General features: G+C 46.3%; 2 protein-coding genes across 13 annotated transcripts in view; both read right to left on the bottom strand.

The window, feature by feature from the left end:
• Positions 1–46,344: 46,344 nt before the first annotated feature.
• ABCC12 (ATP binding cassette subfamily C member 12) lies at positions 46,345–118,574 on the bottom strand. Of its 12 annotated transcripts, none has more exons than XM_009196380.4 (31): positions 118,391–118,574; positions 108,844–109,012; positions 106,445–106,600; positions 103,718–103,865; positions 103,199–103,432; positions 101,672–101,845; positions 100,753–100,900; positions 96,586–96,734; positions 93,686–93,793; positions 91,355–91,633; positions 87,117–87,188; positions 84,607–84,731; positions 80,460–80,532; positions 78,612–78,815; positions 77,617–77,670; positions 74,920–75,054; positions 74,722–74,806; positions 74,580–74,639; positions 71,570–71,659; positions 70,523–70,626; positions 68,332–68,529; positions 67,336–67,562; positions 64,197–64,334; positions 60,086–60,272; positions 54,451–54,540; positions 51,858–52,047; positions 51,239–51,398; positions 50,045–50,123; positions 48,894–49,007; positions 47,210–47,374; positions 46,345–47,102 (listed from the first exon to the last, which is right to left on the bottom strand). In XM_009196380.4, the coding sequence occupies exons 2-31, from the start codon at positions 108,960–108,962 to the stop codon at positions 47,016–47,018; spliced, it is 4,152 nt and encodes a 1,383-aa protein (XP_009194644.2). In that variant the 5' UTR covers positions 108,963–109,012; positions 118,391–118,574; the 3' UTR covers positions 46,345–47,015. The 12 variants fall into 12 exon arrangements, 6 of the variants coding, with proteins under 6 accessions (XP_009194644.2, XP_021787620.2, XP_009194645.2 ...); XM_021931928.2 differs by having other exon boundaries at positions 74,580–74,651; positions 74,731–74,806; XM_009196381.4 differs by having other exon boundaries at positions 74,731–74,806.
• A 10,752-nt stretch (positions 118,575–129,326) lies between these two features.
• Positions 129,327–144,179, bottom strand: part of ABCC11 (ATP binding cassette subfamily C member 11) — a 66,791-nt gene continuing 51,938 nt past the window's right edge. Inside the window, exons 23-29 of the mRNA XM_021931930.2 lie at positions 142,529–142,618; positions 140,918–141,107; positions 139,221–139,380; positions 133,410–133,488; positions 132,573–132,686; positions 129,950–130,114; positions 129,327–129,820 (exon numbers count right to left, since the gene is read on the bottom strand). Of these exons, the coding sequence (XP_021787622.2) occupies positions 129,728–129,820; positions 129,950–130,114; positions 132,573–132,686; positions 133,410–133,488; positions 139,221–139,380; positions 140,918–141,107; positions 142,529–142,618 (891 nt within the window). The 3' untranslated portion in view covers positions 129,327–129,727. The remainder of the gene's footprint in view (positions 129,821–129,949; positions 130,115–132,572; positions 132,687–133,409; positions 133,489–139,220; positions 139,381–140,917; positions 141,108–142,528; positions 142,619–144,179) is intronic.

Raw genomic sequence — 144,179 nt, 5'->3', positions numbered from 1 at the left:
TCTGGAAAGGATGAAGCCTTCAGCTCTTGACAAAGGCAGGTCAGAGAGGGGTCTGGAAAGATAGGTAGTAAACAAATTTTGGAAACTAGATGTGGATTTTAGACTCTTCTCCAGGACATGAGGAGCCACTAATAGTTTCTGAGAGAAGCCCGACCTGTCTAGAATATTGTTAGGTGGGACTTGTCTGGAAAAACTTCAAGGAGGTAAGTCTAAAACTTGGCTTTGAAAAACAAAACTCAGGACTGAGCTTGGTGTAGAACTCACATACTGTCTGCATTGACTCTACTCACCTTTCTCTTGATTTTTTTTCTGGCCACTTTGCTTTTCAAGTCTCCTTTCCCTGCCTCCAAGATCCCCAGAACCACGTTCTACCCCTGCTGCCTGGTCTTCAGCAGTCCTGGTGCTGATGTGGCTCTCTCTGGCCTTCTTAGTCCACATTTCATTCATTATTAAATGTGCTTTCTCCCAAACATACTTCCATATTATTCACACTATAACTTCTCTTTCTACCATAGAAAGGAATTACTTTATAGAACTGTAATGCTAAACAAGACATTACAGGCTAACCACCATTTCCCTTAAGTTTACAGGAAAGGAAACTGGCTTAGAGAGGTAGAATGACTTGCCTAAGGTCACCAGAATCAGAGCCAGAGTTGAAACAAGAATCCATGTCATCTGATTCAAACAATTCTGCTTCTCTGCACCAGGCCACCTCCTCTGGGCATAACCTGGAAGTTAAATGGACAACTATGCAAAGGTATGACCATTCAGATACTAAAAAGAGACACAACTATTCTCTGAATTAAGATTGGTGTCCTTAGCAAAAAGAAAAAAAAAATACATCCCATGTTTATAAATTCCAAGAATAAACATTGGGAAAATAATTATACTACCAAAAGCAATCTACAGATTCAATGCAATCCCTATCAAAATACCAACGATATTCATTACAGAAATAGGAAACACAATCCTAAAATTCATGCAGAATCACAAAAGACCCCAAATAGCCAAAGCAGTCCTGAGCAAAAAGAACAAAGCTGAAGGCATCACACTACCTGATTTCAAAATTCACCCCAAAGCTATGGTAACCAAAACAGTATGGTATTGGCATAAAAACAGACACACAGACCAATGGAGCAGAATAGAGAACCCAGAAATAAACCCATGTATTTACAGCCAATTGATTTTCAACAAAGGTGCCAAGAACATTCACTGGGGAAGGGCAGTCTCATCAATAAATGCTGCTGGGAAAACTGGACATCTAGATGCAGAATAATGAAACTAGACTCCTTTCTCTCACCATATACAAAAAGCAAATCAAAATGGACTAAACTTAAATGTAAGACTTGAAAGTATGAACCAACTAGAAAAAAACACAAGGGAAATGCTCTAGGACATTGGTCTGGGCAAAGGTCTTATGAAAAAGATCTCAAAAGCACAGGCAACAAAAGAAAAAAATAGATGAGTGGGATTACATTAAACTAAAAAAGCTTCTTCACAGCAAAGGAAACAATCAACAGTGTGAAGGGACAACAGTAGAATGGGAAATGATATTCACAAATGATTCATCTGACAAGGGATTGAAATCCAGAACTCAAACAACTCAACAGAAAAAAAAAAAAAATCTGATTTAAAAATGGGCAAATGAGCTGAATAGACTTCTCTCAAAAGAAGACATACAAATGGCCAACAGGTGTACTAAAAAAATGCTCAACATCACTAATCGTCAGGTAAATGCAAACCAAAACCATAATGAGACATCATCTTACCCCAGTTAGAATGGCTATTCTCAAACAGAGAAACAAATAACAAATGCTGCTGAGGATACAGACAAAAAGGAACTCTTACACAGTGTTGGTGGGAATGTAAATTAGTTAGCACAGCCATTATGGAAAATGGCATGGAGGGTCCTCACAAACTAAAAATAGAAATACTATATGATCCAGCAGTCCCACTGTTAGGTGTATATCCAAAGGAAAGGAAATCAGTACGTCGAAGAGTTCCCTGCACTCCCATGTTTGTTACAGCACTGTTGACAGTGGCCAAGATATATAATCAACCTAAGTGCTCATCAACAGGTTAATGAATAATGTGGCATATATACACAATGGAATACTATTCAGCCATAAAAATAATGAAATCCTCTCATTCATGGCAACATAGGTGAACCTGGAGGACATTATGTTAAGTAAAACAAACCAGTAAAGACAAATACTGCATATTCTCATTCCTATGCAGAAGCCAAAAAGTTGATCTCATAAGAGAGTAGAATATTGGTTACCAGAGGTTGGGAAGTGGCAGAGGTGTAGCTAAACGTTGGTTAGCAGATATAAAATTACAGCTAGATAGGAGAAATAAGTTATAGTGTTCTATAGCATTGTAGTGTGACTATAGTTAATGACAGTTTATTGTTTTCTTTCAAATAACTACAAGAACAGATTTTGAATGTTCCAAACACAAAAAAAGATTAATGTTTGAAGTGACAAAGATACTAATTACTTTGATTTGATCATTACACATGGTATACATGTATTGAAATATCATACTCTACCCCATAAATATGTACAATTATTGTGTATCAGTTTAAAAGAGGGGAAAGATTGCTGTACTTGGAGGCAACCTAAAAATACTTTTGGGCACGGGACCCCATGGTTTGTGGACAGACCAGGTTGTCATGGTGCCAATTAGACTGACCCATGGAATGCACAGTGTGTGATTTACTTTCTCTTTTCAACTAAGAATGAATGAAATAAAATTTGGGGCTGATGAGCCACCCTTTTTTTAATCCTCTGAGAGAAAATGTCTGGCCTGGAAATAACCATTTTTAAAGTCCTTTTTAAAAGCCCAGTCTTGGAAAAATAGTGACGTCAAACAGCTGCTTCCTAGCCTTCTATGCTTGTTCCCACCATTTTAATGAAGAGGGCTTCCCAGACATCATGAATTTTGCATGAAATCCTCATTTCTCTTTAAAGGGATTTAGTGCCAAAACCTTCTGTGACAGCCAAAACCCACGTTTGAGTTATATTGTTAATGTCAATATAACTCACAGTGATGTGTTGTGTTGTGGAGGCAGTGGGCAAAATAGCCATAAATTCCATCCTAAGTGTACCATCTCCCCAACGTTTCTGGCATTGTCTGCTGGATGGTTATGCCATCTCTTCCTACAGACCCCCAGGAAGGGCAACATCACTTCCTGGCTCCAAAGCCTCAACCTGATGCTTTAATAATAGATCCTGATTGTCCTATCAAAACTACAATCCCTTCGACATTCATTTAATCTCTTCCTTTTTCAGCTCATTTCCTAAAACATGAAAATCACTGCTCAGTTTTGTCCTTTTCCTTCCTACTTTTGAAGATGTCATTGTTTCTGCTCAGACCAGCACCAAGGGTGCTGGATGATAAAGGCAGCTTGCAGGGAAGGTTTCCTTGGGCACAGGGCCCTAGATTCTCACCCTGAACTGGATTTCAGGTAGTTGTTAGCTCACTTGAAGAAGTTGTTAGCTCACTTCCCGGCTGCCTCTTCATTTCTTTGCGATGCCAACAAACCTACTGCAAACACAATGAAAGTTCTTCTTCGCTCATTTGAATCTGTGCTTACAATCTCTAATTAAATAATAACTTTCATAACACTCTGCTTCTCCAAGCCTGAACGGTATTTCCATTACCTCCTCTACTGAAGTCAAAATTACAGACCTGTCATTTTTGGATTTTTCTCAAAAACGCAAGCATTAAATTATACCTACATTCACCCATTAGTAATTTCTCTTTGTGGTGGGTGTTTAAATGTATTATAATGACTCTACTATCTCTTCAACTTTCCATCCCTCTCAGAATATTGATGAATTCTACCTCATTTTGGACTGCCTGCCTAATTTTGTCTTTTAATTTCTTGATGAAACATGAATTTGATTTTATAAAGTTCTTTTTTCTTCCTCTTTGGGAAAGGAAAAGAGAAACATCTTTCTGATGTGTTGTTACTATTCCTCTCTCAGGGTGAAAAACTGATAGAAGAGGCATTACCTTTTAGGTTTCAAATTGTCTTTGAGCAGCAGTAGCTCTTCAGTTGCAGACAGATTGGGTCCCTTGTTCTGGGGTGTGTAATCATTTTTTGCCACTCACTCACACTTTGATGACAGTACATGTTTTTTGTGCTTTATATGTATTGATTCTTTTAATCCTCGCAGCATCCTTACAAGGTAGTGTATTAGGCAGTTCTTGCATTGCTATAAAGATATACCTGAGTCTGAGTAATTTGTAAAGAAAAGAGGTTTAATTGGCTTGTGGTTCTGTGGCTTTAAGGAAGCATGGTGCTGGCATCTGCTCAGCTTGTGGGAGGCCTCGGGAAAGTTACAATCATGGCAGAAGGTGAAGGGGGAGCAGGCATGTCACGTGGCCAAGCGGGAGCAAGAGAGAGAGTGGGTAGAGGTGCCACACACTTTCTTTTCTTTTCTTTTCTTCTTTCTTTTTTTTTATTTTTTTTTTTTTATTTTTTTTTTTTTATTTTTTTTTTATTTTTTTTTTTGAGACGGAGTCTCGCTCTGTCGCCCAGGCTGGAGTGCAGTGGCCGGATCTCAGCTCACTGCAAGCTCCGCCTTCCGGGTTCACGCCATTCTCCTGCCTCAGCCTCCCGAGTAGCTGGGACTACAGGCGCCCGCCAACTCGCCCGGCTAGTTTTTTGTATTTTTTTTAGTAGAGACGGGGTTTCACCGTGTTAGCCAGGATGGTCTCGATCTCCCGACCTCGTGATCCGCCCGTCTCGGCCTCCCAAAGTGCTGGGATTACAGGCTTGAGCCACCGCGCCCGGCTTTTTTTTATTTTTTGAGATGGAGTCTCACTCTGTTGCCCAGGCTAGGGTGTGATGGCACCATCCCGGCCCACTGGAACCTCCACGTCCCGGGTTCAAACGATTCTCCTGCCTCAGCCTCCCGGGTAGCTGGGATTACAGGTGCCCATCACCACGCCTGGCTAATTTTTGTATTTTTAGTAGAGATGAAGTTTCTCCATGTTGGCCAGGCTGGTCTCAAACTCCTGATCTCAGGTGATCTGCCTGCCTCAGCCTCCCAAAGTGCTGGGATTATAGGTGTGAGCTACCATGCCTGGCCTCATTTTTTTTTTTTTTTTTTTTTGAGACAGAGTCTCACTCTGTCACCCAGGCTGGAGTCCAGTGGTGTGATCTCTGGTCACTGAAACCTCCGCCTCCTGGGTTCAAGCAATTCTCCTGTCTCAGCCTCCTGAGTAGCTGGGATTGTAGGCGTGTGCCACCACACCTGGCCGTGCCACATACTTTCAAACCACTAGATCACGTGTGAATTCAGAGCCAGAGCTCACTTATTACCGAGGGATGGCCCAAGCCTGTTGTGAGGAATCTGGCCCTATAATCCAAACACCTCCCACCAGGCTCCACCTCCAACACTGAGGATGACATTTCAACATGAGATTTGGGTGGAGGCAAATATCCCAACTATATCAGGTAGGTTCTATTATTGTTCCCACTTTGCAGATGAGAACACTGAGACAGAGAGGCTAATGAACCTTCCGAAGATTGCACAGTGAGCCAGTGTCAGATGCAGATTGAACCCAAGTCGTAGTTTGGCTCCAGAGTCCACACCTGTCAGGGTTTTTTGAGTCACAAGTAACAGAAGCTCAACTCAAAATAGGCAGAAAGGAGGAGTTTGTTTCCAAACATTGAAAAGAACGGAAGTCTCTCTGAAACAACTGAAGCTGGAAACTTGAGTGACCTCAGGACTTTATCTGTGATCTCTTTGTGTGCCGCAGAACCCTGAGGCTGGCTTCTTCCTGAAGGCTGAAGCCAGGGACACCAATTATTCCTTAGCTGACACCCTCCCAGCCTTATGGATGAAAACTAGGCTCTTGCTCCCAAGCTCCAATTAACAAAGAGAAAAAAAAAAAAGAAAAAGAAAGAGAAAAACAGGAAAGGATACTGAACAGGTCACGTGCCCCAACAGGAAAGGATACTGAGCAGGTCACGTGCCCCGGGGCTGGATCAATCACTATGGCCAGGAGGATGAAGTATTAGGATTGGTTCAGCCTGGGTTAAGTGCCTGTCCTTAAATAAGTTATTGTGATGGGGGAGAAAAAGTAGCCTCCAGCAAATCATATTTTAAAGTCATGAAATTAAAAAAAACAAAAAACAAATAATTCCCTAAAAGATGGAGGATGGCACAGTTTTGCCGCTGGAATAGTTACTGCAAGCTGAACAGCCACCCTGAAGAAATGGAAAACTCAGAGAAAAATAAAGGGCAAGATAATGACTGTTCCTGAAGCCAATGAACAAGTGCATAGATTTGGTGACACCATACCTTCAGGTCAACTGTCAGCTGGTGCTGAGGACTGGGATCCCTCTGTAGGTGGGACAGGAACAGTCCACTTTGCCAAAGTTCCCATCAAACCTGCTTTGCTCATTTATGTCACCTGCCTGGCCCCCACAGGCATCTGAGTTTGAGACCTGCAGCTTAGTGTGTTGCTAAATAGCATAGTCAATCACTGGGAAGACCAACTAGAGCATCCGTTTCCTCCTTCACATTTGGCCAACAGCCAGTGAAGGTTAATGCTTTGAAGACGAAATAGCCAAGGCAAAGGATCCAGTCATTAAAAACAGAGTTTTCTTGACAGAATGGCTTATGGCATTTGACAGATTTTTTCAAGGTGCAGAAAAACACATTTGACAGCATGTGTTTTAAGCAGAGATGCGTATATGACACGTAGAAAGTCAATCACTGCCAGCCTTTGTGTGGGGAGGAATCAGGAAGGGAGCGAGAGGGGCTTCGTTTCTTCCTCCTTCCTTCTTTCCATGCAGAGCCTCAGTCTGCCCTCTTTAGATGGTTGTATGAAATAGGTAAACCCATTTGTCTCTTGCGCCCTTTAATTTCCAGATGTTCCCTTGTGCTAATGCCCAGCGGCTCCTGGAAAGCCTCAGGCTCCACACGACTCCAAGCTTTTCCCACTGTGGCCTGAGAGATTCTTTCCTACATTAGGCAGGAGATGATTTTCGGCAAGAGGACTGCTGAAAGCTTTCTAGAACTCAAAGAAGAGATTGTATTTGTAAAGTAGCCTCTGGAAAATCATGAAGTGATGAAATAAGAAAAACCAAACAATTTCCTAAAAGATAGGGGATGGCACAGCTTTGCCACTGGAGTAATTACTGCAAACTGAATAACAACCCTGAAGAAATATAAAACTCAGAAAAATACAGGGCAAGATAATGATTGTTCCTGAAGCAAATGAATAGGTGCACAGATTTGGCGACATCAGACCTGCAGGTGAACAGTCAGCTGGGGGAGGACTTGGTCTCCCTGCAGGTGGAATGGGGACAGGCTGTTAGGACAGGGGGGGTTGGTGGTGCAAACACAGGATGAAAGTTTTAAATTACACTATCAGTCTTTATTTTTCTCCACATCTGAAGCTGCCAAAATATAAACAGCCACCGTAAGGAGGAGAGCACAGGGACACTGAGCTGGGAAGTGGAAGGTGAGGGAGCAGGAGGTGGTCATTGAGGAAAAGATGTCACACTGGTCAAGCAAAAATGGTTCTCTCCATTCCCATTTCACTGAGTGCCCATAAGAAGATGAGTCTCTTGCCTCTTTTTACGGGATTATTGTTCCATTATAGTATTTGAGGTGGAGAGCAGACTTGGCTGCCAGTGACTGTCTGTCTCCTTTAGCTGTCCCTTTTGGAATAACAACCCATATTTATGCAGCGAATTCAGTTTTCCTGACCGTTTTGCTGCCCCTCTAGGCACCACTGTTCTCCCTGTGCCTTGTGTAATCATTCCACTACAATTCTAAATGATTTCAGTGTTTATTTGTATGTTTTCCCCTCATTTTGTTGAGAAAGAAGAAAACAGTTTGTTGCTCCCTTGTTGCACTCCTACAAAATCTCAGCTTCAGCTTGTATTAGGCTAAGATCATCTTATTCAACTCCTTGTTGTGCTGATTTTCTAAAGGGAAAAAAAATATTGCGTTTATCAAATCCAGCTATTGGCCAAAGGTAAGCGAGAATGAGTTTCAACTTTCTTATTTTTTAAAACATTTTATATAACTTGTGCTCAAGGTAATCCTTAATCTAACAAGGGATTGTCTCTTACACCCGATTAATTCATCCATTCATTCACTATCCATCCATTGACCCACCATCCATCCATCCATCCATCCATCCATCTATCCATTAATTCCACCATCCATCCATCCACTCATCATCCATCCATCCACCCATTGTTCCATCATCCATCCATCCATTCACAATAGATCCATTCACCATCCATCCATTGATTCATCCATCCATCCATCCATCCATTGATCCATCATCCATCCATCTATTCATCATCCACCTATCATCCATTCATTGATCCACCATACATCCATCCATTCACTATCCATCATCCATCCACCATACATCCATTTATCCACCATCCATTCATTCACCATTCAATCATTCATCATCCATTTACCATCCATCCATCCATCCATCCATCCATCCATTTCATGCATTCAGCATTTTGTTGAGTGACTAGTGTGTCCCACTCATGAACAGAAGCTTTGCTTTTTTCAGCTGCAAGTAATATTTATTCAGGTAAAAATATCAGATCAAAACACCATCTCTTTGACATTTACATTCATCCCAGTGACGATATGGGATCAGCTGCATCACAAAACACATAGCTACTCTGCAGAAATCAGTTTTTAAAACAACCAAAGAAGCAATTTGACTAGGCAATCATTAAGTGTATAACTGGGCTTATTAGATTTCTCTGTAGAGTATTATTCTGAAATCTTTGAAAGTAATTTTTAGTTGTGGAGGTAAAGTATGACTACGTGTCTTTTAAAAAGAAGAACAAAAGGAAGGAAAGAAGGGAGAGATAGAGGATAGAGGTGAGAACATCACAAATGTCACTTTGCTAAGATCGCTTTTCTTCCTAGGCCTAACCATGGTTCCCTCCTTTTGCCTAAGGCCACCATTGTTATGAGGTAGGATTTACAGACTTTTTATATGCGTTTATATGCTTATATACAGTATAACATAATTTATATTAAAATACACACAAAATAATGCCCCACATTTCTCCATGGGTAATTACATATACATGCATTCGCTGATATCTTTCTGGAAAGCAATTTCAAAAGTTTCTCATGGTTTTAGTAGAAATGGACAGGGAATGTTGGTCATTTGTTCCCTGATTTACAGCTTAAATTTAAAATCCCTGGTTAAACATCAGTGCTTTGGTGGCAGCAATGTCTGGGCTTGGGGCAGAATGATGGCATAAATTTGTAGAAATATAATTTTTCCAGATCAATTAAAATTTAAAACCTCCTGCTTTTATAGAGGGTACTGCATTATCAATTTTCTCCAGTGTTTTCTTCTTAGTAGGGGCTGGGAATTAGGAAAAGCAGTGTATTACCACTCTGACTTTCACAAGCCTAGCCTTTGCCCAAAACCCACTTGCTCTTCGTTCACTCTCCCTGAATTGAGAGCAGAGAAATTGCTACCTGGGGAAAAATAACTTGAACAAGCGAGAATCTTAAAGCATGGGGCTGTCACTATATCAAGCCCAAACTGGAGGTGGTCGGGGCATAAAAACAGGGCCTTAAGTCACAATGTCAGGCTTGCCGTCACTCTGACAGGAACCTTTCTGTGTGGCTGCTCTGCCACATCATTAATTCATTGCCTGTTCCCTTTAGGCTGCACTCTGGCGGTACCGATCATAATACATTCATTTGCTTTTAATACAGAGAGTTCATTCTTACCCCCTATGCCCCAGTTTTATCCCCAGCTCTGCTCCCCAGCATAGATCAGTGAACTCCAAATGTCATACTGTAACAATGATACCACCATCCATTAGCAGACGGAGGAACTCCTAAATTGGAAATCTTTAAACTTAAAAAATATGCGTCCGAGTTATAAGTCAGCAGGATTTCTAGATATATTCAAATAGTCTATGTAAACATGAATAACTATGCATGTTACCTAAGAATCCATGTTAAATTATTCATTCATATAGCAGATTTTCCAATTAACCCAGAGTTCTCTTCTATAGGATGAATGCTTTTTTTGAGAGTAATGATTATATTTTTAATAGTTTGTGTTTATTATAAAGATTTGAAGTAATGCCAAATCTATAAAGAAGAAAGTAAAAGAGTTACCCTGAATCTAGCCCCCAGAAATAGATATCATTAAAATAATGTGACTATTTTAAAAGTTGCAAGAATATCACTCTACATACCTCTTTCTCTTTTGCATATATACAGATAGGAGGGCAGACGAATCAACTAAAATACATTTCTCTGAAGTAGGTGATGCATACTATTTTTAAAAATAAATTTAATTTAATTTTACTTGAATTTAGGAAAACAAATGGTGATTAAACTGAAAATATTTAGGAATTTCAAGTAAAATTTTCTAAACCACCAGAGGTATTAATTGCTGAAAGATTCCTCTTAGCTTAAAATGATAATAAGCTGGGCATGGTGGGTCATGCCTATAATCCCAGCACTTTGGGAGGCTGATTTGGATTGATTGCTTGAGCCCAGGAGTTTGAGACCATCCTGAGCAACATGGAGAAACTCTGTCTCTACAAAATACAATAAAATTAGCCAGACTTGGTGGTGCATGCCTGTAGTCCCAGCCAGTTGGGAGGTTGAGATGGGAGGATCCCTTGTGCCTGGGAGGTCAGGGCTGCAGTGAGCCATTATGGCACCACTGTACTCCAGCCTGGGCAACACAGCAAAATCTTGTCTCAAAAAAAATAAAAATAAAAATAAATAATATGATAATGACAATGAAAACTGGAAAAGGTTGAAATCATATTTTTTAGCTATGTATACAAATTTAAAATAATGTTTATACATTTCATTCTATGGAAGACATGGAAATTAGCACTACCTCTCTCTATTTTTGTTAGTTTTTTTTAAGTTTTCAAGATTTATGACATTGACAAGTTAGTCTGTGATTATAATTTCCAACTTACTTAGTCCCGGTTGATATTTGTGTGGCTCCAGTGCTCAGAACCTGCCCCTTTCCTGTTTTTTCTCCACCGTTAGTTCTTTATCTGGACTCCTCTCTTAAGTGGCTGAATTTTGTTGTTGGGTGATCTTTTCAAAAGGACTCAGGAGTGTTGCTCTTCCATGGTTCTGTCCCGAGGAGAATCTCTGCTACTGTGACATTAGAAGGACATGGTATTGGAAGGCAATAGATTGGGAAGGTGTGTAACATCCAGCCCCTGTGACCAGAGAGGATAGAGGTGCTGCCAGCATCTTACTCAGCCTGCTGGATTGCAGGGGTCCAAATGTAGCTGCATTTAGGAGGAGAAGGAGGCAGAGGAGGGGGAGAGAGAGGGAAGAGGAGGGGAAGCAGGAGGAGGGAGGGGAGAGGGAGGGAATGGAGGAAGAGCAGGGGGAAGAGAGAAAGGAGAGGAGGGACAGGGAAAGAAGGAGGAGAAGTGGGAGGAGGGAGAGGAAGGGCAGAAAGAGGAAGAAGAAGAAGAGAAGGAAAAGGAACAGGAGGAAGGGGAGGTAAAGGAGGATGAAGGGAAGGAGAGGAAAGAGGAGAGAGAGTGGGACCATGAGTTAGGGTGGGCAGTGACTCCGCAGGAGGAAAGGGTGCCCTGGACTGGTCACTTGTGGGTGCTGGAAAAAGGCTGCCCACCAGAAGGTCATCCCCACATTCATCCCAGCTCTTGGAGCAGCTGCACGTAGAATGCAAAGGAGGAGGACAAAAGCCCCCATGAAATCCCAGAGGCCAGGAAGTGAGCTCAAACAGGCCTGCCAGGGAACTAATGAGGAAATCCTGCCACCTGAAAGCCAAACCCTCTGTGGAATAAAGCAGGGTGAAACTAACCAAATCAATCAGAGTCAAAGCAAATGCAAAGGCGGTGAGGGTGGGAGGAAATGAAAAGCTGGTGAACAGGCACAGCTGGTCCATTCAGAGCAAGCTTCATATCTCTCAATTGCAGGACGTGCTTTGCTCTTCAAGAACGTCCACACCTGTTTCCTCATTCAGCCTCTCAGCAACTCTGCAGAGTTGACAGGACCTACCCCATTTCACAGAAGAAGGCACCAGGCTGGAAGATGCAGGGCTGGTGGTACCTGCTAATCCGGGGGCGGGGGGGGGGGGGTTTCTATGTGATGCTGCCTCTATTACATTCAAAAGACAATAAAAGAAAAAAGGCAAACAGGATGAAACTAGGAGAGTTTACATACTTTCCACTGTGTGCTTCTTTTGGTTGCCTTTTGCAAGGGGGAGGCTGGGGCCAGCTAGGTAGTGGCGCCCCATCATCTTTGGTTACCTGGCATCCACCCTTTCCCTAATAGCCTGCCTCTTTCCCACTGGGGAATTACTTCCTTTCCCTCCCCACTGTGGGCAATCTTAGTGCAAAATAATTTTAGATGTTCACTTTTACTGCAGAGATGAAGGGAGCCAAACCCATCCCAGGACATTTGGGAGAGGTGTCTTCCCCACAGACTTTGAATGTTGAGGAAACGCTAAAAGCAAAACTGCAAATGGTTAGAGGTCATTCATCATAGCAATGGTGGAGGTTGTAAGGGCCATGACATCCTCTTTGTGGTAGAACAGCTCCTGCCTGTTACATCCTCATTTATATAAAGAGGCTTAAGTTGCTTTCTGTCACACGTAGCCCAGAACCCTAACTGATGCAAAGGGGTTTGGCAGACTCATAATCTTTCCAAAGCTCCAGCCCCATACTTAGTCATTAAGGCCCTAACGGACAGCCAAGGAATTAGAATGGGGGCAGAGAGGAATAGATCCTCCCTTCCTCGTTGGGCCGTGCAGCTACAGGTGAGCAGATCCTGAATTTGGCAGCTGCACAGCAGTCATCAGTAAATCACATGAGAAGCTCTTGGAGCCTCCAGGATGGTGGATTGGTGGCTGCTAAGATTTTAATGTACATATCCATCCAAAATTCATGTTGGAACTTAAATCCCAAAGTGATGGTGGGAGATGATTAGGCATGAGGGCTCCATCCTTGTGAATGGGATTAATGCCTTTATAAAGAGGCTTCAGAGAGCTGGCTGGTCATCCCGTCCCTTCTGCCAAGTGAGGACACAGCATTCATCCTCTCTGGAGGACACAGCAACAAGGAAGCAACTGAATCTGCTGGCACCTTGACTTCAGACTTCCTAGCTTTTGGACATGGATGAAGAAATAAACTTTTATCATTTATGAATTACTCCATTTGTGGTATTTTTCTATGGCAGCAGGAACAGACTAAGACAGGCCAAGCCTGGAGGACCCTGAGTCTAAAGGCTGCATTAAGCTGGGGTTGCCTAGGGACACAGGCTTTGTATAGGAACATTCCAGAGATGCATCTCTACCACAAAGTCATTCAAGATGTCATTTCCTCCTGCCAGCAGAGTGCCAGGCTCCCTGTAGAAAGGCTACCGCCCAATTCTCACTGCTATTGTGGCAAAGAGATGCTTGGAAGCGCCTGCCTGGGAAATGTCTAAGTGTGAAGCTTTCACCCTTGGACTCTGTATGGGAGCAGAACATCCACTCCTGGAGCTGCCCATCAGCATGCATCTTCCACTTGATGGCAGAGCTTTGCTACCAGAGTGCGCACCAGAGCAGCCCCACAGGCAAGCCTCTGTAAGCCCCAAGGGGCTCTTTCCTGCTGCCGAGTGAAACTTTCCCTCTGCAGGTGAAGGATGGCTGCCTTCCTGATGCTACTTCTCTCCTCCTTTTACTCCTTTTATTAGAGTAGGTAGTTAGGAAGACATAAGCAGGGCAGGAGGGGGCCCCTCCACCAGGAATGTCAGGTGACCATCAGGCGATGGTCGGGTAATTATTAAACTGTCTCTCTAAAATAATCATTGGTCACAGCCAGCATCAGGGAAAGGCAGTATCTCAATAGATAGAAAACACCTGAGGCCGATGATCGGCAGCTTCCTGATAAGATCTCAGGAGTTGGGCTAGTGGACTCAAGCATGCGCATTAAGAGGCAAATGGTGGAGATTACCTGGCATATGACCTTCCTCTAGGAACACTCATCTGGTAAGGGAAGGATGTCTCAAGTGAGCATGCGCACAACTTCAGTTAACACACTGTGCACGTGGTCCCTCCCAAGTGCTGGCAGGCCACTGTGCATGTGGACAGCCTGCTCCAAGGGAAGAACCAGAGGACAAGAGATGCAAGACCCCCAAAGCATGCCAACGTATGAAACCCCAAGTCAAAGGTCAAACCACACATTTCATCTCTCAAGTCACCTGCTTGGCCCTCTTCCAAGTGTACTTTACTTCCTTTCATTCCTGCTCTAAATCTTTTTAAATACACTTTTATGTCTGCTCTAAAACTTGCCTCAGTCCCTTACTCTGCCTTATGACCTTCAGACAAATTCTTTCCTCTGAGGAGGCAAGGACCGAGTTGCTGCAGATCCGTATTCACTACTGCTAACACTCTTACAGCAGAAGAAAGGGAACACGGTTGCTCATTGTAGAAGTTAGTGGTAAGTGAAAGTCTAGTAGAAACCAAAAAGCTTTTATTTTACTTTATTCATTCCCTCCTTCTTAAGAAGGCTGCTTGCAAAACAGAGATGAGAAAGCACAATGGGTAGGGCCACAGCAAAAGAAGAAGCAAACCCTTCCCTCTGTTACTGGTGGAGGGTGTCTAGGTTCTTGGTGTCCGGAACAAAGAATTGGACAAAACGTACAAAGCAAGGAAGGAATGAACGGATTTATTGAAAATGAAAGTACACTCCACAGTGTGGGCACGGGCCTGAGCATAGGTGCTCAAAGGCTGTGTTACAGAGTTTTTGAGAATTTAGCTACCCTTGACTTGGGGTATGCCCTATGTAAATGAAGAGGATGAAGTAAAGTTACAAAGTCATTTACTTGGTGTATGCTCTATGGAGAGGATATTTCCTGTTGTAGGTGAAGTGTGAGTTGGCCTTATGCTCCCTGCCTCCAGACCCTATTTTTCTGTGTCACCTCCTGCCCTTTTGTAACCACCCAGGGGGTTCACCTTGCTCACTGACTAGACAGAGCCAATTCATCAAGACAGGGGAATTGCAATAGAGAGAGAGTAATTCACACAGAGCCGGCTGTGCAGGAGACCAGAGTTTTATTATTACTCAAATAAGTCTCCCCAACCTTTCAGGGAGTAGAGTTTTTAAGGATAACTTAGTGGGTGGAGAAAAGCCAGTGAGCAGGGAGTGCTGAATGGTCAGAGATGAAATCATAGGGAGTCGAAGCTGTCTTCTTGCACTGAGTCAGTTCCTGGGTGGAGGCCACAAGATCGAAAGAGCCAGTTTGTTGATCTGGGTGGGCCAGCTGATCCGTCAAGTGCAGGTTCTGTGAAATATCTCAAGCACTGATCTTAGGAGCAGTTTAGGGAGAGTTAGAATCTTGTAGCCTCCAGTTGCATGACTTCTAAACCATAATTTCTAATCTTGTGGCTAATGTTAGTCCTACAAATGCACTCTAGTCCCCAGGCAAGAAGGAGGTCTGCTTTGGGAAAGGGCTGTTACCATCTTTGTTTAAACTATAAACTAAACTAAGTTTCTCCCAAAGTTAGTTCAGCCTATGCCCAGGAATGAACAAGGACAGTTAGAAGCAAGACGGAGTCAGTTAAATTAGATCTCTTTCGCTGTCTCAGTCATAATTTTCCAAAGGTGGTTTCACTTTCCTCTGGTTCATTCCCTTTCCAATAACTCTCCATCTTGTAACCACCCAACAGGTTCTTCCTGCTCACTGAACAATTAAAGACCATGGCATTGCAGTAAAGAAAGAGTTTAATTGACACGAGGCCAGTTACACCACGTGGAAGATGGAGTTATTACTCAAATCAATCTCCCTGAAGGCCCATAGTTAGGGGTTTTCCAAAGGCAGTCTGGGAGAAGAGGTGAGGGCAGCCAGGTAATGAGTGCTTGCTGCTGATTGGTTGGGTCAGAGATGAAATCACATGGGGCTGGGGGGATGGACGCTGTCCTCCTGCATGCTGAATTGCTTCTGGGTGGGTCACAGGAGTGGGGTCAGTGGGTTGGGTTGGAACCATAGGTGTCAGACATTCAAAAAACCTGAAAAGCTACCTCAAAAGGCCAATCGACAATAGTGGTATTATCTGCAGGAATGGCTGGCAGTCTATGTCTGGACCTAAGCAGAATCAGGCTCCTCTCCACCCCCATAGCCCCATAGCCTTTCATTAGCTTTACAGAGGGACTCGAGTTTGGGGGAAGGGCTATTATCATTTAAACTATAACTTAAATGTCTTCCAAAGTTAGCTCAGCCCAGCAATAATTAAGGGAAAGGCAAGATGGGGGGTGGGTTAGATCATATCTCTTTTACTGCCATAATTTTCTTACTCTTATAATTTTCGCAAAGGTGGTTTCCATCTGAGTGGGCCATAATGCTGCAGGTTAAGATGCTCGCTTATGGGTTCCTCTGTTTTAAGTCTTTTCTTTTTAGAATGGAATCTGCATGCTTGCTCATGTCGCTGCAGCATCTCTAGGACCAAGGGATGTCCCTGACATGGGGGGCTTGGAAACTGGTGGAAAGGAAGGACAGAGGGGCTGAGGAGGGCAATGTGGCAGCATTTCTTGTTCCTTCCTTTCAGCATCAGGAATAAAATGTGGAACACAAGGGACCTTAGTGATACACCCCAAGGGCCTCATTTCATGATGAAGATGCCCACCCCACTCACCATAGATAGTTAGTTAGAGATAGAGATGGTATTCACACTTGAGACACACAGGTGATTCTATCCAGACCACAAAAGTCCCCCTCAATTACTCATTTTTTCAGGGAACCTTGGAAATATAGGGTCCTGTTTGATTGCCAGATTTTAAGGAGGACTTATTCAAATTTTCATTCAAAATTATTCAGTCAAATATGTTTTTGAATGAAATGATATTAAAGAATTATTTTTAACAACATGGATGAGCTGAAGGACAATGACAAAGGGGTCTGGAAGCCATGTCATTCCAAGAACTGGCTGAGACACTTGAAGTCGGGAGAAGGGAGAGAATGGGCCACAGTGCAGGGGTCCTCACACATATGTCTCTCCTCCCCATGGACACATAACACAGAGCGAGCTCCCCACACACATTTGTTGAGTGAGTGTGTTAATTGCTTTGCTTGGAGAAGAGAGGGCTGACAATACACACTGCTTCGGAAAGCTCTGTGACAGCTGATGAGAAGGAAAGTTTTGGAGAGCTGGCTGTCTTTCGGGGAAGTAAGAGAGATCGGTCAGAGCTGAAGGACAAGAGCACTTCTCATTCTTGATTATGCTCTTGAATTATCTGGAGATCTGGCTGAAAGGCAGATTTGATTCAGTAGGTCTGGGGCGAAGCTGAGATTCCGCATTGCCAGTGGGCTTGCAGGCAGTGTGGATGCTGCTGTTCACAGACGACCCTTTCACGTCAATAATCATTTCGGGTTGCTTCCATTTCTAAGAGTCCCTATGTGCTGAGCCTTCCATAAAAAAAAGACAAGGTTGAGAAATCTGGTCGGGTGTGATTTCCAGATGTAGGAGAGTAAAAAATGGCTCCCTTCAACCTTCTAGGTTCCTTGGCTGGGCTGCTAATTAAATTGACATAAGACAGATTAACAAGACAAAAACTATATTCAATTACATATGATGCACAGAGTCCCACAGACATATGTGACTTGAAGAAGGGCCAGATGATTGAAGCTTATATAATATCCTGAGCTATAGAAAGGAATAGGGGTTTGGGATTTCTAAGGACTGGTGGAGAAAAGCCATGGGAGGGTGAAGGGAAGAAATGTGTGTTGAATAAAGGTTGTGTTTTTATGCAGCTAAGAGGTCTCTCGGGTAGTAAAAATTGTCTTAGAGCAGCCCTCAGAAGAGCAGATGAGAGTTGGGGTGTGGTACCAACCTCCAATCTTATCTCCTGTAGTCCAAGTTAATCTTCACTGGTTGCTAAGATTCCCAGGGAGAAGATTCATGACAGTTGAGTTCCTTTTGGAGGATCAGTCTTTAGGCACATCAATAGAGTGCAGAAAAAGCCCAGATCTTCTGTTCCCCAAGTGCCTTCAGTTCAAAGTAATCAGAAATACCAAAGCAAAAGATTTGGAGGTGGCATTTCCTGAACTCCTTCATAGACATACAAATTCGTCTTTATATTTATGTAAATCCAGAGATCTCTGTGCTGTGAACTGATCAAAAGAAGGGGAGGTGTTTCTCTTTGTATTTTCACACAAGAAGAAAAAGCATTCCTGGTGGCTATGATTCTACTAAAATACTCAGCATATGTTTACTGCATTTCACAACAAATCTGCTCAGTTTGATGCATTTAAAACCTGTCAAATGCTTTACAGGCAGAAAATACATAACTCATGCAGAATCCATAAGACACTTAAAGCCCTGTGCTGTTACTGTCAGCAAAATGAAGTCTTTCATACTCCCACAGCCTCTCCATTCAGTTTATTTCTCCAGTTATCAGCTTTTCTTCCAGATTTTCACATTTCTCATGAGGCTGCTCCCCAGTCTGGCCCTGGAGAGCCCAAGGAATTTGCCCTCCAGCCCCTTGAGCTGACTACACTGGCCTTGCCAGAGAGCCAGAGCCACGGGGCAGCAGTCTTGGGCTCACTGAACTGACAGCTTCTGGTTAGGGAAATGCAAGTCCACAGGGAAGCAAGGAGTAGGGAATCATATTTGTTGAGCACCTACTGTGTGCCAGATAATGAACCAGAATCACTCCACCCATTTCCTCTAATGCTTATTGCACCATCACTGGAGAACTATGGAGGTTAAAGAGAGAAAAAGAAGTCTCCTCACATTCATGGACTTCAGAGACAAGTGAGCATGTCCCAGACTACTCTCCTATTGCTTCACAGACAGGCCCTGACTCTCATTCTGTGTCCTGAAATCCTCTACCATCTTTGGGGAGCGGGACACCAAAGCTTACCTAGATCAGGGCTGCCTGGCCACATGAGGAGAACCTAGTGGTGATGGTTCCAAGTTGTTCGTTTTTCTTCCAGTGTTGTCTAGTCCCGGGGGAAGGCTACAGACGGTGAATGCGGAAGTCCTGCCTGGACTCCACCCTCGCGAAAAGTGCACATCCTCTCCTGGAGCCTGAAGAGCCAAACTATGGGTGCCAGAGTCCAGGCCAAAATGGTGCAGCATGAAGACCCCATTATTAAGGCTGCTGATTTCAGGCCTATTTCCAATCGAGGAGGAATGGGGTTTTGTTTTGTTTTTTGTTTTTTCAGATTGAAAAGCGCTAAACTGATAAGCAATGATGCATGGCCTTCACGGTCAATTGCTCACACTAGCAAAAAATGTTCAAGATAAGAATCACAAAAATAATAAGAGTAACAATGCCACCATGACCTTTTAGCAACATGGAGGAAATCACTCTTCAGCAGGGATTCATTTTTCTAGTTTTCTTGTTTTTTTTAGCCACAAGAAATAAAGAGTGCACCCTACCCTTTAATTCACTGTTTCCCCCGTTCATTTTCTATTTCCTGGTAAATTAAGTAGGGGCAATTTACAAGCCTTTCTTATGTTCCCAGCTCCTGTGGACCCTGATTCTAAAAGCCTCTCTACCCTATCCCTACCACTCCCTCCCCATTTCTAACCCAGCTCTTCCAAACAGAGTATATATAGGTACTGTGGAAGCAGACTAAGATATCCTGCATATAATAAGTGCTCAATAAGTACTGAGATGAATTAAACTGAAACACTGACAGTTCTTTATCTGGATCTTAGTCTCATGGAGAATTGCAAAATCTGAGAAATGTGCTATCATACCGTGCCTCCCCAATCTAGTTTGTTCTCTTCCACGTTTGTTACCGGAAACTTGGAACTGAGAACGCAACACCCATCTATCCTTGGAAACCTTCTCCAGAGACAAGCGCTCCTTCTCCCTGGGAACTGTGTAGGAAATGCAGCAGGGAGCCTAGCCCAGCCTATGCCTGTCCTAGCAGCCTGCACCTGTCAGCGCAAGGTCTACGGATCAAACGGAGGGGACTTTCTGATGGAGCCATCCTGGCAGGGCCACTGTGTAAGAAAGAAGTCACGTACTTGCAAAATGAGGGTAGGGGCCAAGCGCACTCCCCAAATTCTCTGAAATAACAAAATTATTCATGAACTGAAATAATCACTGCTTTGTATCTTTTCGTTTTCCCTCTTTGTAAACAGCGCTGCTCTTGGTCCTCCTGCCTAACCACAGCAGCCCCTAGTGGCAACAAGCTGGAACACGCAGGACTGTTCCGAAAATGTCTCCAGCCGTTCACCAGAGCCAAAAGCATCCCCTACCTCCGCCCTCCCCTCTCACTTTCATGGATCTGATTTTTATTTCTTAGGGGCTGAGGTTAGCCTATTGGTTTTTCAACACACACGAATGCACACAAGCGTATGCATATACTGATACTGTGTGGGGTGAGGCGAGACACGCAGGTCAACGGGCCCCTGGGGTGGGGAACGCACAGGAGGGCTGGTAGGAGCTGGGGGTGCTCTCTGCACACCCCCACGTCCTCTGGTCCAGAGTGCCCATGAAACCAGAGCCCAGCTCTGACTTGACTTTTGTCGAGAAGAATCAGTCGTCAAAGAGTGAGGGGTGGGACGCCCTACTCAGGGGTTCACATCTCTGCTCCTATCACACCCCCAGGAGCAGCTGCCACTAGCCAAGGTGAGAAAATCATAATGGCACCCTAGAGAGAGAGCCCTTTATGAAACAGCTAAATATCTTCTCTTTTCCCAGGGAATGACTTAACAAAACCTCAAATGCCACGCTTGGATGTCAGCTGAAACAACTTTTCTCAAAAAAAAACCTAAATGCAAAAAAAAGCTTATTTTAAACAACATCCAGAGGGAGTCCTTGTATACCTAAGTCCAGGTAATGGATTTATGCCCGGACTGCTTTCCCCCGCAGGGAGTCCAGTCCCTCCGCGATCTCCCTTCCCAGAACCAAAGGCTAGTGGAGCACCAGGCCTGTTTTAGAAGGGCTGGGAAGGGAGGGGAAAATGGATATGTAAATGTCTAGTGAGTGCTGAGACTGCTGGGTGCTTCCTTCACCAACCTGAACTCACTTCAGACTCACACAGAAAAAAAATAGCACATTAAGAATTCCTCTGGGAAGGAATTGACTCTTAAGAACAGAACTGTTTAACTCTTGATCCTGCCTTTAATTGACTCTGCAAATGTTTAAATGGATTCAAATACAACTGAAACGGAGTTGGGTGATTCTGACATCAATTAATATATTCCGATGAAGTTAGCAGGGGGACTTTGAGTTAAGTGCAAGGAATTTTTAAAAACGGGGGCGGGGGGGGGGGAATACGACCCTTATACTTTGTTTTAAATTATGATAGAGCATACAGGGCAATTCCCCCAGGGCTTATTACAAAGACTCAGAAGATGTTAAACCCACTGGGAAAAGCCCAAAGCTCTGGCTTCTACAGGGAAATGTGAGTTAGTCGATGCAGACACCACAGATGCTTTATTGGTTATTGTGTGTGTTTTTATGTGTGATATTGGGCTCTGTGCTATGTGCCTCTCAGCTGTTTGAGGGACAGATGTCACGAGGAGTAGTCCTGGCACTCATGGGTTAACTCAAGGCCAGACCCCAAGGGACCCAGGCATTTTAAGAGCAGAGCCTCCTCCAGTCATGGCCTGCCCTTACCCCTTCTAAAATCTTGAATGTGAAAAAAGACTGTCCACCTTCCATCTGTTGGGGGTTGCTGAATGTTTACTTCACCCAAGTCCCAAAATGAGGCACACGTTAGCTGTTTCCAGCCCCTCACCTTTCAGCAGCCTGCGTCCACTGAAACGGCTTTTGGGGGGCTCACTAGAGTCCTCTCCACATCCAGATTCCCCAACCTCTTTCTAGGTGTCCTGTGGGGATCAGGACCCTCTCTGAGCTGCGGTCCTTGCTGAGCTCCTGCTCAAGTCTCCTCTCCTCCTGGAGTCTCCTCTCCTCCTCTGCTTTTCCTCAAGTCCTTCCAGCCAATCCCCTGAAAGTGTTGATGCCCTTTCTGGTTTAGGACCACTCCTTATACCAAACCAGTGTTCACTTCCCTTTTATTCATCCTACGAGTATCTACTGAGTGCCTACCATCTACCAGGCATTCTTCCAGCACTGGGAATACAGCCGTGAATTTAACAGACAAAAGTCCCTGCTCTTACGGCCTTAGAGTCTAGTGCCAGGGTTGGCAACACTTTTCTGTGAAGGACCAAATAGTAAATATTTCAGGCTTTACAGGCCATATGGTCTCCATGGCAACTACAGCTCTGTGGCTGCAGCTCTAAAGCAGCCATAGACAGAACATAAACAAATGGGCATGGCTGTGTTCCAATAAAACTTTATTTACAAAAAAAAGTTGTAGGAAGGAGGAGGGCTTTGGCCTGCTGGGAAAGACATATTCTGTTTCTGGTGAGATTTCTTTTCTTTTTCTTTTTTTTTTTCTTCTTCTTTTTTTAAATTTAATTTTATTTATTTATTTATTTATTTATTTATTTTGAGACTAAGTCTTGCTCTGTTGCCCAGACTCCAGTGCAGTGGCACGATCTTGGCTCACTGCAGCCTCTGCCTCCCAGGTTCAAGGGATTCTTCCGCCTCAGCCTCCCGAACAGCTGGGATTACAGGTGTGTGCCGCCACGCCCAGCTAATTTTTGTATTTTTAGTAGAGACAGAGTTTCACCGTGTTGGCCAGGCTGGTCTCAAACTCCTGGTCTCAAGCGATCCACCCGCCTCGGACTCCCACAGTGCTGAGATTATAGGCGTAAGCCACCCGTGCTCGGCCTCTGCTGAGATTTCTAAACTGACAGAATGAAACTCAAGGGCCATCTTTGCTGCAACACAGGGAGAAGGTGCCTGAGAATTAAGCCATCCTGGGAAGGCAGAGTGGGGAGTCCTCATGGCATTCATGACTTTTTTTTTTTTTTTTTTTTTTTGAGACGGAGTCTCATTCTGTCGCCCAGGCTGGAGTGCAGTGGAGCAATCTCGGCTCATTGCAAGCTCCTCCTCCCAGGTTCTCGCCATTCTCCTGCCTCAGCCTTCCCAGTAGCTGGGACTACAGGGGCCCGCCACCACGCCCTGCTAATTTTTTGAATTTTTAGTACAGACGGCGTTTCACCGTGTTAGCCGGAATGGTCTCGATTTCCTGACCTCGTGATCCTCCCTCCTCGATCTCCCAAAGTGCTGAGATTACAGGCGTGAGCACTGCGCCCCGCCTCATGACATCTTTTGACCCCCCTGGATTCAACTAGGTAATCATGTCTGTGCCTTTGGTTATTTTAAATCAATAAACATTTCTCCCTCCCCGCTGCTTTTTTTTTTTTATTTTTGGCTTAAGCCAGTTGTTTTGGGGTTCTGTCACTTATAACCAGAGTCCTGACCCATACCAAACCCAAACCCATTCTTGAGCTCCTTTTCTCCTTTCTCCGTGTGTTTTTTCTGGGCAATATCACCCACCTCCCTGAGTTTCTGCTGTCACCTCTATGTAGATAACCCTGGCATATTTTTTATTTTATTTTTGAAATAATAAAACAGGATCTTTAGAGTAGAATTTTTATAATCCTGGGTTTTTTGTGGGTTTTTTTGGTTTTTTTTTTTTTTTTCAGATGGAGTCTCACTGTCACCCAGGCTGGAGTGCCGTGGTACATTCTTGGCTCACTGCAACCTCTGCCTCTTAGGCTCAAGTAATCCTCCCACCTCAGCCTCGCAAGTAGCTGGGACCTCAGGCCTGTGCAACCATGCCCGGCTGAATTTTTTTTTTTTTTTTTTTTTTTTGTATTTTTAGTAAAAATGAGGTTTCGCCATGTTGCCAATGCTGGTCTCGAACTCCTGAGCTCAAGCAATCTACCTGCCTCAGCCTCCCAATGTGCTGGGATTACAGGCATGGGCCGCCATGCCCAGCCTTCTATTTTATTTTATTTTAAATTTAGAGTTGGGGTCTTACTATGTTGCCCAAGCTGGTCTCAAAATCCTGGACTCAAGCAATCCTCCCACCTTAGCTTTGGGAGTAGCTGGGCTTTTATAGATGTGAGCCACTGTGCCCAATCCTGACATCTTTATTTCAGGCTCTAACTTTAATCCTGAGCCCGTATTTTCTCTGGCCTACTAGACATTTTGCCTAAGATATCCAGGAAGTATAACATGTCTAAAACTCAACTCAGTACTCTGGTTTCTCTTCAGATGGCATAAATCTTTCACCTTTTAAAACTCAGCTTATTACCTAACCTCTGTCCCTTCAAACATTTTTCCTGTGTTTCATAATAATACTAAAAATAATACCCAAGAGGCACTGTGACTCATGCCTGTAATCCCAGCACTTTGGGAGCCTGAAACTGGTGGATCTTGTGAGCCCAGCAGTTCGAGACCAGCCTGGGCAACACAGTGAGAACCCGCCCTACCAAAAAAAAAAAAAAAGTTAGCCAAGTGTGGTGGTACACACCTGTAGTCCTAGCTACTCAGTAGGCTAAGGTGGGAGGATCAACTGAGCCCGAGAGATGGAGGCTGCAGTGAGCCGAAATCACACCACTGCCCTCCAGCCTAGGTGACAGAGTGAAACCCTACCTAAAAAATAAATGAATAAATAAATTAATTAATTAATAATATCAACTGAGCCATTATTACTCTGGGCAAGGTCTTGTGGTAGGCATCATATTATTTCAAATCTTCCTAATTAGCATTCAAGGCAGATATTATAAGTCCCGCTGTACAGATGAGGAAACTGCATCTGAGAGACTAAGCTAATTGGATCAGCAGGTGACTAAGCCGTAGTTTAACTTCAGGCCAGCTGTCCTGAGCCTCGATCCTCCCCTGTACCAGGCTGGCTGCCCTTCCTTGTTCGGTTAATAGCAGCATCAGTCGCTCAGTCACCCAGGCCAGGAACTCTTCTTCTAGAACATCTCTTGTATCTTCCCCTTTCTATACAGCCACTGTTTTATTCAAGATTCTCATTATTAAGGTAACAGATAGTCTTCTAGATGCCTTCTCTTCTCCCAGGCCCTTCCCTTCCACTCCAGTCTATACTATATTTCATTATGTTATATGGTTGACCCTTGAACAACACGGGAATGAACTGCACAGTTCATTTATAAGCAGATTTTTTTCAACCAAAACACAGTATTCACAGGATGCAAAACCCGCTACGGAGGCAGGGGTACTTTTTGTAGACTCAGATTTTATAGGACCAACAGCAGGGACTTAAGTATGTATGGATTTTGGCATATATGGGGGTTCTGGAACCTATCCCTCACATATACCGAGGGCTGACTGTAAATACAAACCCCTAATGAAGGAACAAAAATTTCTGCCTCTTCTTCCTCCTCTGCTCAGAAACCAACAGCTCCTCCTACAAGATAGAAGCCAAGCAGCTTAGCTGGCAGTCAGGGACCTTTTCAACCCAGCCCACAGCCTACCTTTGTAAACACAGTTATCCATATTTAAGGTATACAACATAGTGTTTTAATATACAGATACATAGTTAAATGCTGACTACAGTCAGGAAAATAAGCACATCCACAACCCATCTTTTTTATCTTCTCTCTTCCTAATGCTCCATTTAATACATTCTTGATCTATCCACTGCTTCCAGAAAATAGCAAGTTTAATTTGCTCTTTTAGAACGATTGAAACTGTTTCTGCTTGAAGTGATCCGACAGCTCTCTGATTGTCTTTTGGGTCCGTTCTCAATTTCCAATTCTTCCATAAAGCACTCCTGAATACTCTCACCTCTCTCATCTCCCTACTTTCTGAATCTTTTTGTTTCTCCCACTCATCCAGTGATCTCTCTCTCTCTCTCTCTCTCTCTGTGTGTGTGTGTCAGTTATCTGCTACTTTGAAAGACTGTTGTCTTATTTCAATTGTGGGTGTCTTGAATTGTTGTCATATGTCATTATTTAACATATACAATGCATTGCTCTTTAACTGCATCTTATTTCCCTAGCTAGGCAGTAAGTGCCTAGAAGTCAGGGGATGGAACTCTTTTTTAATCCCTCCATAGTTGCTAGCACATTTCTTATTATAGATCTTCTCAACACTGGCTGCACATTAGAGTCTCCAATGGAGCTTTATAAAAAATACAAATGCTTGGTCCCACGACCGGAGATTTAGATTTAATCATTCTGAAATGAAGCCAGGCATTGGTATATTTTAAATCTTTCCAGATGATTCTAATGTGCAGCTAGGCTTAGAGCCAGTGATTTATCACATCACAGATACTCAGAAAATGCCTGATGGATGTTTGATTGACCTGAGTCCCGATGTGGGCCCAAATTTCCTAATTGACTGCCCAAATATATTTGGCTACCAGAACAAGGTGGCTAACCCAGTAGACTTAATAAATATTGTTTGGAGCTGAAGATGGTAATCTTGATGTTGACAGTGATGATGGTGATGATGATAAAAATCTGAAACAAATTCTGGCATTTCTAGTTTCAGCACGGGACAACAGTTCCCCAATAAGAAATCAGATCAGCCCGGGTTTGACTTTTGCAAATTCTTTTCTTCCCTAATAGGTGCCTTATGCCTTTCCAGTCACTCTAGACGGGACTCTGCAAGACAACAGGCTTCCTGGATCAGTGGAGCAGACTCACTGGGAATAACCTAGTTCCTCCTCATTCCCAAGGCCACAGTTTATAAAAAACTTAGTTAATTTGTCATTGTGAGAAAGTTTTGGACAAACTAAGTTCTTTTCTTAACGAGGCCTTGCTCTCAGGGAATGGGTAGGGACACAGCCTTTTAGTCTATGGCCTAAAAGGTTTTGGGAAGGACAGAAGTTTGCATCAATAGTTGTTGCCAGCTGTTTAGAGACATTTACTCATTTGCGAATGAGGCAAGAGTCATGGCTGCATCCCCTCATTTAGTATGGAGCTTTGCTTCATTCTGTGACTGGGGTTCACCCCTAACCTCACTCAGTCTTGCAAATGCCATTGGAGTATTCATATAGATGGTGAAAGAGGGGGAGGATTGGAGAGAGCATCTTTATCCATAAAGTGTCACCACAGGTATAGCCCAAGCATTTAGGACATGGGGCTGTTTCATTTTATAGCAGGTCTGATTTAGAATTATCTTGGCTAGAAGGTAATATGGTTTGGCTCTGTGTCTCCACTGAGATCTCACGTCAAATTGTAATCCCTACGTGTTGGAGGAAGAGTCTGGTGAGAGGTAATTGAATCACAGGGACAGATTTCCCCCTTACTGTTCTTATGATAGTGAGTGAGTTCTCACGAGATCTGGTTGTTTGAAAGTGTGTAGCACCTCCATCTTCACTCTCACTCTCTCCTGCTGCCGTGTGAAGACGTGCTTGCTTCCCCTTCCACCATGATGGTAAGTTTCCTGAGGCCTCCCCAGCCATGCTTCCTGCACAGCCCGTGGAACTGTGAGTCAATTAAACCTCCTTTCTTTATAAATTACCCAGTCTCAGGTAGTTCTTTATAGCAATGTGAGAATGGACTAATACAGAAATCAAACGATATTTAGAATGGAAAAATTAAGCCTATTTTTTCTTCATCTTTAGCTTAACTTTTATTTAAAGCCTGAAAAAACTAAGATAGGACTGAGCAGATCAGAAACAGAGGGCCTTGGGTGGTGCTTATTTTTTGGGCCACATTCAGAATATATCAAGGAGGCAGAGTAGTGCAGTATTCAGGAGCAAAGCTCTGGAGTTGAACTGCCTATTCCCAAACCCCACACTGATCTTTGGAAATTAAAGATCTCTTGCCTCTCGAGGCTTCAGTTTCCATATTTGTAAAATTGGATAATAATAGCAAGTAATAGTAACAATCTCATCAGGCATGAGAGAGATGGGAGCCATGGCATTAAGGATCCCTGTGGCTATTGCAGGTCGCGGTGTGGACCCATATCCTTGTTCCCCACAGCCTGGCTTCTGTTTAGCACACTTACTTAAGGGAACCAGCTTTTCATTTCACTGGCCAATGGAAGGTAATAGGGACTTTTTGTCCACATCCTAATGCTATATTCATTGGGTTTTAGTCAGAAAGCAGAAACCATTTCAGGATTTCCAAACAGCAGCAGTTTAATATGGGGAACTGGAGACACTGGTAATGCAAGAGCCAAGAAGTCAAGCAGAGGATAGTGAGGAGAGCCAGAAATTAGCAAGAGCACCAAGTCACTATCACCTATGAGCTGCAAAGACAATGGGAGGAGTGGATTGCAGTCCAGGAGCCAGGCCTCCAGGGGGAAGCTAAAACCATGGCAGGGGCTGCTGGAAAGAACCTGGGGCAATGGAGAGAAGGACTGACTGGCTCTCCTCACTATCCTCTGCTTGACTTCTTGGCTCTTGCATTACCAGTGTCACCAGTTTCCCATATTAAATTACTGCTGTTTGGAAGCAGAGGCTGTGGAGGGGACACAGCCACTGCCAGAGACAACACAGTCAGCACCGAGAAGGTATGGTTTTCTATGACACCACTTGGTCCCAAGGAGCAAGGGAGTCTGGAAGATATGGTTTTCTATGACACCGAAAGAGATAGAGAATACAGGGAATGAGTCCACGTAGGTGGCTCATGCCTGTAATCCCAGCACTTTAGAAGGCTGAGTCAGAAGGATTGCTTGAGGTCAGGAGTTTGAAACAAATTGGGCAACACAGTGAGGTCCTGTCTTTACAAAAATAAGAAATAAATAAAATAAAAATAATAAAAATAGCCAAGCATGATAGCATGCACCTGTAGTCCCAGCTACTCAGGAAGCTGGGGTGAGAGGACTGCTTGAGCCCAGGAGTTTGAGGCTACAATAAGCTATGGCTGTGCCACTGCACTCCAGCCTGGGTGATGGAGCAAGACCCTGACTCTAAAAGAGAGAGATTGAATGCAGGAAATAGATCTGAGGGAAGACAGGTAGACAACAAGCACAGCTCTTTTCCCACTTCCTAGTCTCTCCTGAAACCAGCACAGAATTGTGTCTCTTTGGCTGAACTAAAATTCAAAAGGGCACTTCTTACCTGGGAAGTGTCAGAAGGCAGAAGGGTGCTGGAACCACGGTGCAGACCCAGGACTGTTCTGTCGGGGTCTGGAATAACAGAGAGAGCAGGAAGGGAATGCTGCTGGGATTGTGGGGATTGCAGTGGCTTGTTTTCTTTCATTTTTATTCCCTGACAACTGCTTCAGTTCTTTTCATTATTAATCTGGGATTTTTTTTAATGTTCTCTGCACATCTTTGGAAGATTAATTTAAGCCAAATCTTCACTACCACAGGGGCTAATTCATTTTTCTGACTCTTTGAACAAAGAACAACTATTATTTCTTATCAACAGAAAAGCACAACTTTCTGAGTTAAAAGCCGGAAGAATTGCAAGCCTCCTTGGCAATTTGGAGCCTTGAGACAGTCGGGGAATCTCAGCACAGGCTGTGTTTCTTGTGGGACTTTTCATATTGTGGTAGAGGAAGGAAGGAAGAGGATGGCCTTTGCCACATCAGACAGACTTCAGGACCGTGGGCCTCTTCTCTCCCTTGCCCTCTTCCCACCTCAGTTCTGAAAAAAAGAGGTTTCCCTTCAGCCAATGGGCAAATGCATGGTGGGGTGCCCAGTTCTGCTGGTGGGTAAATGAAATATTTAGTTTGTGAGCTGAAGGGAATCTTTTATCTTTTGTCCAAAGTTCAGAAGCTGGGGCCTTCAAGCAGAAACTAAATTATGGCAGAAGCTCTCCGGGGGAACTGAGAGACAGCGAATTCTGGAAATGCCAACTAAGCATGGCAATTACAAGAGAAATAACCCTGCCTCTCCTGCCCTTCAACTCTGGAGGAGAAATCAAAACAAAGATCTTAAAGCCACACAATCTCAGAGCCAGAATGTGTAGGTTTCTATCAAATGTCCACTCTCCAAGGCCTCCCAAGCACACACAGAGAATCCCGGATGCTGCTAGAACACTTCCATCACTGGAAAGCTCAGGACCCTCCATCCCGTCGGTGGCTGCCCCAGTCATTACAGATTTTCTTCCTTTCACTGAGCCAAATCTGTCCACTGGCTTCCAGGAAGAGGAGGCCTGGTCTGCGCCCCTGCCTGGCAAAGCCCTGTAGACTTTCCACCATCTTTCAAGGGTCTTGTTTATCTTCTATCCTGCTTATAACATAAGCACCACATTCATTTTTGGGTTTTATATGCCGCCTGCTAAATATCTGAACCAGGTTTATCCAAAATTTGTCACAGTATATGAATTGATATTCTTTGAAAAAGAACAAAGAAAGTTTTGTGGTCAAATAAGCTTTGAAAATGCTGGGTTAATAAGCTTTGGTGGTCACGCTAAGTGTTCACCCACATCCCTGGCTTTTCCCACTTTGGCACCCACCAGCCCCACTGCCACTGTCAGCACTTGCATTGCTTTACCTGAGGGCCCTGTCTGGTCCTTGGAGCCCACTTTGCCTGCACAGGCAACAAGAAGTGTGAAGGAATCAAAACTCCCCAGGAACAGCCCTCAATCGGAGACAGATTGGAGTTGGTGTGTGATATGGTTTGGCTGTGTCCCCACCCAAATCTCATCTTGAATTGTAGCTCCCATAATTCCCACGTGTTGTGGGAGGGACCCAGTGGGAGGTAATTGAATCATGGGGGTGGGTCTTTCCCCTGCTGTTCTCGTGATTGTGCATAAGTCTCATGAGATCTGATGGTTTTATAAAGGGAAATTCCCTTGCATAACTTCTCTCTCTTGCCTGCTGCCATATAAGATGTGGCTTTCGCCTTTTGCCACCCCAATGCCAAGATTGTGAGGCCTCCCCAGCCACATGGAACTGTAAGTCCATTAAACTTCTTTTTCTTTATAAATTACCCAGTCTCGCGTATGCCTTTATCAGCAACATGAAAACAGACTGATAACAGTGTGTAAATACCCCGGCTGTCCCACACCACCCTTTGGGAAGGATGACACTGAGGCCCTTATTCTGATGACTGCCAAAGTTCTATTCACCATGGGAACTGGCTCCACAAAACATCCTTTATCCCCTGCTTTCCTTCCTGATCTCGTTCTCACACCTTCCAGGAAACAGGAATCTTTGTCTCAATAAATGCCTGTGGGGAACTCAAACTAAGACACAGTCAACTTGAAATTTCCAAGCAAGGGCTATAGTCCAAGCCCTTCCCAAAATGTATTTGATGGAGAAACCCTTTTCTCATAGTTCATCTGGAGGGACTAGGGTTCTAGAGGAGATGTTTAAGGAAGCTCGGTTCTGGCCCCTGGGAAGGATGCAGACCTGTCATGGAGTTCCTAAGAGGGAAGAAGTCAAGGACAGCATGGTAGCATGGATGATCAGAGTGTGAAGCAAGAAGGACGTTGAGTAGGAATATCCGGCCACCCAGAAACACCTGGAGCTGAGACTCCCCAGTGGTGGAGTCCTCTCAGAGACAGTCTGAGAGGAAGTGGCCGATGTGGGCATTGAATACGTTCATCTGCTGCTACAGATTTAAATTCTGGTTCTCACGCTTCAAGGGCAGTGTGCGGATTAGGCTAGTTCCTAGTGGATTCATGCTTCACAAAAAGATAATACTGTAGCTATCTGTGCAAGAATTAACCCTCCTGCTCTTCTACCTGTAAGGAAATGGTACCAATTTCCTCAAGCTGCAAGACTGAGAGGCAGAGACACCCAGGATTAGGCAATTATGTTAGGAAATTCAACATTCGAGATGAAGGAAAAATGACTAGGGACTTTTTCTCAACAACTTGGCTTGAACGGGATTGATTCCAGGACTAAGAAGTATTCAAGCGACTCAGTGTCTGCAGTGATATAAAATAGGACCATCTGGTAGCTGGAAAACCTAAGGTGTGCCCTCTCATCAAAGCACAGGCATTTAATAAAGTTGATTAAGGATGTTGAAGCAGCAAGGAGGGAAACCAACCATGAAACATTGAGTCAAACCCACATTAGGAGTCCGGAACATCACAGAGACACAGGGAGATGTCCTCTAAATTTCTGCATGGACCAGGAGACTTTATCTTCCCCTGGAAGGACATGGAATGTTCTTTCTGGAACACCCCCCAGCACTGGCTCAGGAAGTCTCTGTGAGGGTTCATAGCGGACTCAGGGAATGCTGTCTGCACCTGCACACACAGGTGTATGGGTTTCCTCTGGGCATTGGCTACATGTTAGGCATTTGGTGGTCTGTCCTATACATGACTGGATAAAGTGTTTAAGAGATAAATGTTCCCAGACCTTTCTGATCTCCTACCCACAAATAAGCATCCTGACTGGGCCTGCCCTCCACCCCCTGAGAAGGGCACTGCTTGGCAGACCCTTTATACTCAGAATCTGGAGAAAGAAGGAGGGAGGAAAATGTAAGAGGCCTAGGGAGTATGGCTTGGAAAACGAAGTTTTTCAAGGTAGTTGGGGGAAAAAATGAGTTCAGAGTTACAGGTGCACAAGAACGAAATAGATGAGAGAGAATAAGGGACTGTGTTCAGAATGGCTGACGTTGGCAGGGCATGGGGACTCATGTCTGTAATCCAAGTGTTTTGGGAGGCCAAGGCAGGAGGATTGCCTGAGGCCAAAACTTTGAGACCAGCCTGGGCAACATAGTGAGACCTCACCTGTACAAAATATAAAAAATATTAGCCAGGTGTGGTGTTGTGCCTGTAGTTCCAGCTACTGGGGAGGCTGAGGTGGGAGGATTGCTTGAACCCAGGAATTTGAGGCTGCAGTGAGCTATGATCATGCCACTGCACTCCAGCCTGGACAACTGAGCAAGACCCTGTCTTTAAAAAATAGAATGGCTGAGGTCTATATGTGTCCTTCTTGGTGTTTGAAAAATATTAGTCAAGGACAGAAGAGCTTGCTTTGAAATTACTCTTCATTGCTGGACTATACTTTCTTGACCTCAAATCCACCTTGGGACTGGATATTGTGAGTCATGGCTTAACGTACTATTGAGATGTACATCCAGACCCTGAGCCTTTAAACAGATCTACCCACTCACCATAGGTGCAGCTAAAGACCGATAAAAATGGGGGGACTGTCTTGGATCTTCTCTCTCCTTTTATCTTTGCTCCTCAGTCTCTACTCCAGTCTTCTGTGTTGACTTCTGACTTTTCGGTAGTTCTCCCATTTTTGGCTACAAAATTGCTCTTTGAACTTGAATACAGAAATTGACTTTCATGCTATTGATTCTTGCTCTCCTTAAGAAAAATCTTTTCCTCCCTTCTGTTTCTCCCCTATCCTAAGCCTCCAGGGTGAGCACCAGCCCAGCCTGGCTCCAGTTCCTGAACCACCCCAATGCCTGTTAACTGGGCTTGTTCTGCATCTCACTCCCACCTTGCAGGGCCATGAGACTGTGCAGTGTATGTCTATTTCCCTGGTAGACTGAGCTATGTCTTATTGTTGCATCCTTCCCTGCTCCTAGCACTGCCTCTATTCCATAACAAGGGTTCACTGAGTATTTGTTGACTCCCAGACACAAGATCAGCTGTAGGTCTCAGCCTGGAGGAAATGTTACTAAGAACTGTGACACTTGGAATTTACCATTGAGATGCTTCAATGTGTTAACTGAAATTCCAGAAAGCTAGAGAGGCTCTTGGATAAATTAGAAATCATGAGGAAGAGAGATGTTATTTTCTGATCAACAGCCAATTCACTAGTGATTTAACCAAGTCAATAGCTCACGGGACCTTCGTGACCTTAACACACTGAATGGCTATTTCTCCTTTTGCTTTTAGAGGTCAGTCCTCTTCTGGTCCAGCTAATTTTTCCCCAGCTGGACTGCACTTTCTTGAGGCCCCTGGACTCCTGCCTGCGTAGCTTCTCCCCTCTGTCACCTTCCTCCTCATCTCACACAGAAGCTGGAGCCAGTTAGAACACAGGTTTCCTTAGGTCTGTGATTAAATCTTGAGTTGTTTCTGATTGGACTGCTCACATTTCCCATTTTTCTTTACTTTTTTCACAAATTGTTTTGTAACTACTATGAGCCAAGCCCTCTGGCAGGCATTGGGACTACAGTGAGTCTCTGACATCAAGAGGCTCCAGCATGATGGAGAAGACAGACAAGCCAGCAGAGAATTGCAAAATGCTGTTCTATAGGGTGCTGGGGCATTGCAGAGGCAAGGAGGTGGACCACCAACCTAGATAAGGCTGGGCTATGTTTGAAGTGGGGGTTGAGGAGGGGAATGGAGTACAATAAAACACCCAGTACAATAAACGTCTTCCATTGCATCATTACCATGGACCCATGACCCTGCCTCCTAGACAGATAGGCAGACCCTGTTTCTTGTTCATCTCAGCAGCCCCAGGGCCTAGCACAATGCCTGGAGCTTTGTACTGTTAGGGCCAAGGGGAATTTTTCCCTGAACCCTCTGAAGATTCACTGAAAACTCAACTGATAAAAGGCATGTTAATTGGAAAAAAGGTACAGGAATGTGTTTAATGTGTACACATGAGCCTGCAGAATGAAGACCCGAAGATACAAGGGAAGTCATACGTTTTTGTGGTTAGGTTCAACAAAGTCTGGACAGCCATGTAGAAATGTGATTGGACAAAAAGGGTTTGGTCTAATGCTAATAGACTGCTTGGGGAAGCCCAGCAAGGCCTATCTGTCTGAATTCTTCTTGGCCTCTCTGAGCAGCATTCCTTCCTTCTGGATGTGGGGCAGGGCCCTCTCTGGAATGGGGAGTCTTATGCCCTACTGTCAAACAAGGTAGGTCAGAGAATTTCTTTATGGCCAGTTTTTGCACTAAAAGGAGAGGGTAATATTAGAATAATATTTTTAGGTTTTATGGCTGGCTTTGGAGAAAAGGGTTCTGGTTTCTATGATCCACCTTGGGGAAAAAGGATTCTAGTTTCTGTGGCTACCCTTAGGGGAGAATGGGACAGAGAGACAGGGCGGCAGGAGAAGGTCAGAGAAAAACTTCTGCTTCTGAGACTCCTTCTGAGGCCTTCACTTTGGAGTATTGTTTTCTGAGTCCCAATAGTAGCTACTCAATAAACACTTGTTTAATTTGAATAATTGAATCTTAAGACAGCTTAATGATATCATAATGCTTTCACAGGTATTAGCTAGGTAGCACATTAGTCAGAATGTGCTAGGCCCTGCAGCTGTAACAAAATCTCAACCCAACAATGATTTATCATTCATTTAATGTGCCAGAAATTGACTTCTTGCTCATACCATCTGTTCTATTCAGATCAGCTAGTGGTAGGAGTCAGGAGGAGAAGGGAGGATTCTTCACACACTCACTTGGGAGCTCAGGGTGATGGATGGAGGCTCTTCCATTTGAAATGTCATCTGTAACTAAAGCAAGGAAAGAGACATCTAGAGGGTTTTGCACTGGCTCTTCCATGCATCCATCCTCACTGGCATGTGTCAATTCCATTTAAGTCTGTTAACCAAAATTGCAAGATAACTGCAAAAAATCCCTTCCCTAACAGCAAAGGGGCTGGAAATGGTGAGGGGAGAAGTAGATGGAATGTTTGGTGAGACCACTGACTCTGTTACAGGTAGGAATATCATTTCCTCCACTTTTCTTCACTGGATGAGGAATAGGGGCACCACTGAAGGAGAGACACCAACCCATACTGTCAGGCCTGAGATCCCATTGCCCCAGCTCCAATTCATTCACGGGACATTGTGAAGCCTGAGTCCTTAGGAAACCATTGTGTTAGGTTCATTTTCCTTGGAAGCGATAATCACTGCTAGATCTGACTAATCCTGGTCTTCTTTTCATAGTACAGGTACTGTCACCATCAGGAGACAGTATAGGGCAGTGTTCCCCTGACATGGCATCCATCAATGTTCTAGGTTTTTTCCCAGTGAACTCTGCCCCCACGGGGTTCACTTTGCTCCCAGTCACAAAACACAATCACGTAGCAGCATACTCTTCACTCTTGATATTTCAGATTTTCCTTCGCTCTCATTCTCATTCTCTTCTGTGATGCCAGTTCCTTGAATTACTGCCATGTTTCCGTGTTTTGGTTTAATCAGATAGCTCATCTCTGGGGTTGCTGTCACCAGGGGCTTCATACAAACCACTTTTGGTAATCATTTTTCAATGTCTTCTCACCCCTCCCTGACACCTCTCCTACACACTAGTGTCCTAGGCATGCTCTTTCTGTTCTCACTTTGGACTCATTTATGAAAGCTGTTTTAATTTGTTTTCTGCCTAGGTCTATTAATACAGTGCATGTCAATGCCATTGCCTTCCTTAATTCAACATGTTCTGTAGACTTTGACTCAGGGGATATGCACCAGTCCACACGTGTTAGTTTATTGCAAGGGGGGAGGGGAGAGGTTAGCCTGAGCGGTGGGAGTTTGAATGGCCTCTGCAGATTGGCTTTCTCCTTACTCCTCCAGTGCAGGTGAGAGTTTGCATCCACGTGGGTTTCTCTTTTTTGTCTCCTCTTATGAACTCCCCTTGGCTACAGTCTCCCTCCAGGCAGGCACCATGTCTTCTCTGTACTCATGAGAGTGTACAGAGCCTGCTGACTGTTGAATTGATCAAGCACTCCACCCCTGACTCCTCCATTTCCCCCTCGCAGATCTTCCCAATTTATGAGGGGCAGGAGTAGTCAGGAGGCCTCTCAGCAGCCCTGGAGGGCAGAGGTGCCCTGGCCATCACCTGGGGATGCTGGTCTCTTGATCATGTACTTGTCTCCCTCCTTGGCTTTTCTTCTAATATAATTTCAGGGAAATCTGAAACACTGCCTACTGAGGACCCTATGTCAGGGAAAATAAAGCTATTTTGGTTTGAGCTGAAACACTGTCTAGCTCATTAGAGGTGACCAGGCTAGCGTAGCCCCGCTGCTCTGTCTGAATTTAGAGGGAGACCATCCTGAGGTGGGGAGTCACAGGTGAGATGGAGATGAGTAGTCCCTGGTGTGTGTGTGTGTGTGTGTGTGTGAGAGAGAGAGAGAGAGAGAATGGCAGAGAGTAATACACTGTATGAGGAGCATGGTAGAATGAAAGAACTGAGAAAAGTAAGACTCCAGACCCCAACTTGCTCAAGTTGCTCTTAGGCAAACCACTCTTGCCTTTGAGACCCCATCACTCCTCCAGTGACCTGAGCAGTCAGAACTGCATGGTTTCAAAGTTCCTTTCAACTCTGAATGTCTATGATTTTATGAATGAGCACTGACTAGAGCATCACTTTTTGACCATGGGCAATTTATTTCAACGTTTTATGCTTTAAGATTTTTTTTAAAAATTCCAAATGGATGATAATCCCAATTCAAGAAACTGTTGTGATCATAAAAGGAGATTAAAGATGTAAACACACTGAAAAAATTATGTGGTACTTTTAAAATGCTAGTTACTTAACTTGCCTATATGCCTTGCTGTCTTGTAGTCCACCCAGGCTGCTATAACAACGAAATATATTACAGAGTAATTTCACAGTTCTGGAGGCCGGGAAGTCCAACAGCAAGGCACCAGCAGATTTGGTGTCTGCTGAGAGCCCACTCCTCACAAATGGTGCCTTCTACATACCCTCACATGGCAGAAGGGACAGACAAGTTCCCTGGGGCCTCTTTTTTTTTTTTCTTGTTTGAGACGGACTTTCACTCTTTTGCCCAGGCTGGAGTGAAGTGGCACTATCTCAGCTCACTGCAACCTCTACCCCGGGGTTCAAGTGATTCTTCTACCTCAGCCTCCCGAGTAGCTGGGATTATAGGCACTCGCTGCCACACCCAGCTAATTTGTGTGTGTGTGTGTGTATTTTTAGTAGAGATGAGGTTTTGCCATGTTGTCCAGGCTGGTCTCAAACTCCTGACCTCAGGTGATTCACCCTATTGGGCTTCTTTCATAAGGGCACTAAGTGTGGAAAAACTCAACCCATTTTTCATCTGCTGTCACACTACCACAATCAACACATAGACTTCTGTGACCAAATATGTGGTGGTTTTCCACACACACAATTCTGCAGCAGTGGACACCAGCTGGGTGTCCTGAAATTCAATTCTATTCTGACACCATCACCTGGAGATAGCCAGTGTCACCTCTAACAAGCTAGATCGTATTTCAGCTAAAAGAAAAATGGCTTTATGTTTTCTCAGGAAACATCCTCAGTGAAATTGCTTGTAGTTCCCAGCCTGGCCCCACGGGTGGGGCTGGACCTTCTGGAGAAGGTTCTTCACTCCATTCAGAGCACAACACAGCATGGGTTTAGCACAGTGGGAACACTTTGGTGTTCTGGGGGTTCGGAAGCTCTGGGACCAACAGGAGTCAGCAGTGAATCCCCCCATAGGGACTGTGCTGTCTCACAGGTGAGGGATGACTGAGCACACAGTAGCTTCTTCTCCACCCGTGTTCTGCTTTCTTCTATGTTGGCTTCATTCACAGGCAGAATTTCTCCTCATTATGTCAAAAATGGCATCTGAGGTACCCACTATCCAAGAAGAGCTCATATTTCCCCCCCTAGAGTTCTAGCTAATGTCTTGGGTTTGTGTCCAGCCCAAACCTGTCACACCACCCCTGATATGTGACCCTCTGATTTGCCTGGTCTAGATCCCAGGCCCATACCTGGGGACAGTTGGTAGAGTCAGCGTCATCTGAACTACCCAGTTTCCAGACTAAGAATAGAGTGGGTGGTGGTCCCCAAAGAGGAGATGGGAGCTTGCAAATGATGGGTTTGAATTTGAGCTCAGATTTCTTTGACCCCCCTGAGCTAGGTCAGATTTCCTAAAGATTTACTCTGGGACAAGCATTTATACGCTTCTGACTTATCAAGTGTATTAGTCTGCTGATAAAGGCATACCCGAGACTGGGAAGAAAAGAGGTTTAATAAATTTATAGTTTCACATAGTTGGGGAGGCCTCACAATCATGGCAGAAGGCAAGATGGAGCAAGTCACATCTTGCGTGGATGGCAGCAGGCAGAGAGAGCTTGTGCAGGGAAACTCCTGTTTTTAAAACCATCAGATCTCATGAGACTCATTCACTATCATGAAAACAGCACAGGAAAGACCTGCCCCCATAATTCAATCACCTGCTGCCGGGTTCCTCCCACAACAGGTGGGAATTATGGGAGTTACAATTCAAGATGAGATTTGTGTGGAGACACAGCCAAACCATATCATCAAGGATATATTCTCAGGGAAAATTTCTAAGTAACACAAGGAGGAAGAAAGATACAATTTCAGGCGAAGTACTATGGAGGTTAACTTCAGCCTGAATCCACAGGGGAACTTGGAGTGTAAGTTACACTTTAGGATCTTCCCAAAATGAGGGAGCTGGGCCTATCAGCTCAGAACTCACCTGGAGGAAGGTACACTTCTAGCCCCTTTGGCCCTCCCTTGGGTGTGGGCACTCTCACTCTATAGCCCAAGGCCGTCCTGGGAAGAAGAGTTAAAGGTACCAACTACAGGTAGCAAAAGCACCCTGAAACACACCAGCAGCTAGGACTCTGGGCAGAGTATTGACTGATGGTGTTTACTAGAACCCCAGAGCTCATGCTTTTCTATGTCACACTTCCGCATCCTCCAGTTGTCAGTCCAGATATTAACATGCTGCCTTTGCTTAGAGTGAGGTCACTTGACTCTAAAATCCCCACATCAGAGAAAACTGAGGAATTTGATTAGTGTTGTGGCACTGTTATGATCACTTACCAAAGAACCCTTTTGGTTGCCAAGCCAAGTGTACTCTCTGTACAGAGTGGTCTCATCATTTCCTAAACGATTCTGCTATGTAGATGATCTCTGATTTACCAATTGCAGAAACAAAGAGGCAAATGATTTAAATGAATGCACTGGAGGGAACTTGGCTCTTCTGTCTTTTCCACCACATGCCTGGAGAAGAGCTTCCCCTGGCAAGGGCAGCATGCATCATTACAGACTGGCACACATGACCCTTGTGTGTCACTGGCAGTGTCTGCCCTCAGGACACCCATCCTGTCCTAGGAGGGGTGATGTGGTGGAACCAACCCCATTTCTCTCCCCATAACGTAGTTGGCTCTGCTGCAGGGGGATTGTCTGGGGCCCCACTTTTCCTTGGCCAAACTCCCTTTATTGCTCATGGGCTTTTCCCTAGCACCTGCCCTAATTGTTTCTACAACAAACTGTTCTCCCGTCACTAGCTGTATCCAAGCCTTTGGTGTTCACCAACTCTTTGAAGATGCAGACAGTGAAGTACCTGAAAATTTTCCAAGCAGTCCTCAGCCCTAGTTAGGCAGTGGCTGGCTGTCTCCCTAGCCAGGCTCACCCTCACGCCCAGATCTTTTTGTGAACGCTTTCCTCAACCGGAAACAACACCTTCCCCAGTCCTCATCACCTTCATGACTTATACTTGCCCTGTAAGGACTGTTGGTCATGTCCAGAATTGTTTTCACTGCTTCCAACCTTCGTTCACCCCTCCCTTTTTCAATAGAAGAAGGGATCAAAAGAGTGAAAAATCAGGTGAAATACTGAATGAGTGAACAAGTAAATGAAAGAATGAATGAATGAGCTCACCACCTAACATCACACTTCATCCTCTGGTATTTTATTGTGTGTTCTTTGGTACTTTTAAGTCATTTCCCCAATAACATGATGAGCTGTCCGGAGGAAAAGAGCTGTGATTTTTACTTCCCTTTGGAGAACAGTCTGATGCCATGTGGCTGCATGGACATAGCACTAAGTTAGAATTCAGGAGCCCAATCCTCCCCCTACCACTTTTTGAATGAACTTGGACCAGTTTTAGGTTTTCTGGGCCTTCTTTTCCTAATGTGTGAAGTGAAGAGATGGGACTGGAAAAGCCAGCTCTGGGGTAAAAGTCCAGTTTCCTCTCCCTGCCATCTGGGTAACCTTGGGAAAGACACAACCTCTCTGAGCAAACAAGAAAAGTCGTTCCTACCTCATGAGCTGTTTTAAAGCCTTGATGATGTGATGCATGCCAGGTTCTTAGCTCATAGCTAACAATTATAGTCTCTGAGCTCCTATACACATTGACATAGTGAGAATATTCACTTGAGAATGCTGTATTGGCCAGGCGCAGTGGCTCAAGCCTGTAATCCCAGGACTTTGGGAGGCCGAACAGGGCAGATGGCTTGAGGTCAGGAGTTTGAGACTGGCCTAGCCAACATGGTGAAACCCTGTCTCTACCAAAAATACAAAAATTAGCTGGGTATGGTGGTGAGCACCTGTAATCCCAGCTACTTGGGAGGCTGAGGCAGGAGAATAGCTTGAACCTAGGAGGCAGAGGTGGCAGTGAGCCCATATTGCGCCACTGCACTCCAGCCTAGGTGACAGAGCAAGACTCCATTTTAAAAAAAAACCTTGCAAGATGGGCTACCACAATTTCTCTTCTAAAAAATGCAAAGCCAATCAGCACATGAAAAGATGCACAACACAACTCATTAGGGAAATGCAAATCAAAACCACAATGAGATACCACTTCACACTTATTAGGATGGCCTTAAAAAGGAATTAAATTCTGATACACGCTGCAACATGGATGAACCTTAACTGAAATAAGCCAGACACAAAAAGACAAATACTATATGATTCCATTTAAATAAGGCACCTCATGCAGACAGAAAGTAGAATAGTGGCTGCAGGGTTTTAGGGGGACAGGGGAATGGGGAGTTTAGTGGGCACAGAGTTTCAGTTTGGAAAAATGAAAAATATCTGGAGATGGATGATGGTGATAGCTGCACAACAACGTGAATGTATTTAATGCCACTGAACTATACACTTAAAATTGTTAAGATGGTAAATGTTATGCTATTTACATTTTACCATAATAAAAAAAAATTATTTAGAGCAATGCAGAACAATTGCCACAAACCAAGCTGAGGTTTCTTTGGGTGTGGCTCTTGCCAGGTGAAGGAGGCAGGTTTGTGCTAAAACAATAGAAACTGACTCAGTCTGGTCCTTGAATGCTGGTCTCAGCAGAGGGAAAGCTTTCAGCCAAAGCCAGGAATGTGCACGTCATGAAATTAGGCAGGGCCTCTCCATGGAAATCGACATTTATTTGAAGACTTTAATGCTTGATTTGGCCTCACCCAGAGGTGACCTTCTACACAGGGCCAAAAGAAAAGTGATTTCTTTGATCGTCCATCTGACCCCAAACTGACCTCCTGCATTTTCCAATTCATTTTAAACCATGCTGTACTGACCAAAGTGATTCCAGCTCTTAGCAAAGAACATTTCATATTTTACCAACAATTCTGGGCCAATTTCAGATCTGTTCACTTGAACAGCAGGAATAAAATCCTGTGAGTTCTCTCTGGGTCTTTCTGATCTCAGGCAGTAGGGAGGGAAGGCAAGGGGAATATTTATAATTTGCGTGAAGCTTGGGGGACAGATGAGAATCGGAAACTCCTCCTTGCTTGAACGTGAACTGGCTCACTTGGACCACATCTGAGTGGGAAGGAGATAGTGTAACTCGCAGGGCAGGGACTGGGGTTCTTTTTTCCTCAGGTGAGGATCAGCATCTTGCCAGGGAGGAGAAGAATGTGATTATTCTGTGTTGTTTACAACACTTTAGGCTGCAAGTAACAGCAAGACCAACTAGAGCTGGATTAAACAATAAGGAAAACGTATCCTCTGTAACAGGACAAGAGGATGGAGCTATACAAAAGAATAAGATCATGTCCTTTACAGCAACATGGATGCAGCTGGAGGCCATCATTCTAAGTGAATTAACGCAGAAACAAAAGCAAATATCACATGTTCTTGTAAGTGGGAGCTAAACATTGGGTGCACATGGACATAAAGATGGGAACAACAGACACTGGGGACTCCAAACGTGGGGAGGGAACAAGGGTTGAAAAACTGCCTATTGGGTACTGTTTTCACTGCTTGGGTAATGGGCACACCAGGAGCGCAAATCTCAGCATCACACAATATACCCATGTAACAAACCTGCATGCGTACCCCCTGAATCTATAATTTAAAAAAGAAAAGACAAGAGATAGGGTGACTGTGGGGTTGGTATATCAGCAGCTCAGTGCAGTAAGCAAGTCCCTGTGCTCTGTCCATCTGTCTTGCTTCCTTCATGCTCACAAGAGGCTGCCGACTCCCCAGACAGACCAGGCAATGGGAGGGTATGCCTTCCAGACCCCATCCCGACAACCAGCAGAACTCCCCCTCATGTGAATCATATCCCATGCCAATGCCCCAAATCAGGAGACAGCAACCTTTCTCTGTAAAGGAACAAGATAGTAAATATTTTGGGCTTTGAAGATATATATTTGGTCACAGTCACTCCACTCTGCTGTTGGAATGTGAAAGCTGTCATAGGTAATGCATTAACAAATGAGCACGGTTGCATTCTGATGAAATTTTATTTATAAAAACAGGTAGGCCTGCTGGATTTGGCCTATGGGCTAATTTGTCCACACTTTTTCTAGACCAGGTAGCCTCAAAATTAGCTCCAGGATACAAGCATTGATGAAACAAGTCACAGGTAATTTGTTACTAATTTATAACCACAGTGCTTGTAAACGGTTTATTCCATTCTCTGTTGGCAGCTAATAGAGACTATTCAAAAGGTCCTAATTCATAACATTGAGCATATGATCACCCAAAAGGCAGATGATAGCAGAGCACAGCAAAGCTGGGGCACCGAAATAAATGAGAATAAAAATTTCAAGGCTAGGCGCAGTGGCTCATGCCTGTAATCCCAGCACTTTGGGAGGCTGAGGTGGGCAGATCACTTGAGGTCAAGAGTTCGAGACCAGCCTGGCCAACATGGTAAAACCCCATCTCCACTAAAAATACAAAAATTAGCCAGGCATGGTGGTGCACACCTGTAATCCCAGCTATTCAGGAGGCTGAGGCAGGAGAATCGCTTGAACCTGGGAGGTGGAGGTTGCAGTGAGCCGAGATCGCGCCATTGTACTCCAGCCTGGGTGACATCTCAAAACAACAACAACAAAAACATTTAATTACATTTAAAGGGTACTCTATCCCCTCTGAATGCCTAAATTCCTACAGAAACCGTTTTCATATTTCCTTTTTTGTTTATCCTGTATTGAAAGTCAAGAATGAAAAAGACCTTAGCACTTTGTCCAAATTTTACAGATGGAATGGAGATTCAGAGAAGGCAAGCTACTTTCCCCATATCACACGGCCACTCAGTGGCAGAACGAAGATCCCAACCCAGGCTATAGTAGGTTGTTGTATTGTTCAGAATATTTGCTGCCCCTCCAAAGAGGAAGCTTATACAACTCCTGCTGGAATAAGCTTGGTCCTTGTGCCTTGTGGTGGTCCTTTCTCTGGAGTAGGGTATATACCACCACCACTACCCACACTGTTGAACTCAGGAGCAGCCAGGCAATTTGTTTTGCCCACGAAGTGTGGATGAAAGTAGCATGTGTCGCTTCCGATTGCCATGTCTGCTTGCGCTCTACCACAAAACATGATGTTCCTGGCAGAGACTGCTCTGCTCCGCTGGGTTGCAGAGTGAAGAGGATAAGCACGGCTGCAGCTCACCTGTGATAAGCATATCACACGAGCAAGAAATAAGCCAGTGTGGTCTGGGGTCTTTCGTTACTGCAGCATAACTGAGTCTACCTTGACCAGTACTCAGGCTTTACAACACAGGCACTGCTCTTTCTCACCAAGAGGATCACATTTCCAGCAGTGTTGCATGGAATTTAACAGCACATGTTTTATTTTTATTGTATTTATTTCTGCAGTGATGAGGGCTCCACCCTCATGACCTAATTAATCACCTCCTAAAGGCCCTACCTCTATACAGTCGCATTGAGGATTATGTTTCAATATGAGGATTTTGGGGGGACACAAACGTTCAGATCATAGCAGGTACCTACCCCACAGGGATATGTTGAGGATTTAATAACCTAAGCCTGTGCTTTGAGGAATTTGGCTAAATGGCTACTATTATTCCACATAGCCTCCCCTTAGCTGATATGGCAGTGACAGCAAGGGATTGGGGTGGGAGAGGGGTTTGCTAAGATGGTTTCATGGCTTATACATGCAAACAGCCAAACCCTCAGAAGTCACTCTCCCCCAGGGAGGATGCTGATGACCATCACTGTCCCTGCAACAGGCCAAGGGGAAAGGACTGGAGGGGCTTTGTTGTGAAGGGGTTGGGAGCAGGGACTGTGGAGCCTGACTGGTTAGGGTTCAAGTCCTATCTCTGTCCCTAACTTCCTGGGCATCTGTACATAAGTTACTAACCTCAGTGAGCCTCAATTCCCATCTCATGGGGTGAGGTGAGGATTCAGTGAAATAATTCATGAAAAAAATGCTCGTCACAGTCCCTGGCACAGTGCAAGGTCTCAGTAGACATCAGGATCAATGTCGGTGTTCTTCTGCCAGAGTAAACTAAAGCGAGTGTGGGCAGAAAAGGAGTCATAGGAGGTGATTCCTCTCTCAGTGCATCTGAAGGAGCAGCAGGGGTCATTGTAGCCTATCCCCTGTCCTCATGAAAACACCACCTCTTGAAATGACAGACTGATTATCTGGCTGGTGTCAAGTTGGTAGAAAATAAAGCATCCCTCCCTGACATTGCACAACTGTCATGGATTCCCATGGATGCGGGTTTAATGACCTTCGGTCAGGGTTACGCACCATGGGGGAAAGCTCAGATCAGGGAAAGATACACTGTGTCCCTTCACAAACAGATCCACACTTGGCGTGGAGCTGTCCACGGAAGGAAACCCCTGGCTCACGTCCTTCTCAGCCACATGTCTTGGTGCACCCTCTGCTGAGGGCAGGATCCACTGCTGCCAAGCTGCTGGGCCAGGGCTTTCACACACTTGCCAGGCTATAAACTCTACCTGAGGCCAGGTGTGCTCGCCTCCCCGCTGGTTGGGTAGACCCCTGCCTAGGCCTGGCTGGAGGAAGGCTGGAGAATAATCAGTTGGAGGTGAACATCACATGCCCAGCCCTTGAATTGCTGGCTATTGGCTCGTTGGCCAGAAATCCAGATTAAGCTCTTAACATGCACACGAACCTGGGAGGGATGTTCGCCAGGCTCCACAGCTGTGTTTGAGTGAGTTCATTAGATGCTGTCATTCATGGCTGCCACAAGTGTTCCCCGGGTGCTCCCAGGTGTCAGGCACTCCTTCCTCCACGTCTAGGGAAGCAAGGACGTGACCAACACTTAGAAGGGAAGTGGGGTGGGGGGTTGCCATCTGGAAGCTTTGCTGACCACACTGCCCTGAGCTGTGTTTAGAGTTCAGCCTGGGGCCTGGAAAGCAGGCCCAGGAAACCTCATAGGGCCTTCATTCCTGACGAATGAGAAATAGCCAGAACTGCCAGCCTGCCCCTTGGCAGCTACTACACAAGAGCTTGCCGGATTTTCTATAAATTTTTTTTTCTCAAATGTCACCATGAATTAGCAGCGCTCACTCCTGGGGCTGCTGGGAATACACCTTTACTGCTTCCATCAGAACCAGCCTCAAGGTTGGAGAGAAAGCCTTTTATTTGGTAAGCGACTGTGAGGGTTCATTACTGAGTAAAGGGAGAAGGCAACAAGGGTCTATGAGAGGAAGTAGTACAGAAATTGGAATATCGTCAGTGAAATAATTGCAAGGCAACATTTCAGGGTAATTTCCTACTGCGTTTTAATGACCAATAAAGAAGATACAAAAGTGTCATTTATAGAGAAACTCCAGCATTTTGTTTTCTTGGTTATTCTAATAGATCAATTGAAACATATAATATGATTTAAAAAACAATTTTTTTGGCCAAACACTGTATTCAATCTTTCATGCTACAGATCTGTGTAGTTACTGCTTGTCATCCAGTCAAGATGGAAGTGAGTGGGGCTAAACAAGAAGAAAATTCTGCTCTTTTTCCTTCTGATAACGGGCAAGGAAACCTTGCAAACTCCATCCTAAGACATTTTCCCATTTTCTTTATTGTGGCTGGTTTCTAACTGAAAGTTACAATCTATTCATTCTTAGGCAGTGGGGTGGTTTTGGTGAAAACACATGAGGAACCCTTGGGGTTTTGGGAGGTGAAGGGCAGTTTTTTAATCCATTAGCTTTGTCTGCCTAGGTTCACCACCCAGAACCAACCCCAAGCCCACCAAGTGGGGTGACATGGACTGAGTATGACACGGGGGACAACTTCAGCGCCAGCTCACTCCGTGGATGGGAGGGGCTGGAGACCAGGGCTACTTGCAGAGAGGACAGCTCCTCCTCCTGAACACCCCTCCTGCTCATCTCACAGAGCCTCTTCCTCCTCTAGAATCAGCCGCCAGGACCTCTACAATCTGACTTCTGCTGCTAGTAACATCGCAAAGGCAGAATCTGGCTTCTCTGCAAGGACTTCAGGCTTGTCAAACTCAATCACCTGAAAGTCAGAGAAGAAGAACTGAAATCAGCAGAAAATATCTACCCACTGTAAAGCTCAAACCACTGAAATTTCTGGGGAGATGAAGCCAAAAGAGCTTCCTGTACCTTCCCATTTCCCATAACCAGGACGTGATCGCAGTTGAGAACTGTGTTAAGGCGGTGGGCGATGGTCAGCACCGTGCAGCCTTTGAAGGCATCTTTGATGGTGTTCTGGACCAGGGTGTCAGTCTTGGAGTCCATAGAGGCGGTGGCTTCATCAAGGAGAATGATCTGTCAAGGAGGGAACATTGTAAAGGTAAGCCAAAGGTGCACTGAGAGGGGAATTTATAGCCTTGGCTCTATTTACTTTAAAAAAAGAAGAAGAAGAAAAAGAAGACCACAAGACGAAAAGTAATTAGCTAAACATCCATCTCAAAAAAAAAAAAAAAAAAGGAGAGAAAAGAGTGAAGTAAAAGTCATATCACATCACCTCCATCTTTCCCAAGGAACTTGCTAGAGGGACAAGGTTGTATATCCTTTACTCCTCTTTTTAAGTGTTTTTTTCTAACCCTACAAACTCGTAGGGAGACAGGCTGCACAGGCTTTATCTATTGTGCTAACCTGAGTCGGCATGAAGCACAGCAGCACTTACACTCATTCCCTATATTGCTGCCATATCAAACGATCACAAACTTAGAGACTCAACATAAAATTTATCTTCTAGTTCCAGATGTCAGAAATCCTAAAATCAAGGTATTGTCAGGGCTGCATTCTTTCTGTTTCCTTGCCCTCTCCAGTTTCTGGGCCACTTGTATTCCTTGGCCCATAGCCCCTCCTGGCATCACAGCTCCTTCTCTCTCTTTGACTCTTCTGCCTCCTCCTTGGAAAGCCCCATGTGAATACGTTTGGCCCACTCAGATCTAGGATCATCTCCCCATCTCAAGATCCTTAATCACAACTGCAGAGTCCCTTTTGCCAAGTAAGTTAATATATTAAAAGTCTTGGATGAATATGTTCACAAGATCCAAAAATCAGGACATTAACATCTTTGGGGAGGTGGGGTATTATTCTGCTGGTCACAGGGCGGATTTGATTTAGCAAATCAGAGCACTTGAACTTAACCCCTGACTCTGCTTGACTGGCCAAGTTACTTAACTTCCTCGAGGCTCTGTTCCCTCATAGGTGAAAGGGGGCTATGCCTTATTGATGAGCTAGAAATGGAGATGACACTTAAACCACTTAGCACGGCAGGCACTGGATCCATGCCGGTCCCTCTCCCCTGACATTAGCACATCTGGAGAATACACACAATGGGTCACACCTTTGATGAGGCTTCAGACACTGACATTACTAAAGCAACAGCAATCCCTTCCTGGAAATCAGTAAATAAGGGTGGCTAAGTCACAAAGAAAAATAAGTATAAATTGTACAATTCCCATATCCTAGCATTCTGATGGCCCTCTTGAGCATCCTGGGGACAGTGTATCCAGATTCAGAATTGTTCAGAGACAATGGGAGAAAGTTGGGAGACAGATTTTTCAAACTCAAACCACTTAGGCGAGCAGAGTGAAAATCTAAGCGAGACCTCCCCAGGGGAAGCCTGGGAGAGGAAGGTGCTCTTGCTGTAAATGGCTGTTACTTTTCAATTTTTATCCCTCACAACTTTGTCTTAAGAAAAAGTCATCGGTTTTTAAATGGCTCAATTGCTCTCTCTTTGCTGAAAGACATACGCCTGGCACTACCTCCTGGATTGAGTGGCGCTGCGGGAGATATCCAAAATTTAACCAATCCATTTTCCGTGTTTTCTTACCTTTGAATTACGGAGAAGAGCTCGGGCCACACAAAGCAGCTGACGTTCCCCTACTGAGAAGTTTTCTCCATTTTCTGTGACTTCTGCCTGTAATTTTTCTGGGAGTTTCATTATCTATAAAACACAGAAAATGCCACATTTGTGCTGATGATCTATAAAATTGTCCTATGCTGTCTGTATTGATTGCCCCCTTCTCTTGCATTCATCAGCTTGCTTTATTTTACTATGGCAAAGAAAGTGCAAAACAACAATCATTTCAATATTGCAAACAGGCACCAGGGAAAGACCGGGGAGTAGGCGGACATTAATAATTTAAAATCACAGTATGACTCATAGAACCCCGTAGACAATTCACCAAAAGAACAAATGATGCAAATGCAGTTCCAGAGAGCACACAAGCAACTGGAAATGGCCTTCTGGATTGCTGTTTGCATGGACAAAATAGAGATGGGATGGGAGAGTTTCCTGGACATTAAGGAAGGGTAAGACAGGGTCTGGCTTATCCAGAGTGACAAGCCAAAGTGGCCTTGGAAGATGCTCATGTTGGTACACCAAGTCCTGGAAAAATATCATGTTGGGCTGTAGAGGTGGTCATGCTTACCTGCTGACCTCAGCTGGGGTTGTAGTTGTTATAGGACAGGGTCCCCTCTCACAGATGGTTCAGTCCTCTCCAACCAGCCATACTTGCTATTCCCAGAACATTCCACACCCTCCCGTTTTCTGTGGCTTGTCTGTTCTGATAAGCAAATGAGGCCATTGGCAGAGTAGCAGGGCCTTCCATCTGCTCTACAGCCAGATAGGCTTGCGTTCAAGTCTCCACCCTGCTACTCACTAGCCTGGGCATGTTACTTCCCTGAGCTTTAATTTCTTCATCTCTAAAATTAGGGGTAAGAGTACCAACCTCAGAGCATTGTAGTAAGGACCAAGTGAGACGATACACGTAGTGCTCTTGACTGGATCATTGTAGAGCCCTATTGTTGCTTTTAATAGGAAAGAGTAACTAAGGATTATGTTCTACTGACTTACGTGGTGTCCAAAAATAAACTTGGCTAAGTGCTGGCCTAGGTGCTTGTCAAATTTAAACCTAGGCCAGGAATCTAGGGCAGTGGTGCTGGGAAACAAACTCCTCCTCAACAGCCCCAGAGACCTACTGTGTCTCTCATGAACGTTCTCTCCAGAACCTGCCAGAGCATCTCGTCGGTGTGACTCTCAAAGGGATCCAAGTTGTACCTGCAATGAAGGAGAGGAAAGGACAGGGAGCCGGATTTCCAGGGACGAGAGGAGGGATGGGGAGCAGACTTTCTGTAGCATGTGGAGGAGGGTAGGAGGTGGCATGTGATGACCTCATGCTCCAAGAATCGTCCTCAGTCCAGGACAGTGGTCCACAAAATACGGACCTCAGGCCACGAGACCAAGGGTCCACAACTCTGTGATGGAGCAGAAACCGCCGAGGCAGGCAATGACAGGTGGAACCCTGCCGAGAGGCAGCTCTGAGCAAGGTGCTCAGAAAGACACACCTGGGCCTCTCAGCAGCCCCGAGTAGCAGAGTGGGTTTGAACTGATAAAATTCTTGGCAGAGAAAGAGGAAGAGTGAGCAACCCAAATCTGCCACTCCATGCATCGGCAGCTCCTAGGGCCTCACAGGGTGCTGAGCAGTTCAGACCCAGAATGTAAATCTACTGTTTCAAGAGACAGAATGCATTTTTCAAACAATGAACTCTAAATACAGTAAATACAGTTACCCTACTTCATCTGGTGCGCTATGGGAGAAATGTTCCTCTCATTACAGAGAGAGCCACTGCACTGGCTAACTGAGAAACTGCCTTTTCCCTTATGCCTTGATATCAGATCTGGAGCCCCACAGAAGCTGCAGCCCTACTGTTCTTGCTTGGAATAGCTTCTGTTCACTTAGTTGTGGAAATAAATGAATGCACTTCGAAATGGACAGCTATATATGTGAGGTAACTATTTATTTTATTGTGCACACTGGGACACTTTTCAGAGTGGCCATTGCTAAACCTGATGGGATGCTGGGACACAGGCATAAACTAGGGCTGTCCAGAGCCACCGGAATATCTGCTCAGTGTATGAATGAATATAGAAGCATCCTGTTCATTGATAATGTGTTTATAAAACACAAGCAATGCTCAGACCCCTGGGCCCTGGCTCCTCCCAAGGCTGGAGGCAGAAACAGGGACCAGCAGTGCTTGTGAACCCTCCGGGATGCTGCTTCCCTCAGACAGAACAGCTCCAGGCCAGCCATGCCCTGGGGACATCACAAAGTTCTTGGTCAGTCTGATTTCACTCTCCAAAAATAGGAATGCACAATGATTAAAAACAGCTACCTTACTGTACCTACAAACAGGACAGGATCCTGTGGGATCACGGTCAGCTTGGTTCTGAGGTCTTCCAAGCTGAGAGTGCAGATATCCACCTCATCAATGAAGATTGTGCCATTGGCTGGCTCCACCAGACGAAACAAGGCCATTCCTAACGATGACTTTCCTGGGAGCCATAAAAGCAAGAACAACAAATCAAACATCAGTTTGTGCTTCCATCATATCGAAGCATTTAATTAGTGGGATTTTTAATGCAATGCAAATGGCTCCATAAGGATGATGGTGTAGACAGAAAGTATTCTCACTGGGGTCGGGGTGGAGGGATGGGCTACCCTGACACAGTTAACCTGCTCATCTTTGCAAGGGCCCTTAGCACACAACTCATCTCTGGGGCCCTGTTGCACTAGAATGATTGTCATTTAATTAATTCAAAAACTGATGTGTCTGCTTCCATCTCCACACACCCATTCAACCTGAAATCCTAATTTACAGTAAAGAGATTTGAGAGAAATAACAGCCAATCTGACACACATACACATCACTCTCTGGTGTGACTTAACTAGGACATCCAGTGGAAATCCAAAGAAAACAACCTAAAAGAAACAAAAGCACAGCTTGTCCTCACCGGAACCTGTTCTTCCAACAATCCCGACTGTCTGCCCACTTTGTATGTTCAGGTTCAGGCTGTCGAGAACAAGGGGGGTGTTGTCTCTGTATCTCATCTGATAGTCTCTGAAGGTGATCTCCCCATGGCTGGGCCAGTCTTTGGGACAGGTCCCCACTTTGAGGGGATGAGTGCATTCAGGAACACAGGTCTGTAAAGGAGAACAACCAATGACCAGTGAATAGCCATTTGTTTTTTCATTTATTTAACTAATTCATTCATTGATTCACACAGTTTCAGGTACTGCTATTCATGGTGGTGAAATAAACCATAATGACCCTTAATTCTAGAAACTCACATTCCAGTGGGGATGTCAGATAATAAACAAGAAAAAAAATTAAAAATGAAGACAATAGAGTATTGCAATAGGATACAGAATGTGATTTGTGTGTTGGGCAAGGGGGATGGGAGAGTAAAAGAACTTGAGGTTTGAGGAAGGCGCCTATGTGACATTGGAGCTGAGGGCTGGAGTGCTGGGAGGATGCCAGCTACAAGAGGATCAAGTCCAGAGCCCTCCAGGTTGGGGGGACAGCTAGTCCAAAGGCCCCAGGGCCAGAATGAGCTTGGGCAATTTGAGGAATGGAAAGAAAAATCATGTGGCTGGAGCTTAGCGAATAGAGGGATGGATGACTTAGAGGAATACACAAGGGAAGCTCATACTGGGCCTGTGGGCCTGGGAAAATGTCGGAAGTGTAGCCCTGAAGCTGTGTGACAAGGCCAGAGAGAGCCTTGAGATTTGCAGAATTCAACCAGATATAATTTCAAGATCTGCAAGAATTATCATCATGCTAGAAGTAGAAAGATGGTAAGAATGCAGGATGTCAAGTTCAGAGGTCTTTAGAGATACATGGAAAAAAAAAATCATTTAAGTCTCCTAAGAGTCCAAGAAATGCAAGGTCTGATTAAGAAGAAGGGCAGCTTGGCTTCGTCACAAGAGCAGCCCCTCCTCTTAAGTCACCTCTGTGTAAACAGCTGGAATTAGGGATCCCGTGTGCCCCATCAGGGTGGCTGACCAGCCCACATCTCTGGTCAATAAGCAACCTCATTTAGCTGAGAAAATACCTGTATTGTTAAGGACTGAGTATTTTTTAACGCCTACAAAATTTAGAATTAGGAATAAAAATATTTTAGAGAAACGAAACTGTAACAGTCATATTTTTAGTTTAAGAAATCTGCATGCTTGGTGTTTCAAGTATTCACAATATATTAACAGAACTTGGGCTGGTGATGCTAATTTAAAATGTACAATTGAATAATTGATTTAAACACAATTTTACGTTAAAAATTTACTGTTTATAGCATTGATTCTGTCATGAAAACTTAGAGCTTACTATATTTATAAGTTTAATTTATTAAAGTTATACAAACTCAGGAAGGTTTGTGGTTAAATCAGATCATTGAGGTAGTTAAAAAAGAAATTGAATGTATTAAATTTTAAAATGCAGTTTAAAATGTTTTAAAGTGTTTAATTAAGTTTGTAAATGGAGCCACTCTTCAAAGGCACCTAAATGTGATGGCTAGAATTGGCTAGACTTCTTTTAAAAGAATAGCAAGATTTGTAAGTTGGATATAAAAGCTTTTAAAGAAGCGTCAGACTGGGCTTCTATTTTTTCAACTTATGACTTTAATCAATCAAATAATAATTTTTAACTTAAAAAAATTTTAGAGTCAGGGTCGAGCTCTGTTGCACAGGCTGGAGTGCAATGGCATCATCATAGCTTACTACAGCTTCAAACTCCTGGGCTCAAGTGACCCTCCCTCCTTAACCTCCTCAGTAGCTAGGACTATAGGTGCACGCCACCACACATGGCAAAATTTAACTTTTTTTTTTTTTTTTTTTTTTTTTGGAGAGATAGCGTCTCACTATACTGCACAGGCTGGTTTCAAATTTCTGGCTTCAAGCAATCCTCCTGCCTCGGTCTCCAAAAGTGTTGAAATTACAGGTGTGAGCCACTGCGCCTGGCCAAATATTAATTTTTAGAAACCAAAGTAAACCACTGAATTGTATTTTTCTGTGTATCAAAACAGCCCTTAAGGAAACCTTGTTAAAAAGAAGCTCACATTCAACATCAAGGACTTTAGAATGTATTGTAAATACAGGTTTTAAGAAGAGGGATGACTCCTCCGATTTGGGGGTTTTTTTGTTTTGTTTTTGATTTTTGAGACGGAGTTTTACTCTTGTTGTCCTGGCCTGGAGTGCAATGGCGGGATCTCAGCTCACCGAAACCTCCGCCTCCTGGGCTCTAGTGATTCTTCTGCCTCAGCCTCCCGAGTAGCGGGGATTACCACCGCTCGCCATCATGCCTGGCTAATTTTTGTATTTTTAGTGGCGACATGGTTTCACCATGTTGGCCAGGCTGGTCTCGAACTCTTGACCTCAGGTGATCTGCCCACCTCGGCCTTCCTAAGTGCTGGGATTACAGGCGTAAGCCACCATGCCCAGTCTGATTTCAGTTTTTTAAAAAGATCCCTTTCGCATCTAAAAAGATCCAATATTTGCCCAAGTCCTGCCAAAATTAACTTGTCCCTCCTCTTTGATGCACTAATTTCTTACCAAAATGTATTCCCTGAGCAGCTCCACGGAGGTGAATTTGGCTTGGGTCTCTGTTCCCGTTCGCACACACACTTGGAGCAGTCCGCTCAGCTGTTAAAAAGGAGTAAGCAGCCGCAGTTAGAGCCCCTTCCTCCTTCGGGTTCTGTTGCTCCCGGTTTAGGAGGCAGCCCTGGTGAATGACCCCTCCCCTGCCTCAAGCAGGACGGCACTGACAGGAGGCCTGCCTTCCCAGCCAAGTGCCCAGAAGTAAAGATATTCCTGTTGGGGTGTTTTGCCTTTAAACACTTCCTTTGTATTTAGAAACAAATGGTAATTACATTTTTCCTCAGCACTCCAGATGGTGAGAATCATCTCCCCACAGAACCACTTGATCACATGCCTCTTCGAGTGGTGGGAATTCTCTCTGGGAGCTGCAGAACTGCTAGGTATCGGCCCCTTGCTGCCACCTGGCAGGGTCTTGCATCTCAGAGCAGCCCCCCCTCAGTCCCTTGCTCAAAAAGCAACTGAAAACCACATTGCCATAAGAGAACAGAAAACCATCAAGCCTGTCTTCTTGCTATAGTAATGAGAAAGTCAAGGCTCAGACTGGGGCATGTGGCTTGCTAAGATCACCCACCTTAGGCCTGGATCTCCCAGAGGCCAACCCTGAGATTTGACTGTAAGGATTATATTAGGGCAGGTTGAATGGTGTCCCCCACCCCTAAAAGATGTGCCCATTTCCTAATCCCTGGAACCTGCAAATGCTCTCTCATTTGGAGAGAGGATCTCTGCAGGTGTTAATAAGGACCTTGAGATCATCCTGGATCACCTGAGTGGGTCCTAAGTCCAGTGATAAGTGTCGTTATAAGAGACAGAGGAGAAAACACAGAGGAGAAGGGGACATGAAGGCAGAGGCAGAGACTGGAGTGATGCAGCTACAAGACAAGAGATGCCAGGGATGGCCAGCAGCCACAGAAGCTGGAAGAGAGAAGAAACAGATTCTCCCGAGCCTCCGGGGGGAAGCTGGCCCTGCCAACACCTTGAGTCCAGGCGTCTGACTCCACAACAGTGAAAGAATACCATTCTCTTGTTTGAAGCCTGCAAGCATGTAATTTGTCACAGCAGCCTTCACAAACGAACATAGGCAGTGAACCCAGATTGTACCAGGAGGGGATGGAGGAGTGAGCAGGGGAAGAGAGGCTGCCCATACCAGGTGTGTTTGTGAGACGTTACTGCTGTGGGCAACTGAGAGTCCAGCTGGCCTGGGAGCTCTGGGACACTGAATGGAGCACACCTCGGAACTGGCCCATGCCGGGGCAAGAAAGCTGAGGTGCACGTGGGTACATAGCCACTGACTCCCTCAGTCATTGCTACACCTGCTCCTGGGTGTGAGAATGCCTGGAACCTCCAGCCTTCCCTGGAAAGGTGGGGCAGCCACAGCATGTGTCACCAAGTGGGCTAGAGGCAGGGCCATCTCATGCATTAGCGAACTTCATTGACTGAGCAGTAGCCATGGGCCAGGTACTGGTCGGGGCACCAGTTTCCAGGGTTGAAGGTTACAGACAAGATCCCTGCACTCACGCAGCTTCCATTCTAGTGGACTGGTGGAGATGGCACACAAGGCCATTGCAGGAGTGACAAGAATGTCCCGAAAGGATGATGTAGGAGAGGGGCTGGAGCTGGAGAGTTAGCTTAGATAGGGGGTTCCAGAGGACTGTGTGAGCTGAGGCATTTATGATAAGAAGTCCACCAGTCAAACTCGGGATAAGAATGCTGTAGTAAGAAGCAAGAGGCCTTAGCCGCAAAGAGGCAGGGGGCACGAGCAGGTGGGTGACGTGGAGAGCGTCCACCTTTCGGTGCAGACCCTCTGAGAGCCCCTCAGCAGGCCTCCCTGCTTAATACAGGTCAGCAGTTTCCACTTCTTTAGAGCAATGGCTCTCAACCTGCCCCAGAGAGGGCATTTGGCAATGTCTAGAGACGGTTTGGGTTGTCACAACCTGGCAGGAGGGACGTAATACCAGCATCTCATGGGCAGAGCCAGGGAGGCTGCTGAACGTCCTACCATGCACAGAACAGCCCCTCACCAAAAGGATTATCCAGCCCCAAAGCCTGCAGTGCCATGGTTGAGAAACCCAGTCTTGGAATACAGATAATACCCCTGCCCCCGACTTACAAAGCTCTACATATTCTACTCTGCTGGCACCTCATACCACCTTGCTCAAGCCACGTGGGCTTCTCAGATTCTCAAACATGCCAGGATCATGCCTACTGCTGAGCCCTTCCCTGAGGCACTCTTTCTTCCAGTCTTCCTGGGCTGGTTCTTTATCCTTCAGGTCTCAGGTTGGAAGCCACGTCCCAGCAGAGGCCTCCTGTGGCTGTTGTATGAAATGTTGCTTCCCCTTCTGACAGAGACATTCCTCCACTTGTTGTCTTCCCAACGCTTAAACACCTTCTGAGCTTCTCATCTATTTACTTGCCCCTCATTTATTCCAGCTGCCCATTAGAATGAGGGCAGGACTTGTTCGGACTGCTGACTGCTGAATCCACAGCCACTAGCACAATTCCCGGCTAATGGTGGGTGCTTAGGGGATATCTGGTGAGTGAATGAATGAACCCTGCCCTTGAGAAGGGCATATACATCTTTTGCTAAATGCAAGAGTATCAGCTCCCAAGGCCACGGCAGCCCTCCCAGATTTAGGATGCCCACAAAGGCACAGTGCTGGCCCCAGGAAGTGCTTATTCTACGTGATGTGATATGATGTCACTTTGCATTCACTTTCTGCTCTGTGGGATTTCATGCCAATTTCTCATCCATCTAGGGAGTCTTCTCTAGTCTCAAGTGGAGTGCTGTCATTTTGATTCTGTGTTCTCCAAAGGGGGCTAATGTTCAATGAAGCCACAGAGCCAGCTGGAGAACAAGTGTTCCCATAGATCTCAATGCTGTGCACGACCTTACAGGAATGTTTGAAAACAATCTCATGGAAAGCTGATAATATCGCCCAAAAGCATGACCTTAGTTGGGGAAAGCTGTTTTACTTGGACCAATTAAGGGAAACTGTTCAACATCATCTGTTTGATATTTTACTAGGCAACAACAAATGAAAACATCTATCAATACAGGAAACCGGTTACCCAAGGAAAATTCATTTTTCCCCACTTAAGAGAGAGTACTGAGAATACGTTTTTGTTTCTCCTTCTTCCCAAAAATACCATTTAAATGATATCAGATAAATTTTCCATAAAGAATAGACCTTTAACAGTAAGGGGATTGAGGAGAGACAGCAGTGAATGAGCTACAAATTTCTACAAGATGGAAAGAGGATGAAAGCCTTTTGATAAAATGGAAGCAGAGCATGCTAGAGTTTAAAGAGCAGAACCCAGGGAGGCTCCAGGTATGAGAAGGGGGCCCACAAAGAGGCTGGCTGATAGGCTCTCTATATAGACAACCACTCCCGTCTGGTTCACTCACTCCTCTTCCCCTCTTCTTTCTCCTAACCAGAGTTAGTTGGACCCTTTTTCCCTAGGCATGGGAGCACACGTGCACACAGATACACACACATACACATGATTTTCTCTAAAGAAATTGAATTAACTGCCTGGGGATAAATGGGGCTCTCAGAATAGTCCCCACATAAAAACTTCTTTAAGTCTTGCATTTGGGTACCTAAAAGTCAGCTCCCTGGCTGCTTTCCTGAAGTGAAGCCAGCCTATGGAAAAGCCCCACCACCCACCTACTGTAGTCATAAAATTTCCCATCAGGAGACACCTAGCAAGGTGAAACAAAGGCAGAGGAAACTCTGAAAACCCAACCCAGTTCCCCGAGGTTAAATACAAATGGGTCAGGAGACAGACGGACAAAACCAATGGCACGAAAGAGCAAGAATGAGAGAAACAAAAAGAAAAACTACCTATGGAAGAAATAGATGCAAGTCAAAGAAGGGAGGAGAGTTTAGGAGGGGAAAAAAGACTCTAATTGATATGGTTTGGCTTTGTCCCTACCCAAATCATCTTGAACTGTAGCTCCCATAATTCCCACGTGTTGTGGGAGGGACCCAGTGGGTTGGGAGATAATTGAATCGTGGTGGCAGTTTCCCCCATACTGTTCTCATGGTGGTAAATAAGTCTCATGAGAGCTGATGATTTTATGAGGGGTTTCCCCTTGTGCTTGGCTCTCATTCTCTCTTATCTGCCACCATGTAAGACGTGCCTTTCACCTTTCACCATGATTGTGAGGCCTCCCCAGCCACGTGGAACTGTGAGTCCATTAAACCTCTTTTTCTTTATAAATGACCCAGTCTCAGGTATGTCTTTATCAGCAGTGTGAGAACTAACTAATACACTAATTAATATCCTCAGAGAGATTCAAAAATACACTGCATCCATGTAAAAAGTGATTCTTTTAAAAACTCAGAGAATAAGAGCTTCTGGAAATTAAATATATGAATATAGGATTGCCAAATTTAAAATTCAAAGGAATAGCTGAATGGCAAAACTAATGAAAATTCCCAAGATAAAAAGACAAGAACATGGAAACTTTGAGAGAAAAGAAAAAGAAACATAGAGAATTGATGCAAGAAATTCAATATTCAACTGACATGAATACAGTAAGAAAAAAAAAAAAAAAAAACAAAGAAAAAGAGGACATTGTCAAAATGAAGGAGAAAAAGGAGACATGTTTCCAAGCTGATGAGAAATTTGACTTTAATCTTAAAGAACTCACAGCATCAAACAGAACACATGAATAAAGACCCACATTCAGATACATGATTCCAGAGTTTCACAGCACTAAGAATAAGGACTATGTCAAAAAAGTTTCCAAAGATAACAAGATTCAAACAAACATGAGGTCCAGGTGGCCTGCATTCAAATCCTGGCCCTCACACATGACAGCTGTATGATCTCAGGCCAAGTCTTTCTGGGGCTCAGTTTCTTCATCTGCAAAATGGGGATCACGGCAGTATTGGAAGGTTGTTGTGGGGAGGAAATGAATTAATTTAGTTAAAAGACAGGGCCTGAAGCCAATCACAATCAATGCCATATGTTCACCTATTATTGTTATTCAAAAGAAAAAAAAAAGCAACCAAAAAGATAAATCAGTAATTATTTGTCATCGACATGATGACTGTCTCTCCGGCGTTCATTTCACTCCCTCCACTGTGGAGTAGCTATGTGACTTAAAGTTGGAAACAGGTGTAACTCCATCCCTAGCCTAACCAATGATCTGTATCCCACCAAACCACTAATTAGTTCTGGGATGCCTAAATTAATCCAATAAGAGTAAAGCTCCAGGCTTTTGCCTCCATGGCTGGGCCAGGAAATGCTTTCCTCCAATAAGAGTAAAGCTCCAGGCTCCTGCCTCCATGGCTAGGGCAGGAAATGCTTTCTTTCTGCTTCTTCTTTGCTGTAGACCCCAGAGGCTGCTGGTCACTTGTGAGGAAAGTGATCACAGGGCATGGGCAAAGCTCAGAGCCATAATCCCACTGTGCCTGAAGTCCACACAACCATCCTACTTTTTAATGATGTGAGCCACTAAGCTCCCTTTCTCGTTTAAACCCATTCGGGTTGGGATTTTTGTTCTGTCCATCCAAAAGCACCCTTCCTGATGTATTATAAGCCGGAGCCTCCAGACTAAGCCCAACCTTGCACCAGGCATTACCTGGATGATGTATGACAATGACAGGCCTTTGGATGAAGTACTGATGGAGGAGAAACTCAGGGTCACCAACAAGGCCACAATGAAGGTAAGGATGTTCATGAGGACATCCATTCTCAGCGCAAACCACCTGAGAGCACAGTTAAAGTAGAGGAGGTGACTGGAGTTTTCGTCGTTTAGCATCTTAAACCTACAGTCAAGAAAATCAGAAAAAGCAGGAGATGGAGTTGTGCTTCTGTAGACTTAGGGTTAGGGTGACTGGAGAAATGAGGCCAGGGAATTTTTAATTGAGGGAATGCACTCTCACATAGCAAACTCTTACAAAAATGAACATATATTCATGCTCTTAAAAATCTGCCACTCTAGACATCTTTGATTTGCACATATTTTGGGAAATCTCATGTGGCAATACAGTAGGGTGCTAAGTGGCTCTTTCTGTCTTTCCCAGAATTGGCAGCTAGAACCTACAGCTGAGAATAAGAGGTGCTGAATGCTTCACATTCTGACTCCAAAGGATCCCTATCATGGAGTCAGCCATCCTCAAAGGCTTTGTGGAACTGACAGTTGGCCCCCTTGATATATAGAAAGGGTGGGCGTGGGTTGTGAAGCAGGTCACCTTTAGGGAAGTCAATGTTTGTGACCGTAGAGGAGGGAAGGGAGGGCACATGTCAGGTTTCCCTCCCTGAATCAGAGAAAGAAGATTGAAGACAATTGCTTATAAAGCTGGAAGCCTCTTCAAGGAGGGGAAGCTGACACCTTGCATCCCTGCTGCATGTCCATGGAGCCAAAGGTCTTGGAGAGGGGGGAAGAAGCACAGAGTGGAGTGACAGGGAGATGACACAGCCAGGGGACGGGGGCAAGACCCACCCTTGGAGTTCCGCATTCCCCAGATGTATGGAAGGCAGATCTCATCAGCTCCTCAGTTCCTAGGGCTGAGATAGCAGAAGATGACCTTGGAGCCTGTGGTCCCTGGCATGGAGCAAAGGGGCCTCTGCCTCAGAGGAGTGCAGTGTGAGGGCTTCCAGGCAGAACTCACAGGAAGACCCAGTGACTCCTACCAATCGAGCAATGCCGGCAGAACTTCTGGGGTTCTGGCCCTGCTGGGGTCTCCAAGCTGCTGTCCCACATCTGCACAGTGCACTGCAGCAGCAGGAAAGGGTAGCAGAAAGGAGAGAATGGCCCAGAGGTGCCAGTCACCCAAGAATGTGTTCTTCCTTCTGTCCCCTCCCCAGTTCCCCTGCATCAGAGAGCCAGGCCTGGAGAAAAGGAAGAGGGTGTTTAAAAGGACAGAGCAGGTGCTTCTCAATTACACACACATGCACGCGCGTGCGCACGCGCACGCACACACACACACACACACACACACACAGCGTAGCCTTGCCACACCAAGCCTCTGGGGGAAAGAGACCTGTGGCTTGAATACATTCAAGATTGAAATTTTCACCGCACTGAGATGACCATTAACCAAAAGAGACATCAGATTCAATTGCCACTGTGGTTTCCCTGATCTAGTGGGGAAGGGCTTCCTGAGAACAGCTGGTAGAAACTATTGGGGGAAAAATGAAATCCTTTCCATGCTTAAAGGCCTAAGGAGGTAGAATTCCTCCCCTGGCATAGTCGTGAATGGGCTCAGGCACTGCTGCTCCACGCCGTCCTGGAAGGCCTCCCAAAGTTCTGCCTGGAAGCCCCTCTGACCAGCCACCCTCGGCTCCACCACCCTCTCCTCCTCTCTGTTTTAACTCTAACTTATTTTCCCCAGAGCTTAATCAAAATATTATTCGAAACACAGCGCTGTTTCTATCATGCAGCTATACAGCATACAAATTCAACTGACAGCCTCTGTGACCTGGAAGTCACCTATGGTCTTATCTCTGTGGTTGGTTAGATTGCATAGAAACAAAATCACCAGCTGGGATCAAATTGGAATTTGACCTCTGACCTTTTTACATTTTTTAAGCTGTCGCATTTTTGTCTGGTGGCAAAAGCAATACATGTCAGAAACCCAAGCCCTTTGGAAAGAAACTATTAAAAGAAGGGAACCCCCATCAGTCATTCTTGGCTCCTTATAGGATTCTCTCAGAAATCTTGGAGGAGAAGCTGTGGGAAGACAAAGCTTGCATGTGTGTTTGTTGTGGGTGAGTAGACGAACAGCTCCATGGGCTTTCCTCATGGCTAGGACTTTGGAAGGGTCTATGTGTGAGGCAGGACTCTTGAAAAACGATGTTCAGGTCAAACTAGGGTCAGGACTAGGTGCTGACTGAACTAAAGACAAGATGTGATGTCAAGTGTACTCTGAGATCCTGGGTGGTAAAATGGAGGGGGCGTGAGAGAGAATTCAATGAAATTCTAAATGTAATGCAATTCCGGGCCGGTTGCAGTGGCTCACTGTAATCCCAGCACTTTCGGAGGCCAATGCGAGTGGATCACTTGAGGTCAGGAGTACGAGACCAGCCTGGCCAACATAGTGAAACACTGTCTCTACTAAAAATACAAAAATTGGCAGGGCCCCAGCTACTTGGGAGGCTGAGGCAAGAGAATCGCTTGAACCTGGGAGACGGAAGTTGCAATGAGCCAAGATCGTGCCGTTGCACTCCAGCCTGAGTGACAGAGTGAGACTCTGTCTCAAAAAATAAAAATAAAAATAAATAAATAAATAAATTTAATGCAATTCCAAACTTAGAATGCATTCAACGCACCCTTTAGAACTACATCTAATTCTTTCTCTCTGAAGGGTGTGTTAGCTTTTTAAGGAAGGAAAAGATAGAAAATCTATGTGGGAAAGGCTGCTATGGATTCACCAAACTCCATTTTCTTTTCCTCCTTTGGATACAGCTGGACTACATTTCCCAGTCTCCCTTGCAGTTAGGTGAGCCCATGTGACTCCAATCTGGCCAATGAATGTGCAGAAATCTTGGGATGCTTTACTAGGGTTGGACCATAAAATTCCCCCTGGGTCTTCCTTCCTGGCCCCCTTGTCTTCTGGCTCAACACAGATGATCCGAGAGAATACCTCAGGGCCCTTGGGATGGAAGAGCCCCAGATGGAAACAGACTATGCCTGAGTGTGGAGTACAATCCCCTACTGTTGCCCCATGGACTGTCACTAAATTGTGACATCAGGAAAAATAAAAATTCATTGTGTGAACTCCCTAAGATTTTGGGTTATTGTTACTGCAGTGAGCCTACTGTGATTTATACCTTTTTTTTTTTTTTTTTTTGAGGTGGAGTCTCACTCTGTCGTTCAGGCTGGAGTGCAGTAGCACAATCTCGGCTCACTGTAACCTCCAGCTCCCAGGTTTAAGCGATTCTCCTGCCTCAGCCTCCCGAGTAGCTGACATTACAGGTGTCTACCACCACACCCAGCTAATTTTTGTATTTTTAGTAGAGATGGGGTTTCGCCATGTTGGCCAGGCTGGTCTCAAACTCCTGACCTCACATGATCCACCTGCCTTGGCCTCCCAAAGTGCTGGGATTACAGGCGTGAGCCACCGTGCCCAGTCTGATTTATACATTTTATGTCATATTTTAGAAGTGTGAAGCTGGAAGATGCCAGAGAGATTTACTAACATAGTCCTCATATTTTAAAAGGAAGAAAATGCTAAGTGAAATGAAAGGTGGCCTTTAGAAATTATTTTTATAAGAAACATGTAATAACATGAAACAGGCTATTTTAAATTGTTAAATAAATTTAAGAAATGATTATAAATACTTAAGAAAAAGAAGACTCCATGAAGAGAAAAAAAGAAAAAAACTAGAAGGAAACATGTGAAAAAAATTAATATGTTTGGGTTTGTGGGGTGCTATAAGTGATTTTCTTTCTTCTTTTTCCTGTTTTGCCCTATCTTCCTGAATCAAACACATTTTTACTTTTAGAATGAAAAATAGAACAAATAAGGTTGCCATTGAACAAGCTCCCCTCATTCACATTTTCTGGGGCCCCATATGCTGGAAGAGAGGCTGTGAGGCCAAGTGTCTTCAAGGACTCCTCCTGATTCTTCCAGCTGTTTGTCTACAATCGGTCCCCAGCAGCCCAGACTTCCCTCCTCCTGTGCCCTCCCCATCGGAGTCAGGCATGAAGCATGGGGGCCTGGGGCAGGGCCCCACGTGGGACTCACTGGGTGATGCAGTTCTCCTTCTTGCCATAGGCATGAATGATGCCCAGGCCCTGCATGGAAGAGGTGATGTGGGAGAACCAGGGTGACCGGCTGACATTCTCCACCTTCTTGAGCTCCTGGACTCCTCTGTGGAAAATGCTGGAAGAAAATTGAAAGGGGCCAAGTGGGCCACAAAGTGAGGTCTCATCAGGCTTGCCCTCACACATACAGAGCCAACTAGGCACTCAGCACAGTGCTTAAGTCAGAGACGGTGCCGTCTAACTGGGGATGAAGAGCAGGCCTGCCATTCTGCAGCGATGCCTGCCCCAGGTGTGGGAATGGCGGGGGCGTGAGAACCATGAGTCAGCCGCACCTTCATTTGGCCACAGTGCTAAGTGTTTCTCATATCAGGAAAGTCTTGCTCCACAAGGCGTGATTCTAGTCTTCCAAAACCAAAATTTCTCATACAGCGCAGCCCCTAAGTATCAGCCAACCACTTTTTAGTGCCCAGCCAGAGAAAAAGTGATCTGTTCTAACTCTGGAAGAAAACCCAGTGTGTCAACTGCCAACATGTGGCCTTCTAAAGGTAATTTTGAATGAACATCATTATAGCTGACTTTAAAACCAAATCCCCACGGGATGCAGCTCCCCTTCGTGTGGAAGCTCCAGGAGCCCTGGTGAGCAGGAGACCAGGGACCTCGGGTGTGTACAGCAGCTGGCTGGCCCCCAAGAGAGAAGACAATCAAACCTCCAGACTCTCAGCTAAAACAAACCCAGGGCAGCGAGGAGGGAAGCCTCATTAGTGCAGAGCTAAAGTGAGTTGGTTGGAAACACTTGGATAATTCAAGCAGGATGAGCTCTGGTCTGTCCAGTCTTTATAGCTAGAAGGGTGAGTACAGAGCAGAGAAAGAGCTTTTACTAAGTAAATCAACTGCATAAACAGGAGGACAGACAGGAGCAATGATCAAACACAGGAATGACAAAAAGGAACATGAGCCCAAAGAATCCACTGTAAGAATGACATTCAGGAGTTGCTTTTATCCTGTAAATGACTCTCAGAAATTATTTGTATTTGGTCATCACAATAAACCCCCTTGAGTTTGGAGACTCGGACCATTTCATTTGGAGGCAGAATGGGGTCTGGAGGCAGGGAATCTAAGGCCAATTCACACTGACTTCCTAGAACTAAATCGAAAGGAAAACCCCAACTTTCCCCGCCTACATAACAAAAGTCTCAAAGGCTACTCCCCTTGCACACCTGCCCCTGCCTTTTTCTGGGTGACAGATGTACCTTTGATGAGTCCCCTCCCACAACCAATCAGGCTGGTGGCAGACCAAGTCTTCATTTGTATAGGAGTAACTTTGTAACTTCACTTCAGCCTCTGATTGGTCGCTTTCTGCAACCAATCATACTGATCATGGGCCACTACTTCATTTGCATGGGGCGTACACCAAGTGGCCAATGGGAAACCTCTAGAGGGTATTTAAACCCCAGAAAATGCTGTAACTGACCTTCGAGCCCGTATGCTCGGCTTGCTCTCACCCTGTGGGAGTGTACTTTCATTTTTGTTTTTGTTGCTTCCTTCTTTCCTTGCTTTATGCGTTTTGTCCAATTCTTTGCTCAGGACGTCAAGAACCTGGACACACTCCACCGGTGACAATTTCGCTTCCTCAGGGTCACCGCGGGAACAGTGAAAGACAGCAGCAAGAGTCCAGCTCTCCCAGCTCCCTAGGGCACGGTGTCAGCTCCCAGAGCCACACCTGCCCCTGCACAGAGTCCAGCTCTCCTGCGCCAGCACATTCCTACATCCGCATTTGCCACTGTCCATGGACACCATCAGCAGACTTGTTGAACAGAACTGAAGCATCCGAAACTAAATTCGTATTCTTATTACCCAAACCGCTTCTCGTCCTGCATCACCCGTATCTGTCTTCAGGTTGCTCTTCACCTTGAAATCATTCATTGCTTCTCCCATCCCCCAACACCCAAAATTCCACCAGAGGTGGGAAGTGAAACCCTGATGACACTACCATGGAAATGACTCTCAAATCCACATCTCTCTTCTGTTCCCACTGCTGCTGCCTACCTCTGGTCCTCATTAATTCTCTCACACAGACTGTAGATTTCAAGGGACTCCCACCCTATGGTCTGCCCTGACCTTTCTGTAGCTCCATTCACCCTCCACATTGTGACCACAGCAATTATTTCTAAAACCAGCATCTGAGTGTGAAAACCAACAACCCTGTGCACAGGTGAAAGCAAGTCCAGGGTTTGTGGGCTGAATATTTTATAATTTGGGGAATTCTCTTTCAGATCTGCAATAACTATCCCACTGGCTGGGCACGTCTAGGATCATGATAAATGATTATTTTTAGTTATTGATTTTTATGGAAACTCTTGCCTAACAGCTTATTCCCTTTTTAACCAACAAGCCATTGGTTGTGTAGTTTCCCTGATCCTCGCAAGCCCTCTGAAACAGGTGAGGCATATATTTCAATGATTACCTTTAGGGAGAGAGGAAACTGAGGTGTGCAGCATCTCTCTGACTTCTCCAAGGTCCTTCAGCTGGTTGTGGCAGAGCTGGGGCTCTAATGCGAATTTCTCTGATTTGCAACCCTTTGCCCTCACCCAATACCCACCATGCTACCTGCTGGGAACCCCAGCTCACCCCAGGAAGAGCGGGGAGCAGGGCGGGTGTCCTAGGAGGCTGGGATCATGGCTGTCCTCCTGCTTTCCCCCAGGGTGGGTGTGCACAGCTGCAGTGGGAACCCCTGCCCCCACAACGTGCAAAGTTGCCTAAGGCCTTTCTCTAAACACACCCATGGTTAGGGTGGGGGTTATTTCTCAAAGCTCAGAGCAGCAACGGTAGAGCCCCATGGTTAGGAACATATCAGCAGAGAGGTGGCAATCATGGTTACTAGTTTCTTGGCCTGGGACCAATGCCTTAATCTTTCAATAACTTCCACCTCTCAGGGTTGCTCTGAGGCTAAAATGCCAGATGTATGCAAAGCACTTAGCACCTGGCATTTACTAAGTACAAAAAATCAGTGGTAGACCATCAGTGAAGACAGCAAGCACTCAATGCTCAATATCACGTGATACCCAGTCAGTGTGTGTGTGTGTGTGTTGTTTTCTTGTGTAAATAGCACATGGGCCTACCGTAAGAGAATGAAGAAGCCTACAGCAAGGCCGGCCACGACTAAAAGGACAGCAGGAAACACAGCAGCCAAGATCACGAGAATAAATACCACCATAAAGAACTGCTGCAGAAAGTTCTCTGCGTGAAACGGCAGCCTCACATCCAGCTCATCCATATCCTTGGAAAAACGGTTCATTAGCCTGCCAGTGGGAGTCGTGTCAAAGAAGCTCATTGGGCTCTTTAAGATCTGTGGAGAACAGTAGAGAGTCAGAGTCGAGGTGGGTGCTCAGTAAACCCTGCCGCTCTGCTGGGGGTGAAATTGTGAGCACAGGGCCTGACCTTTTTTCCAGGGCACAGCACAGTGTGTCAGGTGATCTTGGGAAAGGGAGGATGCACCCCCTTCTTGCAGCCACCGTGAATGAATGTGAATGTGGGGATTCAGTCTCTGTGCGGAGGCCCCGAGAGACCCCCTATAGGTCAGGCTTCCCCTCCAAATCTGGGATGCAGCCTGAGACAGGAGAGTCTGATGCCTTTGTCAGAGGAAGGAATTTTGTGCCCCATGGCAATAAAAAGCCAAGTTTCACTTTGTCTCTTTACCTCCGAAGTGTGGGCCCCAACCATATGCTCCAGCCAGGGCCCTCCCAGCCCCTGGCTGCTGCCCACCATGGCAGTGGAATGCGGAGGGGGCTGGAAGGATCTCTTGAGGCCCGTGTCGCACTCAGGGCTCTTTGGAGCAGGAGCTGCTTTCTTGGCCTGCACTTCTCTGCCGTGGAGTGGCCTCCCCTACCTCCACCCCCCGGCCCAGCCTCAGGGCTGATGATCCACCCCCACAGCTCCCTGGAATCTACCTTTAGTTGGTAATCAGCTATTTGGGAGACTCTTCCCAGACTAGACTGCAAGCTCTATGAGGGCTCTGGCTGTCCCCAGAGCCCAGCACCATGCCTGGCACACAGCAGGTGCTCCATATACCTTGTTGACTGAATAACTGGGTACACCTGCAACGCTTGTGGCCATACCTTATTAAACACCATGTCATGCAGACAGGAGGATGCCATCAGTGTGGTCTTGGTGAAGACGAAGCCTTTGGTGACACCAAACACCAGCACGGACACCATGCTTGCAGCGTACACCCACTGGTACACATGCTGACCGATGTCTGCCAGCACCGCGCCGACCTCACACCTGGTCCTGTTGCCCTGGGGCCCACAGGTCATCTTCGGAGAAAAACAAGAGAAGCACCAAGAATTGATAAATTCCTGCCAGAAGAACAGGAATTTTCTGGATAATCTTTCCAGAGAGAAGAAACTAAGAACAAGGACATGAGTGTTTTGAATGAATCAGGTGGGTACAATCTAATCTGTTCCCTTCTGGGGCCTCTGAGCTTTGCGGGATTCCTCCTGCTGGCACTCATGACCCCAAGGGGCACCTGACTGTGAGCTCAGCACAGTCAGTGGGAAAAACGAAGCAGAGAAACGAGGTGGGCACCGGGCAGCCATCCCCGAAGCTCACAGCACCTCGGGACACCAGAAGCAATGCTGGGCTGGGAAGATCAGAGAGGCAAATGGGGAATCAGAATTCTACAAGGCTGGAGGAGTAACCCTCAGGCAGAGGATCAGGAACTGACTTCCAGCATGCTGAGCTGTGTGGCAGCAGCCACCAGGCCTTCGGGGTGACTCAGGGGCTTCTCTGTATGACGGGCCAGCTCCACAGTCCCTTCGCTTTCTTTTTCCCAAGGGGTAACTGAGAAGGTGCTAGGGTACTGCCCTGGGATCTTTGGTGGGGAAGAGGGTGCCCAGTGAATACAAGTGGCTCTCAGAGGATTCAAAGAATCTGTGGCTCTGTCCTGCCCAGCAAAAACACACAATTTTGCCAGCACTTATGGGGAGACGGCATCTCCTCGCCCTGAGAAATTGGCAGTTTCATTTTTCTCTGGGCTGTGTGCTAAAAGTCAAGACTGCCCTTGGGGAGCAAACAAGTATCTTTCTTCTAAATGCCATTTTGCTGATTACAGTCACAGTGGAAATGTAAACCAGAGGTGGCTAATGGATGAACATCGTTGAAAGCAAAATTATCTCTGCGGAGTTGAGGGATAGACGGCCCAGCCTGAAGAGGAGACACTCCTGTGCCTTTGATTGTGCCAAGGCACAAGGGCCAAACACATGGTTCAACCACCATGGCTGCATGTCTGGGAGAGTAGGGGCAGGGGCAAACACACAGTGTCCGGGGCACCAGGGGCAAACACATGGTTCAGCCACCATGGCTGCATGCTTAATCAGCCAACAGCAGTGGGACTCCTGGGGAAGCACCAAGCCTGTGAGAAGGCTACACCCTGATCCTAAACCTCAGGCCCTCCAAGGACACAGCTCTTCGTGAGTGAGGGGGCATCTGGGAGAATCTGTCTATTCCGGAGATGGCTCTCTATTTCTGCACAGAGCAGGCCACCCATCAGCCTCTCCCCTTGGGACTAGCTTTGGAAAGCTGTGCCCGGCAGCCTCTCCCCTGCCCCTGTCTCCCCAGTGCCACCTCCCTTTGGTTGTCATAGCAACAGAGCTGTACCAAATGTAATCTTGGAGGATGGGCCAGTGACCCCACAGCACTCCCCAGGGCTCCAGGAAAGCTTTGAGACCATTGGCCAAAAGCTGGGAGAGCTCCCAGCAAGCTCGAGAGAGAGTCAACACATCAGTTCTTCCCAGGAAGGGCCCTGCAGAGAAGGGTCCCCCGTGGCTCCATGGCATTTGCAGAGCCTGAATCTGATGCTTGCCCGTCCTGTTCATGCAGAGACGACTTTGGGGAGCAGAGACATGTGGGACCTTCTGGCACTGGGCAGTATCCGTAACAAGATGCCAATTTCTCTTTAGGAAGACACAAATCCGTGTTAGGCTTTCCTGGGGGAAACTTACAAGAGAGACTGTGAAACTGACCCAATCTTGTACATGCCTGATTCCAGACAAGCTGGGGCACACGTCTTCTTTAGTCAACCCTTTAAAATCTGAAAGTGGTGTCTATACCCTGCTTGTCTTGAAAAACCAAAGGGGATTCCAGGGGCTTGGGTCCTGTGGTGTAAGCATCTGACCTCCACTTCTTGAAAAGGGCAGGGGGATGCATGTGGGCTCATGGCATGGTGGCAGGGACAGTCAGATGCTCTGGCAGCAGTGTTTTACTCCAAGACACAGACTCGGTATCTTCCAATGCCAAAGGGAAACTCACCCGTGAGCCCTTGTCCAACCAGAGACCCAGCCACCAGTTGCTGAAGGCAGAGCTGCCAATCATCAGGAGGAAGAGGAACACAGTGAAGAGAGAAAGGAGGTACCCTGCAAGAGGAGGGGAGAGGCCCAAGGGGCTGCAGACGTGAGCATGTGGCAGGGGCTGACCTTCCTCAGGTCCCAACCCTGATGGGAAATTCAAAACCTGCAGGAAAAGGATCCGCATACCTGAAAACCACCTGCTAGACTGATGTGGCATATCTGAGTGTTGGGGCCCTGAGCAATGGGGACATCTGTTCTACCTGGTTGGAAAATGGGTCCAAACAGTGAACATATTGGAAAAACCACCAATGTGCACTTCAATAACAGTGACTCAGTATTCTTTAAAAACAAGCCAAGGAAGGCCGGGCATGGTGGCTCACGTCTGTATCCCAGCACTTTGGGAAGCTGAGGCAGGTGGATCACCTGAGGTCAGGAGTTCGAGACTAACCTGGCCAACATGGTGAAACCTTGTCTCTACTAAAAATACAAAAATTAGCCAGGCATGGTGGCGGGCACCTGTAATCCCAGCTACTTGGGAGGCTGAGGCAGGAGAATTGCTTGAACCTGCGAGGCGGAGGTTGGAGGTTGCAGTCAGCCAAGATTGCACCATTGCACTCCAGCCTGGATGACAGAGCAAGACTCCACTTCAAAAAAAAAAAGGAAAGAAAGAACAAGAAACCAAGGAAAACCTTGTATGGAAGGCCGGCAATGGACTGGCCACTGCTGTACAGAGCGACTGGAGTGCAAGGGTACGGGTCATGCTGCTGCTCACTCCACTCCAATAAAAGAGAGTCTGGCAGCTTTAGTGGAGATGAAGAATGATTCCATTTAAAAGGCTGTATTATCACATGTTAGTTTTTAGGAGGGGAAAAAATAAAAGCATTGATAAATGGCCCTCCCATAAAGAGAGTAATTGTTAAAGAAATCATAAAATGTGAACCCAACAGTTTAAGACAGGATTTTTTAAAAATGCAAATTAAATCAAGAAACTCGTTGTTTTATACTGAACCTCCAGAAGCCTTAATGTACGTGTGATATGTTTTCCAGGTCACAGTTCCTTCTTGGGGGGACTCAGTCTGGATGAGCTGGTGCTCAGGAACTGTGGAGACAAACACAAGTGCCACGTCTCTCACCACTGGGGCAGGGGCCCAGCGAGCCAGGCACAGCCCCTCTGTGAACTCCACAGCACAGCTAAGGGGGCTGTGACACATCCTTCCACTCGTCCCATGCTCTCAAATTTCCAACACACTTTTGCTCATTTTGTGCTACCTGGTCCTCAGTACAGCCCTGTGAAGTAAGCTTCTAGTCTCTTGAGAAATATTTATTAAGCACCTACTATATGCTCAGTCCGGGGGATGCAAGGGTTGTCTTGGTCTATTTCTCCTAGAAGCAGCACCCAAGAAGAGACTATGAATATGAGGTTTATTTGGGAGCTAAAGGGAATAAGTCATGTCACCAAGCTGGCAACCACTATGGGCCACTGGGGCTTCATCCCATGTGAAGAAATCTCAGAACCAGTGTAGACACACACTCAGGGCTTTTCCACGTGATGAGAGGGATCTGGGATTTTTCTATACCGATTCCTATTGGCCATAGGGTGAAGGCCACTCCCTGGGTGGGGGTGTTAATTCCTGCACTTCCAGCTTGACATGTAGCTGGCAACTCCTAGAAAGCCCCCAGGCAAAGGAATGCAGAGGTGGCATTTGGGGGGGGCTAGGGGTGCTGAAGTGGTAAGGGCACCCTTGTCATCTGCTACAGAGTAAGCAAGAAAGAGGCAGGTCCTGTGTTCTCAGAGCTCACGCCATGCAGAAGAAAACCAGCGTATACTCCTAGGTTGGCTGCTGCACGGACACCTGATTCCCTCAATGTCTGTCCCACGTTCTTCCATTCCCCAAGGGGAAGGGAAAATGACTGTCAAGTTCTCATGGAAACAACATTTTGGAGGAAAAGGGATGCTGGACAAAGCAGCTCCCAGCAGCCAGTACTGAATGCATGTCTCTTCTGCTCCTCCACAGAGAAGCGTGAAAACGTCAACTCCAAAGCAGAATTATACACCATACTTGGCTTTTATAAACAGAGATAAATAGAGTTAGAAGAGGGGGCACCCCACGTACAGATTCTGTGCACCCTGGCCCAACAGGAAAAGCTTTCACGCCTCAAAGGCACCTTGCTGAATAGAGCCACCATTACACTCGCTGCCTGGGAACCTGGAGCGCCTTTGAAAATGTTCAGCCTGACTTTAGCCTATTGTGTCTCCCTCGAAACTGCAAAATGAGGGAGACGCCTCAGCGTGTGGGCAGAGTCTAATGAACGGCATCCGGAAGCACAAAAGGGACTGGTCACATCACCTCGCAGCCTGCAGGCCAGGGCAGGAGTGCCACTGATGCTCTGTTTGCCTCAGCTGTGCCTTAGAAGACGCTGTGATGCCAGGCAGGTGGGCAGTGTTGTCTTTAACGAGTTCACGAGTCTTCCCTTCCTCCACCTTTCACAGCCCTTGACAACCCAGTTGTTTATCCTTGAGGACTGCGTCTCTCTCCAGCATGAAATTTCACGATTACACTTTCCTTTCCAGAGAGGGGTGAGTGATGAGGAAGTGAGGAACAGAGATTATTCTCTCCACGGGACCCCAAATCCCGGCCAGCCTGGAGGTTTCTCCAAAAATCACAGAAGAGATATCTGGGTACTTCAGCCCTGGAAGCCTCTGGAACTGCAAAACTATGTTGCCTTTCCAAACGTGCATGCATTTGTCACAAGCACCATTGAGGATGCCAGATCTCATCGATTCCAAGGCTCACTTCTTTCCCCCACATTGTAACATCTCTGGAATCTGGATGTGCCTTCCATTTGCTAGTATGTCATATCATTTAATTAGCAGAGATTTTTTTTTTTCTTTCCAAGTGGTAGGTAAAATGGTGGTAGCCTTAAAAAATGGATAGCATCTTAAATTTGATGAAATGTGCTAAGTTTTTTTGTTTGTTTGTTTTTTCGGCTATGCATTATTGAGAAACAGAACTCTAACTTGGAAAGCCACCTTGCTGTGTATACTTTGAGGACTATTGACCCCAGCCCTCTCTGTGTCCAGCATGGGGCAAGGGACAGAGTAGGTGCTCTAGGGATGTGGAGTGAATGAAGGCAGGGTGTCTACGGAGGAGAAGAGGTGGCCTGACCAGCTGGCCCCCACCAGGCTCATCTTCCACATCTTGTCTCCCCACCTCCCTGGAATCACCTCCTGCCCTCAACCTCAAGCCCTCTACCCTCTCCCACCTTCTCACTGCAGTTTCCCCAGCAAACTCCTATACAACCTTGAAGGACCAGTCCAAAGGCCACCCCCTCTGTGAAGCCCTCCCTGACATGTTGGTTTCTCTCACCCAAATTCCCCATTACTCTTACTGGTTTCCCGTAGATACCCATCTGCCTGTGTCCCCGCCAGACCACAAGATCCTGAGAACACGGGGCATCTCTTCTTGCTCTCCCCAGCCCAGCTTAGTACTGGGCACACAGTCAATGCTTAACCTTTATTTGTTGAAAGAATGAATAACCTTATCCCACCTCAATCTCTTCATTGCTTCATAATCCATTCTCAATGCTCCCCATAAAGAGTGGGAAACAGCTCTTGTGTCTGCCTTTGCCTCTGATGAATCCCCGTGCATTACTTTGATCTCTCCAGCTCATAATAACTATTAAGCATCACTGTGTGTCAGGCACTATGCGAATCACTTATGTTCATTTTCTCATTTAATCTTTACCAGAAATTGTGGTTGGTACTACTTCCTCATTTTATGGATTAGGAAGCTAAGGTTCAGAGTGGCCAAGTATCTTGCTCAAGGTCACAAAACTAGTAAGTGGTGGAACCAAAATTTGGACTTAGGCAGTGGAACCCCAAGGCACACAGTACCCTAGACCATCCAATTCTGGCTGCGCAAAATGACATGCGCAGTGTCTACACTGTGTGTATCCCAAACGGTAGATGCCCAATACATCCTTAAGTGTATGTGACCAAGGGGATGAGTGGTAAATACCTTTTGTGTCTACAAATTCTGAGCCTGTTTCGGATTCTTTTCCTTCATCTTTCTCATTTCCTGGAGCCAAAACTAGGGTGAGAAATAAAGAGAGATCTGTGTCCATTCAAGCCAAGGACAATAAGAGGGATGGGATTCTAACCGATTATACCAGCATCTTCCTGTCTCTCAGCGGGGCTCTCCTTGAAGGCTTCCACCATTGCTGCATTGTAAAGGTGTTCAGGATCCTGGAGACAAAATGGAATTCCTTCTGAAAGCTAAGTGACAGGACGTCTCCCAGGCAGGAAATCCCGAGGGATTCCTCCCCAGTTGCTCCCACACCTGCCCAGGTGTGAGTTACCTTGAACTGCAATCCTCGCAGGTTGTGAATCAGTTTTGCATAGTGCCCTCTCTCCTCCATTAGCTCCTTGTGGGTTCCCTTTTCACAAATCTCTCCATCTTCTAATAAAATAACTTCATCACAAGACTCTAAGAACTGCAGAGGTAAGTGATCGACAATGAACTTCTGCCTGGAAAGGAGAGCCCATGCCAAACTCCTCTCCAACCTTAGTTAGCACGGTTGACTTTAGGGGCCAGATCATTCTTTGTTTGAGGGGGCTGTCCTGTGTGTTGTAGGATATTTACCAGCCTCCCTGGCCTCTACCCACTAGATGTCGGTAGCACCCCATCCCAGAGGTGTGACCAGCAATGATGTCTCCGGACGTTGCCAAGTGCCTCCTGGGGGCAGGTTGGCCCCTAGCAGAGAACCATTCATCTAGTACCCACAGGTCTCATGAGTCCAAAAAACGCCAGCCTTTGGCTGTCACAGTGAAGCACACTGAATCTTCCTTTGCTACTGCTCCTTAAATGAGCTGCCTTCCTAAGAAATCTGATCATGGCTGCGTGCAGTGGCTCACGCCTGTAATCCCGGCACTTTGGGAGGCTGAGGCCAATGGATCACCTGAGGTCAGGAGTTCGAGACCCACTTGGCCAACATGGTGAAACCTAATCTTTAGTAAAAATATAAAAATTAGCCAGGTGTGGTGGTGTGCACCTATAATCCAGCTACTCAGGAGGTTGAGGCAGGAGAATAACTTGAACCTGGCAGGCGGAGGTTGCAGTGAGCCAAGAAGGTGCCACTGCACTCCAGCCTGGGTGACAGAGCAAGACTCCGTCTCAAATAAATAAATAAATAAATAAATAAAAAGAAATCTGATCATGGAGATTTGGGGAAAGTAAAACTGACAGTCACTACAGCCAGGACTTGGTAGCGAGGGGAAATATGATCTTCACGAAGGCCCTTCTCTGTTCTAACATTATAAGCCTCCCTTGTCATCCCCATTTAGCCCAGGAGAAGCAGACCATGGTGTGGTCCCCAGGCAACAGGCCACATTCCCTGGCCTGAGGAATTTATGCCAGCTTTATCTATGAGATAAAAACACAGCTACATTTAATGCTGGCATCCCACATTTTGCCCAAAGCACTTCTGTTTTTTTAATTTGAATTCCCTTCACTTCCATATCATTCGTGAGATCAAAGAGTTCTGCTAAGAGGGTTTTCCTTTCATTTTGGAATGAGACACAGAGCTCTCCCCACCAGGATCAAGGAAGTCCGCTCCTAGAGGCAGGCAAGATGCTGAGACTAAAGATGGTTTGACCGAAAGAAGCCTTTGCAGTATGGGCCAGAGGTCTTCCCTGATACTGCACGGTTCATCAAAGGTCAAATCAACCTCTGCTGCTCTTGATTACAAGCCTGAAAGAAGTAGCTGTGTTCAGTCATTGTATACTTGATTGGGCAAGTTGGGAGGGTGCCCAAAGGCTGAATGATAACAGTACTAACAGCTTGGACAGTTCCAGCCCTCATGCCTCCCTCCCACTAACTGCCCAGCTCTCTGTCTTATCGGCTGATATTTCAGATGGGGAAACGGAGACACTATAAGCCTGCTCCAGTCCCATGGCCTTTTCTGCCTGTGCCACAGCACACACTCCAGCTCCAGGAGCTCCCAGGGAAGCCCCCTCTGGCCAGCAAGCCCCCAATTCACTCCAGAGATATGAGGCCAATTTGAGCAGCTTTGTTATGCAAACTGTCACTGAATCTGCCCCTGAGTTGGATTTCAGTGGCTGCTCCCAGTCTCTTTTCACTGGTTTCCTTAGAAAAGCGATCACCCATCCCAACCACTCAGATGCTTGCCTGTGGGCCTGAGAGTAAGAGAAGAGGGGATAGGCTCTGGAAAAGCCCCGGGCCCCAGTTCGGGGGCTCTGAGTTCCATCCTCCCTGACAAGGGACAGCGGGACTAAGATCTTGTGCCACCTGGTGGCTACCTGCCTCTTCCAACTTGCAAAAAGTGAGATAAAATGACAGGGGAAGGTGGAATCTGAGCAGACGGGCCTGGTGTGAAGATGGCTCCTGCCTGAGGTCATACTACAGCTCAGTCAGTTTCAAAGACTGAACCAGGACCGACATTGTGATTCCCCTCATGAGGACTCCTGGAGGGACAGCTGTGACCCACACCTGTCAGGGATGACGTATCCCCTCCGGATCCCCAGAGCCCTCAGAGGACAGCTCTCCCTGCTGCAGGGTGTCTCCAGGGAGATTCCAGGTGCAGAGGGGGGGCTGCCAGGTTTAGCACCTGGACTTGGCCAGAGCCCATTCTCAGTCACCTCATGAGGGTCTTGAAATCCAACCTTGTCCTCCATCCGAACTCAGAAGAAGAACTAGGCCAGAAAAAGAACTAGGAGCTCTTGTCCACACCAGCCCAGTGTGATGCTTCCTGGAGGTGCTCAGGCCCACGCAGAGGAAATCCAGACAATCCCCATGTGCAAAATTCGGATGCCTGGAGCTTATTCCGGGGCCAGAACTCTAGCCCCGGGCAAAGGTCGGCTCGGGCTAGGGGTAGCATCACAGCAATGGGAAAGCCTGGTTTTATAGGGTCTTCGAGGAACCCCCTCTTTAGGCTGGTCCTCTGGCCACTACTGGAGGGTTCTAAAATGCTGGCTGCAGCATCCTATAGCCATGGCAACCTTATTTGTCCCTCCCTCCCCACCCCAGCTTGACTTACCCTTGCAAAGACCTGCTTCCTGTCTCCAGACCAGGCCCTTATGTAACATGTTCTCTGCAGGTAGCAGGAGAGTAAAGAAGATGGGACTCTTGCTCTCCTGCCCCAATAGGCCTTTCAACATAAGTCAATCCCGAGGAATCTCTCATCAGGCAAGGAGACACACACGTGCACGCATGAACACACACGTGCACACACATGCACTGCCCCCCTTCTCTCGCACATCTCTGGGGATTCCCTTCAAAGAGGAGAGAGGGAGATGGTGTGGAAGCACGGAAACCTGGCCTGGGAGGAGGAGGTTCTTGGATTCCCACCAGGCATTCAGGACCCCTTATGTGGGACCAATGCAGCGAGGACTGTTCCCACCCTGCCAAATTCTCAAATTCACTCAGGTCAAGCCCAGTCACTTTCTTCAGTGAGATTCATGCTCCTTAGCCTGCGACAGTGGCCCTGAGCAGAGAGAGCTTCCCCAAAGCCTCAGCCTTAATCCCAAAGTCCTGGTTTCCAGCCTCTTTCCCCTGGGGTGTGATGCCTGGGGCATCTGGGCCCCTCATCTAAGAGGTCTGCCACCCCCTGACAACCCCAGTCAAGGTGTCCCTGGCCTCAGGCTTGCCCAGAATTGCTGGATTAAGGGTGGGGCCGTCATTGCTTTCCCTGGCTCCCAGAACTGGGGGAAGCAATCATCCTTTTACCAGGCACCCAGAACTGGGGGAAGGGTGCCCCAGTCCACCCACAGGCAGGACTCAATTGCCTCTAGAGAATCTACCCTCTGGGGCAGGAAAGGTCTTGACCCCACTGAGGCCATGCACAGAGTGGAACAGGTGGACCTCCTGGGACCCAGGAAGGCTGGGGAATCATGAGTGTCTCTTGCATCCCTGGCTCCCTCCCCACATTCCCAGCTGAAGACAGGCAGATATAGGCAGAATAGGAGGCTCTGTGAGCCTCAGACACCAGCCACACCCATCCCGTGACCTCCTGGATCCTGCATGTCCCGTCACCTGTAGCTGGTGGGTCACCAGGACGACTGTCTTCCCCCTGAGCGTCTTCTTAATGCACTCCTCAAAGACGTGCTTCCCCACATGGGCGTCCACGGCCGACAGGGGGTCGTCCAGCAGGTAGAGTTGACGGTCAGAGTAGACGGCGCGGGCCAGGCTAATCCTCTGCCTCTGCCCCCCCGAGAGGTTGAGGCCCCGCTCCCCAATCTGTGGACAGGGACAATGCTACTGCCTATTGTCAGGCCACCCTGAAGTTCTTGGGCAGTAGAAGCTTCCTGGAGCTTTTCAGGACTCAGGGAAAAGATGTACACACTGATCCTCACCTCGTCCAAGTTCCTCCGCCCCTTACGGGGCCCCCAGTCACACGAGACTCTGTGGTGAGTGGAAGTGCTCCACTTGTCTACCTCTCCAGGAAGCCTGGTGAAGCCTGGTGGGCAGCGGCGACTAGGACAAAGCTCTTTCCCATGAGGAGTGAGGGGTGCCCGTCTCACAAGACCCCAGCCCAATGCAGATCCCACGGGGAGGGGCTACGTCATTATTACCACCAAAGGGAATTGCGTGAGCAGAGAGCTGGGGAGAATGCAGCAGTGAACCAGAGGGAAACGCGGTTGGGTGCAGATGGAAAAGGGAGTTCCCTATTTTATTTACTTGGAGAGCAACTATCCCATCCCTAGGCAACTCTACACACTGTGGAGAGATAAGCCTTGACTTCCTAGTTCATCATCACTACCCTAAGGCCTGGCACCACGCTGGGCACAGAATAGGTGCTCAGCAAATATTTACGGAAAGGATGATTGCTTACTGTAGGTGATTCTATCCAATGGAACCCAAAGTGAACCCCACGTGTTCAGCCAGGCATTGAGCTAGGCACGGGGTGGGACACACAAGCTGGACAAGAGAAGTCCCCTCTCCCTGGGGAGCTCCACAGTGGGCAGGTTAGTTTATGTACATAATAGCAGCAGCAAGCAGAATTTCACAAGTGCCTGCTGAGAAGCATCAACAGAGTTCTTTGGAGCAAATTATTCAGGTGGTAGGACTTGGGAAAGCCTTCCTTAAGGAGGTAGATCTGGGGTTGAAACTCAAAGGGTAGTGATGCCACAGGAGCAGAGACTTAGAGGCTAGGGGGTGAGTGGACACTTTGGCAGGCAGGTAGGAGCACGGCCTGGAAGGGTGAACCAGGGCTGCAGTGTGGGAGGTCTCAGATGCAGGCCAGGAAGGCTTCACGGCCATTTCCTTGGGGAGGCAGACTGAGGGCACCAATAGAGAAAGACACCCCAAACTGGCCTTTCCTCAGAAAGCCTTAGCCTTCTGGTCTCCTCTGGGGCTCCTGGGCAAGGTGAGAAAGATTGTGCAGAGGGCATAAGAAGGGTGTGTACCCGAGATGGCAAGGTGACTCCCTGGGTCTCTTGGGGTGGCAGGCTCAGCCCAGGATGGAGCTAGCACTTTGGACAAGCACCCCAGGGGGCAATGTTTAGAGGTGACCCCCATACTCCTGCCCTGGGCAGAGCCAGTGAGGCAAGAAGGGGCCCTGGTTTGGAGGACAGAGCTGGCCCTCGGGATGAGGAAGCAGTTTTCACCAGAAACCCTTCCTGAGATGACAGGCAGATTGGGAGTAGCCCCAAGAAGTGACTACACTGTGCCAAACACCAGTAAGCTTGGTGTCACGTCCACTGTGACATCCAGCAAGTATAGATCCAGAGGGAGAATTCAGAACGGGTGGAACCTGAGCTTTGCCCACACGTTCTTGGGGCATCTGGATGTGGAACCGGGGCTTGCTGGCCTCAGCCCTTTGGACCTGAGCAAATGTACTGTGTGCAGCAACAGTGGGCTTGCGCTCCCAGCCCTGCTCACCTCAGTCAGGTCTCCATAGGGAAGGTTGCTCAGGTCCTTCTGCAGGCCACAGACGCGGACTGTGTGCTGATACCTGTTGGTGCAAAGCTCAGAAGTAGCTGGGTGAGAAAGACCACAAGCACCGCTGCCCTGGGCTGTTTCCACAGGCACTGCTGGTGTCGCTGGGACAAGGCCAGGGGTGGCGAGTGCTACGTCCAAGGCTCCCTGACCAGTCGCTCTGCCTTCAATGACCCAAGGGTGGCGTCCCATTGACCACTGGCCCCTCCCCTGACCTGATGCAGAGTTGATTCAGGAATGGCTCCTCCCCTGGCAGGGTTCTTGCTAGACAGGGAAGAAGACAACAGTGAACAGGAAAGCACTGCAGGGAACACTGAGGGCGCCACCTGCTGGACACTTGTGGGAGTCAGAGGAGGGGGTCACCCATACGGGCTGCAGTCACTGGGGACCGCCTCCTGGGGGCCGCAGGGCTGAAGCAGGACCTTGGGTGGAAGAGAGGGTGTGTGTGAAGGAGGCTAACAGCAGGGGGCTGGGTGGTCACAGATGACGACCTTGACATTTGCCCAGCCCCTTCACAAAGCTACTCCATCCACCCCTCACTGCTACTCGGTTGGAGAAAACAGTTTTCTCCCCTGCGACAACTCAGGACACTGAACCGAAGGGAATGGCACCTGAGGTGAGGGGGTGGAATGGGAGAGAGAGTGGGACTCCTGCTCTTTGGGCCTCTTGGCCTCTCCATTGTGCCCCCTCAGCGTCACCCTCTGCCTAGCCCTGCAGCCCAGGCTTTGGGGAGTTTGACAGCTGAGGCCCTAGCCAGCTCTGCAGCAGCCAAGTCGCCAGGACTAGCACCCTGTCCTGCAAAAAGCAGCAAAGCTGTGGGGTTGGCCCCACAGTGGTCCCCAGGGGCATGACCCCGCTCTGCCCCAGGGGAGGCCTTTGGGGACTTTTGGCACCGAGGAACCTAAGACCATCAGTGGTCACTGGGACGTCGTCCCCATGCTACGACAGATGCCCACACCCTCCTCCCTACGTTTTCTCTGCAACTCAGCCTCACTCAGACAGCCCCACCATAAGCAGAACCTTCCCCAGGCATCCCAGAGCCCCCGCACAGCGCCTTGGGGACCCAACTCCTGCTCGGGATGCCTGTAGTGCCTGGTTCAGGTGTGTGCTCCCTCCCAGCAGCTGCTGAGCAGCACCACTGGGCCTTTAGGTTTAGGTTTCTGTCCTGCTCGGCGGGTTGGCTGCCTCCACAACGGCTGATTGGTTGGTGGATGACAGATTGACTGATTGATATCATTGGCCTTATCATCATCAGGACCCTCTTTCCTTCAGTGAGTGACAATGGGCAGGTCTCACAACTCAGACATCGAAAGACAAACCTTCCCAATAAAGAGGCAAGAAAGAGAGCAGATAGGCGTGAGCAGCTGCCCTTCCGGTTGCACACAGGCCCCAAAATAGAACCTGGGCACGGCCCGAGCATCGTGCCCACACACAAACTTTAGGGTTGGTGTACACAGCAGTTATGATGAGGGGCCTTGGAATCAGAGAATGGGTTTGACTCCAGCTGGGCGACCTTGGACAAGTGACCGAACCTCCCTGATCCTCACTCTCTGCTCTATAAAATTGTGCAAACAAGAAGCTCTCATTGGGTTGCTGTGAGAATGGAGCAGAAAAACATGTGAAGCCATTAGCACAGTGTCTGCTGCATGGCAAATTCTCCATCAGTGGAGGCCATAATTGCTGTTACTACATTTGCCAATCTGCGACTACAAGACTCAGACTGAGCAACACATCTTCCTCCCCTCAGCACCTCCCACCTTCAATTGCCTCCCACCCTCCTGCTTCCTATGGCCCTGAGAGTCACAGTTTCTGCCCTAGGAGCAAAATCTCTGCTAAATATGCCACATATGAAGGATGCTAGACCCATCTTTCAAAGCCCAATTCAAGTGCCATCTTCTCTTCCCTGATCCACCATCCTCTCGTGATCTCTGCTGCCTTGGAACAATCCGAGCACAGTCTCCCGCCACCTGGCTCATTCCTCCCTGATGCACTGTCATTTCTGTGCATTTCTTATAGCCCCTTCCAGGCTTGAGCATCTTAAGGGCAAAGATACACCTGAGCCATCTCTGTCCCCATGTGCCCTGCATGCTGAAGGCATTTGGCACATATTTGTCCTCTGAACGTCATTTTGATGAATAAGGCAACCCTCTGTCCAGTCCGCTTCCACAGACAGAGAAGGTGTTCCAGGTGGGTGGCACAGGCCAAGAGATGCTGAGCAGAGTAATTTGGCTGCACTGATCACTGACTCCTGCACTGATCACCTTCCTGCCACACCTGAGCCTCCTGGCCACAGGACGGCATGGCCAGGGAAGAGGAGGTGAATTGACAAGCCTCTTGATGAGAATATATATACTGGCCATGCCAGCCAGCAGGGACAGGGTTGGTGGGTAAGATGAGAAAGGCCAAACTACCGCTGCAGAGCTGACAGCCAGATTCCTAAAGCCAACTCTAATTCTCTTAATTCAGCATTGTGATGCCTGGGAAGGTTTCTGAGTGACCCAGCTGTCAGGCAGCTCCAGCTCCAGACAACTGATGTTGATCTGGAGCTCAAGGTCTAAGTCCAAGACTCAACTCTGACATTTAATAGCATTTAATACCTTGGGAGGGTCAACTCGCCTCTCTGGGCCTTTTTCTGTATCTGTAAAATGGGGATATAATGCCATGATCTCCCTAAATGGGTGGTTATGGGACTCAAATGAGAGAATGTACATGGCAATACACCAAGCTAAGCAAAGAACCATAGGAACCCATTACTTTCCAGAGTTTGAAGATGATGGTCCAATCAATGGTGAATTGGATAAAGAAAATGTGGTATACACACACCATGGAATACCATGCGGCCATAAAAAAGAACAAAATCACGTAGCAACATGAGGCAGCTGGACTTCATTATCTTAAGTAAATTCACACAGAAACAGAAAACCAAATATCACATGTTCTCATTTATAAGTGGGAGCTAAACCTCAGGTATGCACAGACATAAAGATGGCAACAAGAGGTGGGGGGATTCCAAAAGGAGGGAGGGTGAGAGGGCACAGGGATGAACAGCTTCCTATTGGGTACTATGTCCACTAGAGAGTGAACAGGATCAGTAGAAACCCAAACCTCAGCATCACACAATATACCCCTGTAACAAAGCTGCACCCCCTGAATCTAAAATTAAAATTTAGAAGAAATCGAACATTTCAGAAGTAGGGAGAGAATAACCATAGAAATGTCCAAGGTGATCACGGTATTAATGAGTTATGAAATGTTCTTAGAGAAAATATTTCTCCCCAAATTGCTGTCTGTTCATTACATACTATAGTTATTACAAATACATACCCATAATTTTCCTGTTGAAAACATTTACAATATACTCTTTTAGTACTTTTGAAACATGCAATACGTTAAAATTTATCATTGTCACTATTCTGTGCAATAGATCACTAATGACTATTTCTTCTGTCTAATTGAAACTTTGTACCCTTTGGTCAACATCTCTCCTTTCCCCTCACTCCCCTCTCCCCCAGCATCATATATCAAAACACAAAAGTGTACCCCATAGATAGATGTAATTATGTCCATTTAAAAAATAAAATAATATTAAAAAGTTGATGGCTCAAAGTAAATCGAGTAATTATAAGTTGAGCTTTGTTTTTGTGTAGTTAGATCATTCTGAGGACACTAACAGCGATAATATATCCTGATAGCTCTGATGTCAATTAATAATGTCAGGGCTGACTCATTACATACTTGCTCATGATTTCAAGCAGTTTTGGGTACTCAGCCTAAAGCAAAATTGCTGGATTCATTTTTCTCTAGTCAGACCACATATGCCCTGTTGCAGAGAACCTCGGAACATATGTTCCTCTGCCCTGGGAATGAAGTACCGATTCTATCCTCTTCCCAGTGTGCAGTCACAGGTCTGCCTCTCCTTAACGCTTGGCTCAGGAAGAGGAAAACCAGTGCCTGTGTGGATCTGATGAATGTTTAATGGGAATTCATTAAACTCAGAATCCACTTAGCAGTCATTACCAACAGCATCAGCATCTGTAGGAGAGTGTGTACCAAACACAAATGTGCCTCCTGCTTTAAAAGTTAATATTACCTTTGGTGATCATACTTTTCTCCAAAGAGTATGTTTTCTCTCACATTTCCATGAAAGATCCACGCCTGCTGTGAAACGTAGGCCAAAGTTCCATTGACCGCCACCACCCCTTTCTGCAGCTGCATCTGGAACAACAAAACCAGTGAAGCTTCAGGAGCCAAGCCTTGAAGACATTTCCTCGAGTGCCTGTTGCACCCTGCCACCCACCTATTCCACAAGTATTGGTTACAAAGGTGCAAAAGCATCGACAGGATGTCTTGTCCATGCACCAGAAAGCCCAACCATACAGATGGAGAATCTCAGAGTCAGACACCTGCACAGGGCCAGGCAGGGAATGTTTGAAAAGAGTCAGTGGTAAGCTCTGCTGCAAATGGGAGAGCTTGGACTCCAGGGCTGCTCCCAGTGCACATGGCACCTGGCCCCAACTACAACAGGGTGTTCTCTCAACAGACTCTTCACAAGAGGCTCCCCTTCCTCCAGGTGCACTGGCTGGACCCAACCCTGCTCAGCCAGGCCCTGGGAGCAGGGCACCGCCTGCATGGCTGTGGGTGCTAGCCTTCGCACACCCCATCTTCGGGAAGCAGCCTTGACTCAGTTGCATCGTTGGTGCCATGAAAGGATGCAGGCCTGATGGGGCAGGATTTTCTAATTTGTCAAGAGAAGTCAAAGATCCAGTTTTCCATGAAATCTTTGGACTTTTAAAGCATTCGGCAATCCAATTAAAACTATGCATGGGCTCCAGTTTGTGACCCTGAGTACATACGCTCATTTAAGATGACCCCTCATGGGGGCAACCAATACACAACGGTAGACAGTGGGGATGCAATGTTCAAAGCTATCAACAGAAGGGACATGTGGGGCAGGCCACAGTGCTCAGGGCTGATGCTCACGGGGCAGTGGCAGTGGGTCCAGGGGCAGAGGAGGAGAGTCACCAAGGCAGCCAAAGGATGTGATGCCATTTCACCTCAGGAGTTGTGCAATGGACAGAGAATTCAATTTGGAGAAGAGACTATGATGATAATAACAATAATAATCATAGTATTTTTAATGTGTAGGGTATATTCCGTGCACTGAGTTAAGAGTATGTTCAATGTTTATTGGCCTTGCAAATTATCCTATAGTCAACTATTGCTTACATAATCTCATTCGATCCTCACCACAACTCTCCTTAGCCCCATTTTACAGACAAGGAAACCAAGAGGTTTTATGAGGCTCAGAGAGGTTAAGTTACCTGCCCAAGGCTAAGCAGTGAGCATGTGGCAGAAACAGCTGGGGAAGCCAGGCTATCCAGAGTGCCCCCCTGCCTCCCCAGTGACCACAGCAAGGGGCCTGATCCCACCACTGTTGCGTGGGAGATAGATGCAATGTTATCTCAAAATTTCCGAAGGATAAAAATTAAAAGGAGGCAAATTTCACTCCAGTATACATCAAAATTCTCCAAAAAGGGAACTGGCTGTGACATGTTGAGTTTCCCATCACTGGAGCTATCCGAGCAGAAGTTGGGTCATCTCTTATGCAGTAGGATGCTATTAAGAGTATTCACATGATTATGTGGGGAATTGAGCTGAGTCACCTCTATGGCTCCCGCTGACTCATCATGGAGGCACACACTCTAAGAGCGTGGGTGACCTCAGGAACTCATCTGATTCAGCCCCCACCTCCGCCTGCAGGCAGGGAAGGAGTTGTCATTCTTTCTACAGATGAGTCAACTGAGGCCAAAAGAAGTCACTCATATTAAAACTCATAAGACACATCCCACCACCACCCTATTCTGGAATCTCCACTTCTTCAGAAGTACCCTGACCTCCTCCTGAAAGAGGCAATCCCAGCTTCACAAACTTCCCTTTAGCAACAGCAGAGTGGGGAGAAAGAGGACTTAGCATTTTTTTTCCCACAAAGCTTATTCATGTGGGATGCGACGTAGAAACCATGGTGACATAGAGGTTTGTAAAAACTACAAATGGCTTGGCCATTTTCCCTGGGGTCACCCAACTAGAAGGAGCAGAGAAGGGACAAGGACCCAAGTCCCCTCCCTCTTCCTACCCCAAGGTTTGCAGAGAAGCTGGGGGCACGAGCTGCTTTAGTTCAGGCATAAAATACATCTATAGTCACTGTGAGCTCCTGACTCTAAAGTCCTTCCACACCAAGCTGCCTTGCTGGCATTTCTAAATCAGGGCAGCCCAAGTCATGGAGAAAACCATGGGTTTAAGGACCCGTCTTTCCTTTGACCAAGATGGAGCTTTAGGCAAAGAGGCAATCACCATTCAGTAGACCTCCTCAATGGCAAACTTAAGAGTTTGTGAAAAACTCAGCCTCATCTGGCCCAGGGGCCTGGAGCTGCTGAGTGCACTAACCTCCCAGAAATGATCGTGAACCACATGCACAGTGTCCAGTGCAACCGAGGCCATCTGCTAGGTCCACTGTTCTCATGGCACCGCACCTGACCAGAAGGGAGCCACTTCATTGTCATGTTAATGTTCCATCCTCACAGCACTCATCACACAGCTTACCTGTCCTAGCAGAGCTGCAAGGAGGGAGCTCTTTCCACTTCCCACATTCCCGCATATTCCCAAGATCTTCCCCTGCCAGAGAAAGAGAGATAGGACACAGTCACTCTCTCTCACTTCTTAGAGGGTCTGGCCCAAAGGTACTGCTCTCAAACTATGCTGGTCAGGCCAGGCGGAGAACAATGGGTCACTGCTGGCTTGGGGCATGGCAGCTGCAGCCACACCACCCTAGCCCCGCATATACATAGCCTGGGAGGATGCAGGAATGTAAGTCTTAATTAACTGCTTTCCCTTGTGTGGCATAACCAAGCACCCAGAGGGCTTCTAGAAATCATGTAAGATCACTGGTGTGAAACAGCCTTGTGCTGGTCTGGGAGCCACAGGCCTTGAACATGAAGGCTATTCTGTGCTCAGACTCCAGAAAAGCAAATCTAATGGGATGCAAAAGGCTGTACAACCCAGGGGGACTAGGGTACCTTTTGAAGTATGAAGATCTAGGGGCTTTTCAAAAATCTTTTTTTAATGGAATCCTCCACCGTAACAACTCAATCTGGAACTACTGAGAAGTTACACTATTCTAACATTCTACAGCTCTAGATTTATTAATTCAACCAACAAATCATTATTAGAGCCTGCTATGTGCCAAGCACTGTTCCAACCACCAGCAAGAACAGCAATGAACACAACAGGCAATGGCCTGCGTCTGCCCTCATGAAACTTACCTTGTAGTCAGGGGGAGATGGACAGGAAGCAAGACAAATTAAATGTGGGGCAGGCACATATTTGCTTGCCATGGAGAAAAATAAAGCAGGAAAGAGACAGAGAGTGGGCTGGAGGCTCGGGGATACAAGGAAAGCCTTACTGGAAAGGTAGATGTCTTAGCTTGAGTTTTCCCAGAAACACATCTTGAATCAAGGATTTGAATGAAAGTCACACTGTCATTTGGAAGGTGCAGGAAATTCCAGCAGGGAAGAGGAGAAGTGATACAGGAAAGGGAAGGTGGCCCATCAAGGGCAGCCTATTGGGTCAGCTCCCTAACAGAATATCCTACACAGAAGGCAAACGGAACTCAACCCTGCAGGAAAACTGGAGGAAACTCTGGGGAACTGACTATAGCTTTGTCCCACCCAATGGCAGAGGAGGTGGGGTATTGATGCCCCAGCAGTCATTGTTTGAGGGCTGCTCTCTACTCTGTGAAGGTCTTTATAGAGGTGTGCAGAGCCCTTGGGCACAGATGTGGATAAGGCAGTTGGAAGATGGCCAGGAAACACTTAGAGGTCCAGGGCACATGGGCAGGGACAGCATCTGCCACAGGTGACAGTTGGGTAAGACCTGAAGGAGGTGAGGAAGGGTGCCATAGGGTATCTGGGGAGAATCACTGCAGGCAAACAGCCCACGTGGAGACTGATGTGGAAGCATGCCTACTCTTGTGTTCAAGCAGATATTGCAATACTGCACTTGCAGCATCCGAGAACATTCTCATGTAGGCCTCCTCCCTGCAATCCCCTTAGGGCAAACATGCCCAACATGGGGCCAAATATGGCTTTTTTCCCACCCCAAGCTAGACCAGAAAGGCACATCCCCTGTCTGCCACTCTCAGCACATGAGAGTTGCTGCCTGTCATCAATAACTCCTTAAACAAGGTCTTTGTTGAATCCCAGGCACCTTGGGATAAAATAGTGATCCACACAGATGCCTCCCTGCCCTTGCAGAGCCCACATGGATATAAATCTGGTTGGCTGAGTGCAATTGAGCTCAGATTTCAGTTAAGTCCCACTGAGTGCCACCTACTTTGCCTTCTCGCCACTCTCCCCATGGAGCACCTGACTTCCCCCACCCTGCCTTCCCATTTGCCTCCAAGAGGCCTCCGTGAACTTCCCGTGTTCTAAGGACTTCCTGGCCACGCAGTGGCTTCGCTAATGTGCTATTCCATATGCCGATGACTCTGGAATTCCTGCGTCATGAAATGAAGCTGGATCTATTTAGTTTTCCTAAAAGGCCTTCGAGGAACTGGGGCATTAAAGAGACCGCAGATGTGATGCAGCCTCACCAGGTATTTGGTTGCCCTCTGAGTCCTGTCCACTTCTTGGGGCCAAGTAAGAAGCCTTCTAGATTCATCCTTGTCTTTAGCAGAAAATCCATGAGGCCTGTATCCTCTGATGATTCTCCCAACAAACATTGCTGGCCACCTTCAAGCCAGGGGCTGGGCTTGGGGATAAGCACATAACTGTGAACAAAAAACCCTGACCCCATGGAGGATCCAGTCTGATGGAATTGAGGAGGAGCTAAACTTGGAAAAACTTGGATGTCCTGAATGTAGAACAGTTGAAGGCAGCACTTAAGCTGGGCATAATTGTTAAAGAAAAAGGCAACAATCATACTTAACATCAGCTGAGACTTACTATGGGCTTAGCATTTTTATGTGGTATCTGAGTTCCCCCTGCCACCTTGTGAAATGGGTACTTCTATGAAAGGCATGGTGCAGGTAAAGAAACAGAGGCTCAGGGAGCTTCAGCAAGATGTCCAAAGTCAAGCAGCTAAGAAGTGGCTGTGCCTGGAACTGCGGTCCCCCAGGCTCCAGAGGCAACACTGCATTGCCCCCACTGTATCTTCAATTTATTCCACAAAACACTGACCGCATCTTGAGGCAGGAACTCCAGAGTCACTGACATACAGAATAGCACATTAGCAAAGCCATTGTGTGGCCAGAAAGCAGCGTCCTTAGAACACGGAAAGTTCACAGAGGCCTCTTGGAGGCAAATGGGAAGGCAGGGTGGGGGAAGTCAGGTGCTCCACGGGGAGAGTGGCGAGAAGGCAAATAGGTGGCACTCAGTGGGACTTCGCTGAAATCTGAGCTCAGTTGCACTCAGCCAACCAAATATCGTTTCCGATGAATCCGTGGCAGACAGCCTTGTTAGCTACAAGAGGTACCATTCTCACACCAGCTATTGAGGTTGACATTGCATAATAAATGAGAACCTCTGGCACAGGGAAAGAGTGAGTCAACAGGATGAGAGATTAAAATACTAGGCACAAGATTAATGTTGAGGCCTCTGCAGCAAAATCAACACTGTCACCCTGGGAGTGTGCTGCTGAGTTCCCAGAGCAAGAAAGAGATGCATGCAGGAGATGCAGGAGGAGGCCAAACATTCCCTAAATCCACAGCGTTGCCTGAAATCTCCATCCCCCAATCTTGAGGGCAGAGAACAACAAACAGACTCTGGCTGGCTTGGCTGGCTTAGCCCTTAGCTGGGTTGCTTGTTATCTCAGTTTGCTTTTTACAAGAGGAGTATTTCCTGGTGGTTAAGAGCCCAGACTCTGAGGCCAGGTGCCCTGGATATGAAACCCTCCCCTGCCACTTGCTAGCTATGTGACCTTGGGCAAGCTATTTAACCCTCTTGTTCCTCAGGCTCCTCAACCATCAAGTGGGGGCAGTTATGATGCCTAGTTATTGGGGTAGTTAAGTGAGTTTATTATGTACCTGGTAAACAGTAGTGTTCAAAATTATCAGTCATTATCATCTATCGTAATATTCCAATGTGAAATTAAGAACATATCTAGGGCAGGAGCAGTGGTTCATGCCTGTAATCCCAGCACTTGACCCAGGAGGCCAAGACAGAGAATGACTTGAGGCCAGGAGTTCGAGCCCGGCCTGGGAAATATAGCAAAACTCCATCTCTATCAAAAAAAAAAAAAAAAATTAATTTAAAAATTATCCCTCTTTCTCCTGGTGAATAAAAAAATTTTTTAAATTATCCAGGCGTGGTGATGCATGCTTGTAGTCCCAGCTACTTGGGAGGCTGAGGCAGGAGGATCGCTTGAGCCCAGGAGTTTGAGACTGCAGTGAGCTTTGATTTCACCACTGCACTCCAGCCTGGGCAAAACAGTAAGACCCTGTCTCACACACACAAAAAGAGAACAAATCTAAAAGGATTTATGAAAGCTAGTCAGTTCAAGCCTAGCCACCTGGAGTGGACTGTTCATTCAAAATTGCAACTGACTCTAAGGCAAGTACTGCAGATCAGAATGAATATAACCACCGTGTTCTCCACACTTGGAGACAGGGTCTCCAATGTTCATGTACGTAGTTTTAAAATTGGGGGAAAAATACAGGGACTCTGGTTAGAGACATCCCATCACCACCTTCAGCTCTAACTGAACTGTATCAGACCTGGAGAAGGCTGTAGCTATGCAATGCAAGGAGGAGGGCTGTAGGCCACACCTGTGCAACACACACCTACCTTTCTCACCACAAAGCTTATGCTGTGCAGAACCGATTTGAGGCTGCCACTTTGCTCCTCTGGGCCAGTGGCTCCCTTGGCTGGTGGACTCCACTCACTGTATGCCTCTGACCTCTGTTTCTTGAATAAATGCCTTTTCTGGTTCTGCACTTTCTTTGGGTCACTTTTCCTGCTGGCTTCATGCTCCCATGTCAAGGTGGCATTTGCTAAAAGCAAGACAGTATCTGGGTCTTCTGGTTGGGTGATGTAAGATGGGGGGCTTTTATCTATGAGAATTTTCTAAGATTAAAGAGACAAAATTAACTGAGCAGATGTCATCCATTTGCAAGAATCATCCCAATATTATCTCCTAATGACCCCAAATCACAGTTTTGGCCATTCTAACCCAGCACATCCAGGAAAGAGGTTCTGAAATTATTCCCCCAGGAGAAGCTGCAGCAGAAATAGTCCACTAGCTCATGCTATCTGGGACAGTTGCCTCTTTAACCACAAGGCCTATGTGGGTCACCCACATTGGAGAATACTGATCCCAACCACATTTCACCCTTGTGCCCAAGACAGTCAGTCTTACCAGTCTTTGGGCAGTGGACTTCACTGCTTGGCACTAAATGCTTATGAAACCAAGGTCATATGCTCAATCTCTGCTGTGTCCTCTTCCTAGGCCACTCAGTCCAGTTCGACAAAGCATTTGCTAAGCCCTAACCATGTGCCAGACTTTGGGGTAAAAGCAGAAATGCAAATATAAATAAGGCACAGTTCCTGTCCTTGAAGAGATTACAGTCTGGAGGGAGATGAGAGCATGCACGGATTGTTTCTGTAAAATGTGATGAGGACAAAGCACTGCAACTGCCAGAGAAGGGACACTTGGCTTCTCATTCTCGAGGTCCACGCACTTGGTGCTTGAGCTGGGTCTGTACAGGTGTTGTATAGGCAGAGATGAGAAAGGGAAAGAGGATGACAGCATTCTACCTGAGGGCCCAGCATGGGCAAAGGCAAGGAGCATGCAAAGGCATGGTTTTGTTGGGGTGGCGGCATGAAACAAGCAATTCAGGATTACTGAGGCACAGAGTTCAAATTGGGAAGGGAGGCGGACACAAAACTGAGAACGCACAGATGGAGAGCCTGGAGGGGACAAGGGTTCAAGGATTTTGAGCAGGTGAGAATGAGTATTGGTAATCAGACCAGTATTTTAACAGCTCTCTTTGGGTTGAGTGCTATATGGACTTGAGAAGAATGTTAGAAAAAGAAGGGTTAGGTCATAAATCACTGCACTAATCAGATGAGAGATGAGGGAGGCCTCGATTGAAGGCAGTGGCAGTAGGGACAGAGTGAAGGTTGAGGAGTCAAGAAATGCCACCCTTTATCTAGTCTAAGAAGCACCTTAGACTTTTTTCTGATATCATAATACATGCAATTAATGTGATGGTGTTCTTATGTTTTGTTCAAAGAGTAATAACTCAACAGTGTACCTTCCAATCCAATCTTACAATGGCGCCCCTTAAAATGGAGAGAATACCATAATCAGGGGTTGACTTAACAGGGTTCTTGACTGGTTGGATGTGTATGGTAAGGGAAAAGAGGAGTGCATGAACCAGGATGCTTACAATGACTTCCGGATTTCCGACTTGGGTGAGTAAGATCATTCAATCAATTCATAGACGTTTGAACAAGCTTCTGTGTTGATAAAAATGCCCTTCTTCCCTTTCCTCTCCTCAGTTGAACTTTCAAACCACTTTATTTGCCCTTCTCAAATGTCGCTTATATCCTTATCATGTATAGAGATTCTTAGAGTGCCTGGTCCCACACTGGAACAGAGGCTTTTGAGGACAAAGCCTCTCTATTCCTTATATTTGCATTTCCCATGTCTTATACATAGGAGGCACAAAGTAAATCTTTGATGAGTCAATAAATGAAGGAATAAAGGGACTAAATGAGTGCATAAATGTAGGGACCCCAACATCCTCTTCATCACTTCCATCACCATGCCCATCAAAGGACAAACTAGGTAAAGTGGAGATGACTCAGTACAAAACCAATCTCACTTGTGGAACACTTAGGATGTACAGATTGTTTAAGGAAAATAGGGTCAGGAACATCTTCTTCATGTACAGAGACTCTATCTCATCATTCCTACAGACAACCTATAAAACTCTGCCTGCTCTGTCCTTCATACACATTTATTCATCTAACTCTGAATGGATGCCCTCCTCCCAGTGTCAACTCAACAAGTGACCCAGCTCTCCAGCAGGTTGGTATAGACTCCACATATCTGAGCATTTTCCCACCCCAAAATGAGATCTCTCTTCCCTACTCACCCAGGGTTAGTTATACCTTCATTCTCCTTAGAGAGACATTCGCTTCAGCCATTGCTTTGATGGAGAAGGGCAAGATTGCAATGGAAAACTTCATTACATTAAACATGGCAATCACACTAAATGCCTGAAGAACAAAAGAGAAGTATGAGGGTTTAGAAGGAGAAGTCACCTTGGCTCTAAACTGTTATACACATGGGGATTAAACTCGCTCAGATGAGAAATGGCAGCATCGTTGGAATGCACAGAGGAACAATCTTTTCATTCGTGGCTCAGAAACCACGGGTTGGCCAGTTGGGGACAGCAGCATCTTAATCTATTTTGCTTTGGGATTTTCACCAAAACGATGGCAAGTATATCCCCTTGTCTCTGTTGATTCAGAACGGAAGAGGTCTGAGGCAGGCCACTAACAGAATACATGTGGCAATCTCCATCCACACTGCATCCTCATTTGAATCTAGACTATTCACTCAAAGCCCATGCAGACTGTCCTAAAGCACCCCCTGCTCTCAGTTCTTCAGAGGTATCTGACCCTTTGGAGCGAGAGCATCATCTTCACGCTACACACACCACACCACACCACACCACACCACAGCCTCAAGGATGGGGCTGGAAGCTCCCCAGAGAGACCTGCTTGCACCTGGGGGAAGCTGGAGGGTAACCTCACTCTCCTGTTCCCAGGACCTGGCCTCCATGCCCTGCCTCCCCATGCACCACACGAGGCCAGATTTGAGAGCCTTTGGTCAACTCTGGTTCCCCCCATCCTCCCCCACAAAAAAATCACCTCTGTTCACGGGGCCTTCCTTGCTGTGCCCTGCATAGTGGGTGGTTGATATTCTATAGCCTCAATGAAAACAAACCTTCTCCCTTTGGTTGGTGCCCCAGGGGTGCATGATTTCATCTCTCCAATTTCATCTTCTCATCTGTCCGAATTGTAATTAGCAGCCTCTCCCTAGCTACCCATTTAAGAAATTGATAATACAACTTTCTTCATCTAATCCTGAGTGATTCTGCCTGCTGTTAAATGGGCCCCACGGACAGGGCCCCAGGCTTCAACTAATCCTAGTCCCTTCATTAAGAGGATAATGAAAGATGCTTCTATCACATCTGGTCCTAAATACATCCTCAAAGGGAATTCAGTTCTTCCAGGTCCCAAAGCTCCACCTTGGCTCAGGAAGCCCAGGCCTGGCTGACAGAGCACATGAGGGGCCTGATGTGACTGAATACCCTGGAGCTGACGGACTCCTGACATGACCTTAGCAGAGGAAGTGACTGCAATCAGTTCTGAATCCAAAAGACCCAGAGCTTTGCAAATTTGGTTTTGGTATAGATTCCCTCTAAACTGTCATGTTAGAAACTATGAACTACGTGCACTCAATTTGATTTGCTTGATATGCTCCTGGAGAAAAAAAATAGTATTCCTTTTGGTCTGGGATCAGAGAAAGTCACAATAATTGAGCAGCCTTGGTGTATCCTTGCCATTCAATCTGGCTTTGGGCTCACAGCTGGGCTGAAGGCCCGAAAGTGTGTCAAAGTAAACTGTGCATGAGTGATTGCCTGCTGAAGAACCAGAGAAAATAAAAGCAACTCACCAAGAAACACAGGGCAATAATGGGACTAAACACAGGGCAGTCATGGGTCCCACAAAGGATGGCTCAGCAAGCACATTCTGGCTTTGCAAACGTCACCTCTTTCCTCCCCCGTGAGGTCCCTGATTTTAGGTGCAATTCTTCCTCTACGAACTTACTTATTTCCTTCTCTCTCTCTCATTTTTTTCTTGTCTTTGTTGACTTTCCTCCAACTACTTTGTTTAATACTTAGCTGGTTTTTTCTTTATTTAAGCCAGGAATCATTTTCCCTGTAGCTCAGCATTTCTTTATCTTTGGATGTCCAGGCCCCTTGTAAAGAACTTGAACATCTCACATTCATCCCAGCTCTCCCTCTAAGGCTTTCAATCCTCATTTGCCTGGCCCAGATGAGAATCAAGGTTAAGAAGAATAGCTAACACTTGTATAGGACCTAAGAGCCTGAGATGGTTCTACATGCTTTACACGAAATAACTGATTCAGTCCTCACAACAGCGCTGATTGTGGTTATTATCGTCCCATTTACAGATAACAAAACCGAGGCCAGAGAGGCTCAATGATTTGCTGTAAGTCATAGCTACTAAGTAGCAGAGTCTGGATTTAAACGAGGCCGACCGGGCTCCTAAGCCCAGACTCTGACCCCAACACCACTGCCTCTCCCAATACCTACACCTCCTCCCTCCGAGAAAATTTTCTCAAACTCTCCTTCTTGTAGTGTAAATAAATAAAACAGCCAACTGCTTGTTTGGTTTCCATCTTTTTCCCCACACTTAAAATTGTATTCCCACATTAACTATGACCCCTGCCCAGCCATGGACGTGATAAGAATTGCTGCCAGGCTCTCCTGGGCCCCTTGTCAGCCAAAGCACTTGTTTCTAAAAGTTGGAGTTGGCCAGGCGCTGTGACTCACGCTGTAATCCCAGCATTTTAAGAGGCCAAGGCAGGTGGACAACCCGAGGTTGGGAGTTCAAGATCAGCCTGGCCAACATGGTGAAACTCCGTCTCTACTAAAAATACAAAAATTAGCCAGGTGTGGTGGTGGCAGGCACCTGTAATCCCAGCTACTCAGGAGGCTGTGGCAGGAGAATTGCTTGAACCCAGGGGGCAGAGATTGCAGTGAGTCGACATTATGCCACTGAGCTCCAGCCTGGGCGACAGAGTAAGAACCTGTCTCAGGAAAGAAAAAAAAAAGTTGGAGTTGAAGTTGCATCCTGTGGCCTGCTGTGATTGGATGCTCCCAATGCCAGTATTGAGCAACGGTAGGGAGGGCTTCCCATCTGGGACTTCCCGGGGTCAAGGTGCAAAAGAGGCCCAATCTGAAGCCAGCTCTTACCACGGGTGCAGTGAGTTTGCGTCTCAGGAGGATGTGGCAGGAGAATGTCAGCACGATGGCTATGGTGGACACAATGGGGGCCAGGGCAGAGTTTCCGCTTTGGACAAATCCAGCTTTTTCCAGTAATTTTCTTTCCCTCCTTCTTATATCTGCAAAACAGAACACAGTCCAAGGTGGTCTCATATTGCATGTTGAATGCTAGCATTATGAAATGTATTAGCCCTACTTGGTCCTCTTCCAGATGAGTCCTCATGAGTCCTGTTGTGAAGTTTAAATGAAAGGAACCACAGAAAGCCCTGGGCACAAACCCAGCAGGTACTCGCAGCTCGGTACCTGTCAGCTGCCGTAACTGGATGGTGTCCAAAGTCCCTTCCAGCCCTGACACTCTGTGTGTCACAACTCATAAGCTCAGATGCCTACAAGGGCCAGGCAAGTGCCATCAATGAAGGGAGTAGGGCCAGAGGGGAGGGAAGACCAGAGCGGGGCTCTACAGCGCAGCGGAATGGAGAGGAGAATCAAAAGGGCAGCCCCTTCTCAGTGCAGGGGAGGCTGGTGCTACCATGAAATGCAGCAGGGACCTCTCCTAGGAGCCTGTTCCCCACCAACTGCAAGTATAGAAACAAAGGAAAATCTCGAGTTCCTTCAAGGGAAATTCTAGGCACCCAGCTAACCCTGAGAAGTAAATGAGCAACTTGATAAGCAAGAAGGTAACAATAGCCTGAAACAACAGCCAAGGAAGTTAGAGTCACAAGAATGTTTGGCTCCCTATAGAAACTAAGGATTATATCTTAACATATGTCCCTGAGTTGTATTTCAGAAAACCTGGACCCCCATCCAATTGATCCACTGGCACACAGACCTCAGAGAAGGGGGAGCTGAGGACAGAACTCTGACTGCAGTTTTTGTTCTAAATTTCTTCCTGAGGGGCCTGGAGGAGGCCATGCCCACCTCCTCCAAGAGTATTGGATCGGCCAGATCCAATACTCTTTTCTGCTAACTCCAAATCTTCAGACAAAGCTTCCCTTCCTTAACCAGGTGCAAATCAGAAAATCTTTTAATCTACCCATGACTTACAAGCTGCCTGCTTTAAGATATCCCACCCTTTCAGGCCAAACCAACATATAATCTCCATGTATGAGTTACAATTTTGCCTGTAACTTTGCTTTCCTGAAGTTGACCCCTGACTTTAAAAACCCTTGCTTGCAAGCCACTGGGGAGGTCAGGTCTTAACCATGAACTGCCTGATTCTCCTTGCTTGGCACACAGCAAATAAAGGCCCTCCTTTCCCCTGTAGCAAAGCCTCAGCGTGGATATTTGGCCTTACTGTGCCAGATGAGCAGGCCCCAGTTCGGTCCAATAACAACCAGATCATCCACCATTTCAAATTCGGAGGTCCAGATTTTTATTTATTTATTTATATTTGAGACAGGGTATTGCTTTGTCACCCAGGCTGGAGTGCAATGACATGATAGAGCTCACTGCAGCCTCGACCACCCAGGCTCAAGTGATTCTCCCACCTCAGCCTCCTGAATACCTGAGACCACCACACCCAGATAATTTCTAAAAACTTTTTTTGCAGAGATGGGATCTCCCTATGTTGCCCAGGCTGGTCTCAAATATTTGGGTTCAAGCAATCCTCCCAAGAGGTCTGGATTTTTGGGAGACATCTCCCTACTTTAAAATGTTGGAAACTAATTGAAAAAACGTTTTTAAATACTATACAGCAGGGGAGAAACAAAACACATGTGCTGGCCTGAAGGCACCTGCCTGGTGTCCCAAGAATAGACACAAAAACTCAAGAGTATTCTCCCTTACCTAAGTCCAGAATAAGCTCACAAATTACATTCAAGCCTCCTTCACCTGCTGTTTCTTGTCCTCAACCCCAATTCCAGCCTTCTCTGCAAAAGCTCTTTCACATCCGCACAGGACAGTCCTAGATGTTCTAACGGAGTGATCACTACATGCCAGGTGCTCTGCTCAACACTTCACAGGCACTTTCTCATTAGAGCATCCTCACCACTGCGTGATGAGAGAGAGGCTGCTATTTTATGCCTTTTTGACAGGAGAGAAAACTGTCTTCGCAGGTTTAGTAACTTGCCTTTTCAGTGATCGGGGCAGAATTGCAGCCCACTTCTCCTGGGATCCAAGCTCCGCTATCCAGGTGCCCTTCCCCTAAAGAACATCTAGCACCCCCTTGTCCCCAAGAGCACCCTCTTATCTCCACCTCCAGGCCTCTCCTCCTCCCCAGTTCTCTGTACGTCCCAATCCGTCCTATCCCTTTGGCCTACCTGAAAGCTACTTCTGCCAGGAAGCCTTTCCCAGTCTCCCCAGCCCAGCGTGCTCCTCCATGGAGCATCTCTGTTTCTCCTGTGGCACTTTCCCCATCTTCCCCCATAGAATAACGTGAATTCCTGTGTTCACTCACTCAAGACATTTAAACCTGATGTCTACTATATGCCAGGTGCTGCACTTGTAGTTGGAGAATAGAGGAGTGAGCAGGGTCTCGGCCCTCTTCCAGTGGGGCAGATAGACAATAAAGAAATAAACAATTAAGTAATTACAAATTGTGTTGTGTGACCTGAAAGAAATGAGCAGGATGAAGTGATTGAGAGGTAGGGCATGGAGATGCTTGGAACTGCAGCCAGCCCAGAAGTCCTCTCCGGACGTTGGGAAGAGACCTAAAGTCAAGACAAAGTCACTGTAAACATCCAGCGGAAGCGCACTCCAGGCAAAGGAGAGAGCAAGTGCAAGGAACGAGTGTGGCGTGTGGTTCTAGAAACAAACTAAGGCAGACACTGCTAGAGCTGAGTTTCCTAAGGTTAAGGTAGAATGTGATAATGTCAGAGAGGTCACCAAGGTTCAGATCATGTCTGACCAAACAGGCCATATGAAAGAATTTGGATTTCCTTCCAAAGACCTAACTTTGAATAATCTTAAGTGTGATAAGAAGCCACGATTTTCCAGCAGAGGAAGAACAGGATCTGATTGACATTTTTTAAAGGTCACTCTGACTGCTGAGTGCACAGTGGATTGCAGGAGGGAGGGGGAAGGCAGGAGCAGGGCCTAGATGTCATAGTCCAGGAGGCAGAGGATATTGGCTTGGACCAGGTAGGAGTGAAATGGAGAGCAGCAGATGGCTTCCGGATATACTTTGAAGGTAGAGCCAACAAACTCGTGGCTATTTTTGAGCTAAGTTATCTCATCCTCCCTTACTCGTAAAAGCAGGAATCCTTTTCCATTTCATTTGTGTAGCTCCCATGGCCTTGCACACAGTAGGAACTTGATATATATTTATTGAACTAAATTGACAAGTTAAATTAAATTGAAATCATATGGAAACAAATTTAATCAAATCAAATTAAATTGCACTGACGTGAACTCAGAGTGTGAGGATGTGTTTCAGGGTCTTCAAAGGGGGTCCCCTAGTGCTGCTGGGGTCCCAACCTGGGGCACTTCCTTTGGCCAGCTCAGAAGCAGGTGCTCTACAGCCACTCCCTAGAGTGCAGATACACAGCTTTGGCCTGGTTCCATGCTGGTGCAAAAGTGTAATTGTCCATCCAGAGAGTCAATTGTAACAGTGGTTCAGATCATTAACTGGTGAACCACCTGAGTCTATGTCAGCAATTATGTAAATGTCCCTGCAATTAGATTTGCATTTATATTTGATCGAAATAGTTTCTATATCAGCTTTAAAAAAAGTAAAACATATGCATCTCCTCGTATCTGCCCAAGGAGCGTTGAGTCAGTGGACCATCCAAACACAGGGATGCTGCTGCAGGCAAAGAGGTCTGTGTAACCCTGGATGTGTGTGAGCGTATGTGTGTGTAGATGTCTTCTAAGTCAAGGAAATAGCTGCAGACAGCTTTTTTCCTGCTCACAATATTTTAGTGAATTATTTTTATAAAAGATAACTCGCCAGGACCAGGATCCACATGCCCCAGGAAAGAGAAACCATATGTCACTCACCCTTGGGTTCACCAGAACCCAGATGCCTGGCTCTATTATTAAATCTCCATAATCCTTTGAAAAATCCCTTGACCTGCAGAGCAGCTCAGAGGGTCCCCTCAGCCTCCTTCTGGAATGCCTGGCCCTGGGAACCTTAAGAACCCCTTAGAAGAGCATATTCTACAAGGTAAGTGGTTCTTTAAGCAGCTACTCTTGTCCTACCTTGGATAGTGTTGGTAAAAGATTTCTCCCAGGCATACATTTTGATCAGCTTGATGCAGGTCAGAAACTCATTCATTGTCTGAACTCGCTTGTCTGTCACCAAAATGGCTGACCCTCGGAAAGCTGAATTGAGCTTGGCCATAAACATCTGAAATCAAGGTACAAACACTGTTTTCAGAGAGAACTGCTGAGTTGCAGCTGGCCTAAAAATCCAGAGATGGGAGTGTAGGTGCCAGGAAAAGTTCTAAAGGAAGTTGGCTTGAGAGTCTCAGCCAAGTTCTTCCCTTGAGTTATGGCTGTTCATGCTGTCTAAGGGACACCACGCGGGGGTCAGGCAGGTGATAGAAAGGCATGAATTGCCAGGACGCAAGGGGAGTGCTGGGGGCTTTGACAAATTGAAGAGGCATTCCACTTCCCAGAGCATTCAAATTCAATTTTTTTTAAAGCCTTCACTGTGGCCAGGTGCAGTGGCTTGCACCTGTAATCCCAGCTGCTCAGGAGGCTGAGGCAGGAGGATGGGCTGAGCCCAGGAGTTCAAGACCAGCCTGGACAACATAGCGAGACCCTATCTCTACAAATTTATTTTTTTTAACTAGCCAGGTACAGTGGCATGCACCTGTAGTCCCAGCTAGTTGGCAGGATTGAGACAGGAAGATTGCTTGAGCCCAGAAGGTTGAGGCTGCAGTGAGCTACGATTGCACCACTGCACTCCAGCCTGGGTGACAGAGCGAGGCCTTGTCACTAAATAAAAACAAAACAAAAAACAAACAAAAACTACCCTGTGCCAAAGGAAGTAAATCTGTGAGTATAAAATGGGGCACAGGCTTCATGAGCCAGAAATGCAGCCTTCCACCCGATTCAGTGAAAGTGTGTGAAATGCAAATATAAAGCAGTTAGAAGCCCAAAAGCCTGCCATTACCTGGACGGGGATGAATATGACATACACCGATATCCCGATGAGAGCTGTGGGCCCCAGAATGAAAAAGGCGTATGCCGCACAAAAGACCATTAGGATCGGGATGGTGGCTGGCAAGGGACAAAACAAGGCAGCTTCAAACAAGGAATAGCTATCACTTGACAGTATATTGAGCACCTGGAAAGAAAAGTGCAAGGGTTCAGGCTTTGGAAGAGTCAGTCAAACATGACTTTAAATGAAGGCTTTCAGACTGGCCGAGGGGATCTAGGGAGAAAGGAGAAAAACTGCTCTAAAGCAGGAAGGGGTCACTGGGGACCAATATGATGAGTTTTATGGGTTCTGGTACCACTTTGGAGAGGCCGGTCTTGTAGGGCTGATCATCTCAATGCAGAAAGACAAAGTGTAATGTTACCATCTGGGAGCATGCTGGAGGGACTGCTAGCTGTCTACACAATCTCCCCCACCTCCTTCTACCTCCGCCTTCCTTGTGAAGACAGTTCCACTTCTTCTTGGAAGAGATGGGCCCAGAAAAGACTACATTTCCCAGCCTTCTTTGTGGAATGAGTGTGGCCATGTGTCCATGTTGAGGGCAATGAGATGTAAGTCAAAGTGTAGAATGAGACATTTGTGATGAAATCTTAAAGGGAGTCACCTCAACCTGAAAGGCACCCCTTCTTCTGTTCCTCTTTCTCCTACCACCTGTCTGAAGCGTGGCTGGGATGGCTGGGTCTCTAGCATCTACTTTTGAACCATGGTGAGAGCCAGGTGCAAAGATAGTGATAAAGGCAGAAGGATCTGGAAGCTCCTGTGGCAACCCTGCGTTATTCCCTTCTAGATTCCTTTAACATAGAGTGAAATTAATTCCTTTTGTTTAATCCACTGTTATTTTCGTTTTGCTGTATGCAACTGAATCTAATCATAATTAGATGCTTTGAGCTTGCTAAAAGAGCAACTGTAAGAAAGAAGCAAGTCTCTTATCTTACCCCACACCACCTGGGGTTCCCTTGATTAGGGAGTTTTTGTTGTTGTTGTTTGTGTGTGTTTTGTTTGTTTGTTGTTTTTGATAAGTGTTAAGGATTTTATTGCCAAGGATTAAGAGCTTAAGAAAATGTCAGCTCTGAAGTCCAACAGGCATGGTCTTCATTGTGGCTTTGGCACTCCCTGTGCTACACAATTGGGATTATTGAAGCCATCAGTCAATCCATTGTATTAAACGCCTATAGTGTGCTCAGTACTGCTCCACTGTCCCCATAGACCATCAAAGCAACTGGATTAAGTCTCCCTGAGCCCTGTTCCCACTGGAACTAGGAAGTCTCTCCAAATTCTACAGCCTGAACCGAGCCCTCCTGTCTCGGAACTCCTCTGGTGTTTTGCATCTCCACCCCTCACTTAGCCAGGAGATGGGACATGAAGGGGAGGTCACAGACAAGCAAAACGAAGGCAGGTGCTCCATCCAGGACCCACATCTCACATGCACTCAAACTACTCGGGACTCATTTTCCAACATTAAACTCCTCTGAGCCAGCTTACCTCGCCAACAGAGATGTGCGTCAATGTCTTGAAGGACACCAGGTTTTCAAAAACCAAGGTGGAGAGCGCCACCTTCAACCGGATGGCCGTGCGGTAGTTGATGGCCCAGGCAAGGGCCCAGAAGAAGACTTTGGTAAACTCGGAGACAAAAAGGGCTATGCAAAGGCCGATGCCAACCCAGACATTCCCAGAGGTGCTCTCGGTCTGCTGGAGGATTTGGTGAATGAGAACTGTCTGTAAAACAGCATGGTGGGGAGAAGAGAGGGCCACTGAGGACTGAGGCTGGCATACGAGGCCTCAGATCATGCCAGCAAGCTGACTTTAGGAGGCAAACTTTTTAATTAATTTTGGTGGCTGCTGCTGTGCTTGACAAGGATTCACTTTATGAAAATTCGCCCCCAAGGAGCACACAGATAATGACAATGCACTAAACCCACCAGCTCGTAGAGGAAGTAACTAATGGCATTCTTTGCTAGGCTGGGGACCTAGCAGATGAGGAGGAAGGGCCGCCCCACTCACCGGCCCTATGGCTGCCATGATGATGCACAGTATGTTGGCCACGATGTCCATCAACACGCGCGTCCTCTGGAATTTCCAGACCACGCGGCTCAGAGAGGCCTTCTCAGGACCTACCCTTTCTACCTCTTCATCCCAAAGGACTCGAAATCTGTGATAAAAAAAATGGAAGCTTAAAATGGATTGGCACTTCTATGTGCTGTTTGAAGCTATGCTGTTGGGCACGTTCCTGCAAGGGTGCTCAGCACAGCCCACCTCCCTGGTGATGGTACCTTCCAGCACCGGCTCAGCTTTCTGCTTTTCCTGAGCAGGTGGGATTTGGGAAGGGCAGGGGCCAATGCCTAGACACAAGCTGGTATGTCTGTGGCATCTGGGTCCTTGCCAGGCCTTCTTTTCCTCTGCCTACCACCCATCTCTGCCACAGTGTCAGCTCTTATAAGAAGGCAAAGGCAACAGACAGGCCAAGAGAAAAATCTTCTCAGTGCAGCGAGGACGTTGTTAATTTCAAAGATCTGGAAGAAGGCCAGAGAGACAGGAGTGTGGTGCACAAAGGGGAGGGGCTGATGGGACAGTGGGAAGCAAGGCAGGAACTTTTGGGACCTTGGGGGACTTCACAAGACCTAGGGAAAACCTCAAGGGCCTTCAGGAGTTTAGGTTTCACTCCAAGTGCAAAGGAAGCCATTACAGATTTTTAAGCTGATGTGACAAGATCATTTTGCACATCTAAAAGATCAATTGGCTGCTATGAAAGTGATGGATGGTGGTGTGAGACCACAGCAGGAGACTGTCAGCCTCCAGGTGAGAGGTGGCAGTGGAATTAAAGAAAAGTGGACAGAGAGCGACAACAGGTCTTACTGATGAATGAGATGTGGGAGGAAAGGAGAAAGAGGTTCAAGGATGGACCCCAGTTTTCGGGCTTGGCCAACTGTGTGAATATTTATAGAGACAGAGATGGGGAAAAGCAGAAGAGGAGAGGAATAGTGTCAGTTTGGGGCCCTGGATCAAGAATAAGTCCAGCTTTAGATAGAAGATGCTCATGAGGCATCCAAATGCAGCTGTCCAATTAGATGCTGGCCACACAGTTTCAGAATCTGGAAGTGGGGTGTGGCCTGGAGATAGACATGGACACGTTATTGGGGGAGTCAGTGTGTGTTTGGTGTTTAAGCCTTTGGAGTGGAGGGGATCACCTAGGAGCATAACACGGCATGGGAGAGACAAGGATCTAAGTGGACACTAGGTAGATGGGAGGAAACATTAAGAACAGATGGAGAAGTACTGGCCAGAGAGGACGGAGGAGAGCCGGCACTCCACAGATGCTGGTCCAGTCCCTTGCCCTCAGAGCTCCCTGGCAACTTTCTCCAGGAGGTAGATTTTTGAATGTACCACTAGCTGAGATTTCTTCGGGGCACAAATGAGGAGAAGCACAATTCTAGAAGCAATTAGGAGGCCATGACTAACACTCCCAGGCCTTCCCCATTCTTCATATTATATATGTAATCAGAACCACAGAGTTCAATGCAGCTGCTGGAAAAAATGAAGTTGATGTCTTTGTCCTAACATGGAAAAGCCTTTATAAATTCTTAACTGAAAAGAGCAACATGATCAACAGTTATGTAGCATGCTTCATTTTTTGTTTAGATTAAAATAAAACATGACCTGTGAGGTAAGAAGAGGTACTGATCTGAAGAAGACGGTAGCCCAGGGTGTGTTTAATCAGAGTAGGAAAATTCTGGACAGAGCCACACTGACATTTTCACAGTGCTTTGCCTCCAGGGAGTAGAGCAGGAGCATGGGAGAGATCCTTTCACGGCTTAAACTTCTGCTGCTTTCACATTTTTATAATGAATATGAATTAGGTTGGACAAATGACATTTACATTTTTACAAGTTAAAATTGTCAAATATTGGCAGTTTCATTAGGATCAACCTAAATATATTTTGTAATATAAAAGTCCAGTAACGATGTTTAAAGTAAAACAAAACCTGACACCTTAAGCTGCATGCTGGTCAGGTGGGGTCTGACCAGCACAGGGCAAAGTGAGATTCCAGCCACCTCTGTCTTGATACAGTGCCCCTGCAAACCAGCTGGAGCTCAGCCAGAAGGGTCCTGAGCCTCAGGCCATAGCTCTCCAGTGAGTCCTCTCTCCCTGCTAATGCTGCCTAATTCCCACCTCCCCACAGCTTGGGCCAAGAAGTTCATGCAGTCCAGCCTGAATCTCAGAGAATGGTTACCCTCACTCATGGGTGTCATTTTCCATGTTGGGGAAATTGTGAAGCACACAACTAGGGAGTACACAAAAGAGTTTATGGGACCCTTTCCTTAGAGTGGGCTTCTGTCCTGAGGTGACTGATACAGTTTGGCTGTGTCCCCACCCAAATCTCATCTTGAATTGTAGCTCCCATAATCTCCACCTGTCATGGGAGGGACCCGGTGGGAGGTAACTGAATCATGGGGGCAGATTTTCCTGTGCTGTTCGTGTGGTAGTAAGTCTCATGAGATCTGATGGTTTTACAAAGGACAATTCCTCTGCACACACTCTCTTGCCTGCCACCATGTAAGACATGCCTTTTACTCCTCCTTCGCCTTCCACCATGGTTGTCAGGCTTCCCCAGTTACATGGAACTTTGAGTCCTTTAAACCTCTTTTTCTTTATAAATTACCCACTCTCGGGTATTTCTTCGTAGCAGTATGAAAATGGACTGATACAGTGACCCAAGCAAATCCTGCTACCTTTTGGCATTGGTGTCGGATGAGTCATATGGTGACAATGGGGGCAGGGTGTCCACGGTCAGCCTTTGCCGGTAGCCTTTCACCATCACCGGTGTGAGCCAGGAAAATGTGGCGAAGGAGAGCAGCCCCGCATCATCCACCGGGTTGGGTGCCAACCTGCAGACAAACGAGATGCTCAGTGTTCTGGGCATTGGGGTCATTGCCCCAGCTCTCTCTCTGGATTGAACTTGTAACTACAGTAACAGCCACAGCTGCACGAAGAAGCTGTGACTTGCATTCATTATGTTCATTAGCCCTTTTAGCCGTGATGTGCTGGGGCCAGCTGGTGAGAGCCAATTGTTAAATTTTCAGGAATTTTTCAAGTTAGTTGTTAAACACAGTCAATATTCAAAATTAAGTTACATAAGTTTTAATAAATTGTCTTAAAGACAAAGATAATAATACTCAAAACTCATTGCTTCCTTTTTTTTTGTTCCTCTTCCTTCTTCATTTCTTCTTCCCTTCCTCCTCTTCCTTCTTTTTTCCCCTCCCCTTCCTTCTTCTCTTTCTTTTTTTCCTCCTCCTCTTCCTCCTCCTCCTGCCCAGATTTTCGGGGCATTAATACTCCCAGGGGCAAAACTTCACTAGGGGAGTATAGAAGTCCACTTCACATCCTCTGGGTGGAAAACTGGACACTTTCTAGAAGGACCTAGTAGTATCCAGGCCCCTCTGCTCACAGCAGTGACACTGAGGCCACACCTCATGTTACCTTTTCCTCCTTCCGTGCATCACTCTCCCTAAATCTTTCTCCTTGCTCCTTGGAATCACTTCTCAAATAAGCTATTTGCCTCCAAGTTCTTGACTGAGGCCCTGCTTTTGGGAGAATTCAAGCTAAAATCATGTGAATAAGGTACTATGTACTCAGCACATAGTAAAAATTCCCTGAAAGGTGACTTTCATGATACAGTCATGCATTACTTCATATATTCCTCACAACAACTCAGTAAGATGGGTGGCAGGGTAGTATTATATGCCCATTTCATAGACAAAAACATCGAGGCACAGAGAGTTTAGAGTATTTGCCCAAGGTCTTACTGCTGGAAAGTGGTGGGACAGGAGTTCAAACCCACTGCTTATTGACTCCAGAGTCCTATCATTCCCTTCAGCACCTCCCCACATTGCCTCTCCACAAAGCGATTATAAACTGGTTGAAAAAGTGGACAGTTAGAGATCTCCTGGGGCTAGGAATAATAGCCCATGTCCTCCCCTTCCAACCTCCACTTGTCACCTTGGAGGGTTCAAATGTGTGTGTCCTTGGCCCAGACAGAGATGCTGGGAGAAGGTAGCACAGTGTCCACTTATTATAGAGATGCCACTTGGCTTTCTGTTGCTCAGAGAACAAACCACAGGGCCTCATTCCATGTAGAAAAGGCAGCATTTCATAAAGTTATTGTTAGCATAATGCTAATAATATATACAATAATACAATATGCTGCAAGGTTGAGCATGGGAGCTCAGAAATCAGACTACCTGAGTTTCTATCCTGGATTACAAAAATGACCCCATTTTCTCTCCCCATCTGTTCCCAATCCCTTGGAATGTGACCTGGCAGCTCATTCCATCAATTAGTCGAGTCTGTTTCCTCACACTTTGAATCTGAGCTGGCTTGTGATCTTCTTTGGCCAATAGAATGCAGTGAAAAAAGTGGTGTGCCAGTTGCAAACCTGAATCTCAAGAAGCCCTGCGTGCTGCCACTCATTCCCTTGGAAGCCCGCCGCATTACTGCGTGACTGAGCCTGGGCTAGCCTGCTGGAGGTTGAGCACACATGGGGTCCAGTTGCCCCACTGCCCCAGCCAACAGCCAGCCCACCCCCAGCAGCACAGCCACCTTGCTGTACAGGAGTAAGTCTGCTCAAGACCAAATGAACCACCCAGCTGAGCTCAGCCCACGTTGCTTTATTTTATGGGTCACCCATCAAGCTGTAAGCTAAATAAGTGGCAATTGTTTTAAGCTGCTAAGTGTTGAGACAGTTTGTTACAAAGCAAAAACTACCTGGCAAACCTTAGGCAAGTTACTTAACCTCTCTGTACCTGTTTCCTCACCTATCAGATAAAGATAGTAACAGTACCTCCAGGGTGGTTGTGAAGAGTAAACAAGAAGATATTTGTAAAGCACTTGGACAGGTCCTGGATCATGAAAAGCTCTCCTTAAACCTGAGCTACTGCCTCCTTTTCACCAAAGGGCAGGAGGAGGCAAGGAAGTGAGTGGTTGATAAATGAATGAATGCGTGCATGGGTGGATGGACAAAAGGACCAGCAGATAGAGCAGCAGATGGGTTGCAGGAGCAGTGCCCACTCTCCTGATGGACATTCCTGGAGGTCCTGCCCTAGCCCTCCCTTCCATCTTTCTTCTGACTTACCTTGCACAGGGTCGCACTGGGATCATGGTCTTCAGGCTGGGGTCATATCTCTCTGCAAAGGATCTCCGCCGGCCTCGCTGGTCCAGATCTGAGATAAGGTAGGGTCCTTCACCCACCATCCTGATGGCAGCCTGGAGCCCTGGGGTTTTGGCCTGGGGACACTTTCACTCTATGGCAGAGAAATGGCGAAGGTTATTGAGAGGTGAAGATGTCTAATTGGGATCAGGCAGCCCCTACTCTACCCAGATCAGTTCCTTTGCTTTGACCCCTGAGAACTGTTTTCACCAATGAGCTTTCCACATTTGTAGGGGAGTGTAGCCAGAAGACCTGCTACGTCCCTTAACACTACGCTGAGGCTTTCTTATTAGTAGGACCGTTTGGTTCCTCTTTTCTCATGTTGGGTTGGCCGAGAGCAGAAAACCCTATGGTGTGGTTTCGGTTGGGAGCCAGCCTGGTGACCAAGGCTGAGTCCCAGCCCAGGGAAAGAGCCCCAAGAAAATGGGTTTTCTTTCTTAGTATTACTCAGAGTGAAGTTTGACTGACATACACACACATGCACACACACACATGTGTGCACATACACACATCCACACAGATGCACACGTGCACACACATCCACACACATGCACACACACACCTTTGCACATACACCCACACACGCCTGTGCACACAGATGCGCACACCCCTTCTTCTTTCAGATTCTCTCAGATTCCCAGGTGTCTATGCATCCACATCCCCTCCATCCTGATACCCACTGGTCAGAGAACTTCAACAAAGCCATCCCCCAGACCAGCCACATCTGGACAGGCCCACATTCCCCACACTTCTGTGACTGCTGCCCCAAATGAAAACCAACAACCCAGGTGGAGAGGACACTTTTTGCGATGTCTGTTCAGTCCCCAAGCCAGCCACCCCATTCTCCAGCCACCTAAATCCAATCCATAGAGCATCATCCCTGAGGGTTTCCCATGCCTAGTCCTAGTCCTTTCCTGAGGCCTCCCTCTATTTCTGCCCTAGGGTCCCATGACAGCCCCTTCCTCATACTCTATAGATAAATTCTCCTTTTTTACCTAAGGTATGTTGAGTTGTTCTCTGCCACTTGCAAACAAGGGCCTTATTATTATATATAAACAGGGGTCACATTCCCATGAGTTCTTTCTGGAAGTTTCCATAGCTAGAAGTAGTGAATAAACTGATTCCCATCAAGTTGCTAGTGGCTGATAAAACCATGGCATGGCAGAGCTGGAAGTGTCCTCAGATGCAATCTTTTACACATTTCTCATTATACAGAAGAGGAAACAGAGGCCCAGAGAGAGGAAAGACTTACTCAAGAGTATATAGAGAATGAGTAGCATCTATCTCATCTGAGGCACTCTGGATACAGGAAACTGATGTTCCTTCCCTCCTCCAATAACCTACAATAACCCTTGCTTGTATTATATTACAAGAAGCAACTCCTCTGGAATAATATATGTATTTCTTACAACAGAATTTGAAAATCATAATGTCTTCATCTCAAAAAGATAAATCCCCAAACGTGGAAACTGAAGACTTGTAGTCAGATGGAGAAGCCCACATGTTTTAGAGCTAGTAGTTGCTGAAAAGCTCTTTAATCATTGTTAATGAATTTAAAGTTGTTGTTGAGACGGAGTTTCATTCTGTCGCCCAGGCGGGGGTGCAGTGGTGCGATCTTGGCTACCTGCAACATCTGCCTCCCGGGTTCAAGCGATTCTCCAGCCTCAGCCTCCTGAGTAGCTGGGACTAGAGGCACATGCCACTGCATCTAGCTAATTTTTGTATTTTTAGTAGAGATGGGGTTTCACCATATTGGCCAGGCTGATCTCAAATTCCTGACCTCAGGTGATCCACCTGCCTCAGCCTCCCAAAGTGCTGGAATTACAGCCATGAGCCACCAAAAAAAAAAAAAAAAAAAAAAAAAAATTGAGACAGGGTCTCACTCTGTCGCCCAGGCTGGAGTGCAGTGGCACGATCTCAGCTCATCATAACCTCTGCCTCCTGGGCTCAAGCAATCCTCCCTCCTCAGCTTCCCAAGTAGTGGGGACTACAGGCGTGCACCACCATGCCCAGCTAATTTTTGTATTTCTAGTAGAGATGAAGTCTTGCCATGTTGCCCAGGTTAGTCTCAAACTCCTGGGCTCAAGCAATCTTCCTGCTTCAGCCTCCCAAAGTGCTGGGATTACAGGCATGAGCCACTGTGCCCAGCCGCAGTTAATGAATACTAATGACACAAATACCATAGACCCAGCTGTAGATTCCTTATTCAATGAGAATATTAGCAGCTACCAGAGACTCCCTAAACCTCTGGACAAGCTGCATACTCTACTCTCCACCCTCTATTTGTATTATTGAATGCTGCACTCCAGCCATGTGGAATATCTTACTACTCCCTGGACAAACTGTTTATTCCTCCTGCTTTTTAGTTTTTGTATTCACTACTGCCACAACCTGGAACCATCTAGGATCCCTTTCTTCACTTGACCAATTTCTGCTCAGCCTTCAAGGCTCAGTTCAAACATTTCCTTTTCTAAGAAAACCTGCTTACATACTTTTTTATTTCCCCAAACTGTGGGCTTCATGTTTGTCTTGTTCACAGCTATATTTCCAATACCTGGAACAGTCCCTGGTACATAGTAGATGTTTAATACATATTTGTTGAATGAATGAGTAATAATAAGTATGAAAAACATCTAAGATGCAAATCCTCTCCCCAGAAAGTGAAAAATAAGCACACAATAACATACAGTAAAATATAAATTATTTTGAAATTAAGTATGGGATGATACAAAAATAATAAATAAAGTATAAATCATAACATTGTGTTAACCTTGGAAAAAATACTTTTTAAAAAGGGTTAAAGCTAAGAAGTCAGTCAAGGAAATAAAAAGAAACACTAAATAGTAGATTAACTAAAAAAAAAAAAAGTAAGCAAGGAGGGACAGAAGAATAAAAAACAAAAGGAATAAATAGAAGACAAATATTAATAGCAAGCCAGTAGGCTTAAACCCAACCATATCAATAATTACATTAAACATAAATGAACTAAACATTTCAATTAAAAAGCAAAGATTATCGGACTGAATATAAAAACAAGATCCAATGATATGCTTCCTATGAGAAGTTTATTTTAAATATAAAGACACAAATAAGCTAAAAGTAACAAGGTGAAAAAGGAATACCATGTTAACAGTGCAAAGTATATACAGAGATATGTATTTATGATCTTAGGATAGGGAAGAATTTCTTAAAGCAATTTTTTTTAAAAGTCCTAAAGCAAAATCTTGATAAATTCTAGTACATTGAAATTATAGATGTCCATTAATCAGAAGACATTATTTGTAAGAGAAGCAACATACTGGTATAGATGTGACCCATTTAACTGTAAAGAATCAGTATGCGATTTATAAAGAATTCTCAATATATTAATAACAGAAGGACAAACAATTAATTAGAGGAGCCAGCAAAAGACAATTGACAGTTGATCCAAATAAACACAAAGATATGCTCAATCTCTGAGTGTCAGGAAAATATGAATTAAAACCACAATCACAATAACAGCCATTTCTCATTCTTCAAATAGACATTATTTAAAAGTCTAAAAATTGCAAGTCTTGGCATATGTATGGAGCACTGCAGCTCTTAAGCCCCCCTTGTGGGAATATAAATTGTATAACTAATTTGTAAAGCAATTTGGCATTATCTGGTCAAGTTAAAGATTGTCTTACTAACATAGGCAGCAATTATCCTTCTTAATTATATATATGCCTTGGAGAAGGCCTGCCTGTTCAAGCAGTCAGATACAGAGTGGCCACTAATTTTGCAGGCTGTCTTCCATTCTCCTCTGAATTTCCTCCCTGCCCCTGCTAGCCTCTCTCCTCTCATACTGGTGTCAACACTGAAGTTCAATCTAGGAAAACACAAGGAAACAATCCACAGAGGATGGACTCTCATGCAAAAAATATTTTTGTGGCTCCTCTACAGCAATATTTATAGTGGCTCTCTTTACAATATCTTAAACATCCATGAATAGGAAAATGGATGAATAAATTGTATCATATGAGTTTGGCATATTACTATTCAACGGTAAAAATGAATAAACTAAGTCCACATATCAAACTTTGTGTATAGCTCATGTGACAAGTTGAGAGGGGGGAAGAAAGCTGCAGAAAAATACATACATTCTGATGCCATTTATATAAAGTTCACAAACTTGCAAAATATACAATATACAAATTCATGTACTTGCAATATATAATAATATATTTTATTTAATAATGACTATATTTGTAGTAAAATTTCATTTCTCCAAGTACTTGAAATTCATTATATTGGAGAATCATATTAGAACCAAGATCTGGACACTAGGTAAATTCTTTGTTATTAGGACGTTGCTGCTTCTAGGCCCTCTCAGCTGACAACGTAAGGAAATACATGTATGCATATTAACTAGTGCATAAACACATATCTATAAATATTTCTATATGTAACCATCCACATTTATTTTAAGCTAACAGTGAGTTCATACTGATTCATGCTGACTCTCCAACTTGAATCCATTACCATAATTATCACAAGTCTAGCCTCCTCCCCTTGCTTATTTGTAAGCTCCAATTCTAAAAGTGAGAAGCCTGGCTCTCACCATCTACCATGTGTTTACTTAACTGTTCAATTAAGTGTACACGTATAGCAGTATCAGAATTGTCATCCCATAGCCCTGTGAGAAACAACTTAATCAACTAGAATCCGATGCTTCCAAGAGTATAGTACCATATGAAGAAGGAAAAAGAAATAGCCACTTTACAGTGAAGAAGCCTGGCACACATGACCTCTGCCAGGTAATCAAGGTCAACATCAGCAGTGATAAGTCCTGTTGATAACGTGTACCCTTAATATGATGTGGCAAGAAGGGCACTTTACCTCTGAGGTCCTCCGCCCAAAAGCCCATAACGCCAGTCTAATCATGAGAAAAACATCAGACAAATCCCAGTTGAGGGACAGTCTACAAAATACCTGGCTGGTACTCCTCAAAATTGTCAAGGTCATCAAAGACAAGGAGAACCTGAGACAGTGACACAGCTAAGGGGCACCTAAGGAGACCTGACAACTACTTGTGAAGAGGCTTCTTGGTTGAGATCCTGGAATTGAAAAAGGATATTAGATAAAAACAAAGGAAATCTAGTAAAGTATAAATATTAGTTAACAATGTATCAATATAATGCATTAATTATAACACATATACCATACTAACATGAGATGTTATTAATGTTATTAGCAAGGGTAGCTGGATATAGGGTACTGGAAGACTCTGTACTAACTTTGCAATTTTTTTGTAAACCAAAACCAGTTTTAAAAAATAAAGTTTATTTTTACAAAGTGAATGGGAACACTCTACACCAAATTCAAGATGATGGTTACCTCTAGGGGTGGGGAAATAAGATCTGGAAGTTACTCTGGTTTCCTCCCACATTGCTGTTATATCTGATCATAATTTTAAGAATCTAAAGCCTGAAAGCAGGCTGGCTGTGCTCAGTGTCACTGAGTAATGCAGACCCATGCTACAGAAGTTCTGAGAAAGTAGAGGTCAGTACGGTCTGGGAGGAGGATGGGGTTAGGAAGGACTTTTGTGGGAGGTAAGACTAGAAGGATTTGAGAAAAAGCCCAAACAGAGAGTTTAGGCTGAGCCTCGGTTTGTGTGTGGTGCCTGTGTCATGAGGCTCTATGCACCAGACTTAGGTAAGAGTTGAGACAAGGCTGGGCATGACTGTGAAAGGCTTCAGATTCAAAACTTTCCTTGGATCCTTTTCCACAAGACTTCCATTTGTTTGTTTACCAGAAAGCCCTTCAGAATTTTCTCTACCCAAGGCACCCCCCACTCAGAGAAGCCTCCTGCTGACCTCTCTGCGTTTACTTCCGGAGACAAAGGGAAGCTATCCACTGCAGAGATGCTGGGGCTGAAGAGCTTAAAAATTGGCCTCTCATTCTTGCATAGGTCCTTGGCTCCCTGCATCAACAGAACCCAGCCCTGGTCTGGATCAGAAGCAAGAAAAGAAGCCTGAACCCAAGTGCAGCCTTTGGGCACGGTCTTTCTACCGCATGCTCCCTCACTCTGCAACTGCCGGGCAGAGTGGACAGTCAAGCTGTGGTCCCTGATCAACCACCCATGACCTCCCAATGGCCGCTGGGGCACTGCCCTGCCCTTGGTAACCTGAGCAAAGCAGCGGTAGGAAAGCAGATTCGCTGATGAAGAAGAAAGAGCTCACGGCAAGTTCTGAAACCCAGCTGAAATTATTTGGGGGAGAATCACAGAATCCAAGACATGGCAAACTAGCCTCTCATGGAGAATTTCCCTCTGGCCCACCAGATCGGGCCTCAACACGCTTTGGTGACAGACCCCAGTCACTTCTTCTCAAGACAGCCCGCATGCAGTATTCCTGCAGGAAATGCATACCCTGCATCTAGTCTTGAGAAAATACCAGACGAACCCAAGTGGCCTGTGCTCTTCAAAAACATCAATAGTACGAAAGACAAACAAAGGTGAGGAAACATCTCAGAGTAAAGGATACAGAACAGATGTGACAGCTAAAAGCAACACACAGCCTGGATTGGATGCTTGAACAGAGGAAAATAAATTTGCTATAAAGAACATTATTGGCCCAAGTCAAAGGTCAAACTGTGCACTTGACTCTCATGTCACCCACCTGACTCTCTTCCAAGTGTACTTTACTTTCTTCCATTCCTGCTCTAAAACTTTTTAATAAATTTTCACTCCTGCTCTAAAAAAACAAAAATAAGTAAATGAAATTTTTAAAAGAACAGTATTGGAACATTGGAGAAATTTAAATATGGACTATAGATTCTGCAATAATATTTTATCAAAGATGAATTTCCTGATTTTGATATTAATGCTAAAGTAAATGTGGCAAAAATGTCACTGCAAATCTCAGTGGAGGGTAGTTGGGATCTCTTAGCATTATTTCTGTTACTTTTCTGTAAGTCTGAAATCATCGCAAAATAAAAAGTTAAGCATTTTCTAGGGAAACACCCCTAAAGAGGACGATTTTTTTCCTTCTGTGGAACTAAATGCAATTTTTCTGCACACTTCTCTGCTCTCAGGAGCCATGCAGCCTCCACTGATGTCCTCTTCATGTGCCTTGTGATATTTGAGGACCATTGTCATTTCCTACAACTCACTCCCAACCACCCAGTTGCTAGCTTCTCTCATCCAGGCTAATCTTTCCCAGCCCCTGTGAGAGGGTGGAACTCATTGTTAGTGGAGAACTCTTACCTATAATTTCTATTTTTTGGTTCCCTTTTCTAATGGTAAGGGACCCTGGCAGCAAGATGTCATCAGTTTGTCTTTAGGGCTCCTGAGTCCCAGATACCAAACACTGGAGGCCAGGACTCCCTGGCCAGGTCTGAGTAATCAGCGTGCATAGGAAATTGGTGCTAGAAGGTAATTTCCTTGAGTGCTCCCCAGGGCATGGAAAGTTATGATGATCTGAGGTGGCTTGGAAGCATTGCAGCTGGAATGGCACTTTGCTAAATTTGGCAGCCCTGGGGGGAAAATGAGACTTTTTTTTAAAATCAGGAAGCCTGCTTTGGCTAACGTCTCTATCCCCGTCTGTCACACCATCCTCTGCCAGGAGTGAGGAGCTGCCTGGGGTGAGAAATCTGCTTGCTGGCAATCACAGGATGGGGTCTGAGGGGCGCACAGCTGATGAGAGCTGGGAGGAGGCAGTGCCGACTCGGCCAGGGTCCCTGCAGCCATCGTGGCTCTGTTCTTGGCATTGTATTTTCCACGCAGAGCATCTGAGGATTGGCAGGAGGTGCCAAAAAGTCGTTGGTGCACCCCTCTGCTGGCAGGCAGGGGGTTCTTAACCTAACCTCAACAGACTGGACAGGCAGAAGCAAGAAGGGCTCTGTTTACGGCACAGGACACAAACTGTGGACCATGTGCAACTTGCAGTTCCATGTTATACGGCCTGCGTAGTTTAAACATTTTTTTCCAATTTGTGGAAAACATTTAAAAATGAGGAGATACCACATTAAAAAAAAATAAGACTGGCTTCTGGCTTTCATCAAATATCAGGAGCTCTGTATGCTCACATGATGACAATCCACTCACGTTGAGCACAGCAACCCCTCCTGGGCAGGGCATACATGCTTTAGTTTGCCACAATCCCCACCACTCCTTACTGTCTCTGTGACTCTGAGATTCGGGGTCACATAACATTTATTATTGCATTAGCACTACTGTCTTCCTTATAGTGTTTCCTGAGGCCTTTTTCTCTATCCTTGACTCTGCCCCAAGAGAGAACAAAAGATGTCTAGAAGTCATCTCAAGAAGAACCATTTTCCACACCTGCCCACTTTGTTCTGTTATATTTCATTTCTGCCCCTGTCTAGCCCAGAAAATTTACAACTTCATGTTCGAGAATTGGACTCTGGGTCTTCCTTGGTGCTCATGATGGGAGTCCCTCCATCAACCAAAAGCAGGCACACCTTTAGTCATAACATTTTTCCCAGGTACGAGACTACAGCCCTACTTCTTTCTTAATAAATCCATTCTTAATTTAAAGCCACCAAAGTTATCAATATCTGATGGTCTCCGCCAACCCCCACAGCCCCTTCCTCCAGGGCCTGACAGGCCTCCAGCACAGAGGAGACACTGGGAGCTCTCCCAGGCCCTGCCCACACCGCAGCTCTCCTGTCTGTCCCCAGGTACCCCGCACCTGCAGCAGCCAGACCAGAAAGCCCTGTGAGTGATGAGGGACTGGCGTTGGGAGGGAGGGGGAGGCAGAGAGGTGGCAGAGGGAAGTGCATGCAGGGGACAGCACCAAGCTGGGGGTGCAGGAAGGGAAGTGGGGTGCTTTTGCTCAAGTCCCCTCATCCCCAAGAGGTCCTAAAACAGTGGCCAGTGATGGCATCTCCAAACGAGGTCATCCATCCAGTTACAGACACATTCCGACACGATCAGAGAAGGATGCAAGAGCCTGGATTCAGGGCAACTGAAATCTACACTCCCAGGAAAATAATATATTTTAAAGTAAAAAAGAAAAGAAAAGAAAGGAAGGAAGGAAGGAAGGAAGGAAGGAAGGAAGGAAGGAAGGAAGGAAGGAAGGAAGGAGAAAGCTTCCTATGAGAACCACAGTAATGCTTCATGAATTCCAGGTCTTTTTTTTGGGTGGGTGGGGGGTATAAATCCCATAATTAAATTGTGAAAACTACCCTGTATATGTGTTTGTGCATGTGTGGAAAAAGACTTAAATTATTCAATGTAGGCTTTTGTATTTCAGAGATTTTGAAATCGTGTCTTGGCATATCTGCCTTTTCTTTTATGATAACGGGGGCTCCAAAAGTGGAAAAGGGGCTGCCTTTCTTCTCGGAGCCTCGATCCTGCTGCCTCCCGCTTGGGCAGCCCCATTCAGTGGTGTCACCGCCCCCCTCCCCACAGCCTGTCCTGGGGATGAGAGACAAGGGCCCGTGGGAATAAATGGAGGCCGCTAATTGCTATAGGGAAAAGCTTTACCTGGGCTGAGGATGAGAGGGAGGGGAGGAGGGTCAGCAGTCATGGGGCTCAGAGCCTGGTACCTACTGCCCAGGACTCCTGAGCCTCCTTCTCCCCAAGGACCTCAGATTCAGCTTCTCTTGTCCCACCTGCCTGAAGTCCTCCTCTCCAACTGCCCCATTCAACTGCCACTCCCACCACACCTGAGAGGGAACTCTGGCGGACCAACATTCCCTCTGCCCACATTAAAGGGCTCTTCCCTCTCCCAGGATGGCCTGTGGCCCGGTCTGGTTCTTTGGTGACAGTCAGAGCCTGTGCATGAAAGCACTGTGCATGGTCAGCCCTTCCCTGGCTGTCGCAGCACATCCTTGTAGAAGAGAAGGAGAAAAATCCTCTCTCCAACCCTGATTCTACAGACGAGAAGCCCAAGGAACAGAGGCCTGTCCACGACTGGCGTGGGGCTGAGACCAGCACCCAGGTCCCCTGAGTCCCACTCCAGGCTCCTTCCTGGGAGAATGCATCGAATTTCCTACGCTGTGTTCCTGCAACGAAGAAGCAACTTTGGGATCAGGGGAAGAGAAGGAGGGGGAGGGGAGGGCAGGGGTAGGGGAGGATGGGGTAGGGGTAGGGGAGGGGAGGGGAGGGGAGGGGAACGTAATCTTCAAAACAGAAAATCTCATTCATTCATTCCCCATTCATTTAACGAAAAAGAAAACGGTAATTTGAGCTCAATTTGTCTTGAAATGAATGGAAGGTAAGTCTGATACCGGCACTAGCAGCTAGCCCTTGCATACAAAAGTTCCCCGTGTGTCAGTCTTGGAACCCTGCACACCCCCAGCGCAGGTATGATTCCTGGAGCCTCTTCAGCGCCTGGCCCAGCACAAGCGCCCGATTTCAGGTGAGCCTAGCCGAAGGGTTCCACAGCGCTCAGCGAGCCGGCTGGGTGGAAGCAAACTCTCTAAGTGCAGAAAAAACAAATCTTGATTCCGCTTTAAGGGTTATTTAGACACCTTAGAGGACCCTCCCTAGCCTCACGCACGTGGATTTTATCAGGAACTCGGCCGCTGCCTTCTCCTGTCCTGCGCAATGCCGCCCCCTGCTGGCTACCTTCCGGCTCCGCCGCTTCCTGGACATGCGAATTCGCCGCCTTTGCCGGACCTGAGTTCTCTTCCTATCTAGAGGGAGGTGGAGATGGAGGGGGACTGTGGGCAGCTGTGTAGGAAAATGGGTCCTCCCAGGAGGGAAGGCTCCCCGGCCTGGGAAGTGAGCTAGACTGACAACAGTTTCCTTACACGTGTCCAAAGTGTCCCATTTAATTTCCCTCCGTTCTTCCCTTCATTAATGCAAATCACTGCTAATAATATCACTTGACATTTCTGGAAGCCCTTTGTGTATCGCAAAATTCTTTATCCTCTTTATCACCTGATCTTCGCAACAACCCCGGGGGTCTCATAAACACAGCAAAGACTCGCTTCCACAATCTTCCAAACGGAGTCAAGTGCTATCAAGTTTATGCAGGAGGAATGCTGATCAGTTTTCCTCCATCTCCATGAAAGGCCGGGCGGAGACGGATTTCCACCCAGACAAACGGTATTGGGCGCTACGCAAGAAGATTGGTTGGCCTAGCAGGAAACAGAGTGGAGAATGATGGAGAGGGACTGTACGGTCTGTATCCAAGGAAGTCCTTAGGAAGAGACCAGACAAGCTCCTGTTCCAGGCAGAGCGTGGACTCACCGACGGTCAGGGACCTGAGGCCCAGTCTGGGTGTACACACGCCTGGGGGTGGGGCAAGATAATGCACTGGAATACAAAAAGAAAAAAAATAGAAATCCTTTTCGTATTTTTCCTCTTCCTTTAAAAGTTCTATTTTGGCTGGGTGCAGTGGCTCAGGCCTATCATCCCAACACTGGGGGGCCGAGGCAGGCGGATCACTTGAGCCCAGGCATTCAAGACAAGCCTCGGCAACATGGCGAAACCCCATCTCTACTGAAAATACAAAACTTAGGTGGGGGTGGTGGCATGTGTCTGTAGTCCTAGCTACTTGGGAGGCTAAGGTGGGAGTATCACCTGAGCCTAGGAAGTCAAGGCTGCAGTGAGCTATGATCATGCCACTGCATTCAGGCCTGGACGATGAGAGTGAGACCCTGTCTAAAACAAACAAACAAACAAACAAAAAAAAAAACAAAAAACCCTCTATTTTGTATACAAAATAGTGTACATAAAATTGTGTACAGTGATATACATGTGTAGGGGAGAAAAAGTGTGATACTTTTCCTCACCAGTCATATGGGCATGGCTGACACTCTTGTAACAAAAGGCAGACTAACAAAAGGAAAGCATAACCATTTTATTTCATCAAAGTTTACCGTGACATGTGAGTCTTCAGAAATGAATACCGAAAGGCTCAGGGAGAACCGTCCATTTTTATGCTTAGACTCAATGAGGAATTGACAGTGGTATAGAAATGTGATTGGACAGAAAGTTCTGATCGACTCTAATGGACCGAGGTGGTAGGATGGGGACCCAGCAGGGCCTGTCTGTGCAGATTCTTCCTGGCCTCTCTGTGCAGCATTCCTTCTTTCTAGGTATGGGGCACGACCCCTCTGGAATGAGGGTCTTAGGACCCACTCTCAGACAAAGTTGGTCAGAGAATTTCTTTACGGCCAGTTCCTGTGCAGAAGGCTGGGGGAAGGTTTGAGTCATATTTTTAGGTTTTATGGGTGGCTTTGGGGGAAGAATTTCTATGACTCACCTTGGGGAAGGGGAACTCTGGTTTCTATGACTCATCTCATCTCGGGGAGAAAGAGGGGCACAAGGGGTACAGGAGGGCAGGAGAAGGTCAGAGAGAACTTGCTTCTGAGGTCATCCAAACTCCATCAGTTCAAAGTACTCAGCCTGCCAAAGTACCATACTTTGGGGTATTGTTGTCCGAGCCCCAACACATGTCCACCCTGCACATCCCTTGTAAATAACTATGCATGCATAAATCAGGAGTCTGTGTGCTCAAACACCTGCAGTGGTGCTCTGTGGCAAGGGAAAACTGGTGTTCAATGGGAAAGGAATTTTCCCAGCTCTGAGGTTCTGCGGGGTCTCTATTCCAAGTGAAGTTCTGGCCGGGCATGGTGCCTTATGCCTGTAATCCCTGCACTTTGGGAGGCTTGGGTGGGCAGTCCACCTAACGCCAGGAGTTCAAGACCAACCTGGCCAACATGGTTGAAATTGCATCTCTACTAAAAATACAAAAATTAGCCAGGCATGGTGATGCACACATGTAGTTCCCAGCTACTTGGGAGGCTGAGGCAGGAGAATCGCTTGAACCCTGGAGGCAGAAGTTGCAGTGAGCCGAGATTGCGTCACTGCATTCCAGCCTGGGCGACAGAGCAGGACTCCGTCTTAACAACAACAACAAAAAAGTGAGGTTCTGTCTGAAAAAAGAAAAAATTAGAGAGGAATGGGGAGACAAAGACAGAAAGAGACAGATAAGAGAGACAGAGCAGAAAGACTTGGCCCAAAGGCCCCAAGAAGTGCTCAGAAATCAGTGTGTGCAGTTACATAGAATCAATAGCTTATAGTGGCTAAGAGTAGAAACTCTGGAATCAGATCTGTCCTCAAAATCTCTAAATTTCAATGTCATCAACTACAAAATGAAAACACTATCCTAAAAGCATTGTAAACTAACCGAGGATTCAAGTGGATCATGGAAGTGAAGCGTTTAAACACAGTGCCTTAAACAGAGTAAACACTCAATAAATGGTAGCTATTGTTTGTGAATAATAATTTTAAAATGAGCAGGATCTCGCTAGAAGTAAGAATTCTACCTCCTGGGTTGCTGTCAGAATCTGTCTAGTAGAAATACACTGAAGTCTCTGCTAAAAGAAGGGGTTTGCGTTTTTCACTTTATTTGCCTAATGAACTAAGGAGAGAGAGATAAAAGGACTATCAAACAAAGCTGATGTCAAGTGATTCTGGAAAGCAATTTGGAATTTGCATGGACTTTTAAAACAGTAAGTGGAAGAAATAAATGTAAGTAAAGCAATAATAGGATTCGTGAGCCAGAAATATATGCATGCAACAGTCAGAGAACAAGCCCTCTAATAAAGAACAAAAATATTTCACAGCCAGAAAATGTGGGTGCTGGCCTCAGCTCCACCACTTACAGCTTAAAGACCTGAGCAAGCCCCTTGGCTCAGAGAGCTGAGCCTAGGAATTAAAACCTGCCCCCAACACGAGAAAGAATTCTCAAAGAATCCATTCTCAGAATCAGGAAAACTGTGCTAATTGCAAACAACTAAATTTTCCATTTAAATGGTTGAGTCACAACAATCTTGTAATAAACCTATTTCTTTCTTTGCATGGGCTGTTAAGGAGCTTAGAGCAAAAACTCAGCCATCTCTAGTAACTGTACACAATCTTATGGCATGCATTTATATGCAATTATATGCCAGGAAGTGCTCTGTTAAGTCTAAATCATGAACACACCCCAGATCAGTGAAGGATACTGATGTGTGAGGGGAGAAGGAGGTGGGGAGCATTTCAGTGAAAGCCACCGAGAGGAACGGAGACCCTCATATCAGAACAGAAGTTTCCAAATCAGTACGGTTCTCTCTAGAGTACAATGCCAACCATGAAGTATCTGGGAACCAAGGATTGGCAAGGAACACGGTTATCGAGTCAGCACAGTGTACTCCTCTTTGCTCTGATGAAACGTAGTTTTGCACTAATGCTACTCAAAGATGCTGCACTAGATGGCAAGCTCTGCATGAGGGGCCATCAGGCACTAGAAATAGAACTTTCGTGAAGGGGCAGCCTCTCTGTCCCCCTGCTCTAAGCAGGCCATGCTGGCTGGTTTGGGGGTGAGGCCTGTATCCCCAGCCCTTACTACTTGCTTTGTCCTTCTTGTTTTCTTCCCTCTCCTGTTTTATTTTATTATTTTATTTTATTTTTGAGATGGAGTTTTTCTCATTGCCCAGGCTGGAGTGCAGTGGCTCAATCTTGGCTCACTGCAACCTCCACCTCCCAGGTTCAAGCAATTCTCCTGCCTCAGCCTCCCTAGTAGCTGTGATTACAGGCACATGCCACCATACCTGGCTGATTTTTGTATTTTTAGTGGGGACGGGGTTTCACCATGTTGGCCAGGCTGGTCTCGAACTCCTGACCTCAGGTGATCCACCCGCCTTGGCCTCCCAAAGTGCTGGGATTACAGGCATGAGCCACGAGGCCCAGCCCCATCTCCTGTTTTAGATTCGAGTTCTAAACCAGCCTATTAAAAGCCAGTGGTGTGGTTGTGGGCAAGGTATCTCCTCTGCCTGGGACACGAGTTTCCTCTAGAAAATCAAAGAGCTGAGTTAAATGCAGGTTCTTAAATTGTTTGTGTGCCATGGACCTCTTTGGCATTCTCGTATATTCTCAGAAAAAGTATTTCTATGCATGAGATGAAGTACATAGGATTGCAAAGATAACCAATTATACAGAATGTGCTTATCATAATATGTATAAAACACAGCTGAATATTGTAAGATATATGCTTCTATATTGATGCACTAAGTAATGTGATCTAGCAGAAGGCCTAATGACTATTATAATTTCAAAGCATTGATGCATATAAGTGATATTCTGAGACATCTGAAACGATTGAAATGAGATTTGAGAATATCGTTGATTTCTATTGGTAACAAGGTCACAGATATTGCTAATAGTATCTATTTGTTGCCCCATCAAGGAAAATACCAAATTTCGATTTGTACAAATAAAGATGTCATTTCTTTCCCATCCAAATTCATAGGTGCCCTGAATCTAGCTAAGAGGTCCATGGACCACAGGCTAAGAGCAGCTGGACTGACGACTTCTAAAATTGCTTTTGACTCTGAAGCGGTTGCATTCCATAGAATTTTCTAAATGATACCAGGGGACAGATTAGGGGACATTTAGGATAATGGGGTGAAACTTTACAATCTTAACAGCTGGCACCAGAGTGAATCAGAGGGTGGGAACCGTTTCTGTTTAGCGACTGCCTTGATCTGTCTCTTGGGGCAGTCAGAGACACCCTAATGACTTGCTTGGCAGGAAAGGGCATCAGAAGGAAGAACTAAACTGCTCTGCGTAAAACGTGTTCAAGAATTGGGAGGTGGGGGCAGGGAGAACACAGAGGGTAATCAGAGAACCAGAGAGGAAACCAGAGCCAGAGCAGGCAGAATGGTGAGGGACTCCTTAAGAAAGCGGATGGTTGATATTCAGTTGGAAGTTGTTGACTTGCTGTCAACAACTCTTCTGACCCCGCACTTCATTAAAGTGGTCTACACATACACAGGAAATAAGGAAAAGTGCTGAATTCTCCTGCTAGGTCAATGCAGTGGAGCAAAGGAGAGGATGGATGGCCTAGTGGGATGCTCAGGAAGGCAGAGTTAAAAGAGGGCATGCAAATCAAAGTGCCCGGATGCACAGAAACTTTGGGAAGCACATTCGCATGGGGGCCTGGACCCTTCCTGTCTAGATCATATGGGACATGTGCTCTCAGCTAACCTCTGTGTTCTCAGAGTGCGGGCCAGAGACCAGCAATATCAGCAACATCTGAGCCTTGTTAGAAGGGCAAATTCTTAAGCCCAACCCCAGACCTACTGGATGGAACCATATGAGGTTGGAGTCCAGCAATCTGTGTCTTGCCCTCCAGGCAATTTGGATACTCAAGTTCAAGTTTGAGAACTTCTGCTGTCAGGCGTTATTATTTCCATCATTGCATTCCAGTGTCCCAGTCCCCAGAGAGGTGTATGCAGAATTTCTCCCAGCACTCAGCCTGCTCCCAGCCTGGGGATAAGAACACTGCCCCTCACTCTGCACTGGAGGGAGCTTTCAGCGCCAGAAAAAGCTCCCAGCCATGGGGTGCTCCCTGCCCCTCCAGGCAGCCTCCTGGGACCTTTCCAGCGACCCAAACGTCCGTGCCTTCTAGGCTGGGGGTGCCCTCTGGAGTCACTTTTCTGAAAGAAGCGCTTCCGGACCGGAAAGACTGAAGTCTGAGTCTTCCCCTCTTCCTGTTGGTGACTTGCACAGCATAGTGCTCTGGCCACCATGGAAGTGGGTCTCTGAAGACTGCTTATTTACCAGTTTCTCTTAGAAAATCGTCCAGGGCTGCAGACAGAGGGCAGGGCAGGCAGGGCCAGCGTGACCGTGGCCTCCTTTGCTCTGCACATCGGCTGCTGTCACTGTGGACCACACTGTTACAGGAAAGCAGCCCCAATCCAGACCCCAAGGGAAGGCTCTCGGATCTCGTGCAAGAATGAATTCAGGGTGAATCCATAGAGTAAAGTGAAAGGAAGTTTATTAAGCAAGTAAAGGGGCTGGGCACGGTGGCTCACGCCTGTAATCCCAGCACTTTGGGAGGTCGAAGTGGGGGGATCACGAGGTCAGGAGAGCAAGGCCATCCTGGCCAGCACGGTGAAACCGCATCTCTACTATAATACAAAAAATTAGCTGGGCGTGGTGGCAGGCGCCTGTAGTCCCAGCTGCTCGGGAGGCTGGGCAGGGGAATCACTTAAACCCGGGGGGTGGGGAGGAGGGGGTCAGGGGTGGCGCGGAGGTTGCAATGAGCTGAGACCACGCCACTGCACTCCAGCCTGGCGACAGAGCAAGACTCCATCTCAAAACAAAACAAAAAAAACAAGTAAAGAAATAAAAGAATGGCTACTCCATAGATAGAGCAGCTATTCCATAGACAGAGCAGTCCCGAGAGCTGCTGGTTGTCTACTTTTATGGTTATTTCTTGATGATATGCTAAACAAGGGGTGGATTATTCATGCCTCCCCTTTTTAGACCATATAGGATAACTTCCTGACGTTGCCATGGCATTTGTAAACTGTCATGGCGCTGGTGGGAGTGGAGCAGTGAAGACAACCGAGGTCACTCTCGTCACCATCTTGATTTTGGTGGGGTTTGGCCGGCTTCTTTACTGCATCCTGTTTTATCAGCAAGGTCTTTATGACCTGTATCTTGTGCTGACCTCCTATTCCATCCTGTGACTTAGAATGCCTTACCATCTGGGAATGCAGCCCAGTAGGTCCCAGCCTTATTCTACCCAGCCCCTATTCAAGATGGAGTTGCTCTGGTTCAAATGCCTCTGACAACATCACCCCAACTCATGCACAGATTAAGGCCTCTAGAACCTCTAAGTACTAAAGAAACCATGACCTCCTCTCCACCAGTATGGAATTGAAAATAAAAATAATAAACCATCAAACAAATACAACAAAGCACAACAAAGCCCTGCATTCTCTCATTATAATTATTTTAGTATTATTTTTGAAAGACCAAATGCCAATTTTTAAATGTTTATCTTAAAACATTTCTGAAACCTGAAAAGGTGAAAAGAATTATTAAAAACCAAAGCCTCATACACTCACCACTCAGCTTAAGGAATAAAATATTACAATATTGGCTGGGTGCGGTGGCTCACACCTATAATCCCAGCACTTTGGGAGACCGAGGCAGGCAGATCACCTGAGGTTAGGAGTTCAAGACCAGCCTGGCCAACTTGGCAAAACCCCATCTCTACTAAAAATACAAAAATTAGCCAGGTGTGGTGGCATGCACCTGTAATTCCAGCTACTCAGGAGGCTGAGGCAGGAGAATCGCTGGAACCAGGAGGCAGTGAGCAGAGATCACGCCACTGCACTCCAGCCTTCGCAACAAGAGTGAAACTCCGTCTCTCTCTATACACACACACACACACACAAGTATGTGTATATGTATACGTATATATGCACATATACACATATATATGCATATATATGTGTGTGTATATATATATGTAAAACCAATTTGATTTAAAAAACTAACGGTATTTTTCAAAAAATTCTACTTTATTGCTGCTCGGAGCCAACGGTTTTCACATTTTGCTGCTGGAGGTGGGGACGGGGGCAGATGGGATGGGGCCCTGCACACTGAGTGGAAATGGGCTCTATTTCCTGTCCTCTGACTCCAGGGGTCAACACCTTTCTGGCTAATTCTATCCGTGGATCCGCCCAGCTCTGAAGCCCAGTGGGGCCTTCACCGCATTTTTGGGACGAGGCTGCCATCTGCTGGCTGCTCAAGGAAAAGTCAGTAGCTGCATGTGGCCTGGGGAGGGACCTTGCCTGGAGTGTGATGGAGACATCCCAGCGTGTAGAGAGTTCGCTCACCCGTGACGTGGGCAGTGTCCCACAGCAGCTCTGGGAAGAGGCAAGCTGGGGAAAGAGAGTCACCCTCAATGGGCCGATGACCAGCTGAGCTGTGACGGGATGGTAGCACATGGGGTTTCCAGGAACACTTCAGGACCCAAAAAAGAAAAAAGCCAGGACTGGGGAGAAGGGAATAACAGACGAAAGGTTTTTTAAGAAAGATTAACCCCCTAGAAGGAGAAGCAGGTGCCACTAGAGAGTCCAGAATGGGGAACAGAAGGTTCAAGCTCCAGGGCACTGGACTTTGTTCTCTCCAGAGATTGCATCAGCCCCTGTAGTAGCTCATTCCCACAGGGATTTGTCGGCTGTTCTCTCTGCCTTGAACATTCTCTCTTGCCCCAGTCCCCTTCCTCGGAGTAAATGTTTGATCAGTGCTCGGGTCTCAGTAAACTATGACCACACTGCCTCCAGGAAGTCCCCAGGGGTTGCCTTTTCCTCTGCACCCTGTTCCTGCCTATAACCTCAGGTAGCCCTGTTCTGGATCGGCCTGCTTACTTGTTTACAATTTTACTGTTTACTTACCCTCAGGAGATTCCAAATTCCCTGAGGGCAGGGATGACATTTCATCCCCAGCACCAGTGCAAGCAAGAGAGTGAGAAACATTGGTTTACTAAATTGATTTTTTATGGCATTTTTGGAAAATCAGACATCATAATCTGGAATAAAAAGGAAAGTACTTTGAAACATATTTTCCCCAACAAGGTCTCCCCAGAAGTAAGGTGAAAATGATTGCCTTTTCTATTTATCTATAACCACATGTGGAGGGTGGGGGCGTGAGAACAAGAAAGAGAGAAAACAAATTATTTTATTTTCAGTTGTCATACGTTATAAGCTATGCTGTCCTTCAGTAAACAATCATAGTAGACAGCTGCTATTTGGGGTCTGGACAGCATCCAGAGCCATTCTTCCTTCAGGTAGTAAGAGCATCTCAATTTTACTTTGGCAAAAAAACCTCTTCTATTCTCCATCTATATGATCCAGGGCAGCAAATCCCATCCCCAGACCCAAGTATGGGCACGTGGCTCAGGCCTGGCAAATCACGATATGCCAACAGCCTAGCACATGACTGGTCAGGAACAAGCACATGACCCAAGTTGGCCCAGTGAGATTTCACCCTGGAATCATTGAGGCAAGAAGACCTGGGGGTGCCGAGTGTGTAGGACGTGAACCTGGAGCTGCAGGCAACCATATTGCCACCATGAGGCAAGAGAAGGTCAGAAAGTGAAGCCAAACAAAGGAAAGCAGAGCTAGGAGAAGGGAAACGGAGACCTCAAGATAAGCATCCTTTCATTCTGGCACCCAACCCTGAACTTTTTCTGTACCTTTCTGTTACAAGACCAACAAATTCTTTTTTTTTTTCTTTTTTTTTTTTTTTTTTTTTTTTTTTTGCCAAAGTTAGTTTGAAGGAGTCTCTGTTCCTTGCAACTGAACAAGTACTAGCTAACATAAAAAGCAGAATGAAGATGGGCGGGCACAGTGGTTCATGCCCATAACCTCAGCACTTTGGGAGGCCAAGGCAGGCCGATCACTTGAGGTCAGGAGTTCGAGACCAGCCTGGCCAACATGGTGAAACCCTGCCTCTACTAAAAATACAAAAATTAGCCAGGCATAGTGGCACATGCCTGTAATCCTAGCTATTCAGGAGGCTGAGGCAGGAGAATTGCTTGAACCCAGGAGGCAGAGGCTGCAGTGAGCTGAGATTGTGCCACTGCACTCCAGCCGGGGCAACAGAGCAATACCCTGTCAAAAAAAAAAAAAAAAAGAGAAAGAAAGAAAGAACAAAGAAAGTGACTTTTCCTTAGTTTTATTTTTTACAAAGTCAGTACAGCATTTGCAACACTTCTAACACAGATCAGAAAACGATAAGCTTTTACCTTATTATAAAATTATTCAGCATATAAGTTAAAAGGAGAACCACACGATCACTGAATCCCATGTCTCCAGTGGTGCTGGGGTCCTAAGGCTTTGAGAGCCATCAAGTAGCCTGTTCCAGCGTTTCTATCCAGTAATCCCTGCCCCGCCTACATTTACCCCTGCTTCCAGGAGAAGTTATCATCTCCGAACAAGAAGGTCGCAGACTGTGGCCCCCGAAGCTGCACCTGTGTGAACCTCTGAGCTCAGCCACCAGCCTCCATGAAGGCTCCACATCTCCTTATCTCGGTGAAGAAGTGGCTGTGGCCACGAGGGCTGCGAACAACGACCCAGGCTTCTTCCGCAGGACCTCCGGCCGATCAAACTCTACCACCTGGAGGGTAGAGAAAGGTGAGGGGAGGATCAGGGCACAGCTGAGCTTGTGTCCTTGGAGGACTCAAAGGCATCTGGGGTAGCAGCCTGAGCCCTCATCCTCCCACCAGCCCAGGGACGCAGCCTTCACCTTCCCATTGGCCATAACCAGGATGCGGTCACAGTTGAGCACGGTGGTGACACGGTGGGCAATGATAAGCACAGTGCAGCCCTGGAAGGCTTCACGGATTGTGCGCTGGATCAGGGTGTCCGTCTCCGTGTCAATGGAGGCTGTGGCTTCATCGATAAGGATGATCTGATGAATACAAAACAGGGGTGAAGGCATCTACTTCAGGCCCTAGAGACCTGGGTCTTGTCCTGGTTTACCACTAATTCACCAGGGCCCTTCCTCTCCAGGTCTCCATTTCTTTAGCTGGGAAATGCGAGAATTGTGCTGAGTGCAAAGTCCACTCTGACTGCTGATTATCCATTATCTTATGAAGAGAACGTTAGGTCTCAACCAGGAGCGAACTGCATTTTGGTGGCCAGAGAATTAAGTTCTTGGAAATGAAAATGGCCCAGTGGCAACTTTTATTAACTGCTTTCCCATTTACCTAAATTAAAGTAGAAGGGGCAGGCACACACCCCAGGAGGCACATGAGATGATTTCTCCAGCATATGGATCAACACTCTTTTTAGTTTAACATTTTTGTATTTATTTCATTAACGATATGCGTGAGGAAACTGTAACTCGCACTGAAAGTGTGATTTCACAAATGGCACTGCTTGGGATGAGGCTGTTTTTGAAAAGGGAATATCATTAGTAAATCACAGGGTAGGTGGTACCCAGAGATGATAAAAATCATAGAGTAATGACTCAAATTTGGGAAGCAATACAGAGGAAGCCATTGCTGCACCAAATGGTTATGTAATTGAAATAAGGAAGTGTGAAGTGAAGAAAGTACTACATGCACATTGCAAATTTGTTGTTCATCTCTCGGAAGAAGAGGGGGGAAAGTCCTACCTCCTCTGAAATTTTCCCAAGCTTTGGGTCCCACTGAGCTCTTTTCCCACAGCTCTGACAGTTCGCACCAACATTTTTTGCATTTATCATTAATTAACATGTATGTTAATTAATTTATTTATTTATCATTAATATGTGTGTGTGTGCGTGCATACGTGTGTGAGTATGGAGGAGGTGTGTACATATGCATGCATAAGTATGTGTGTACATGTGTGTGTTGCCTCACCTATGTAAGAGAAGGGTTGCCCCAGGCTATCCCACATACTCAAACACCTGAAATTATGGACAAAATATCCAGAAAGCTTCTAGAAGTTCCACCAAATTTTTAAAAATATGCAATTTTGCAGCCATAAAAAAGAATGAGTTCATGTCTTTGCAGGGACATGGATGAAGCTGGAAGTCATCATTCTCAGCAGACTAACACAGGAACAGAAAACCAAACACCGCATGTTCTCACTCACAAGTGGGAGTTGAACAATGGGAACACATGGACACAGGGAGAGGAACATCACACAACGGGGCCTGGCAGGTGGTTGGGGACAAGGAAAGGGAGAGCATTAGGACAAATACCTAATGCATGTGGGTCTTAAAACCTAAATGATGGGTTCATAGGTGCAGCAAACCACCATGGCACATGTATACCTATGTAACAAACCTGAATGTTCTCCACGTGTATCCCAGAACTTAAAGTAAATTTTTTAAAAAATGCAATTTTGCCCTGGATCAGCATCTGTCATCCAATTCCCAATTCTAATAAAGATAAAAGGGATGTCCTGCATCTAAGTTTTTAAAGAGAACACAGTAGGCAATTTTAAAATCAACAAGTTCTAATGTGTTGTGTTTTTCTGAGAAAAGAGAATCATCATTCGGTCTAGTTGGAGACCATTTCAGCTCAGATGTAAGGAATCCGGCTAACAGGCAGCCCAGGCTGTGAATCTCATCTACCATGCCTCACCCACACCACAAATATGTGTGGAATGGCACTCAGTGAAATGAATAAGCCCATCTTGAATTAATTTTTATATAAGGTGTAAGGAAGGGATCCAGTTTCAGCTTTCTACATATGGCCAGCCAGTTCTCCCAGCACCATTTATTAAACAGGGAATCCTTTCCCCATTTCTTATTTTTGTCAGATTTGTCAAAGATCAGATGGTTGTAGATGCGTGGAAATAATTAAGAAAATGTGGCACATATACACCATGGAATACTATGCAGCCATAAAAAAGGATGAGTTCATGTCCTTTGTAGGGACACGGATGAAGCTGGAAACCATCATTCTCAGCAAACTATCACAAGGACAGGAAACCAAACACTGCATGTTCTCACTCACAGGTGGGAATTGAACAATGAGAACATTTGGACACAGGGTGGGGAACACCACACACTGGGGCCTGTCATGAGGTGGGGGGAGGGGGGAGGGATAGCTTTAGGAGATATGCTTAATGTAAATGACGAGTTAATGGGTGCAGCACACCAACATGGCACATGTATACATAGGTAACAAACCTGCACATTATGCACATGTACCCTAGAACTGAAAGTATAATAATAAAAAAAAAAGAGCAAAAAAGAAATGAATAAGCCCTTTGGATTCCGTTGTTGTTGTTGTTGTTGTTGTTGTTGCTGTTGTTAAGACATACAGTACAGAGCCCAGTGTCCCATGGTCGTGAAGGGAGAAGGAACCGGTGTCGCTTCCCTCATCATGTGTAGTCTGTGGCTTCCCCTGGCCATGCAGCAGTGGTGGCCTCACCTTGGAGTTGCGAAGCACAGCCCGAGCAATGCAGAGCAGCTGCCTCTCCCCCACAGAGAAGTTTCCACCATTGTCCACCACATCCGTATGCAGCTTTTTGGGGAGCTTTGAGATCTGTGGTAGGGGAAGAAGAGACAACATAACCTGGAAGCCACTGTGGGGTGAGAGCCAGCCTGTCCTCATCAGTCTCCTATTTTGGAAGCCACTGTGGGGTGAGAGCCAACCTGACTTTGTCAGTCTCCCACTGTATTGGCAACACTCCCCTCCTCTCTCTATGCTCCAGCCTCTGTCTTCTTGCTCCTTAACTGTGCCTTGCTCGCTGTCATCTCTGGGCCTTTGCATACACTATCTCCTGTGCCCAGAATGTCCTCTCAAAAGATCTTTCACCAGCTGCCCCTCAGTTCTTGGTCTCAGCTCAGCTGTCACCTGTTTAAAGAGACCTTGCCTGGTCACCCAGTTGAAAGGAACTGCTCCTGCACTGAAGTTTCTATGTGTCTCATTACTACCTATACAGCCCTCACCAGTATCTGAAAGTATCTCCTGCATTTACTTGTTGCCTTTATCTCTCATTGAATGTACGTACCAGGAGGACAAAGACCTCATCTGCCTTGTCTTTGCTGTGCCCCTGAGCCTAGAACAGTGTTTGGCACACGGTTGGTGTCTGAGTGCCATCAGCCTTGACTTAGGAATGCCAAGTCATGGTCTCATCTCCACGAGAGGATGCATCCATGACCCGAAGCAGCAGCAGCTGGCACATCACATGAGGGGAGCCCAAAGGAGCAGGCCCCCATGGGCAATGCAGACTTAGATCAAGACTTGGGCCTTGGAGCTACTTACAGCCTTGGTCAGTAATGTCCTCTCCAAGGCATCCCAGATCTGCTGGTCGGTGTGACGGTCAAAGGGATCTAGGTTGAATCTGCCATATGAGAGAAAGAGAAGTGTTCAACAACATCACCCAGCCTTTGAACACTCATTTATATGCCCAGTGAATGACCAAGAATATTTAGAACTAGATTATGGGGTTTAGGAAAATGCATGGAACCACCACGAATGGAGATTTCCTGTGCCTCCCAGCACCTGTTCCTTCTGCAGGCAGCAGCCCCGGGTTTTGTTTAGGGGACACCTCCTCCCCAATCCCCCAGCCCATGTGTTCCAAGGCGGGCTCTGCCATCCACTCCAGATGGAGCGAAGGGCTCAAGGATAAGCCAATCGACATACAGCAATCGCTGGCCACAGTGCTTAGCTCGGGGTGGGAAAGTAACCAATCAGAGTGTATCTCAGGCCTTTTCAGGCTACCATGAGAGAAGAGACGTGCGGAGAGATTGCAACCATCCTCCCACAGGAGCGGGACACATGGAGCTCCCCAGGGCCCTCATGTGGAGTTAAGAATGAAGCAAGACTCTTCAAACTATACTACAAGGCTACAGTAACCAAAACAGCATGGTACTAGTACCAAAACAGAGATATAGACCAATGGAACAGAACAGAGTCCTCAGAAATAATACCACACATCTACAGCCATCTGATCTTTGACAAACCTGAGAGAAACAAGAAATGGGGAAAGGATTCCCTATTTAATAAATGGTGCTGGGAAAATTGGCTAGCCATAAGTAGAAAGCTGAAACTGGATCCTTTCCTTACTCCTTATACGAAAATTAATTCAAGATGGATTAGAGACTTAAATGTTAGACCTAATACCATAAAAATCCTAGAGGAAAACCTAGGTAGTACCATTCAGGACATAGGCATGGGCAAAGACTTCATGTCTAAAACACCAAAAGCAACGGCAGCAAAAGCTAAAATTGACAAATGGGATCTAATTAAACTAAAGAGCTTCTGCACAGCAAAAGAAACTACCATCAGAGTGAACAGGCAACCTACAGAATGGGAGAAAATTTTTGCAATCTACTCATCTGACAAAGGGCTAATATCCAGAACCTACAAAGAACTCAAACAAATTTACAAGAAAAAAACAAACAACCCCATCAAAAAGTGGGCAAAGGATATGAACAGACAGTTCTCAAAAGAAGACATTCATACAGCCAACAGACATATGAAAAAATGCTCATCATCACTGGCCATCAGAGAAATGCAAATCAAAACCACAATGAGATACCATCTCACACCAGTTAGAATGGCGATCATTAAAAAGTCAGGAAACAACAGGTGCTGGAGAGGATGTGGAGAAATAGGAACACTTTTACACTGTTGGTGGGATTGTAAACTAGTTCAACCATTATGGAAAACAGTATGGCGATTCCTCAAGGATCTAGAACTAGATGTACCATATGACCCAGCCATCCCATTACTGGGTATATACCCAAAGGATTATAAATTATGCTGCTCTAAAGACACATGCACACGTATGTTTATTGCAGCACTATTCACAATAGCAAAGACTTGGAATCAACCCAAATGTCCATCAGTGACAGATTGGATTAAGAAAATGTGGCACATATACACCATGGAATACTATGCAGCCATAAAAAAGGATGAGTTTGTGTCCTTTGTAGGGACATGGATGCAGCTGGAAACCATCATTCTTAGCAAACCATCACAAGAACAGAAAACCAAACACCGCATGTTCTCACTCATAGGTGGGAACTGAACAACGAGATCACTTGGACTCAGGAAGGGGAACATCACACACCGGGGCCTATCATGGGGAGGGGGGAGGGGGGAGGGATTGCATTGGGAGTTATACCTGATGTAAATGACGAGTTGATGGGTGCAGCAGACCAACATGGCACAAGTATACATATGTAACAAACCTGCACGTTATGCACATGTACCCTACAACTTAAAGTATAATAATAATAAATAAATTTTAAAAAAAAGAAAAAAAAAAGAATGAAGCAAGACAATGCTAGGGGAAAACCGGGCCCTGGAACTCAGCCTTGGCCTCCCCATTATCATGCATGAGTCATTAGAGGCCACTTTTGCTTAAGCCATTTGGGTTTTGTTTTGTGATAGAAAGTACATAATATTTCTCATTTTAACCATTTATAAGTGTATGATTCAGCAGCATTAAATACATTAATAATGCCATGTAACCATTACCACTATTTATATCAAAACCTTTTTCATCATCATGCTGGGCACGGTGGCTCACACCTGTAATCACAGCACTTTGGGAGGCTGAGGTGGGTGGATCACTTGAGGTCAGGAGTTTGAGACCAGCCTGGCCAACATGGTGAAACCCCACTCCACTAAAAATACAAAAATTAGCCAGGCATGGTGATGCTAGCTTGTAGTCCCAGTTACTTAGGAGGCTGAGACAGAAGAATCACTTAAACCCAGGAGGTAGAGGTTGCAGTGAGCTGAGATGGTGTCACTGCTCTCTAGCCTGGGTGACAGAATGAGACTCGGTCTCAAAACAAAACAAAACAAAACTTTTTCATTATCCCCAACAAAAACTCCATACCCATTAAACAATCTCTTCTCTCCCCTCCCCACCAGTCCCTGGTAACTTCTATTCTACTTTCCATCGATATGGATTTGCCTATTCCAGCTACCTCATGTAAGTGGAATCACATAGTATGTGTCCTTCTGTCCAGCATCTTTCACTTCGTGTCCATCCGTGTTGTAGCATGTATCGTTTCCCTCCTTTTTACAGCTGCATAATATTCCATTGTATGGCTATACCACATTTTGTTTTTCCATTCATCTGCTTATAGACGTATGGCTGGTTTCCACCTTTTGGTTACTGTGAGTAGGGCTGCCCTAAACACTAGTGTATACATATGGGTTGAAGTCTCTGCTTTCAACACTTTGGGATATATAACTGGAAGTAAAATTCCTGGATAACTTAGTAATTCTATGTTTAACATTTTTTGTTTCTTTGTTTTTGAGACAGCCTTGATGAGGCTGGAGTGCAGTGGTGAAAACACAGCTCACTACAGCCTTGACCTCTTGGACTCAAGCAAGTCCCCTGCCTCAGTCTCCTGAGTAGCTGGAATCGCAAGCACAGACCACCATGCCCAGCTAATTTTTGTTTACCTTTTTGAGGAACTGCCAAATTGTTTTCCATGGTCTCTGCACAATTTTACATCCCCACTGGCAATGCACGAGAGTTTCCATTTTTCCACATCCTTGTTAACACTTGCTATTTACCTTTTATTATTGTTATAGCCGTTCTAGTGGGTGTGAAGTGGCAGCTCATTGTGGTGGGGCTGGAGTTTCTGTTTCTTGCAGTGAAAAGAATCCTAACATCCAGGTAACTGACAGGAGAGAGGGAATCTATCTGGACTTTACAGCCAGCAAGCTTTACACTTGCGTCTGGAACAGGCGGCACTATAGACACTTCCCTGCTATTCAGCCGCGCAGCCCTGAGTGAAACCCATCAACCTCTGCTTTGTCCTTCCCCAGTTGTGCCGGCCACACATATCTTGTGTGTAGGGCTAATGTGTACTGAAGAAGTGGCAGGTCTTATTTGCATGACATTTGATGTCTCCAAAGCACTTTCATAGATGGGTTATTTGACATTTTCTCCTCCATGAGATGAGTATACCCCTTTCTTATCAGTTTTAAATGGCTTGTTCAAGGTCGTGCCACAAGCCAGTATGAGAGCCAGGCTGACATCAAAGACACTCAGAGAGACGCTTAAGGGTAGAGCCTTAAGTTCTAAGGTACGATTTCAAGTCCACATTTCTTTCTGCAGCAAGGGGTGCGCGGAATATCGCAAGTTATGGGTTTAGAACACCTAGGGTTATATCTCTTCTTCACCATTTCTCTGTGTGTCCTTAAACAAGTCCCCTTCCTCTCTAAGTTCTGTGCCTTCATCTGTAAAATGGGGATAATGAAAGGGCCTCACAGGGTTGCTGGGAGAGTTAAATTAGACAGTATACTAAAGCATTCGGTTGGCACACATAAATGCTCAATAAATGTTAAGTTCATATTTTTACTACTCTTCATGCCAATGCACAGGAGATTCGGCCACATTCTACTGTAACATAGAAATCCATCACTAAATGTCTTATCATTCCCCTAACACCACCATTTTGTTGTTGTTGTTGCTGCTGCTGCTGTTTTTTAGTGGGGGTGGGTTTGAGACAGAGTTTCCTTCAGTTGCCCAGGCTGGAGTGCAGTAGCGTGATCTCGGCTCACTGTAACCTCCACCTCCCGGGCTCATGTGATTCTCGTGCCTCAGCCTCCCGAGTAGCTGGGATTACAGACGTGCACCACCACATCTGGCTAAGTTTTATATTTTTAGTAGAGACGGGGTTTTGCCATGTTGGCCAGTCTGGTCTCAAACTCCAGACCTCAAGTGATCCGCCCGCCTTGGCCTCCCAAAGTTCTGGGATTACAGGCATGAGCTGCCCTGCCTCACGACCCAGTCATTTTGAAACTCTGTGTCTGTGCACATATTGTTCCCTCTCCTTGAAAAGAGTTTCTCTCCTATTTCTGCCTGGCAAGCTCCTACTTAGCTTTCAAGACCCTGATCAAATGTCCCCTCCTCTGGGAAGCCTTTCTGGATTCACTCAGGCAGTGACTCATCCCACTTGTAACTCCCTTAGCATTTTGTACATATCTCTGACTTAGCAATTACCTCTTCCTACTGTGATTTGTTGGGTCTTACCCCTGTAGAAAACCATCTTCCCCACCCACACTGCGAGCTCCTGCTGGGGGAGCAGGGGAAATGCACATTCACTAAACTGGCTCCAGTCCCTAGCACAGTGTCTGGACCAGGCAGAAGCTCAGAAAAGGCAAGTTAAATGGGTGGAAGGATGCATGAAGGAATGAATGAATGAAGCTCTGGGGCCCAGTTTATCCTCCTGGCTCTAAGAATTCTCCTTAAATATCACAAAACATGGGGGACCTAGCCTGCTTTTTAGTGCATCTGTCTTCCTCAGTCCCCATGCCTTTATGTTTCCTCCCAGATAAAGTGCATTGTCAGTAGGAGCCTAATCTGGATAAAGCTTCGTCCCTGAGTTGACTTCTGAGGACACAGAAAGTGTAGTGAAGAGGCTGGAAGATCTGGTTCTGTCTGCTTCGCTGACTGGGTTGCCTGGATTTTTCTCACTTCACCCCTGTCCAGAATGTGTACCATTGAAGAATCACTTCCTAAAAACGTCCCCAGGGGCTTTGCCCAGTGCACGGAGAGAATAAGCCACATCTGGACAAGAAAGAATATGGTAGCCTGAGTCCAAATGCTTAATGGTGTAGTGAAATCTGACCAATCCCATCAGCATTTTGTTTCTGTTGCTTGTTTGTTTGTTTGTTTGTTTTTTAATAGAGTCAGGGTCTTGCTGTGTTGCCCAGGTTGGAGCACAGTGGCTATTCACAGGCATAGTCATAGTGTACTACAGCCCTGAGCTCCTGGGCTCAAGCGATCCTCCTGCCTCAGCCTCCCAAATAGCTGGGACTACAGCTGTGCACCACCATGCCCATCCAGTTTCTAAAAAATAAAAATAAGCTTTGTTTTGCGTAGAACATTATGGTTTACAAAGTGCTCTTATATATACTGAGGCCTCATTTAATCCTCAACAGTACTTCAGTGAGGTAAGCCTGGTAGGCATGAGTGGCCCAGCAGGCCAAGGAGGCCTGGAAATCGGGGCATTGGTCACCAGCTCACTATTGGCAGCCCAGTGCTGGAATCCTGGTCCTGTGACCTCCCTCCCGCAGGCTGCCTGCTGGCCGAGCACTCACTTGATGGTTCCCGAGAGCAGCACCGGATCTTGAGGGATCACTGAGAGCTTGGACCGCAAGTCCTCCAGGCCGATGCTGCAAATGTCCACGCCGTCAATGAGAATCCGGCCTGCCATGGGCTCCACCAGGCGGAAGAGAGCCATGCCCAAGGAGGACTTCCCTGTGGGGCAAGAAACGAGCAGGGCCTCAGTGTCCTGCATCTGCACTAGTGGAAGCACAGGTCACACCTGGCGATCGCACCTGACCCACTGCCCTCCATGGCCCATTCTTCATCGTTGTGAGCCCTGAAAGGGTAGGAGAGGGCTGGTGTCTCTGCTCCAGGCATACCTAATGCCATGAGCAGCTTCTTACAGCCTAGGTCAGAGGGCACGCGTGGGGCCCCTGGATCAAAGCCAGCCCACAGACATGTTTTGTTTCGTACACACAATGTTAGGGTTAGTTTGTAATTCCTTGCCAGCATTTTTAAAAATCCTAGATATAAAAATTCAAATCGCATGTTTCTCTTGAAACTTAGTAGAACTGGCAACACTGGACCCATATACCCCCCCAGGCAACAGTTCGGCTGGAGCTGAGCATGGCCGCTTGGTTGAGACACAGTGGCGTTCTCCAGTCACCACCCGCCCTCCCCAGCCCCCGTATGTCACACCGAGACCCATGGCACTCAGCTATGTCACCTGCCAGGTGACATAGCATTGGAGGTTTCAACCCTGTTCTCAAAGATAAGCTCTGGGAGGGTAGAAGCTGTGTGTCTTCTTTACCTGTAGGTTCCCAGGCACATAGTAGGTGCTCATAAATACCTATTGAATGAATATAGTCAGTAGGGTCAGAATCTACTGAGAGCTTCTCTCTGCCAGACCGTGGCCCTCTCAGGGTTTCCACCAATTGGCAGGTGGAAAATAGCAAGAGAAGAACACCCAAAAGAACATATGTGGAAGCTCTTCACCCTGCAGTGCGCGAGTGCTGGGGAGACAGAGACCAGGAAGGCTCTCATCATCCATGGGACTGCCTGGAGGAGGCAACTCTGGGGTGTCCAGGGGTGGGGGACAGGGGACAAGAACCAAGTCTGAACAGTAGCTTTTGAACAATGCAAAGAGGCAGAGGGAGGGGGACTTGGGCCAGATCTCCCAGAAGTGACAAGAGAGGAAGACAGGGAGAGAAACTGAGGAGGAGAAAGGAAACTGGGAGAGGAAAGAGGAGGAGACAGAGGCTGATGAGAGCAGTCCAGGAAGGGGGTGGAAAGGGAGGAAAAAGGGAGTCTGGATTTAACTCCTGTCCTGCTCTTCATCCTGGCAGTGCCCTGCACTGCCCCTCCAAAAGTGCTCCTGCCCGGACCCTACATACCTCAGCTTAAGCAGTGGGCTCAGAGCCCAGGTATCCACAGCCTGGTACCACTGGCCCCATTATTCTGCATCCACCACCCTGTTTATTTTCTCCCTGGCAGCCACCGCAGCCTGCAGCTGTCATATTTCTGTCTTTATTTGCTGGTCTATTTAACATCTCTCTCCTCCACTGGAATCCCATGATCACAGGGACCTTGGGTTTTGCTCACCAGTGTTTGTCTAGCACAGGCACCAGCACAGCGTGAGGACCTAATACACATTTGGGGGATAACTGAGCAAACACATGCCCCCAAATAAGTCCAGTGCCGAAAGGGCAAAGGAGGAGCTGGGGATGCTCCCCCAGGAAGCTCAGCTCACCAGAGCCCGTCCTTCCCACGATGCCCACCACTTCGTTGCTGCGGATGGTCAGGTTGATGCCGTGAAGCACAGTGGGTGTGTTGTCTCTGTATTTCATGTGATAATCCTGAAATGTGATTTCCCCATGCTGTGGCCACCCCTGTGGACAACTTGTGCCTTCCATATGTAAAGGAGCTTCAGAGACACACATCTTGTTTTTGAAGAAAGAAAAGGAAATCAATAGTTATCATCCATCTCAGCCCATCCCCTGCAGGCCTGTCAGCCTCCCACTGTAGGGGGTATGACCCACCCCAGCCTGCCCTGCGCCAAGGTCAAGCTGTGTAATCAGAGGAACACCCCCCCCCCCCCATGCCCTAAAACACACAAAATTTTCCCCAGAAGAGTGAGAAACCTGCATAGCTAATTCCCTTGTTATTAACATATAGCAATGTTCCTGATTGACTGTGTGACTCGAAAGAAATAGAATCCAAGATAAAGACAGTAAAGGCAGCAGAGACTCACGCCTTCGGGGGGTTTCATAGCTCAGAGCCCTTGTGGAGACTTAATGTCTCTCTATCCTCATCCTATGAGACAAGCCTTTTTAGAGGCATTTACCAGGTGAGGAGATAGAGGATCCAACAACTTAAGATCAACAACTTACTTAAGATCACACAGTTTCAGGTTGGAACTCAAACCCAGATCTGCAAGTGCAGTTGTGTGTGTTGAGAGGAAAGAACACTGGAGAAGTTGGGTCTGACCACCTGGCTGCAAGCCACAGCTCTCCACGCTGGTGCCATGTCACGGCAGCATCCTGGGCAGGAAATCAGGACCCTACAATTCTTAAATTCCACTCATGCAAGGGGGCAGGAGACCTGGTTTGCAGAGGGCTCTGCCAGCCCCAGCCTGTATGATCTTAAGCAAATGTTCTGCCTGGGCCAACCTCGGTTTCCTTGTTTGAAAAATGTGGATAATCATTCAATCAACCTGATAAAATTGTTCCATGATCCCATGAGATAATCTAGGTAAAAAGCTTAGTGCCATGCCTGGCCCGTAGAAAGGTCTCAATCACAATAATAAAGAACATGATGGAGCCTCACTACGGGTCATGCAGTGTGCTACGCGCTTTACGTGTTATATCATTTCAACTTTGTGATAATCTGGCAAAGCGATGCTATTGTCTTTCTCATTTCAGAGATGGGGAAAAGAGTTTGAATAAGTTGCCCAGGTTATTCCAATGATTCAAATGATAAAGCTTAGACTTGAACCCAGGAAATCTGGCTACAGAATCTGTGCTCTTAACCACCATGACATAAATGGAAGCAATAATAGGAACAAAGATTATTGTCATCATTATTATTGCACCAGGCAAACCTCTCATTTCTAAGAGGAGCAGATGATCTCCTCTTCCCCCTAGGAATGCTGTGAGGGATGTGGACAAAGTGAGCAGACAGGTGTGGAAGAGCTTCAGCAAGATGGTCAACAAAAGTCTGGGGAGGAGGGGGAGGAAGGGCCAGGAGCCTGGTGTTTCCTGGGACGGTCTCAGGGCTCTGAGGTCATGGGGCTTGTAGAGGTCACAGAAGTCATGCCCCAACTTGCATAACTCCCCACACCAGACCCAGAGCTGAATCACACCTTCATGTACTGCAGCATCCTCTCTGCAGCCATGAAGTGTGCCTCTGTCTCTGCGCCAGTCCGGGCAGCGGCCTGGAAGGTGGACGCCAGCTGGAAGGAAGGAGAAGTGTTGGGGGTCAAGAGGCTGCTGGGGTGTGCTCAGGCTCTTCAACGCTCCTGACAACTACTGATTGCCATTGCCCCTGAGTGACCCCTGAAACTAAGATAATTTTCCTAGCAAGAATGGAGCAGAGGCCCCTGGTGCCCCCTCAGCCCACTTCTGAGTTTAGCTGCAGCTGCGATGGACAATTCTCTCCCCAGACACTGTTCCACCTCAAGTGCCCTCTGTATGTCTTTCTGCTCAAGACCTCTGCCCACATCACAGCAACCACCTAGCCTGTGCATGAGGGCATCCCGGAAACCCAGGAGACTTCAGGCTACTGAGAATGAACTTTGACTGATGGGGAACAAGAGCTAGCAGAGATAAATGCTCCCATCTCCCAGCCTTTGAGGGCATGGTCCTGGGAATATCCCATACGCTCCTCAGGAGATCCCAGGACAGTTGAGCCCTAGTGACATAGAACAGGGACCCCAATGTCAGACTTCCATGATGACTTCCTCCTTCCCCGTCTCACTTTTCTGCTCCCTCAATCCTGGTTCCTGGTAGCACCTCCCAAATAAGCTGCCCGCACCCAAGTACCTGTCTCAGGTCCTGCCTTCAGGGAAACCCAGGCTAGAGGAGTGAGGGACTCTTGGGAATTGGGGGTACCAAAGATAAAGAAACTGAGGCTCCAAAAGAAGAAATTACATTCATAGAAACATCTAGAAGCTGGAGGCAGAGCTGGGGTTAGGGCCCCGGTCTATAACCTCCATTACCCTGGCCCAAGAAACGGGCAAACAGGACGTGCAGGGGGTGCTGGGTAACACATTCATCTACATTCATTCAACAAACTGGTGGATGGCTCTGTGCCAGAAGCTGGACCAGGCTCCATGTCCCAGAGTGTGGCAGATGTAAGCCTGCCCTCAAGGAGCTCCCAGCCGGATGGAAAGGCAGACAAGGCAACAAAGAATAAAGTGCAGAGGGGTGCACTCCACAACGGAGAAGCCCTGGAGAGCCACTGGGATGCACAGGAGGGGTCCTGGATGAGGGCACAGGGAAGGATTCCAGGAAGAGTCAGTCCTAGAGTGACATTTTTAAGGTGAAGTAAGATGCAGTGGGCTAAAGATGTGTGGAGAAGAGTGTTCCAAACAGAACAGCCTATGTAAGCGCTGAAAGCAGCAAATTCACAGATTACATCCAGGCACCCACAAGCTGTTTGGCTATGGCTGAAACAAAAGGGTGCGGGAAGGAGGGGAAGCCCTCTGTAAGTCAGAGAAGGTGGGCACCATGATGAAATGGTGCTTAGTCTGGAAAGGAGGCCAGGGGTGGGTTGGAAGACCACTTTTCCTCCCATCCCCCAGTGTATCACACCCTGTGGGCTGCCTTGCCAGCATCATGTTCAGGTGTCTGATGGCCTTATGCTTCAGGGAAGCTTGGTTAATCCAAACTAATCACATTAATTCAACTCCTCTTGCCAGAGATTGGTTTATGGGTGGGCTCATGATGCCATTGCGGCCATTGAAGGATGAGAAGGCATCAGATGGGTGTGTTCTTGAAAACTTCTCTTTGCTT

This window comes from Papio anubis, chromosome 18 (genome assembly GCF_008728515.1).
Source record: "Papio anubis isolate 15944 chromosome 18, Panubis1.0, whole genome shotgun sequence".
Taxonomy (NCBI): domain Eukaryota; kingdom Metazoa; phylum Chordata; class Mammalia; order Primates; family Cercopithecidae; genus Papio; species Papio anubis.
This window is presented reverse-complemented; position numbering and strand designations above follow the sequence as displayed.

Coding starts and splice junctions, on each gene's coding strand:
- ABCC12 (XM_021931928.2), bottom strand. CDS start 108,962: ATGGTGGGTGAAGGACCCTACCTTATCTCAGATCTGGACCAGCGAGGC. Junction 103,866..106,444: donor TCCGACACCAATGCCAAAAG/GTAGCAGGATTT, acceptor TTTTTATCACAG/ATTTCGAGTCCTTTGGGATG. Junction 91,634..93,685: donor TCTCTCTAAGGAGAATGAAG/GTATAACTAACC, acceptor CTTTAATCTTAG/AAAATTCTCATAGATAAAAG.